We start from the raw sequence: 143611 nt of genomic DNA on the forward strand, positions 1-143611 counted from the left end.
TAAGACATCTCCAAATAAAGAATGCCTTTTCTAAGAGTTTTAAACCTCTCTGGAGAACAAAAGAACGCGCTATATCTACCCCCACCTTTAGACAATCTCAGTACTAATTCCATTTTTAACCAATGACAATTTTCCAATTCTAGGACCTTTCATATCAAAGTAGGAAGAATGTTAGGGGTTAGATGTTTTATTTTTTTGCTTGGTGACTGGGCTCTAAAATTATATGGTTGAAAATTCTATTACCTGGCCTCATTGTCAACTGCAGAATTTACCTCTCCCCATCCTTGTCCCACTTATATTTGTAAGAAGCAAGAAGTAAGAGTTGTAGTGCTCTTTGGTCTTTGGATTGAACAATAATAACACATTGTCCAGTGTGAACCAGGCCCAATTTCTACCATCCTTCCACTTATCTATCTATCTATCTATCTATCAATCAATCAATCAATCAATCAATCAACAGATTCATATTAAGTCAGGACTCTGGAGATACCAAGATGAATAAGATAGAGATTCCTCCTTCAAGAAGTGCATATTCTATCAAGAGATGAGTGGGAGAGAAACAGCTATTAGGATCAGTAATTCACATTCTGGTTGGGCCATCTTGTCTATGTTCTCAGCTTTCTTATTTCACTGCTTTTATGATTAGCCAGGATCAAGTCCCAGAGCTATTGAAGTTTGTAGCACCGTGGCAAATGATGTGATCAGAGAAATAACTTCTCTGTAGTAGTGGGAAGAGTCCTTGTCTGCGACTAGAGCTACCTGAGATATGGTCACTCCAAGGCAGTCATTAGCTTTAGGTCTCCGCATAGGTTACTCTCCCTCTCTGGGCTTATCCTCATCTTGAGAATGACAGAATGGGACCAGGTAATTCCTTGTTGCTCTGGCATTTTGAAAGTCTCTGACCCTACTCAAGTTTGAAATGTCATCTGGACACCTCTTTGTAATGAGTGATAAGATCCAGAACTTGGACTCTAAAGTCACTTCCTCATGGGAGAGATTTCATAGCTATAGTTGCCATGTGCACCATAGGTCCGAAAACACTTTCATACCCATTATCTGATTCTATCTTCATGAGAACTTGGTGAAGCATTTCCACACCCATCTTTCCAAGAGGAAACTAAAGTCCAGAGTGCTAAATGGCTAATTAAAAACTAAAATTTTAGACTAGTTATTTCATTTAATTCACACAATAATCCTGTGACTTTTCTAATTCTTCTTTCTTTCCTTCTCTTCTTTCCTTCCTTCTCTTCGTCCTCCTTATTTTTCTTCTTTCTGTCTTATAAGTAAGGAATCTAAGCTCATGAAGTTTAAGGAGCTTTCACCCCATTAGCAAGTACTAGCACTCAGATTCAACCCCAAACTTCTATAAATCTAAAGTCCCTGCTCACAAGCGTGGCTAGAATTTTAAATGCTGATAGGGGCTAAACAGTTACATAAAAAAAATGAAGTTATCCAGGTGGAAGGATTATGTCAATTTCACCAAAGAAAAATAAGAATACAGGTAAAATAATAAAAGGAAGTTTGCCCTTTGCCTTGCATTGTGGATACAGTAATAAAAAAGATGGAGAATTACAGAATATCAAAGTATATGAGCTACCTAAGAGGGGCAAATGTTAATTAGGTTGAAGTCAGGTGGCCCACCTGTGCCTGATCTTTTAATTTTGAGAGAAAACTAGATGTCTGTAATCTTAAAAAACAAAACAAAACTCTCAGTTTTTAAATATCCATGGTTACTTAAAAAACTATGTGAGCAAAAATGATTTAGGCGAAAGATAAGAAGGTATGCATCTTGGCTGCATCTGGCTCACAAGATGCCAGTGTATTATTTCTGTCCTACACTGCACTGCTCTCTTGAAGGATGACTCCATAGCATTAGCTATGCACCTTCTGTGATGAAATCAGGTGGTTCAGCCCAGGACTGGGATACCACAGGCAGCCATCAGTCCAGATATGTCTGCTGCTTGGTCCCCAGTTACTCTGAGTGGATGTTAGATATTGTGAATATCATTATTGATTGGATGCTTTTGCATAAAATAGTTGCCTTAATCCCCACAATAGCTCAGCAAAGAAGAGTTAATATTTCCATTTTGCAGATAATTGAGTCAAACTTAAGTCAGTTATAAAGGGCACACAACTGTAAGTAGCTAACCTGAGATGTCAGATTCATCTCAAATCCAATGTTCTCTTCATTCTGTACCTTTGTGGTGATTTTAACTGCTTCCGGTTAGGGAGCTTTTCTTTGATATCCATTTGGTGAGAGTGTCAGACAAGGAAGAAGGTAGGGGCCTGGAGTCATCATTCAGGAGAACAGGTCCCTTTGTCAACCCTCTTCATCCCCACCACCAGCTCTTCTAAGGGCGAGGGAGAAACAGACAGGGTGAGAAAGGAGGAAGAGAACAAGAATCTGCTCCTCTGTAGTCCAGAGGCTTCATCACTGAGGTGAGACACTCCCACACCCTGTAGGTGACTGTAAGGACAGGCACACAGGGAGGGGACTGGCTACTGGAATGCCAACCTGGGTGATGAGCCAGGCAGATGCCAACCAATTGTCTCATGGTCTAAGCCAGACCCGGAACCCTTTATATAAAGACAGCCTTCTGTCCAGATGCCTCAGTCTGAATGACTGCTTGCCTTGAAGAAGGTAAGTCTAGGGGCAGGGTCTTGGGGTTGGGTGAAGCTAATGCTTAGGGGGTGTTCAGATTCATAGGGTGAGACATAGTGAGGGGGGAAGCTCGGAGCAAAGGAGGACTGGTCTATCAGCCGGAGGAGAACACTCTGGTGGACTTTCAGGGGACAAAAGAAGGGGATCTGTGGAGTCTGTGTGAAGAAATAGGGCACTGAAGTAAGCGTATTTGCCTTCAATAACCCTGGTCTCATCCTCAGGTACCATTTTTTCTCTCCAGGACCTCTCTCCCTAGAAAAGGTGCATTAGTAATTGCACCCCGTGAGCAGAGTTGGGTGTAGAAGGGTTACCTTCCCCAAGGGCATGTGTGTTTAGATATTCTCTATACATGGAGAATAGAAGGCTTTGCCCTTCACAAAAAGTATTTTCAGTATTTCAGGGGCTTATTGAGAAGTGTTTTGTTGGGTGAGCTATCAAACCAGCCTCCCTGCCATGCTGGTCACTGGGCTGCCTGTACCTGAACAGCTGGACTTGGGGAGGGTGGGGGGGACTGCCCTCTGGGTATTGTGTTGGGTGGTATGCCTGTGTCCCCCACATCACATTTGTGATGCTCCTGCTGTGTGGGCTTTAAGTGTGGCTGAATGTCAGTCTCATAATTAGGAACCTGGCACTTTGTGGGTTACCCCCTCTTAAGTAATTCCACCCTGCCTCTCAGAGGGGCTGCAGAGTGCCCCTTTCTGAAGCTGGCAGGTGAGTAAGGACAGCAACCTGGCTGGGCAAGTTGTCATGTTGGTCGTGAGCCTTTCCGAGGCTGGTGTGTTGTATATACATCTTTTACCGATGCCCATGAGGGCCAGTTTAAACTAATTCACCTAAGAAGAATTGACTATAGAGAAACAAACATTTTATATTGGGACTGAGCTGCCCAATCACTAACTGAATTCTTTACTCTCCAGTGGATACTTTGAGCACAGATGGTGCCTGAGTGCTTGTTCTTATATACACATTTTTTTCATGTGTGGACAGTACATGTGTCTGAGTAGTTTAAGCTCCTATGGTTGGGGAGTCCCCACTTTGGATGACAGCCTGGGAGCATGGGTGGCCTCCACTTCTGTAGAGCTCCCTCCCACCACTTAGGAAACCAGGCGGTGATGGGAAACTTCCTGTTGTTAGCGCCCTCCTGTGCTGGACACTGGTATGCCCAGCCTCCAGTGAAAGAGGCCAGACACCGGCAACCCTGGCTGTGCCCTTGAAGCTGTGCCCTTGAAGCTGTCCTCCGTCAGGTCTTTCAGTAGATCCAAGGCAGCTTTCTTGGGCAACAGTGAGTAATCTTGGGTCCAGACAACTCAGCAAGTATTCTGGAACGAAGGTCGAGGGTTGGGGAAGAAAGGCCAGGGAGGAAGCAGGGTGTCTTCCCTTAGTCTTGGGCCCTCCTCCCCAAATCTCACCCTCTTAAAGCTGGTCTTTCTACCCTTCAGGTCCTGCTCACACGTCTGCACCGGAACCATGTGTGACCAGCAACAGATTCCGTGTTGCCTGCCAGTCCCCCAGTGCTGTGTGAAGGGTTCCTCCTTTTTCCCCTCCCCGTACCCTTCTCCCCAGGGCCAGGTGGTAGTTCAAGGCCCTTGTGGGATGCAAATCATGGAGTGCCCTGCACCATGCCCAGTTCAAGTTTCCCAGGTGAAGTGCCAAGCTCCCTGCCAGTCCCAGACCATTCAGGTGAGCAGCCAGGCTTCAGGCCAGTCTCAGACCGCCAACGTGAAGGGTCAGGCTCCAGGCCCGTCCCAGGCCACGCAGGTGATCAGCCAGGCTGCATGCCAGCCTGAGGTTTGCTACGTGCAGTGTGGAGCCCCCTGCCCCGTTCAGACCTGCTTTGTAGAATGTGCTCCAGCTTGTTATACAGAAACTCGCTACGTGGAATGCCCCGTCCAAACCTATGTACCCTACCCAGCTCCCCAGCCTGTCCAGAGGTATGTAGCGTACCCCTCAGCATGCCAGACTCAAGGAAGATTCTCCACCCAGTGCCAATATCAGGGCTCCTTCGGCAGCTGCGCTTCCCAGCGTCAGTCCCGGGCTTCATATCGCACTTATGCACCCCCATGCCAGAGCCAGGGCTCTTATGGGGGCTTCCCCATGCAGCGTCGCGCTAGGAGCACCAGCAGATGCCTCCCTCCACGCCAGATGATGCGGCCTTCTTACCGCAGCTGCTCCCCACCCCGCCAGATGCGGCCTTCCTACCGCAGCTGCTCCCCACCCCGCCAGATGCGGCCTTCTTACCGCAGCTGCTCCCCTCCACGGCGCTCCGAGCCCTACTACAGCAGCTGCATGCCATCAAGATGTGCTTCGGGTTCCTACAACTACTGCACCCCACCCCGCCGCTCTGAGCCCATCTATCACAGCGGCGGTGCTCCACGCCCCACTTCCAGCTGCGCTCAGAGGCGTGGGCCCAGGTGCCGCATAGAGATTTCCTCGCCCTCCTGCCCCAGGCAGGTGCCCCCGCAGAGGTGTCCCGTTCAGATCCCTCCCATAGGACGCTGCTCTGAGAGTTGTGCTCCACGACCCTCCTGGGGGACCTCCTGCCCGGAGCTGAGACCACGTGCCGAGCCGCGTCCACTCCCAAGCTTCTGCCCACCCCGGAGTTTTGACCAATGTCCAGAGCTGTCACTGCCGCGGTGCCCACGTCCGGCCCCGCGTCCATCACGCCCAGCGCCGTGCTTTCCCGAGCCCTGCCTGTGTCCGGAACCAAGTCCAGCCCCGCGTCCAGCCACACGATCTGGCCCAACGCGGTGTGAGTTTCCAGAGCCTTGTCGGGAGCCAATTCCCCTCCCGCCACGCTGCTCAAGCCCAGAGCCCTGTGTGCAGCCTCAGCGCTGCCCCAGCCCCTGCTCAGGCCCAAATCCAATGCCGGGCTCCGGAGACCTCGGCTGTCATGAGTCCCGCCCAGGCCGCCTAGACATGGAGGCCCCCAGCTGCGGCCCAGCTGCTTATACACAGTGCGGAGAGGGTGATGCTAGCCATGGACCTTGTGATGTGTTCCCAGAGCCACGGGGTCTGGGCGGTTGTGGAGACCAAGGAGGTGCCTCTGTTGGAGTGAAAGGCGGGTACTATGCTGGAGTAAAGAGCGCCTACTTTTAAAGGAAGCGCGCAGAAACATCTCTGCCTCCTGCCCTGACAACGCGGCTCCTCCTTTCCCAGCAGTCACCATTTCTGCGCTCTTGTTTGCAATGCTCCAAGGGTAGTCCGAGGCTCCCTGCTGCAGAGGCGATGTCCTTTGCATGTCATCACAGGACCCACACCTGCATCTCAGACACCTCTGCAGCCTCACCTCAGACTCCTCTCCCATAAGCATCCTCTTTTCCAGCCAGACCAGTCTCACAACCAGGGCACATCTTGGGTGTTCCCCAGGACATACCATAGCCATCCCTGCCTCCAAGCCTCTGTCCATTTCCCCCTGGACCACTTCTCCGCTACTCCCAGTATCTGAAACCCAACCCATCTTTCAAGACCTCTTCCTTGGAGCCTTTTCTGCTCGTTCCTACTCTCAGAAGCCTGCGCTGACTTCCTAGAACGTACTGCATCATCCACACCATCCATTTGGCAAGTGCCTTGCAACATCTCTTGAACTATTTTATTTTTCAGGTGTGTCTGTTGTCTGTCTTACCTGCCCAGCTAGATTGTAAACTCCCATCTGAGTGGAGTCAGAATATCCCTAAAGTTCCTTGCTTCTCCTAGGGCAGGCGGCTACTCATCAAGGTTTGTTGGTTGGCAGCTTGAGCCATGATCTGTCCTGATGGGCAACCCCAAGCCTGGGACAAGACTCCATGTAACAATAAAGGTGATGCTACACTCGGATCCTGACTCCCTGGGATAAACTTTTCTTTTTCTTTTCTTTGTTGTTTTTCTTCTTGGGTTTATTGTTACCCATGGCTGAACTTTCCTTAGACTAGACCAGGTGGTCTGCTTTGTGGGTTTTCTGTGTCCCCTCAGTGTCCCTGGCCCCTGCTGAGAAAGGATGGATGAAAAAACACAAGGAATGAGGAATCTAGGAAGATAGCTCTTGCTCCTTAGTCTAGGGGTAAAGATCTTCAAGCTGAATTGGTCAGGTCACCCGGCTGTGCTCTGGGGCGGTAGTCACTGCCCTGTGACCTCTATGGAGTCAGAGGCAGAGAGAAGGGATCCCCGCTAGGCTGTCTGGGATACTCTGCACAGGATACACTCTTCTGTATTTCAGAATAAACCATCTGCTGTGTTTTGGGGACATACTAGAAAAGGGAGCATCTGAGGCTGACTCTTCATTCCTCTATTGTTCCCAAATCTCATTAGGCATGTTGGTCTTGGCAGCATGAAGGTGGGGCTTGGAGGGGCAGGAGAGCCAGGGGTGTCGCTTCCTTACACTCCCTTCAGATGACAAGTACTGGCTGGGGAACTAATGTTCCCGAGGAGATCCCTTCCCCAGAGGGAGAGAGCACCTGAGGCCGCCAAGATGAAAGGGAGGCAGCTCTGGTCTGGGTCCTGAAGGTCTGATCCAGTGACTTCCTCCTCAAGGGCCACAACCCCCGAGGGCCCCACAGTTCCAGCACCATAGGGGGCACCACAAATACAGGGCCTGGCTCTGAGTATGTCTTTCCCTTGCCCCAGGGATCTAGTAATGCAATATCAATGGTGGAGGACATGAGAGACTACCTGTGTTATATAAAGAAAAATTGAGGCTCTTCCTGTGAAATCCATTAGTTTATTGATTGATTGATGAATAGACACTGCTTACTTGCTAGGAAGGCGCTGGGAAAAGGGACAGACAGAACCCTTGTTTGCTCTGATAGCTTGCAGCCTGCACACTGGTGCTCAAAGTGTGGTACCTGGACCAGCAGCATCAGCGTCAGCATCACCTAGGGCAGCGGTTCTCAACCTGTGGGTCGCGACCCCTTTGGCGGTCGAATGACCCTTTCACAGGGGTCACCTAAGACCGTCCTGCATATCAGATATTTACATTGCGATTCATAACAGTAGCAACGTTACAGTTAGGAAGTAGCAACGAAAATAGTTTTATGTTTGGGTCACAACATGAGGAACTGTATTTAAAGGGCCAGAAGGCTGAGAACCACTGACCTAGGGCCTTGTGAGAAATACAAATGTGTCACCCCAGACCTACTGATACAGAGCCTAGGTGAGTCAGGCTGGGTGAGCCAGGGAGCCCCGGGTGGCCTGGAGCTCCTCACAGGCCGGGGCTGTGCAGCAGCCAGCCTCAGTGCCATCTCCTTGGCCAGAGAAGCTCAGGGCCCACACTCGTCTCTCCTGGGATTAGTCCGAGTTGGCCTCAAAGTTCTACTTCCTCTGACAGTGTCCAGCTCTGAGCCTCCAGACAGGCCCACAGAGAAAAGTTACAGCCTATTTGTAGCAGTTCAGAGGAAATCGTGCCCAGGAGTGTGTGTGTCTGCATGTCCTTTTGTGGGCTTTGCATGTTTCTTTGTGTGAGCCCATGTGTCTACTGTTTCTGTCTGCATGCTTTAAAAGCTGGGGGATGGTTTAAAATGCATTTGGCAATGGGAACTGTGACCTCAGGAGCATCATTTACGATACCCTACAGTCCTTCAACACTGACTTTGGGTGACCCTTCCGTTATCCTTTCCATCCCCACACACTACCCCTTTACTGACCACCTGCCTCCAGCTCACTCTCTGCCTTTTCCTTCTTTGTCAAGATTTGAACAAAAGTTAGAGTCCCTAGGACAGGGGTGGGCAATCCCTGGCATGCGTGCCAAACATGGCACGCCAGTAACTTTTGCTGGCACGTGAAACCCTCTCTTATAATCTTCCATTTACAATTTTTTTCTTAATATAGACTTTTTTATTTTTCAGATAAATTCAGTGTAGGTGCATCTTAGATCAATTAATAATTTTACATAACAAGTTACCTTAAAGACCATAGACATGGATTGACGAGAGAGGGGAAGAGCAATTTCTATGCCTCTGCCTGCCTTCCTAGATCCGACCAGTGTTTTGGTTTCATCCGCATACACTTGTGAATCTTTGTTCTCAGTGATGAATTTTGTTAAGTGTCATAATAAGAGTAGTCTGACGGATGCATATCTCTGCATAGCTCGTGCATATCTCTGAAGGTCACGAAATATAAACCTGATGCAGCAGCAAAAGTCCCACTGATAATATCAAACGGAGTCATAAGGTTTTCTGTGGGACTATCAGTGTACATGTATACATTAAAAAATAAATGTATTTTTCATCATCATATACTGTGTTTTTGTCGCTCGAATGAATTTTATTATTTCTTCAAGGTTCTTCACATAGGTACACCTTAAGAGATATCAAGTAGGCGTAACATGTTCTCAAAAAATTAGGGTTGGCACGCAGAAGAATTTTGAGTCAGAGATTTTGCTGGTTTTGGCACGCACTCACAAAAAAGGTTGCCCACCCCTGCCCTAGGACCAAGGCTGAGGATTCAAAATTACATTAAAAAAAATACCATTTATAAAGTTCTTTAAAGGTGCTCAAAGATCTGTGAGAGACTCCCCTGTGAATCTCACAGTAATCTGAGGCTATACGCAGGTTGTATAGTATTGTTTTCATTTCAGTTTGCCGGACTGTTGCCCAGAAGTGTCAATGCATTGGCAAAGTCACAGAGTGTGAGACAGAGGTGGCCAGACTCTCACACCTGACATTCCACTATGCCAGAAAGGAGGGCCTGGCTTCCAGAGATGAAGGCCAAGCCCAAGTGATTGTAAGAGAGATTAATATCATGCTTCCTATCTTGGAATTGTGTTTCTCTATTTTTTCTCTCTTTCTAAACTTCCCTTTCTGGGATTAGCATCCTCACTGTAGAATGAGGGAATTGCTCTAGATGTTCTCAGAGGTTCCTTCCTCTTTGTCATGGCACTAGGCTAGGGTGAAACGACCTGGGAACCCACTTAAAGACATCTAATCCCCAAAAGTGATCCTAGACCTATTTAATTTGAATTTCCAGAGAGAGAATCGGGAATCCATTTGAAAATTATTATGATCAGCTGGAGGTAGAAACCATTGCTATAGCGAATACCTAGGTGTGTGAGCTTGCTCAAGATCTAAAGGAGAGTTGGCACTTGTACGCAGTGGCTACGGCATGTGTAGGATGTTGTGGCAAAATGGAGCTGGTCTGTAACTGTTTTTGTGGGAGGTTTTATGTAATTATCTGTGTGAAGTCAAATTTTTCTACTCTTTAGTCTAGAGGTACCTCAAGATCAAGGAGGCTCTTCTTTTTCTCAGTTAAATTCTCAGCCCTAAGGCCACCAAAAGTACCCAGAATGGGGTGCTTGTGCGTGGCTGATGTAGAGGGGTTGTCTGGTACATGTTACAGATATTTTTTACTGGGAGAATGGAGGGCCTCATTTTGGCATATCTTTCCTTTATTTAGGCACTACCCAAACATTAAGGGGGAGAAATTCCACATCCCATAGTTTGTCCTACAAACTAGAGTCCTGATGAACAAGCAAATAGAACTGTCATGCATAAGAAAATAGCTCAGCTCTTTACAATTGAATAGATAGGTAACCAGAAGACAGGCCGCGCATATGTGGATATTTCACTGATGCATGGAAGAATAGTCAGGTGGTGACCAAGACTTCTAACAAGACTAACATACTCCTGATTTCTGGCATGGTTGGACATCCCAGAGGATCCACATGCCTGTGGCCTGAAACTAGTTGGGAAAACAGGGTGATGCATGATGATCCATGTGCTTCCCCATCACCATCAAACCCAAGGGCCATCAAACTCATTCCTCCAAAAGAGGAAGCTTCCTGACCTAGAAGATTAAACTAGAAGTACCTAGAAGCCTAGGGATAACTAAAGCTGTGCCAAAGCCACCCATCATGTTCCTTACCACATCTTATCATAGGAGCCCTGAGCTAGGTTAACAGCTTCCCTCGTTCTCTAGTATAATATTGGTCAGGAAGAAAACCACTTACCAACTTGTATTAACACATCCATTTATTTGACAATCTACCGGGAACTGGGTATACTTGGTCCTGGAAATACAATGGTGAGCAAGGCAGGCACTGTGTTGCTAACATGAAGTCTGAGAGACAGAGCTTGTGAGAGTTTCCACCTGGGAGGCATATGGTATCATGGCAGCCCATAGAAAAGACACTGGAGTGGGTCAGGTGCCTAGAGAAGGCAACTACAAACACAGATATGAAAGATAAATGGGAGGAAAGAGGAGAGTGTTCTGGTAGAGTTAACAGCAGGTATAATGTCAACATAATGGACACAATGACAGACAGCCCCAGGTGAAGTATTTCCTCCTGACTTGACCATTCTTCCTGGTCCCTGTGTTGTTTAAAGGTCAATACCTGCCTGGGCCACATTGAGGATGAAATTAGGTAAGTTATTTAAAAACACTTTGTGTATTATAAAACACTAAAAGTATATTTGCTTTTGATAGTGAGGTCCTCATCTCCAAGGGAAGAAGTGGATGAAAAAGATGATGATGGGTCCTGGGGAACTGTCCATTTGATGAGTTGGTTGGGCCACAGAGGCAGGTCAAGTTGAGGCCCAAGCAGAGGCCGGATGAGTGGAAGGGAGGAACAAATAGGAATAAGTGTAGTCATCTGGGGCAAGTCAAGAGGCATGAAGGAGGAGGAATTGAAGGAGTGAAGGGACAAGGAACAAGGGACAAGGAATGGCAGACAGGAAACAGATGGGGTGATTGGTGAGGAAAATGGTTCAGGCAAAATGCTGAATCTAGAGGATTATAAGATTTGGGGACCAGAAACTCAGATACCAGGATTAATGTTGGGTTCAAGGATAGTGAGGTGAGCAGCGATCACAAATGGTCATTGCTATGGATGCCACCTATCCAGTTTGCCATTGGGCATGGCTCCTTGGGTCAGCCAGAGGGACAGGAAGTACCAGGGAGGAAGGCTCTCGATCAGAAATACCTTTTAGGCTTAAATTGGGTTGGGCCCTTAATCTTTACAAGACCTGACTTGACCCAGCTTAGAAAAGGCTGGATTGAGCAATCATTTAATTAAGCAGTTATTTCCATAGCATCTCATCAGCATTATTCAGAGGGTTGTTTGGTTTGTTTGGTTCGTTTGGTTCGATCAGAAATACTGTTTCCAATGAGTACAGTCTTAAGCCTCCTATAGCAAAGCAGGGTTTCTCACTCTCAGCACTAGTGACATTTTGGGCTGGATAATTCTTTGTTCTGGGAGCACTATCTTGTTGCAATGCGGGGTGTTATTAGTATCCCTGGCCTAAGCACAGCCCACTCCCCCTTAGCTATGAGGCCTACTGTGTCTCCATTGTCAAATGCTCCCCCTGCGGGTGGGAGGTACCAAATCCACCCACACTGACACCCACTGAGTTAGAGGAAAGACAATCAGAGCTCGACCTCAGGGCACTCCCAATCCAACAGAGATCCTGACCCTTGAGCAATAAAAAAATGCTCTAGAAAGTAAGGCAGGAGCACAGGTAAACACAGCCAAGGAATTCCAGCTTTAAGGATCTATGTGAACTTACTTTTCTCTTGAAGGGCCTGAGTGCTGATTATGGAAGATCTCGGCTATTATGACTAATAGGTTATCCATGACTCTTTATTATAATAATTTGGCAAACTGACCCAATAACTCAAAATACTCTCTTTCTAACTCTGCACAGGAATGCCCATGGCAACCTGAAAAAATTATAATCAGGAATTTCCATTGTCTTGAAAACTCCTAACACAGGACATTATAACACAAACAGAAGAAATTTGTACTGACGATCAGTTAATAGGGTTTATAGGCAAAAGCAGTGTTGGAAGGGGGAGAACCCCGCCCCCCTCCCCCCTTACCCTTCTTGAGTTCTTCTGACTGGACTAATAACAGAAGTAACACAGGATTGCATTAACAGGAGAAAAAACAATTTCATAGGAAAGGAGGCTCAAAGAAAAGTTTGAACCAGGCACCTCTGTATGTTTTAGACAAAGAAACAATACATTTGTGAGAAACTGACAAGGAAAAAAAAATAGTAGTGCTCCTTAGAAAGGAAGGTTTGGATCTTCATTAGTGAGGAATTGAAACAAAGTAGTAAATTAGAAAAGAGGCAGTAAAACTTGATGACACAGACTCTTCGCTCTGAGTTGTTTCTCTCTAGAAATAAGGGGGTGTCTTCCAGGATGTGGAAGGACATCTTCCACATGGGAGATATATTTCCTGCATTCAGGGAGACAAGGGAGGGTCACGGTACCCTTCTGGCACTGGCCGCGGGCCTATTAGTTTAATGCAAGCTAATCAATATGCCATTGTGGGATAGATGGGATATATTTTGTCTTGGGCCCCAACAAAAGAGAGGAAAATGCACAAAGACCCTAGGAGGACCTGCAATAAGCATGCCCACGCTTTTGTTCTTTTGGGTCCTCCACCGAATACAATGGTGTAATTGAGAGTGAGTAAAGAAAACACACCATCTAAGAATGAATTACGAATTAAGGTGGATAGTGTGATTGAGTAGGGAAAATCTTGAGGTGTCAGTTAAAGACGGGAGGACCCGAGGCTTGCTTAACTGTGAGTTTTGGTAGACAGACTGGTACAGCAAGGCCCTAGCAAAGCAGTGACAATTAGAGATAAATTGATGTCACTGAAAAATGTTTGAGTTCTGTGTTCCACTGGTGACCTAAGAATATTTATAAACCAGAGACGATAATCCCTTATCTGAAACCCTTGGTGCCATAAGAAATTCAAAACTTTTCTTTTTTTTAAAAGGAGGACAGTGTAACCGGGAATACAAACTTTATACTATTCTGACTAACCAAGAAATGAAATTAGGATAAAATGTACTAGCAAATTGATAAAAGGAACTTACATACTGACAGTTTCCTTATAAACATATTGCAGGCATCAGCAGTGCCAGCTTTCCTTGGACAAGAAATGGCCTTGACCATGACTTTGGTTGGTGCAGATCACCCAACTGCAGGAATTTGGCCAGCACTGACCAGTGCCAATATGCTGACATTAAAGATCCCTTTGGGGACCAGCAAGGACACTGCCTGCATGTCCACAGCCTGTTCCTCTGATCTTTTTGTTCTGCTTTCCTTCTCCCTCCCTATAAAAACACCTGTCTGCACTATGATGCTAAGATGGGCTTTGGGATGAGAGTCCCCCATCTTCTCAGGTGATTGGCACTTGAATAAACTTCTTTCCTTCTTCACCAATACCTGTCTCATGAGTTTGGCTTTTGTGGTGGCAGGAAGCTGAACCTTGGATTCAGTTTCAACAGTATGGTGAATAGAATTTATTAACAATGCTACAGGTATACTTCAGTGCAGGCCATGTCCAATCTCAACACTAAAGAATTCATACCAAGGAGTCTACCACATCTGGTGTGCAGTCGACATTCCCCACACCCCATAGCTCAGGACTCCTACCCCTTGGGGAAACCAATAATATATCTACAACAGAACATATGAATATCCACAGTAAGATAAAGAGACCTCACTGTCAACAACTGGACAAGAACCTCTGTTTTCAGAGGTCTTTGGAAATGGAGATTGTGAATAAGGGATTGCAGGTCTATAGAGACATTTGGAGGATTAGTGGTGATAGTATTATCTCATCCTATTGCCGACTGCTGTTATATTCTATCCCACGGTTTCCCACACACAGTCTCCTTCCATATTAGGATCCAACACTAATGTAATTATCCTGACCCTGCTAAAATGACACACATGCAAGTAATAATAATAAAGTTAAATTAAGACCTTCAGTGGATTTCTGGTGAACTTTCAATAAAACCCAGTGATGGGCCATGACAACAGTCTCCCCACAATCTGGAACCAATCTGTTCTCAGCCATATTTCTGAGCATGGGAAATGTGGGGAATTTATATTGCAACAATGCAAACAATTTAAATTTGAATAATCAATATGTCTGTTCTTAAGTATATCAGTGACACCACTTGAACCCACTCGTTATGACCACTAAAATAAGCCATTGTCTTCTCTTAACCTTTCCCATTTTTATTTTACCTCACCCCTTCAGTTTTGCCACAGAAGACTGTAAATTATTTTCAGGTTATAATTTAGGGCAATATGCCCAGCTTTAGTCACTCATTCTGGATCTACATTCATGAAGCAAAAACTCATTGAGGTATATAGGAGGGAAACATATCAGTTAGTTTGAACAAGATCCAACTACTTTAAAAGGTATATGTGGCTTTAAAAAATCCCACTGTCCATTAAAAATCCATATGGGCACCTATTTCTCTATCTATCTATGTATCTATCTCCCAAATGTTGCCAAGTGCTGCATATTACTTGCTATTTCCTTTTTGCCATCTTAATTAATTTGTAGATCCTGCAAAAAAGATCCAAAGTCCAGATGGAAAATTAATATCTAGGGTGGCAGGAAAGGAGTTGTGTGACCAGGGTCCATAAGTGGAGAACCATTTTCCATAGAACATAAGGCAACAGGGGAACAATGATGTTCATTTCTATTCACCACAATCCCACATTTTAAGCAGGTATTTTTTTTTTTTTAGCCAGGGGCAACTGCCCTGAGCCCTATGGCCCTATGGATGGAGGCTGGGAGGTGTGGCCAGTCATCACCTGTCATAGGACCATGTGGATGTCAGGAGGCGGTCCTCTCATGCCCAGGCCCTGTCTCACTCACTGGGGCAGAGCTCAAGCCCAGCATAAAAGGGCCGTGGGGATGGAGCATCTCCATCCACTCCCTCCTGAGGTAGTGACTGACCCTGTGCTGCTTGTGCACCTGGTAAGTGTCCACTGGGAATGGAGCAGGGCCTATCATAGAGGGAGGCCAGACCAGAGCAGGAGGGCCGGCGGGCAGGGCCTTGGGGACTGGAGTTGTGGTTGGCAAGGATGAGAGCCCAGAAAATCTGAAGGAGAAGAGTGAGGGTGCATGGGTGAGAGAGACCAAGGTAACCGGGAAGATTTGTGTGGCTGGTGCTAGAGGTTTAGAGAAACCAAATTGCTTGCAGTTGCTGGGTGTGTTTCTTTGTCTTTAGAGAATAAAAACATTGATCATTAGATTATGCTAGAATGGGTTGTAGAGTGGGAATATAATTTTGGAGCTACAGCCATAACCAGTTGTAGAAACAATGTGCTCAGGACATTGGTACTTAACAGAAAGAACCAGTGTGGATCGGTCTAGACTCCAGGAAGATCCATGATGGGAGAAGGGGAAACAATGAGCTGTGAAGCCCTGTGACAGGCCTGGGGAGCAGGCCTGGGGAGGAGGACTATAAAGGACAGAGTGTGAGGTTGAGAATCAGGGAACCTGGGAACAGAACTGTGACATGCTAGTGAAAGGCATTGAGCCAGTGAATTCACTTATAAATGAAGTTTCTTCATTTATAAATTGAATTGATTGAGAACAACTGACTCCAAGGCACGTTGCAGTTACAGTTTTCTCAATTTGCCTTCTGCAAAAGCAAACCATATCAGAAATCCTTTCCAGAGCGAATGAGTTTGATTTTTTCTCCAAGAAGCTTTAGCTCTAAAATGATCCTACATTGGACATTTTCAAGATTCTTGATGACATGGTAGAATGAATGCTGTCCTGAAGCAAATTTATTGCCTGGTCTTCTCTCCAACACTTAGGAAATATTAACAGGCATCAACTTCCCTTATGTATTTGGAGATGATTTTGTATGCCAACCATCCAAATGAGGTTTGAGACTCATGATAAACTAATAACCCTGATAAAAATGTCAGAGATGGTTTTCCTATGTCTGGTCTCACAACTTCCAAAGTCAAAGAGCTAGAACATCAGTTAAAAGGACAAGAAGGAGCAGGGGTGGAATCTGGTGTGGGACTGACTTGCTGTCTGACTCTCTCTCAGCTCCTGAACGCCCACCTGACTGCCCGCCCAGATGTCCTGCCAGCAGAGCCAGCAGTGTGTCCCCAAGTGCCCTCCCAAGTGCTGCACCCCAAAGTGTCCCCCCAAGTGCCCCCCAGTCTCTTCCTGCTGCAGTGTCAGCTCTGGGGGCTGCTGTGGCTCTGGGGGTGGTGGCTGCTGTAGCTCTGGGGGTGGTGGCTGCTGCAGCTCTGGGGGTGGTGGCTGCTGCCTGAGCCACCACAAGCCCCGCAGGTCTCGCCTCTTCAGACACAGACGCTCTGACTGCTGCAGCTCAGGGGGCTCCAGCTGCTGCAGAGGGGGCTCTGGAGGGGGCTCCAGCTGCTGCGGAGGGAGCAGTGGTCAGTCCTCAGGAGGCTGCTGTGGAGGGGGCTCCAGCTATGGAGGGAGCAGTAGTCAGTCCTCTGGAGGCTGCTGTGGAGGGGGCTCCAGCTATGGAGGGGGCTATGGTCAGTCCTCTGGAGGCTGCTGCGGAGGGGGCTCCAGCTATGGAGGGAGCAGTAGTCAGTCCTCTGGAGGCTGCTGTGGAGGGGGCTCCAGCTATGGAGGGGGCTATGGTCAGTCCTCTGGAGGCTGCTGCGGAGGGGGCTCCAGCTATGGAGGGGGCTATGGTCAGTCCTCTGGAGGCTGCTGTGGAGGGGGCTCCAGCTATGGAGGGGGCTATGGTCAGTCCTCCGGAGGCTGCTGTGGAGGGGGCTCCAGCTATGGAGGGGGCTATGGTCAGTCCTCTGGAGGCTGCTGTGGAGGGGGCTCCAGCTATGGAGGGGGCTGTGGCCAGTCCTCTGGAGGCTGCTGCTAAAGTGGACCCTGAGCCAAGAAGAGCAGCATCAGAGGCACTAAAGGGGCAAGACCATCTTCCTTGGGCCTGCCTGTGTTGCTGAGACATTTTAGTGAAGATTTCAAGTTCTGTTCTGGAAGATTCTTCTGACTGGGAATCCAGAAATCTGTGTCCTCTTCGAACATCTCATCTCCCGACCTCTGATCCCACCTTTGCAGCTTGCCCTGGGAACCCCAGATTATTTCTTTGGCTGGCCCCTTCTTGAAGGGAAACAATAAAACAGTCTGCTCCCCAACTTGTTCTCCACTGTTGTCTCTTATTATCCACTTTCTGGGAAAGGTGAACATGTCTGGTCTCGGTTCTGTCTCTCCTGGCCACCTGGGCCCTGAACCAGAATTGCTTGCTTTCAAGACTCTGAGAGTCCCCACGAACACAATTCCTTCCACTTCTGCCGGTCATTAGAGCTGAAACCAGTCCCTCTACCATTGAAGGTCAGGAAATGAAAATTACGGGATTTCCTTTAACAAGAACAGTATCCAAAAAATTGCTGACTTGGTGTTGGAGAACTGAAAAGACACGTCTGGGTTGATAAGTGTTCATGGAGGTAGTAACTTTAACTACTACCACTCCTATAAATGGGAGAGACAGGGAGAGATGCTGGAATTATTAAAACTCAGAAACTTGGAGGTGGGGTCCCATGAAATTAAAACTCTGGCCTCTGAGGAGGGGGCCCTGCTCACTGATGCAGGGATCCTTGAGCTCAGATGAGAGGCCCTAGTGGTTGGACCCTCTGAGGAGCAGGTGCCCCCTGGTGGTGTCCTCAGGTCTGTAAGGGGCACAAGGCTGGCTCTGTGAGAACCGGGAACATTGCACCCTGGAACCCACTCATGTTACTGGAACAAATGGCCATGGCTGGGGCAGGAGGTAAGGTTGGGAGCACCTGGAGAGATACAGGAAACTAACAAGGAGCAGGCAGCAGGGAGTCTGGCCCTTGTCCCTCTGCCTGACCTTTCATCTCTTTATAGCTCCCCCTGTTGGCAGAGACTACAGGAAGCCAGCTGGCAAAGGAGGAAGGTGGTTTGCAGAGTGACAACCCTAACTAACATCCAAAAGCCAGACGTTGAAGAGTGGGCTTGAAGTGGAGTAACAAAAACCTAATTATCAGTACCCAGAAGCAGGCAGGGTACCTGTTGTCCTACTCAGCCATAACTCCTCCTTCCTGATACCCTTGCTCTCTTCCTCTTCTCTCAAACAATTTCACCATGCTCCCCCTTCAGCCAAAATTATAAAATGACCCCACATAACTCATACTTCAAAAAATGTAGGCGGCTACATTACAAATAAAATTTCAAGGTCACTTCTGCAGATGGACCTCAAACAGTTCCTATTGTCACAGAGTACAATCAGAATCACAAATTATAGACACATACACACAATCTTCATTTAAGAGTGTTAAGAGCTTGGAAACAAGGTCTGTGAGAGATGAAATTGCCTCTGTACTTCTGGTGGTCCTTCCAATGAGGTGACTGCAGGTTTCGATTCTGGATGGATGTAAATCAGCCTCTACTTTTTTTCCAGGGAGCTGCCCTAATGCTTCTACTTTCATGCCCACTTTAACACTACAGTTCTTCAGTGATAATATTCTCAGGCTGTCCTCTCTCCTTGTAATATAACTTCTCTTTTTTCTCTTGGGACTGCCCAAGATGTGTTTCCTCTTTTCCCATCTGACTTGGAATCCTTATAAATTATAATACCTGTAATACTAGGTGTTTCCATGTTAGGACCAAGGACATTAAAGGTCAGAGGCAGAATTTCAGGCCTCAGGTGAATGACTTCCTAAGTTCAGGGGATAGGCTATCGCACCATACTGGGGGCTTTCTGGGGGCTTCCTCTATTCCCGTGGCTTCCCTCAGGCAGGGAAAACTGCTTCAACTTAGGATGGGGCTCCTCCTGGGAAGGTAGAAACACAATACTTTCTCTAGAAGAGATCACATGATCTCTTCCTCTTTCTGGCTCTTTCTAAGTTCTAAGAGCCAGAGATACTTAGATGGGACCTGACAGATGCTTCAAGGCCAAAAGCTCTTCAAAAACAAGGAAACAAACTTCTGCAGGGTCTCTGTTAGTCTTTCCTTCTCCTGCCTCTCCGATGAGTCCAGAAACCGGTGTCCAGCAGTAGTGGCTGAACTTCATTTTTCCTCTGCTTCCCATATGCGGGCACCCTCCTGCTTACGCACAGGACATGCTCCACAATTCTCATGCAGTTTGAGGCTGGGATCGCCACACTGTCCCACAGAAGGAGTGGGTCCAGAATGCCCTCTCTGACTACCCTCCTCCCAGCCTTAGGCAGTCAGACCAGCGGTGTTACAGCAAAACCGGAGAAGAACCAAGCAACGTTTAGAGAGATGGAGTTACATTTATTATTATTACACACGGGCCCAGAGGAAAATGTCTCTGAAATTCTGGGCAAAATCACACAGGAAGTTTCCTGTATTTATACCATCTTACCCTCTTTGTCTCCCAAATATGGGGTTCTGTTCCGGTCCCCTTTGCAAGTTCTTAAAGAGCCCCTATGTGCTGGCGCTTTGAGACCTTGACCAAAGGCTTGGCCTGACGCCAGCACTGAGAACTTCATCTGGAGAAGGTTTAATGGCCTCTCTGAAATGGGGCTAGTCTTCTTTTCCTTATTATTTAAGCCAGCAAGCATTTACAGAAGCCAGAAATAGCAGGGTTAAAATTTGAAACAGCAGTTTTTATATCAGATGGATGCTTGGGTGGGAGAGACATCACTCTCCTTCACTGTCCTGGACCAATCTCTTCAGCTAGCTTGGGGCGTCCCTGAGAAACGCTCTTACTCTGGCATTGTCCTGCATTCTGATGACTGGGAACATTGTCCTGTCAATGATGGAGCAATTCCAATATGTCAGGTACTGTGTTAGCCTATTGCTCACTTTATGCTATGCTAGGAGCAGGCCCATTTTTAGCCCCCAGTTTACAAAAGCAGAAATTGAGGCCCAGTGAGGTTAAGTGCATTTTTCAAGATACTTGTCACAGTTGGTCTAAGTCACCACCACGCCTCTCTGCTGTTCACTGTCACTGCACCAAGGGTTTGAGACTGGACTCCTGGGATGGTGTTTGTTGGTGCCTGTCCTATAGAACTGGAAAGACACACACAACAACATATCATATTCTATAATGAAATGAGCTTCATGTAGATTAAAGAGCTAAATGTTTAAATTGAATCACAAAGATAGACTCATAATGGAAACAAATTTGGTGTATAAGAAAAACAGAAGAAATGTTTAAGGGAAATTTTGATAAACTGATCGCATAAAATAAAGTTAAAAATGATATAAACAAAACAGAATAGAAAGCAAAACTCATGTAAACAAAACAAAATAGAAAGTCACCATAGTGTATGTAAAATAATAAGTATTTATTAAGTACTTACTCTATGGCAAGCATTCATTACCCCAAGTGTTTGTTCTGTATAATTTTTAGGGTAAACTTGTCACGTGCCACACAGCCAAGACAAAACAAAGCAAAGCAAAGTGTGCTATTGGAGTTTTGACCGGCATTGTATTAAACTCATATAATACCATGGGGAGAGGGTGAGGATTTTCATCTTAATATTTACTTTTTCTTTCCATATACCATGAACATATGCTATAGATTTCTACTTAGATATTTTAAAATATTTTCAACAAAGCTTTAACATTTTATACATAAATGCCTTGTTCATTTAAAACTATGCATTATTATATATTGTAATTTGCTGTGCTCTTATTATTTGTAATTAGTTACAGGGAAAATTCTTATGCATATATTTTTCCTTATCATTCTCTTATCTCCTTAGGCTCTATTCAGAGATGTTCAAATGCTGTAAAAGAGTATGCTCATTTTACATTTTAATTCATTTATACATCATAAAGTATGCACTGAATGAATGAATCATCATATTGTCTTACATAATAAGTATGCCAAACCAATGAAGCATGAGTGCCCAATTCCTCGCTTCCCCTCCAACACTGAGCTTTTGTTAAACACTCAATCTTTGCCAATCTATATAAAATGAATGGACACTGTAACATAAAAAGACAAGGTGTTTGCTTTTGATTTTTTTATTCTTTGATTAGTAGTAAAATTGAACACATTTTTCAATTATTTTTTGCCATTTGTATTTCTTTTCTGGTGTGTGCATTGCCTCTCTATGTTCTTTGTTCATCCTATTTTTTTTTAGTATGCTTGCATATTTCCTATTGATTTGTAAGAGCCTTTTTTCTATATTCCTAGTAGATATTTTATAATTTACAGTACTATTTTTGATATAAAATTTTAACTTTTAATATATACATTGATCAATTTTTTCTTTCATATTTCCATTTCCTCTTTTTCATTCAAAATAATATCTTTCATGAATTTGAAATAATAAATATTTTTCATAATACTTTTAGTGTGCTTTGAAAAATAATTTATAATACAAAATAAAGGTTTTGAAAGGGAGAGGAACAAACTGAAATTCAATCATGTACTAAGATCCTGTCTCTAGCAGGGGCTTTAGGGGGCTGGGAACAGAGTGAAATTCACACAGTTTTCGTGACTTCCCAGTGACCTCCGCAGTCTTTTCTCTCATCCCTTGAAAGTAACAGAGCACATGGGAGACAGACGCCTCTGATGAGTAAGTGACCTCAGAAAACCTTGCCATTAAACATTTCTTGCTATTAAATGTTGCCAAATCAATTGCAATGTAATAACCAAGGCTCAGGACGGAGTCCTCATGGTATTGCAACCATGCTACTGATTCGTTACCTACCCTGAAGTCACATTAATTGATGGTTGGGCGCTGCCTTGCCTGCAGACAGAGGGATAACCCGATAGCATCTCAGCCACATCATCCTAGGAATCTGTGAGCTGGGCTTCTGAGTCGTACCACCTGTGTGAGGCAGGGAATCAATATCCCGACCTCTCCTTCCATAACTAAGCCCTTTGGAACAACCCGAGGACCAACATCGCATCTGAGTAATATCGAGGCAGATTTCTATTGGATGCTATGGCCAGCACTTATTACTGTGCATGTCTGAATGTCAAACTCTTATCCCATTGCCTAAGTCACATGGAAAAGCTATTTGCAATCTCTCAGCTGCTATGAAATGCTGGTGATGTGACGATATGCATATCTGTGTTCTAGATGCTGATGAGGGCATGCAAGCATGTCATATCCAGACTCTTGCTCCCAAGAAGTATTCAGTCTCATAGCAGAGGCATAAGAGAGCAAATAGAAACCTGTAGGAACAGACCCAGTTCATACGGCATAGATATTTGAATGCTGGGGCAAGGAGTTCAGATTTTGTCCTGAATCAGTGGAGGCCCTCGAGAAGACTTTATTTAATGGTAGCGTGACTGTGTACATTATCCAAACTGAAACACAGTTGGGATAGAAAAGGAGGTTTATGATGATTTATGTTGGGACAAAAGGCATAATCCAAAACTGTCCCTGGTAAATGGGGATGTACACTTACCCTATTCAATGGTCATAGGTAGTTATTTTTAGAAGAATCTTAATGTGGATGAGATAGAGGAAAAAAAACCAGGAAGGTGGAAAACAAACAGACAACAAGGTACCTACACACACACACACACACACACACACACACACACACACACACACACACAATTACTATAGAATGTGTGTATGTTTATGCAAACATGCACACGTGTAGTCTATATTATTTGCACATCCAAATGCGTATACACAAACATATTTATATTTGCAACTGCATGTTAGCTGGCTTTGCTCTTCCCCTTATGACTTGCTAATTTATTCTATTGTTCTAGGCTCGGGGGAATTTTAGATTCTGCCCCAATTTTTCTGCCACTGACAGAAAAGAGAAGCTTTTTCTTCACAGGGTTCCTAAGGCTTCAATGTGCCTTCTTCTACTGAATTCATCAGTTTACTTTGGGAGAATCTCACTGTGGTGCTGTACACCAATCTGAACCAAATGTGAGCTCCTGCCCTAGCCCTTCATCTGTGAAGGAAAACCCCTATTCTGTAAAACTACTTTTTGGAATTCTCTGCTATTCTTTGGACGGCCTCTTATTCTGAAAAACTAACTTTGCTTTCTAGCCTGCTTGAATAGTGGGGGAGATAAACTTAGCTCTCTGACCTTGTAGGCCAGAGACTAGATACATCCAATGCCATGCCAGGTGCATTTTTTTAATTGGATAGAACTGTATAGTTTTTAAGGCCGCTGCCAGCAAGCACACAAAGGGCTGGCTCTTCTATAAAAAGGGAAGTTCTGCTTGTAGCTTTGCTTAGATTTGGATTCATTTCCCTAGGCCCGCTGCGGTGAATAAAGTGTAACTCCAAACTCTCAGAGCGCTGTTTGGTTCTGGTCCGGTTTTTTCTGTAACACATCTACTGAAAGCATCGGAGTAGACAAATTGTGCAAGCAGAGAAAACAATAATAAAAACTTAAGAACATAATCCAAAACTGCCTTAAGAGATTTAAAGAGCCCTTCGAGGTTGCTGCACTGCCTCACTGCCCGTTTCCCTGGCCCCGGGTGTTTTGGGAAGCCCATGTGTGAGGTCGCGCGTTCCCTCCACTGGCCCCGGATTTGTCTAATTAAGTGGTGCAATGCAGAGCCCTCCGGCCCCTCACCACAAACTCCTTCTTGGCTATATTTTCATGGTCAAACACATCAAGATGTTTAACAGAACAAAAGGGCCTACAATAGAAATATAAAGTAACTAATTTGTAGAAAACAAAACAAAACCCAGACTTACCCTCCTTTGAAAAACGCTCTGATTAAAAATAACACCCCTTTTTCTGTGATTTATGAGTCTAGAGGCGTCATCATTTGAGGGTCCACCATTTCATAGGCTCTCTCTTTATATTATCTTGCTGACTGGCACAATGCTCCCGTGAGATCACTATTCACGTTTTTATACTAGAGGAAACAAGCACACGAACAAAATTAGAAATGAATTAAGTAACTTTCACAGGACACACAGCTACCAGGTGGCTGAACCAGGATTGCCTCCTAGGTCTGTGTGACTCCAGGCTCCGAAAAGTACTGGGATGCAGCATGGGTCAGCACATTTTTGGATAAAGGGCTGAGGAGTAAATATTTTAGGCTGTGGGAGGCATAGGGTCTCTGTCCCACCTACTTAACTCTGCCAACACAGTGTGAAAATAGCCACAGATAACAAAGAAACGAGCACAGATGAACACACTGAAATTGGAACTTAATATTCTTTTCAGGTGTTATAAAATATTCTCCTTTTGATATTTCTCCCCAAGCATTTAAACACATAAAGCCATTCTTAGCCTAAAGGCTATACGGAACAGACAGTGGGCATACCTGGGCTGCAGATCAAAGTCAATGGCCTCTGATAGCCTTGTGGAGTGATTTGGACTTGAACTTAAAGTGGAGAAATGTGAAGCCATCTCTGAATTATAGTCCAAAACAGGCTGCCAAGAGCCAATGAGTTTATATCAGCTGCTATTGGGGTCCGAGGTGGAAAAAAACAGGAGCTAAGAGGCCTCCAAGCTGGCACTTCCCAGAGAGATGAGGCAGAAGATCAAAATAAATCCCCCCCCCCCCCCCCCGCCAACTTCTGTTTCTAACCAGCCCTATTCCTAGTCCAAGGTGGGTACCCTGATCCTCATGGAGGGAGGCAGGAAGGAGCAGCCAGTCATCACCTGTCACAGGACCATGTGGGTGGCGGGAAGCAGTCCTCTCATGCCCAGGCTCTGTCTCACCTGCTGAGGCAGAGCCCAAGGCCAGGATAAAAGGGCCTCTAGACCAGTGCACCTCCATCCACTCCCTCCTGACGGATCCTGTGCTGCTTGTGTATCCGGTGAGTGTCCACTGGGAATGGTGCAGGGCCTTCCACAGTGGGAGGCTCAGAGCAGGAGGGCAGATAGGCAGGACCTTGGGTAGGGGGAGGCCACTGTGTCAGAGGAAGGGGCTCAGGAAGTTAGGGGGAGGGGTACAGAAAGTGGTCTGGCACCCACTGGGGGCATAGAGAGAAAAGCTAGATGGCTGTGCCCTTGGGCTCCAGAGGAAACGAGGTGATCTGCAGCAGAGTGGGCCTCTCAGGAAGGGACACCAAAGCAAGGAACACTGTGCTCCACTCTGGCAGGTGCCCTGAGGGAGCTCAGCTTTGAAAACACAGGCCTGTCCTTGCCCACAAAGGAGGAGCAGGGCTGTGTAAGGAAGCTCGGGCTCCTTTGGGCTTGTTAAAGCCACACATCCATGGCTCTGGGAGTTTGTTGATCGGGACACAGCAGGCCTGAGAACCACCAGGCCACCCCATCAACTTGGGTAGAGAGCAGAGACTTGAGCTCTGGTTTGAGACGGGGGAGCTGAGCAGTCAAGAGGTTTACCGTGAGCTTATTGAGGTGGGTCATCACCAAGACCCCTTGCAATGCTGACCTTACAGCATAAAGTCATCATGGAGATAATGACAAGAGGGAATGATCACTGCATTTTTCCTTGAAGGAATTATATTCCCTTAAAGTGGCTGATAAGTAAAACTGCTTCCGATTTGGAGGGCATAGCTGGATTCACTTCTATCACCACTGATAAGGCTTTAGACTCTTGGATGTGTTTGGTAATATTGTTTGTTCTTAACGTTACTACTTGGAGCAGTAGATGGAAGTTCATGTTTGACTTACAAGGGTACGCTCAGGTTCCAAAGAGATGACGCAAGAGTAATGGGAAAACTACTCAACGGAGTAAAACTACTGGAGGCTATAGCGATATTCAGAGAGCAAGAAGAGATGGGGGTGGTCTCTTTGTGGGACTGACTTGCTGTCTGACTCTCCCTCAGCTCCTGAACGCCCACTTGCCTACCCGAGATGTCCTGCCAGCAGAGCCAGCAGTGCACTCCCAAGTGCCCTCCCAAGTGCCCTCCCAAGTGCTGCACCCCAAAATGCCCTCCTAAGTGTCCCCCCAAGTGCCCTCCAGTCTCTTCCTGCTGCAGTGTCAGCTCTGGGGGCTGCTGTGGCTCTGGGGGTGGGGGCTGCTGTAGCTCTGGGGGTGGGGGCTGCTGCCTGAGCCACCACAGGCCCCGCAGGTCTCTCCGCCTCAGACACAGAAGGTCTGACTGCTGCAGCTCAGGGGGCTCCAGCTGCTGCGGAGGGGGCTCCGGAGGGGGCTCCAGCTGCTGCGGAGGGGGCTCCGGAGGGGGCTCCAGCTGCTGCGGAGGGGGCTCCGGAGGGGGCTCCAGCTGCTGCGGAGGGAGCAGTAGTCAGTCCTCCGGAGGCTGCTGCTGACCTAGATCCTGACATCAATTTCCCCCTGAGTTCCTATAAGGGCAGAGGGGTCCTGGCAAAATTTGAACTCTGTTCTAGAAGTTCCTTCTACCCTGGTATCCAGAAGTCCAAAACCTCTCTCTGAAACTTGGTTTCTGACCTCCTTCCCCATATCTGTGGCTGCCCTGGGATTCCCAGAGCACAGATCCTATGTCCCTTTGAAGCTCATGTTGTTGTATTCTGATGCTTGAATTGAAAAATAAATACAGAATGTGCTCACTAACTTGGTTTGGGCTGATTTCATTTCCTGTTTTGGGCATCACTGTTCTATTCTCCTCTTCCCCTGCTGGTGGCTGCAGAGGCCTCAGTGGACAGAGGACAGGGTTAAGAGTCAGGAGAGAAAAATTTGTGATTTTCTATGTTTGCATTTTTCTTTAATGTTTTTGTTTTCCCTTTTAACCAAAATCCTGGAGCAGCAATAATTGCACACATTGCTCCTTTACACTTTGGTTCCCTTCACATGTCTAACTGTCCCTCAGGCGTGGCCAGGAGACAGACATCCTCCTCCTTCTTCCCACCATTATCTCCTCACTCCCCATTCCACACCCTTCTCTTCATCAGTCTCCATCTGATTCTTTCTTCAGTCAAACAAACATGCATGTGGGCATGTGTGTGTACATACACTACACACCTACACATATGTGAATAAATCCTTCTTTTTTAAAATTTTAAAATCACTTTTATTGTTGTATATTTATATGCAATAAAATTCACTAATTTTCAATATTCAATTCAATGACTTTTGTCAAATTTATGCAGTCATATAACTACAAATGCAATCAACACCTAAAAATGTATTTGGTGGCAACAATTATTTGGAGAAAGTTTTAAGAATAACACAACATCCATAATATATAGAGGAAAATGTGGATATGTATAATCTATGTCATTAAATGCTAACAATTAAATTTGAAATGGTAGAAAACACCATTAAAAATATGGGAGGATAGAAAATTGGTGAAAAATTCGAAGCTTTCTTTCTAAGATCAGGAACAAGTCAAGAATGTCCCCTCTCACCACTCCTTTTCAATATGGTGTTGGACGTTCTAGCTAATACAAGAAGACAAGAAAAATAAATTAAGTGCATACAGACTGGGAAGGAGGGAGTAAACTGCTGTTGTTCACAGATGCCATAATCATCTGTGTAGAAAATCTGTAAGAATCAACAAAAACTCACTGGCATTGCGTCTTTTGTACATTTTCATATAGCAATATCTCTATAGAGCAGGGGTCCTCAAACTTTTTAAACAGGGGGCCAGTTCACTGTCCCTCAGACTATTGGAGGGCCGGACTATAGTTTAAAAAAAAAATCTATAAACAAATTCCTATGCATACTGCACATATCTTATTTTGACGTAAAAAAACAAAATGGGAACACATACAATATTTGTATTTGCATGTGGCCCGCGGGCCGTAGTTTGAGGACCCCTGCTATAGAGGAACTAGAGAGAAATTTGGCATTGCCTTGCACAGTAGAAGAATTTGTTTCCCAAGGCTCTTGGGAAAGAGGAAGGGGGGAAGAGGGTGAGCCTGTGGATGAGAAGCAAAAAGGAGAAGAGACTGTTAGAGGGCCAAGCCTGGGCACATGGTGGGGAGGACTCTGTGGAAATGAGCCTCTGGGTCAAGCAGGTTGGATGACCTTATAGAACAGTGGCATTTGGGATTCCGTAGGAATCTCTAGCGTCACTGCTGTGTTCCTCCATGGGCACAGGGATCCTGAAGGATTTTTGTATTTGAGCATTTTCAGATATTAAGACTAGTGTTAATTTGGTATGTAGCAGATAGATGCTCCTTCCATGTCTAGAGGGCAGCGTTATTTTTAAATGAGGAAATAATTAAATGAAGGCAAATTTGACCTAGGGGGATTTATGAGAAGAAAGTCCTCCCTCCAGAAGCGTACAAAATAATTCTCCAGAGCCTGAGATGAAGTACACATGACACAATAATAATGCGTCATGTGGGTTATAATGGGCAAGGATAACCAATATCTCATGAAATATATGTGTACACATGACTATTGGTATTTTTGACTGTTTAGCAAATCGTATATATATATATATACACACACATATATATGTTTGTATAGTTGTATATAATTATTATATAGACACAGATATATATATGTGTGTGTGTGTGTGTGTGTGTGTGTGTGTGTAGATAGATATAGATATATAATCCATCTTATCTATTATTTTCAGCATCTGATAGCTAAAGGTTCCTGGCCTTCCCTGAAACTCCACTGATTCATTCCCATCTGTCGTGGTTTCTCCTTGAGTCTTACCTTCACTGGGATCCAAACATGTTCTCTCTTCACCATCTCACTACAGAAGTAATTACCCATGACCTTTAAGGTGATGATAATCTGCTTTGAACTAAGACTCACAGAAGCCTTTAAATTTCTCTGGATATTTAGGAAGCCACACCCAGGGCTCCACAGTGTGTTCAGGATCAAGGCCAGCATTTTTGACTGACTTCCAACGCTCTGGGAAATATTCATACAACTACCAATGTACAAATACGAGACTTTGTAAAACTTACCCAATTTCTATATTGCTTCCCAAGAAGAACTGGTATTCTGTCTCTACTGTAAACATGTCTCTCCCTACCCTACTCCTGTGCTTTATTCCATGATATTTCCTTTCTGAGACGATGCCGTTCAAGTGCCACTTGCTCCATTATCCTTTATGTGACATATCTTACAAATGAGATTTTCATAAACCCTTTCACAGCACAACTTGTGCCCTATTCTTATTCCCCATCAGCAACTAGGAAAAGGCTTTGCACACATGGGTGGTTAATAGATTTTTAAAAATCCTTTCACTACATTAGCATCCACTGTACAGTTTACAAATAGTTATTCCTATGACCTATGTCATCCTCCTCAGGGGATCACACTCGGAGACAGACACAGAGAGAGGTGTGAGGGCCACATCGCCCTGCAGAGGGAGCTCTGCCACGCTCTCAGCAGGGCATGGCATTAGCTCAGGTTGTTGCTATGGGTTCCTAAGAGAGTGTGGCCAGGATATCCATGCCTAGGCGCGCACAGGAGCTCAGCTTCCCATCCCTAGAATGATGGGGTGAAGAGGTCATCTGGTCCACACCTCTGCCTCCAGGCAGGGCAGCGCCAAACTATCAATGTGCTTGGATTTAAGTGATGAATTAGCAGTGTGGTTATAACTGAAGCATTTGGACTGAGATCGTTCACACATTTTTATTTAAAATGGATGTTGGACTGACCCTTTGGACTTAGTTATTGGTTATCAATGGTTTGGGGACCATTCAAGAAATATTTTTTTTTTTTTTTACTAGCAAAGGTTTTCTGAAGTCACCTAGTCATTCAAAGGGTCTCTTACATCATCAGTTTGACATCTTTGCAAGGAACCAAAGGGCGCACTGCTGAAATATTATGGGAAATAATTCAGACTGAATTTATTTTCCTGTGTCTTTCCTCTCTCCTTCCTTCTGAGCTATGAACTAGAATATTAACAAATTTTAGGGTGCTTTTTCTCCCTGCAAATCTTTCTTTTAAATCATAAATGATAAAATACTACTCTATAAGAAACAGAATATAGAAGTGGTAATTGCTTATTAAGTAAAAACCAGTAATAATAAAAATGGCACAAATCCTATAATATATAAAGGAAAAGTTAGATAAATTATATAGAATTTTAATTTTATATGGCAAACTATACCCCATATAAGGCACAAAGACAAATAATCAACTGGAGAAAAATACAACACATGTGCCAGGTATGGAATTAATGTCCCTAATATAAAAATATATGTTATAAATTAAAATGTAAATAAGAATACCAAAGAAATCTAATGAACAAGGGCAAGGGTAGCCATCCTCTCTCTCTCTCTCTCTCTCTCTCTCTCTCTCTCTCTCTCTCACGCACACACACACACACACACACATAAAATTTGGTGATATGTTCAATGTTATCAACATTAAAAAAAAAACTCCAAACAAATCAATGAAGAAATAGCTTGTATTTTGATATGTAGTTTACCAGATACATGTTTTTGTTTGTTTCAAAATAACAATACTTATAATAACTAGCAAAGCTCAAGATGTGTGAGAATGTATGGTAATACACAGTTTTATTTGGGGTGGCAATATAAATTGAAAAAATTATTCTGGGTGGCATTTTGTACTTACTGGTGTATAATCAATTTAAATTTAAAATGAATATATCCTTGTACACAATAATTTTTCTAAGAGTTTAGCTTAAGAAAGTAAAAATACGTACAGGAGAGAAACGTGTACAATAATGTTCATTGCAGAAATTTAGATATAAGAGATTAGCCAGAAGGAGAATAAATAATCAATAAGCTATAAGTGTTTAAATAGTTATATAAATATTAAAGTTATAAAAGTCTCTCCCTTAAGTTATTAATTAAAAGAAAAAAACAGTGGGGGGATTCCCAGATGGCCTGCAGAGTGGCCGGAAGCTGCGTCTGCTTGCTCCTAACTCTCGACCAGACTTGCAGCTAAATTGCAGAGCAATTTGCTTGAAAGACCAGTGGAAGTGTAGCTGATATGAAATATTGAGGACAGGGGACTGGGAGGTGAGAGGGGAGGAGACGCAGAGAGGGTGAGCACCCTCATGCAGTTACTCGCTGGGAAGTTGGAGGGATATTAAGGCAGTGGAGCCCCCTCTCTTTATGATTGTGGGGTCTCAGCCCCACACAGGGATCCCAAACCAGCGCAATATGGAAGGGAAGGGGAGCCCAATTAGCACCAGGCAGCAAGGATCAGCGAGGGTCCCTGCACACAGGCATAACCAAATCCAGGCAAGAAGAAACATTAGACAAGCACAAATCAGACATTCTACAGAAACAAAGCACTCTTGAAACATGTCGACTTCAGGCAAGACAAATAAAGCCTGGAGAGTAATGAATTGGATCCTATAGCAATGAAAATGTGTTTTTCCATAAAGGACATTAGAGGCATAAGGGGCAAATTTGAACAAGGTCTGTAGATACTGAGGCCTCAGGAACCCAGGAGTTGAGGACAGAGTAGGAGAAAGATAATGTAGGAATAAAAATGAGGCACGGCAAGAGCAAATGCAGAATCATCCTTTTATTGTTTCACATCACGCTGGTGTGTGCACACACATAGCTGTGCAGGGGCACAGGCCTGTGCTGTGGGGTACCCAGGGCACCACACATATGGGCATATGGGGAAAGAAGTCGGGAAGTGGGTTTGGGGGAGAGGTTTGGGCTCCAGGACACCCATGCACAGGGATCCTCTGCACCAGAATTCATAGGCCTCACCCAGACCTCTCAGCAGCAGGGCAGGCCCAGCAGGAGGAGCAGGAGGAGGAGGAGGTGAGTGGTCATTGGCTACACCCCAGTCAGCTCTTCTTGGCTCAGAGTCCACTTCAGCAGCAGCCTCCAGAGGACTGACCACTGCCCCCTCCGCAGCAGCTGGAGCCCCCTCCGGAGCCCCCTCCGCAGCAGCTGGAGCCCCCTGAGCTGCAGCAGTCAGAGCTTCTGTGTCTGAAGAGGTGAGACCTGCGGTGCCTGTGGTGGCTCAGGCAGCAGCCACCACCCCCAGAGCTACAGCAGCCCCCACCCCCAGAGCTACAGCAGCCCCCACCCCCAGAGCCACAGCAGCCCCCAGAGCTGACACTGCAGCAGGAAGACACTGGAGGGCACTTGGGGGGACACTTAGGAGGACATTTTGGGGTGCAGCACTTGGGAGGGCACTTGGGGACGCACTGCTGGCTCTGCTGGCAGGACATCTCGGCGGGCAGGCGGGTGGGCGTTCAGGAGCTGAGGGAGAGTCAGACAGCAAGTCAGTCCCACACAGAGGCCACCCCTGCCCCTTTCTCTTCCTTCTTGTTCTCTAAGCATCATTTCTAGCCCCTTTATTTTGAAATGTTTAAGTGGAGTCTTTGATACCTAAACCCTGAAAGGTTTGTTATTTCTAAGAGATAGGAAAACACTCTCAGACGTCCTCCTTTGAGCCTCCCAACTTCTACTTAAGATAGGCAGGGATTAATATATCTCTTACAAAGAAGGAAACTGAGACAAAAATCATAAGAAAAAACCTGCCATCATTAAATATCTAGTAAGTGAAGGTCATTTTCCCATTATTTCAACCAGAAACCTGAAACTCTGCAGTTAAGAAAATAGTTCAGAGTATAAATATTCTCTTAAAAGAAGGAAATTCATGATTGTACCTTCCTAGATACATTTGTTCTGTAAAGACTTAGGGTTGCAGGTTAGAAATGGACTGTGAGTCCATCTGGTTGTCACTGCAAAAGCTAAAGAGCAGTAATTTTTGCATGTTTAGGGGATTTGAGCTCAGACACCCTGGCTCTGGCCTGATGCTCTAAAGTTCTCAGCACACCAAGGCCTGGCACAAACATCTCGGCCCGGTGATTCTCACGTTATTGTGCCCAAATTCTCAAACAGAATCCCAGTTCCATTTCAGATCCACCGATATGTGGGTTTTCTAAAGCCCCAAAGGATCTCTGGTCAGCTCTGTGGTAAGCTCTCTCTCTCTCTCTCTATTGGTTGAGAACTACTATCCCCAGCATTTTTGCATGGGGGGTTGCGTTCTTATTCTCAAAGGTAAAGGCTCTTTGTGAGAGCGGGTCTACCAGAGCCTGATGGTCAAGGCTTCAGTTCCTCTGACCTGAGAGCATAGCCAACAGGACCTACATTTGGTCCAGCACAAACACACAGCCATCCACTTCTCCCTCATGGTCCCAGTAGGTCCACACCCACCATGCACATCCTCCCTCAGTCTTCCTCAGGCCCCTCTCCCTCTATCTACAAGGCCTCCAACACCCCTAGCTTCTGCCCCACCTGCCCACTAGCGCTGGTCTGAGCCTCCCTCTGTGGAAGGCCCTGCTCCGTTCCCAGTGGACACTTACCGGGCACACAAGCAGCACAGGATCTGTCACCACCTCAGGAGGGAGTGAATGCAGATGCGCTGGTCCAGAGGCCCTTTTATCCTGGCCTTGGGCTCTGCCCTAGCAAGTGAGACAGGGCCTGGGCATGAGAGGACTGCCCCCTGCCACCCACATGGGTCCAGTAACCTGTGACTAGATGATGACTTGCAGTTCCTCCCCTGCTTCCCTCCAGGGAACACATCACAGCTGCTTCTGGACTACATATGACCCAGCAATTCCACTCCTGGGTATTTATCATAAGAAAATACCAAATTACCAATTCAAAAAGATATGTGTACTCCATGTTCGTTGCAGTAGTATTTACAATAGCCAAGATATGGAAGCACCCTAAGTGTCCATTATAGACCAAAGGATAAAGAAGATGTGGTACATATAGAAAATGGCATATTACTCAGCCCTAAAGAACAATGAAATCCTGCTCTTTTTTTGACAATATGGATGGACCTAGAGGCTAGTATGCTAAGTGAAATAAGTGAGACATAAAAAGACAAATACCATATGATTTCATTTATGTATGGAATCTAACAATCAAAACAAGTGAATAAACAAAACAGAAACAAACTCATAGATATAGAGAATATATTGATGGTTGCCAGATTGGAGGGGGGTTGGGGAAATAGGTGAAAAAGGTAAAGGGATTGAGAAGAACAAATTGGCAGTTATAAAAATAGTTCAGCATAGAGATATAAAATATAGCATAGGGAATATAGTCAATAATATTGTAATAACTGTGTATCATGTCAGATGGGTACTAGACTAATTCAGTGGTCATGTCATAAGTTATATGAATAATCACTATGTTGTACACCTGAAACTAATTTAATATTATATATCAACTTAAAATTTTAAAAATAAATTTAGAAAAGAAAATCATAAGGAAGAGAAAATACAAAACCAAACAGACACACAGTAATGTGTGGGAGAAAAATCCTACCCTCATCCCCTACCTCACTCATCCTGGAGGTTATTGCCTCGCTTAGTTTTAGGGCTTGAGTTCCCAACCTCTCCTTTCTTGCCTCCCAAATCTTAATTCAATGGCTCTGGGCAATCTTGTTTAAACCAAGTTTCATAGAATCCTTCAAGTCTTTATCATCGTATATATAAATGTGTGTGCATGTGCATGTACATGTGTGTGCATATGTGCATGTATTATAGCCATGAGGACCCTGGTTAAAGATTCAGACCTAATAGAGAATCCCTGTTCTCCCACCTATTCACTGTATGATCTTGTGATAACTTCCGCATCCTTCTTGTCCTGTTTTGTTGATCTACAGTAGAGATAATAAAAAATAACTCTTCAGGGGGATGTGAGAGTCAGTGAGCCAATGCAAAGAAAATCTCTGGCAGAGTGTGATAACATGCTACATTTTCTAAAAAAATGCCAACACATTCATTTAAAAAATTATAACTGCTTTCCAAGAAGAGCAGAACTGGTTAGAAAATTTGGAAAGAATTGTTATATTTATAATTTTCCATTCCATCCAGACTCAAATATGGTATATGTTTATTTTTATATTCTGTAAAGTTTTTTTTAAAGAAGTCTTCTCATTTTATAAAAAATACTTAATACTAAAATTATATTTTACACATCATATATGCTATTTTAAATAGCTATTTCTAAAATTATATTTTAATATATATTGGTAGTCAACATAAATCAAATTTATTATGTATTCTGATCTTGTATCCTGCAACTTTTCTAACTCTTACTATTATTTTAATTTTCTGTAATAATCATTCTTATAATATAGTTTTCTTTATTAAATTGTTTCTTCTTAGGTGACATTCTTTGAAGTTCAATTACTGTATAAAAGAGTATGCTAAATTTAAATTTTAACTTGTATACATAACAATAATGTTGAATAATGAATCATCAAATTTCCATTCAAATGGTTATGCCAATTTATATTTCCAATAACACAAGACCCATTTTTTATCACCTTTAGCAAAACTGAGTTTTGTTATTCATTTTAAGTCCTTTTCAATTCAATATAAAGAAATAAATCTAATAGACCTCATCCCTGAAAAGTCATCCTTGTTTTATATGTAGTTCTTTGGTTATTTATATATACACAAACATGAAGCAATAAATTTCTAAAGTTATTGGTCATTTGTGTTTCTTTCTAAGCTACTTGTCCATGTGCTTTGCCCATTAGTTTGTAGATAGCTTTGCAATTTTATAGAAAATAAGCAAAGCTATCTACAAACTAATGGGCAAAGCACATTAGTTTGTAGATAGCTTTGCTTATTTTCTATAAAATTGCAAGAACTTACTGTTTATTATGAGTTTTAATTCTATTAGTGACTTGTGTGTTTTCTTTTTCCTCTGCTCATGATTTTATTAAATCTTTTTTTATGATGCTTTCTACCATAAAGATATTTTTTTCTATATGGTCAAGTTGATCAGTATTTTTGCCATGCTTAAAATATTTTACCCAAGTAATTATAAAGAAACGACTAGGTACATATTCTAGTAATTTTGGAGTGTAAATTTATTGTTGCTACTGTAAATAGAGAATTGTAAATAGTGCGGCTTTGGGGCACAGAGTAAAAGTCACTGAATTTGAGTTAATTTTCACCAGGTCTCAGCATTCTTCCCTCCCATGCTTTGAGATTATGAGATCCCACTGACACAAGAATCATACACTTCAGAAAATCAGTTCTTTTCTAGTGCACATTGTTTAAATGGTACCCAAGCCACTGGGCTCTAACACCAGTCCTGAGGCCGTTCCATCATGTTCTCCCCTAAACCCAAGTCAGATCAAATGACCATAGGTGATGCCCTCTATGGTGACAGAGGCATAGACAGAATAGCTCCGAAGTCTCATCACCTTTGGAATGGATGAGCTGGGCTCCTGAATCAGAGCTACCTGTGTGAGCAAAATAATCAATATTTGACTACACTCTCGTGAAACAACATGAGCCATGACCAGGCAGTTCAGTGGCAGAATTTTGCAGGGTGATAAGGCTAGTGCATTGTAATGTGAATACTCCAGAGTGAGAATTCTGGTGATGATGGCTTAAGTCATAATAGAAGTAAAGCTAATGCTAATATTAATAAATAGATTTTTAAATGGATTTTCCATTGAATGCATAGCCCTGGATTAGGAGCTGCTGATAGACACAGAGACATAAGACCCAAGCCAGGGATTCAAAAGAGTTTATTATAAGTGTGTTTGAGACAGAGACTCATAACACATACACAGCAAGTTATATTTGAGTAGCACTGGTTTTGAAGTGTATATATTATGGAATAAAGCAGGGAAGTTTGGCAGGAAGGAGCAGATTCAAAGTAAAGCACATAGCCCATGTAAGCTAAGGAGGAATGTTTCTAAAGGGAGGTAGCAAGGCCTAAACTGGAGATATAGCAAAGAGTCATATTGCATAGGCCTACAACATCAGTCAGTAGAGATGGGAGCTCATCATGAACCCAGTGGTGACCCCAAGATGAAACTTCCTTAATGATCTGGGGCAATTATTCCTGAGGGTGAGGGATGGAATCCAATGAGAAATATAACTCAATGAAGAGATGAAACCCAATGTAAATAGAACAAAGGAGAAATAAGGCAAAAAAAATTTTTTTCTCTGGGCACAGAAATTAGGGAAAGCTGGATACTAGGTGATATTGGATGCTGAGAGAACCATGGTAATGTGTGTGTGTGTGTGTGTGTGTGTGTGTGTGTGTGTGTGTGTGTGTGTTTAGTGTCTCCTCTACGCTCTGTAATTTCTAAGTAGAATTATACGCAAGTACAGACGCACATATCGCCGCTGCATACTAGTAGGGTTCGTACTGCCCAACATGACCTAGATATTATGAAATCAACATCCATTCAGGCTCTAGGGAATTCCAGAGTTCATTCCCAAGCCTGGAGGCAAGTAGACTCTCTATGAGAATTCTCCTTCAGCTGATTATGCAGTTTAGTTGTTTAATAACCTTGCAACACTATAGACTAGGCTGTTATTATCTGACTTAATATGAACCTGAATGCAAACTCTGGCCCTTTCCCTTAATCTAAAAATAGGAAATCTCAACTTTTTTTTCAAGGAAAGCCTGTGTTCATGTAGATAACTGAGTTGAGAGACTCACAAAACAGACAACAAATCACATGAAGTGTTAGACACTGCTGTTCTTAAACATCCTCTGTCCCCCCCGCCCCCCTCCACCAGGGCTGCCTGCTCCTCAGCTGCCTGACCTCCAGCAGTGCCCCCGGGACAGTCTCACTAGCTCGTCACTACCTTCCATCCTTCCCATCTGTGAACTTGATCCCAGCCCTCCAGTATGATCCTTGAAAAATCTGAATTCTCACTCTAATTAGCAGATCAAGTCACCTCTCACTTCCTCCTCTATAAAACTTCATTCCTGGTTCACATTTTCTTATTAAAAACCTAGCAAGAAAACAGGAGGGTCTTGATTTTCTAATCAGATCCACTCTGCTTAGAAAGCAGCTATAATTTTTTTAAAAACTGAATACATTGGCATTTTTTAGAGAATATAACATGTTATAACTCTGCCAGAGATTTTCTTTGCATTGGCTCACTGACTCTCACATCACCCTGAAGAGTTACTTTTTATTATCTCTACTATAGATCAACAAAACTGAGGACAAGAAGGATGTGGAAGTTTTCACAAGATCATACAGTGAATAGGTGGCAGAACAGGGATTCTCTATTAGGTCTGAATCTTTAACCAGGGTCTTCATGTCTATAATACAATACATATGCACACACACATGTACATGCACATGCACACACACTTACATATAAGGTAATAAAGACTTGGAGGATTCTATGAAACTTGGTTTAAACGAGATTGCCCAGAGCCATTGAATTAAGATTTGGGAGGCAAGAAAGGTGAGATTGGGAACTCAAGCCATAAAACTAAGCAAGGCAATAACCTCCAGGATGACTGAGGTAGGGAATGAGTGCAGGAATTTTTCATCCTGATTTTCATTTTTTTTACTGTCTTTTTATTTTTTATTTTCTCTTCCTTATGATTTTTAAAATTTTTAAAATTTTAGTTGACATACAATATTATATTAGTTTCAGGTAATCAACATAGTGATTAGACATTTATAGAATTTATGGAATGATCACCCTGATTAGTCTAGTACCCATCTGACACCTTACATAGTTATTACAATATTTTTGACTACATTCCCTATGCTGTATTTTACATTCACCCTGCTATACTATTTTTATAACTGCCAATTTGTTTTTCTCAATCCTTTCCACTTTTCACCTATTTCTCCAACCCCCCTCCAATCTGGCAACCATCAATATATTCTCTATATCTATGAGTTTGTTTCTGTTTTGTTTATTCACTTGTTTTGTTTGTTAGATTCCATACATAAATGAAATCATATGGTATTTGTCTTTTTATGTCTCACTTATTTCACTTAGCATAATAGGTTCTAGGTCCATCCATATTGTCAAAAAAAGAGCAGGATTTCATTGTTCTTTATGGCTGAGTAATATGCCATTTTCTATATGTACCACATCTTCTTTATCCTTTGGTCTATAATGGACACTTAGGGTGCTTCCATATCTTGGCTATTGTAAATACTGCTGCAACGAACATGGAGTACACATATCTTTTTGAATTGGTAATTTGGTATTTTCTTATGATAAATACCCAGGAGTGGAATTGCTGGGTCATATGTAGTCCAGAAGCAGCTGTGCTGGGCTCCCTGGAGGGAAGCAGGGGAGGAACTACAAGTCATCATCCAGTCACAGGTTACTGGACCCATGTGGGTGGCAGGGGGCAGTCCTCTCATGCCCAGGCCCTGTCTCACTTGCTAGGGCAGAGCCCAAGTCCAGGATAAAAGGGCCTCTGGACCAGAGCATCTGCATTCACTCCCTCCTGAGGTGGTGACAGATCCTGTGCTGCTTGTGTGCCTGGTAAGTGTCCACTGGGAACGGAGCAGGGCCTTCCACAGAGGGAGGCTCAGACCAGCGCTAGTGGGCAGGTGGGCAGAAGCTAAGGGTGTTGGAGGCCTTGTAGATAGAGGGAGAGGAAGACTGAGGGAGGATGTGCATGGTGGGTGTGGACCTACTGGGACCATGAGGGAGAAGTGGATGGCTGTGTGTTTGTGCTGGACCAAATGTAGGTCCTGTTGGCTATGCTCTCAGGTCAGAGGAACTGAAGCCTTTAATTTAAGGCTCTCGGTGAGAAATTTTCATGAGGAGCCTTTACCTTTGAGAGTAAGATTACAACCCTCCATGCAAAAATGCCGGGGATGGTAGTTCTCCACCAATAGAGAGAGAGCTGACCAGAGATCCTTTGGGGCTTTAGAAAACCCACATATCTGTGGATCTGAAATGGAACTGGGATTCTGTTTGAGAATTTGGGCACAATAAGGTGAGAATCACCGGGCCGAGATGTTTGTGCCAGGCCTTGGTGTGCTGAGAACTTTAGAGCATCAGGCCAGAGCCAGGGTGTCTGAGCTCAAATCCCCTAAACAGCAAAAATTACTGCTCTTTAGCTTTTGCAGTGACAACCAGATGGACTCACAGTCCATTTCCAACCTGCAACCCTAAGTCTTTACAGAACAAAACTACTTAGGAAGGTATAACCATGAGTTTCCTTTTTAAAAGAGAATATTTATACTCTGAACAATTTTCTTAACTGCAGAGTTTCAGGCTTCTGGTTGAAATGATTAAAAAAGAATGATCTTCACTTACTAGATAGTTAATGATGGCAGTTTTTTTGTATTGATTTTTGTCTCAGTTTCCTTCTTTGTAAGAGATATATTAATCCCTGCCTATCTTAAGTAGAAGTTGGGAGGCTCAAAGGAGGAAGTCTGAGAGTGTTTTCCTATCTCTTAGAAATAACAAACCTTTCAGGGTTTAGGTAGCAAAGGCTCCACTTAAACATTTCAAAATAAAGGGGCTAGAAATGATGCTTAGAGAACAAGAAGGAAGAGAAAGGGGCAGGGTTGGCCTCTGTGTGGTACTGACTTGCTGTCTGACTCTCTCTCAGCTCCTGAACGCCCGCTTGCCTGCCCACCGAGATGTCCTGCCAGCAGAGCCAACAGTGCGTCCCCAAGTGCCCTCCCAAGTGCTGCACCCCAAAATGTCCCCCTAAGTGTCCCCCCAAGTGCCCTCCAGCGTCTTCCTGCTGCAGTGTCAGCTCTGGGGGCTGCTGTAGCTCTGGGGGTGGGGGCTGCTGTAGCTCTGGGGGTGGGGGCTGCTGTAGCTCTGGGGGTGGGGGCTGCTGCCTGAGCCACCACAGGCACCGCAGGTCTCACCACTTCAGACACAGAAGCTCTGACTGCTGCAGCTCAGGGGGCTCCAGTTGCTGCGGAGGGGGCTCTGGAGGGGGCTCCAGCTGCTGCGGAGGGGGCTCTGGAGGGGGCTCCAGCTGCTGCGGAGGGAGCAGTGGTCAGTTCTCTGGAGGCTGCTGCTGAAGTGGACTCTGAGCCAAGAAGAGCTGACTGGGGTGTAGCCAATGGCCACTCACCTCCTTCTCCTGTTCCTCCTGCTGGGCCTGCCGTGCTGCTGAGAGGTCTGGGTGAGGCCTCTGAATTCTGCTGCAGAGGATCCCTGTGCACGGGTGTCCTCGAGCCCAAACCTCTCCCTGGAACCCACCTCCCAACTTCTTTCCATGTATGCTCATATGTGTGCCTGCTCTGGGAACTCCAGAGCACAGACCTGTGCCCTTATGCAGCTATGTGTGTGCGCACAGCCTGATGTGAAACAATAAAAGGATGATTCTGCATTTGCTCTTGCCTTGCCTTACATTATTTTTCTCCTACTCTGTCCTCAATTCCTGCTTCCCTAAGGCCTCAGTATCTACAGACCTTGTTCAAAGTTGCCACTTGTGCCACTGAAGTCCTTTCTAGCAAAGCACATTGTCTTTGGTTCAGAATCTAATTCAGTATCCAATATTTCATTAAGTTGCTATGATTCATTGGTCTCCTCGTATCTGTAAAAGTCCTCTAGGCTTTCTTTGTCTTTTCAGCCCTTAACATTTTTTTTTAGCTTTTTTTTTTTAATTGCTTAAAGTATTACAAAGGGTATTACATATGTGTCCTTTTTTTTTCCCCCCACCCTTGACAATCCCCTGGTCTCCCCTACCCTCCAGTGTCTTATGTCCATTGGTTATGCTTATATGCATGCATACAAGTCCTTCGGTTGATCTCTTTCCTCCCTCCCTCCTGCCCCCCAACCCTCCCCGGCCTTCCCGCTGCAGTTTGACAATCTGTTTGAGGCAGCTCTGCCTCTGTATCTTATTGTTCAAAAGTTTATAATGGTCTCTATTATCCATGAATGAGTGAGATCATGTGGTATTTCTCCTTCATTGACTGGCTTATTTCACTTAGCATAATGCTCTCCAGTTCCATCCATGCCGTTGCAAATGGTAAGAGTTCCTTCTTTTTTACAACAGCATAGTATTCCATCGTGTAGATGTACCACAGTTTTCTAATCCATTCATCTACTGATGGGCACTTAGGTTGTTTCCAGATCGTAGCTATGGTGAATTGTGCTGCTATGAATATATGGGTGCATATATCCTTACTGATTGGTGTTTCTGGTTTCTTGAAGCCCTTAACACTTTTAAAGAGTGGTTTGTTTCTGTAGAATGTTCAATTTGGGTTTGTCTGATGCTTCTGCTTGCCCGGATTCGGTTATGCATGTGTGCAGGGACCCCTCAGAAGTAGTGCTGTGTCCTTAGAGCCCAACATGAAACTTCAGATGGTGCCTAGTTGTCCTATTCCTGGGATCCTGAAAATTAGAATCAAGATGTTTGAAAAGATTTTGACAAAGGTGGGATGCTGAATTTCTAAATTCTGCCAAATCTTTTTTTGCCAGAATAAGCAGCCATTCCACCCCCCCCCCCCCACACACACACACATTTGAGGAGATTAACACTAGGAAACTATAATGACCTTTCCTGAAATATTTGTGTTGCATGACACAGCAGTTTCTCTTCAGGACCCACTCCATCGTCTCTCTTTGCTTCTGGACTTATAAATGTACTCAAATCTCAGTATGTTCCTAAAGATGAGGTACACAGTGTAATCCATGAATAGATGCATTACACTCCAAAAGAACTGCACGTCTTTTTCTAATTTATATAGACATAAAACCAGGGAATACACATGGAATGGATATTAAGTATGTGGTATAATTTTGGAGAAGACATAATGTTGAATCATAGTGTTGGGGGAATAACTGGGTCTGAATTGATACTGATTCCAAAAGACATAGAACATAATTTTGGTCCACTTTTTTCCAATTTGGTCAGATAGGATGTTATGGAGGTCAGGTAATCAATGGACTTTTGGCTCAGGTCCATCTCAGAGTGGGCCCCAGAGCTGCTCACTGCACCCTATGGTTCTTTCCCCAGATCTGGAATGCAAAAACTAGAATCTACTCCATTGGCTCCTCTGGTTCTCAGGTGTTCAGATTTGAACCGAATCATACCACCAGATTTCCTGGTTTTCCAACTTGACATTTTTCAGGCTTCTTAATGTTATTAACCAATTCCTTCCAGATAGATTATAGATAGGTAGATAGATACATGATAACTCTGTGTTTCTCTGAAAAATAAAGTGTGGCAAGGGGCCATGCTCATGGCAGGCACTGTTCTTCCAGTTTCCCCTTCATCTTCAAGCAGCTGGCTTGATGAAACAGTGGAATGATGTTTTAAAGATCTAGTTACAAGCTCTGCTAGGTCATAATATCTTGCCGGGTTTGGGCAAGGCTCTTCAGAAGGCTGTATATACCCTATATCAGCAACCAATATATGGTTTTGTTTCTTCTATAGCTAGAACGTACAGGTCTAGGAATCAGAAGCCTGAAATGGGAATAACACCACTCACTATTACTCCTAGTGATCTACTAGCAAAATGTTTGCTTTGTATCCCTGTGAACTTACACTCTGCTAGTCTACAGGTCTTAGTTTAAAGGGAGGAATGCTTCCACCAGGAGACATGATTCCATTGAACTGGAAGTTAAGACTGCCACCAGGCCACTTTGGCATCCTCCACAAGCCACTTTGCCTGAATCAACAGGCAAAGAAGGAAGTTACTGTGCATGATGGAGTAATTGATCTTGATTACTAAGGGGAAATTGGACTTCTATTTCACAATGTGGGTGAAGAAGAACATGTCTGGAATACAGAAGATCTCTTAAGATGTCTCTTAGTAGTACCATGTTCTGTGAATAAAATCAATGGAAAACTATAACTCAAATCCAATACTAATTGTCAAGAACTTTCAGGAATGAATGTTGGGTCAACCTGCCAGGTAAAAAGAACCACAACCAGGACTGTAATTAATATGAGAATCTCTTTCTTGTTTTGTTAAGAATATGTATGTATTTGTGTCTCAAGTATTTTTGTTCCCCCCATCCTTATTCAATTATCATCCTATATAATAAAAGGGTAATATGCAAATCGACTGAACGGCAGAATGACTGGTCGCTATGATATGCATTGACCACCAGGGGGAAGATGCTCAATGCAGGAGCTATACCCCCTTGTAGTCAGTGCACTCCCACAGGAGGCTACCGCTCAGCCAGAAGCCAGGCTCACTGCTGGCCAGTGCAGTAGTGGTGGCGGGAGCCTTTCCTGCCTCTGTGGCAGTACTAAGGATGTTTGATTGTGAGAGGGTGCAAGCTTGGCTGAGGGATCGCCCCCCCCAAGTGCACAAATTTCATGCACCAGGACTCTAGTATAACATAAGCAGCATTGTCTAATGAACTTAAGTATTATTCAACTTTACATCAAAGTATATAAGTTACAGGCTAATATGATAAGTGTCTATCCAGGTAATGACATCACATAGCAATGCCTGGCTTCCTCTCCCTAGCAACTAGCTTCCTTGCAGTTTCTTCAGCCAAGGAACACGACTTGCTTTATAGCCAGGTACAAAAATTTCACACTTTAACAAAATGTCTGTGAAGCGTTTTCCTGTGCCTCATCTTGATCCTCATAGAAGTCCTGGAGTAGATAGATAGGAGACTCAGTGGAATCCTATTTTCTTTTCATTAGCTGGAAAATGGATATTTAGAAAGCTAAGAAACTCGACCTGACTGAAAAGAAGTAATTTATAGTGGACCTTGGAAATGACTTCAGGTTTTTTCACTACACAGAATATAGTCAAACACTGCTGCTGTTAAATATTTTACCCTTTGTTCTCCCTGCGTGATCTACAATAATAATCTGCTTTGTGTTGATATTTACTGCCGTGCTGTTCACAATTACCTGAAAGAGAGATTGGGGTGTTTCACTGGGCTGGAAAAAGTTTAGCTAAATCAAAAAGCACGTATAATTAAGCAAGTTTATTCTATATCTATAAAAATAATAAGTTGACTCATGCATGTATGATACCAATCATATGCATGTGTTTCAATCTATAATTGTCAATCATGAATGTGGTTGACACCTCTATTAGAGAGACAGGGTGAATAGAAATATTAAAATGTTTCTTCTAATTAATTTCCTTTCAATGTGGACAAATTCATGCACCAGGCCTTGAGGTTTAAGGACTTCACAACCTCTTCTGAAATATAAAATTATACTCAGGATAATTTTATCATGGTAACTGGAAGTGTGACCTTGTCAGTTTTTATTTGGAGATTAAATGTGATTTAAAGGCCTATGGGTATCAAATTGACAAAAGGTGAGCTATGATGGTTAATTTTATGTGTTAACTTGGGTAGGCCATGTTACCCAGATTTTCAGTTAAACACCAGCCTTGAGAATCAAGCTGTAACATCAAATCTCCCCTGAGTCTCCAGCCTGCCAGCTTGCTCTGCAGATTTGAACTTGCCCCCTCCTACAACTGTGTGAGCCAAATCCTTAAAATAAACCTCTGCTTATATGGGCATATGTTTTATTGGCTCTGTTTCTCTGAAGAACTCTAACACAATGTGTGAATGTGTGTGTATATGAGGGGGAGAGTGAGAGAAGAAAAGAGAGAGAGAGAGAGAGAGAGAGAGAGAGAGAGAGAGAGAGAGAGATCTGTATCCTTTATCCATTATGTTTTTGTATGATTATTTATTTTTGGATTTGTAAGATAGCTTTATGTATTAGAGATGGCAATTCCTTAATAAGCATGTGTTTGTTTTTCTCTAGTTGATTTGTCTTTTTGCTTTATATGTGATACTTTATACTATATAAAATTTAATTCATATGTAGTTTAATTTATCAATTCATTTCTCTATATACCATGGGATTTGTACCATTCGTAAAATACTTTACTTAATTATCAATAAACAATCATTTATATTTTCTATTTATTTTTGGGTAATTTTTCATATTTTATAATTAAAAGATTTTCTGGGAGGAAAAAAACCCTAAAATTTGTAAAAGTGTTACTTTGTAGCTCAGAAAGGAGAGTGGAAACACACAGAAGAAAATTAATTTGGCCTGAGTTACTTCATATAAGATCTCAGCTGTGCCTCCCCCACCCCAGTCTCCTGAGATGAGAAAATGACAATGTAGAGATAGACCCCTAGGATGAATAGTTGACCTTAGAAAGCCTTTGCTAGTCAAAAATGTTTCTTAAATGGTTTCAAAGTCATTGATAAACAATATCCAAGGACAAAGGTCAGTCCAACACCCATCTTAAATGAAAATGTATGAGATTTCAGTCCAAATACTATGGATATAGTGACACTGCTGATTCATCACTTAAGTCCAAGCAGACTGATAATTGAGGAGCTGTCTTGCCTGAAGGCAGTGGCATGAACCAGATGACCTCTTCACCCCATCATTCTAGGAATCAGAAGCTGGGCTCCTGTGTGAGCCTAGGCATGTGTGTCCTGGCCACACCCACATAACTGAACCCATTGGTACAACCTGAGCTAATGCAATGCCTGCTGAGAGAGTGACAGATCTGCTTCTTCAGGGTGATGTGTCCATCATACCTCTCTGTGCCTGTCTCACAATGTGGTCCCTGTGGAGGATGACATAGTTCATAAGGAATAACTATTTGTAAACTGTAAAGTCAATGCTAACGTAGTGAAAGGATTTTAAAAAATCTATTAACTACCCATATGTGCATAATCTGCAGTAGTTGGTGATGGAAAATAAGAATAGGGCACAAGTTGTGTTGTTAAAGTGTTATTAATATCTCATTTGTAAAATATTTCACATAAAGCATAATGGAGCAAGTGGGACTTGAATTGTCTCAGAAAGGAAATATCAGGCAATAAGGCATGGGAGTAGGGTATGGAGAGCCATGTTTGCAGTGCAGCTAATACGTCAGTTCCTCTTGGGAAGCAAAACAGAAATTGTTCAGGGTCATACCGCACAGAGCTCTGAATGTCGCCCCAAAATGCTGGCCTTGACTCTGAATGCACTGTGAAGTCCTGGGTGGGGATTCCTTAAAGGTCAGGACTAATGATTTCTGGAGGGGGCAATGGTGGAGAGAGAACACGTTTGCATCCCAATGAAGATGAGACTCAAAGGGAAAATACACAGATGGAAGAAGGTGGAACTTAAGGGAAGGCCATGCACCTTTAGAGATCTGATGCAGCCAATATTAAAAAGCTGGATTCTATATCTGTGTATTTGTATATCTATATATCTGTCTATGTTTATATTCATTTACACTGACTCATAATCTTTCAAATGTAATCAGTTAAAAAAACACACATGGCACACAAATATACATTCACTAGATATAGGTCTTCCTTGCCCATATGACTTAGATAGAGATATTATTGAGTCAATCCATATCTTATTCCAGACTCTGTAAAATTATTCTGGAACTTCTGGAGGGAGACTTTCTTCCCATAATTACCCTTAGGTGTGATTAGCCTCCTTTTAAGTACTTGGGTTAGTTTTTGTTTTGTTTTGTTTTCTTATTGCCCTCCAAACATGGAACAAGTACCTGCTCCATAACAAATTAACATTAGTCTTTATCTGCATCTCCTGAAAATGTTCAAATAAAAAAAGACTTCAGGCTCCCTGTGTCCATGTAGGAACAAAGCAGTAACCCTAGAGATTCCTGCAGATTCCCACCAGCCCCATATTATGAAAGGTCTTCCTGCCTCCTCCAGACAGGGTCGGGGGATCATTTCCACAGGGTCCTCCTCACATGTGCTCCAGGCTTGACCCTCTAACTGTCTCTTCTCCTTTCTGCTTCTCATGCACAGGCTCACGCTCTTCCCATGTGTAAGAGCCTTGGGAAACCGATTCTTCCACTGTACGAGGCAATGCTGGTTTTCTCTCTAGCTTCTCTACAGCGATGCTGGTATATGAAAATACATAAAAGATCTCAGTTGAAAAAATGGCTGTTTATAGATCAGATGCACCTATCCTGGAAAATCGCTGTGAATTAAAAAGACGTGTCCCCATTTAGGATGGATGGATAATCCACTTATGAGGTCTACTTTGTTACAGGACCTTCTCTAGACATTTTCCTCCCATGATTCTGCTGACCCTCAGGGCACCTTTGAGAGTGATTTTTAAAGTTGAAGAAACTGAGAATGAGAAAAGTGAGGTGATTTTCACAAACTGGGCATTTAGAAACTTCTGTGAGTCTTATTTCAAAGCCATCCAGGTAATAGGACAGGAGGGCTTGGGAGGCCAGAGTCTAAGAAGGAGGTGTGACAGCCAGGCAGCTGTAAGGAGAAGGAAGCATTGATGGTGAGGATGTCCTGAGTTTCATGGAGGGAGGTGATGGAGGAGCTGCCAAGGATCACCTGTCACAGGATCATGTGGGCGGCAGGAAGCAGTCCTATCATGCTCAGGCCCTGTCTCACTTGCTAGGGCAGAGCCCAAGGCCAAGATAAAAGGGCCTCTGGACCAGGGAACCTTCATTCACTTCCTCCTGAGGTGGTGATAGACCCTGTGCTGCTTGTGTACTCGGTAAGTGTCCACTGGGAATGGACCAGGGAACTTCCACGGAGGGTCGCTCAGTCCAGGTTCTAGCAAAAACTCCAGATGCTCTGAGGGGCCAATTGGCCTGCAGCTGTGTGGGAATCCCAGGAGGAGGGATGGAGATCTCTGGCTGCTCTGAGGTCCCTGAGAGGTTTCAGAATAAAAGTTTACCTTTAAGATACCACTGTAACCTCTGCAAGACATGATTTGGGGACAGCGATTCTCAAAACAAGGAGCAGATCAGAGGCACTTGGGGGGATTATTACACATGTGGGTATAGAACAAGGCTTGGGAATGCATGTTAAAACTCTAGAGTTGAAAGAAACACAGAAGTTGAATAATCTCCAGATTAAGCTATTAGGTAAGAGGTGGTATTTCTGAAAAGAACAGAGCTCCAGGCTGTGATTCAAGGGATCTATCAGCTTCCTGTTGAATAAAGTGAACCAGCCAGGAAATCGCCACCATCGGTTTCTATATTGATCTGGCAAGTGTCTACAATATGAAATGACTTTTATGGTTATTTTTACAGGGCATTTTTCTTCATGAAGGACATATTTCAATTCTAACTTAGTCTCTGTACACAATTTCAGTGTTTGGATGGCATAAGTGAAAAAAATGCTTTTCACTTTTTAACATCATTTGGACTCAATTTTCCAAATGATAAAACAGATGATGATCCCTTCCAACTCTAAAAGGGTGAGCTGAGGTAGAAAATGATAAAAGAGGAAGGGATTTGTTTTCCCAGATTGATCAGAAGCAGGATATTTAAATGTAATTGGTAGAAATGATGTTGAAAGGCCAGGAAGGGGCAGGGGTGGTCTCTGATGTGGGACTGACTTGCTGTCTGACTCTCTCTCAGCTCCTGAACGCCCGCTTGCCTGCCCACCGAGATGTCCTGCCAGCAGAGCCAGCAGTGTGTCCCCAAGTGCCCTCCCAAGTGCTGCACCCCAAAATGTCCTCCTAAGTGTCCCCCCAAGTGCCCTCCAGTGTCTTCCTGCTGCAGTGTCAGCTCTGGGGGCTGCTGTGGCTCTGGGGGTGGTGGCTGCTGTAGCTCTGGGGGTGGGGGCTGCTGCCTGAGCCACCACAGGCACCGCAGGTCTCACCACTTCAGACACAGAAGCTCTGACTGCTGCAGCTCAGGGGGCTCCAGCTGCTGCGGAGGGGGCTCTGGAGGGGGCTCCAGCTGCTGCGGAGGGGGCTCTGGAGAGGGCTCCAGCTGCTGCGGAGGGAGCAGTGGTCAGTCCTCTGGAGGCTGCTGCTGAAGTGGACTCTGAGCCAAGAAGAGCTGACTGGGGTGTAGCCAGTGGCCACTCACCTCCTTCTCCTGTTCCTCCTGCCTGGCCTGCCCTGCTGCTGAGAGGTCTGAGTGAAGCCTCTGAATTTTGCTGCAGAGGATCCCTGTACCCAGACGTCCTGAAGCCAAACCTCTCCCCCAAACCCACCTGCCAGCTTCTTTCCATGTATGCTCATATGTGTGCCTGCTCTATTATCTCCAGATCAAAGACATGTGTCCCTGTGCAGCTATGTGTGTGCACACAGCCTGATGTGAAACAATAAAAGGAGAATTCTGCATTTGCTCTTTCCTTGCCTGAGTTTTATTCCTACATTTTTTTTCTCCTACTCTGTCCTCAATTCCTGCTTCCCTAAGGCCTCAGTATCTACAGACCTTGTTCGAAGTTGACACTTGTGCCACTGAAGTCCTTTCTAGCAAAGCACATTGTCTTTGGTTCAGAATCTAATTCAGGATCCAATAGTTCATTTAATTGCTTTGATTCATTGGTGTCTTCGTATCTGTAAAAGTCCTCCAGGCTTTCTTTGTCTTTCCAGCTCTTAACATTTTTAAAGAGTGGTTTGTTTCTGTAGAATATACAATTTGTGTTTGTCTGATGTTTCTTCTTGCCCGGATTCGGTTATGCATGTGTGTAGTGACCCCACAGAAGTGGTGCTGTGTCCTTAGAGCCCAACATGAAAGTTCATATGGTGCCTAGTTGTGCCATTCCTGGGATACTGAAAATTAGAATCAAGATGTTTGAAAAGATTTTGACAAAGGTGGGATGCTGAATTTCTAAATTCTGCCAAATCTTTTTTTGCCAGAATAAGCAGCCATTCCACCCCATTTGAGGAGATTAACCCTAGGAAACCATAATGACCTTTCCTGAAATATTTGTGTTGCATGACACAGCAGTTTCTCTTCAGGACCCACTCCACCATCTCTCTTTGCTTTTGGACTTATAAATGTACTCAAATCTCAGTATGTTCCTAAAGATGAGGTACACAGTGTAGTGCATGAATAGATGCATTACACTCCAAAAGAACTGCATGTGTTTTTCTAATTTATACAGACATAAAACCAGGGAATACATGTGGAATTGATATGAAGTGTGTGGTATAATTTTGGAGAAGACATAATGTTGGGTCAGGCCAAATTCATTGAGATAGATCCAGTATGCATGTATTCTAAACTTAATGTTATGGCTTGCAGCTTAGACAAGGCTCTAACAGTTTGGTTGGTTGGCTGAACCATGGATCAGAGATGACTTACACCAAATGAAGATGAAATGCCTGAACTGCCTTGGTATGCTATAGGAAGAGACGCAAAGGATTAGGGTTATTGAAATGTTTGAGTGGAGTTGTCATTTAAGATCTGCTCACCTGACCTTGAGAGGGTTCAGAGGACTCATCTTTTACCATGACCGTGAGGACTCTATTTTTGAGGGTACCCCAGAATCCTCAAAGAGCTCTGTGATTGTTTTCCCCTGCAGTCAGATATTACATTGAGATATGTTGTCATAGAATTGGGAAACCTAATGCAATAAGGATAATTAGATCCCAGGATGGCTGGGGCAAGTGGTAGTACTTAATCACCAAAAGCTAAGTGGGCATGGCTACTACAATGAACAGCAGAGTCAGAGCACTAATCACAATATTCTGACACAGAGAGAGCTATGGTTCTGGCTAGTTGATCATGGTTCTCATAGAAGTGAAATAGATGGCAAGTCTGCTAAGTTCTTACTTGATACGTATAAATAGAGGAGTTCTCAGTCAAGTGAACAAAACTCTGAATCATAAAAAGAGATAATTATGGTCCCTCAATCAAGTGTCAGACTTGAGTCAGTTTACAGACTTAGAACTCCTCGAGTGAAGGGGAGTCCTGGTCCCCGTGAGGAAGGACACAAGTACACTGCCAAAAAAAGTTATACTGTTAATTCCCCTCCCACCAGCCTTCTCCAAAGGGACCTACAGGTGTTTCATTTGTTTGTTTGTTTTTTCTGTTTTTGGTGTATGTTTTTTCCCCAGGGTAACAATCCACTGGGGAAAAGGAAATAATCACACTTGGGGAATAACTGGGTGTGAATTGATACTGATTCCAGAAGACATAGAACATAATTTTGGTCCACTTTTGTCCCAATTTGGTCAGCTAGGCAGTTATGGAGGTCAGGTAATCAATGGACTTTTGGCTCAGGTCCATCTCAGAGTGGGCCCCAGAGCTGCTGACTGCACCCTGTGGTTCTTTCCCCAGATCTGGAATGCAAAAACTAGAATCTACTCCATTGGCTCCTCTGGTTCTCAGGCCTTCAGATTTGAACTGAATCATACCACCAGATTTCCTGGTTCTCCAACTTGACATTTCTCAGGCTTCTTAGTTTTATGAACCAATTCCTTCCAGATAGATTATAGATAGATAGGTAGATAGATAGTGATAGTTTTGTGTTTCTCTGAAAAATAAAGCGTGGCAAGGGGCCCTGCTCATGGCAGGCACTGTTTTTTCCATGTTCCCCATCATCTTCAAGCAGCTGGCTTGATGAAACAGTGGAATGATGTTTTAAAGATCTAGTTACAAGCTCTGCTAGGTCGTAATATCTTGCCGGGTTTGGGCAAGGGTCTTCAGAAGGCTGTATATACCCTATATCAGCATCCAATATATGGTTTTGTTTCTTCTATAGCTAGAACATATAGGTCTTGGAATCAGAAGCTGGAAATGGGAGTAACACCACTCACTATTACTCCTAGTGATCTACTAGCAAAATGTTTGCTTTGTATCCCTGTGAACTTACACTCTGCTAGTCTACAGGTCTTAGTTTAAAGGGAGGAATGCTTCCACCAGGAGACATGATTCCATTGAACTGGAAGTTAAGACTGCCACCAGGCCACTTTGACATCCTCCACAAGCCACTTTGCCTGAATCAACAGGCAAAGAAGGAAGTTACTGTGCATGATGGAGTAATTGATCTTGATTACTAAGGGGAAATTGGACTTCTATTTCACAATATGGGTGAGGAAGAACATGTCTGGAATACAGAAGATCCCTTAAGATGTCTCTTAGTAGTACCATGTTCTGTGATTAAAATCAATGGAAAACTATAACTCAAATCCAATATTAATTGGCAAGAACTTTTAGGAATGAATGTTGGGTCAACCTGCCAGGTAAAAAGAACCACAACCAAGACTGTAATTAATATGAGAATCTCTTTCTTGTTTTGTTATGAATATGTATGTATTTTTATCTCAAGTATCTTTGTTTTTCCCCCTATTCCTATTCTCTTATCATATAACATAAGCTGCATTGTCTGATGAACTGACGTATTATTCAACTTTACATCAAAGTGTACAATTTACAGGGTATCTATATATATAAAAATGTAATATGCTAAGTGTCTATCCAGGTAATGACATCACATAGCAACGTCCAGCATCCTCTCCCTAGCAACTAGCCTCCTTGCAGTTACTTCAGCCAAGGAACACCACTTGCTTTATAGCCAGGTACAAACATTTCACACTTTATCCAAATGTCTGTGAAGCATTTTCCCTTGCCTCATCTCATTTGTTCCTCACAGAAGTCCTGGAGTAGGTAGATAGGAGACTTGGTAGAATCCCATTTTCTTTTCATTAGCTGGAAAACGGAGATTTCGAAAGCTAAGAAACTTGACCCAACTGAAAAGAAGGAAGAAATGGTGGACCTTGAAATTGACTTCAGGTTTTCTCACTGCTCAGAATATAGTCAAACACTGCTGCAGTTAAATATTTTACCCTTTGTTTTCCCTGCGTGATCTACAATAATAATCTGCTTTGTGTTGATATTTACTCCTGTGCTGCTGACAATTACCTGAAAGAGAGATTGGGGTGCTGCTTCACTGGGCAGGAAAAGTTTAGCTAAATCAGAAAGCAGGTCTAATTAAGCAAGTTTATTCTATATATATAAAAAGGCTAAGTTGACTCATGCATGTATGATACATATAAAGCTCTCACTGGTGTCAATCACACGTATGTGTTTCGATCTGTCATTGTCAATTGTGAATTTGGTTGACACTTCTATTATAGAGAAAGGGTGAATAGAAATATTAAAATATTTCTTCTAATTAATTTCCTTTCAATGTGCACAAATACGTGCACCAGGCCACTAGGTTTAAGGACTTCACAACCTCTTCTGAGTATAAAATTATACTCAGGATAATTTTATCATGGTAACTGGAAGTGTGACCTTGTCAGTTTTTATTTGGAGATTAAATGTGATTTTAAGGCCTATGGGTATCAAACTGACAAAAGGTGAACTGTGATGGTTAATTTTATGTGTTAACTTGGCTAGGCCATGTTACCCAGATTTTAAGTTAAACACCAGCTTACTTGTAGCTGTGAAAATATATTTTCAGATATGGTTAACATTTAAGTCAGTAGACTTTGAGCAAAGCAAACATACTCCAAATGTGGGTGGGCATCATTCAATGAGTTGAAACTTTAAGTGAAGACTGAGGCCCCTGAAGAAGAAGGAATTCTGCCTCCAGACTGCCTTGGGAATGAAGCTGTAACATCAACTCTCCCCTGAGTCTCCAGCCTGCCAGCTCGCTCTGTAGGTTTTGAACGTGCCCCCTCCCACAACTGTGTGAGACAAATCCTTAAAATAGACATCTGCCTTTATGGGCATATGTCTTACTGGCTCTGCTTCTCATGAAGAACTCTAAAACATTGTGTGAATGTGTGTGTATGTGAGGGGAAGAGATAGAGAAGAAAAGAGAGAGAGAGACAGAGAGAGAGAGACAGAGAGAGAGAGACCCATGTCCTTTGTCCATTATGTTTTTGTATGATTATTTATTTTTGGATTTGAAGATAGCTTTATGTATTAGATATGGCATTTCCTTAATAAGCATGTGTTTGTTTTTCTCTAGTTGATTTGTCTTTTTGCTTTATATGTGATACTTTATACTATATAAAATTTAATTCATATGTAGTTTAATTTATCAATTCATTTCTCTATATACTATGGGGTTTGTACCATTCTTAAAATACTTTCTCCTACTTAATTATTAGTCAACATTCATTTATATTTTCTATTTATTTTAGGGTAATTTTTCATATTTTATAATTAAAAGAAAGATTTGCTGGGAAGAAAAATAACCATAAAATTTGAAAGACTGTTAATTTTAGCTCAGAAAGGAGAGTGGAAACACACAGAAGAAAATTAATTTGGTCTGAGTTACTTCTTATAAGATCTCAGATGTGCCTCCCCCACCCCAGTCTCCTGAGATGAGAAAATGACAATGTAGAGATGGACCCCTGGGATGAATAGTTGACCTTAGAAAGCCTTTGCTAGTCAAAAATGTTTCTTAAATGGTTTCAAAGTCATTGATAAACAATATCCAAGGCCAAAGGTTAGTCCTACACCCATCTTAAATGAAAATGTATGAGATTTCAGTCCAAATCCTACGGGTATAGCCACACTGCTGATTCATCACCTAAGTCCAAGCAGATTGATAGTTCGGGTGCTGCTTTGCCTGAATGAAGAGACATGGACCAGATGACCTCTTCACCCCATCGTTCTAGGAATCAGAAGCTGGGCTCCTGTGTGAGCCTAGGCATGTGTATCCTGGCCACACCCACATAACTGAACCCATTGGTACAACCTGAGCTAATGCAATGCCTGCTGAGAGAGTGACAGATCTGCTTCTTCAGGGTGATGTGTCCATCATACCTCTCTGTGCCTGTCTCACAATGTGGTCCCTGAGGAGGATGACATAGTTCATAAGAAATAACTATTTGTAAACAGTAAAGTCAATGCTAACGTAGTGAAAGGATTTTCAAAAATCTATTAACTACCCATATGTCCATAGTCTTGCAGTAGTTGGTGATGGAAAATAAGAATAAGGCACAAGTTGTGTTGTTAAAGTGTTTATTAATATCTCATTTGTAAAATATTTCACATAAAGCATAATGGAGCAAGTGGGACTTGAATTGTCTCAGAAAGGAAATATCAGGCAATAAGGCATGGGAGTAGGGTAGGGAGAGACATGTTTGCAGTGCAGCTAATACGTCAGTTCCTCTTGGGAAGCAAAACAGAAATTGTTAAGGGTCATACTGCACAGAGCTCTGAATGTCGCCCCAAAATGCTGGCCTTGACTCTGAATGCACTGTGAAGTCCTGGGTGGGGATTCCTTAAAGGTCAGGACTAATGATTTCTGGAGGGGGCAATGGTGGAGAGAGAGCACGTTTGCATCCCAATGAAGATGAGACTCAAAGGGAAAATACACAGATGGAAGGCAGTGGAACTTAATGGAAGGCCATGCACCTTGAGAGATCTGATGCAGCCAATATTAAAAAGCTGGATTCTATGTCTGTGTATTTGTATATCTATATATCTGTCTATGTTTATATTCATTTACACTGACTCATAATCTTTCAAATGTAATCTGTTAAAAAAACACACATGGCACACAAATATACATTCACTAGATATAGGTCTTCCTTGCCCATATGACTTAGATAGAGACATTATTGAGTCAATCCATATCTTATTCCAGACTCTGTAAAATTATTCTGGAACTTCTGGAGGGAGACTTTCTTCCCATAATTACCCTTAGGTGTGATTAGCCTCCTTCTAAGTACTTGGGTTAGTTTTTGTTTTGTTTTGTTTTCTTATTGCCCTCCAAACATGGAACAAGTATCTGCTCCATAACAAATTAACATTAGTCTTTATCTGCATCTCCTGAAAATGTTCAAATAAAAAAAGACTTCAGGCTCCCTGTGTCCATGTAGGAACAAAGCAGTAACCCTAGAGATTCCTGCAGATTCCCACCAGCCCCGTATTCTGAAAGGTCTTCCTGGCTCCTCCACTCACGGTGCGGGATCATTTCCACAGGATCCTCCCACATGTGCTCCAGGCTTGACCCTCTGACTCTTCTCCTTTCTGCTTCTCATGCACAGGCTCACGCTCTTCCCCTGTGTAAGAGCCTTGGGAAACCGATTCTTCTACTGTACAAGGCAATGCTGGTTTTCTCTCTAGCTTCTCTACAGCGATGCTGGTATATGAAAATACATAAAAGATCTCAGTTGAAAAAATGGCTGTTTATAGATCAGATGCACCTATCCTAGAAAATCACTGTGTATTAAAAAGACGTGTCCCCATTTAGGATGGATGGATAATCCACTTATGAAGGTCTACTTTGTTACTGGACCTTCTCTAGACATTTTCCTCCCATGATTCTGCTGACCCTCAGGGCACCTTTGAGAGTGATTTTTAAAGTTGAAGAAACTGAGAATGAGAAAAGTGAGGTGATTTTCACAAGCTGGGCATTTAGAAGCTTCTGTGAGTCTTAGTTCAAAGCCATCCAGGTAATAGGACAGGAGGGCTTGGGAGGCCAGAGTCCAAGAAGGAGGTGTGACAGCCAGGCAGCTGTAAGGAGAAGGAAGCATTGATGGTGAGGATGTCCTGAGTTTCATGGAGGGAGGTGATGGAGGAGCTGCCAAGGATCACCTGTCACAGGACCATGTGGGCGGCAGGAGGCAGTCCTATCATGCTCAGGCCCTGTCTCACTTGCTAGGGCAGAGCCCAAGGCCAAGATAAAAGGGCCTCTGGACCAGAGAACCTTCATTCACTTCCTCCTGAGGTGGTGATAGACCCTGTGCTGCTTGTGTACTTGGTAAGTGTCCATTGGGAATGGACCAGGGCCTTCCAAGGACGGTCGCTCAGTCTAGAGCAGGAGGGCAGGCAGGGCCTGGGGGTTGGGCTTTATATTAGTAGAGAGAGACCAGGCATGGAAAGATGGAACCAGGAGCAGACAGGAAGACTGCAAGAGCAACAGGTTCTAGCAAAGACTCCAGATGCTCTGAGGGGCCAACTGGCCTGCAGCTGTGTGGGAATCCCAGGAGGAGGGATGGAGATCTCTGGCTGCTCTGAGGTCCCTGAGAGGTTTCAGAACAAAAGTTTAACGTTAAGATACCACTGTAACCTCTGCAAGACATGATTTGGGGACAGCGATTCTCAAAACCCGGAGCAGATCAGAGGCACTTGGGGGGATTATTACACATGCCGGTATAGGACAGGGCTTGGAATGCATGTTAAAACTCCAGAGTTGAAAGAAACACAGAAGTTGAATAATCTCCAGGCTAAGCTATAAGGTAAGAGGTGGTATTTCTGAAAAGAACAGAGCTCCAGGCTGTGAGTCCAGGGACCTATCAGCTTCCTGTTGAATAAAGTGAACCAGCCAGGAAATCCGCTAGATCAGTTTCTATTATGATCTGGCAAGTGTCTACAATATGAAATGACTTTTATGGTTATTTTTACAGGGCATTTTTCTTCATGAAGGAAATATTTCAGTTCTAACTTAGTCTCTGTACACAATTTCAGTGTTTGAATGGCATAAGTGAAAAAATTGCTTTTCACTTTTTAACATCATTTGGACTCAGTTTTCCAAATGATAAAACAGATGATGATCCCTTCCTACTCTAAAAGGGTGAGCTGGGGTAGAAAATGATAAAAGAGGAAGGGATTTGTTTTCCCAGATTGATCAGAAGCAGGGTATTTAAATGTAATTGGTAGAAATGATGTTGAAAGGACAGGAAGGGGCAGGGGTACCTCTGATGTGGGACTGACTTGCTGTCTGACTCTCCCTCAGCTCCTGAACTCCAGCTTGCCTGCCCACCGAGATGTCTTGCCAGCAGAGCCAGCAGTGTGTCCCCAAGTGCCCTCCCAAGTGCTGCACCCCAAAATGCCCTCCTAAGTGTCCCCCCAAGTGCCCTCCAGTCTCTTCCTGCTGCAGTGTCAGCTCTGGGGGCTGCTGTGGCTCTGGGGGTGGGGGCTGCTGTAGCTCTGGGGGTGGGGGCTGCTGCCTGAGCCACCACAGGCACCGCAGGTCTCACCACTTCAGACACAGAAGCTCTGACTGCTGCAGCTCAGGGGGCTCCAGCTGCTGTGGAGGGGGCTCTGGAGGGGCCTCCAGCTGCTGCGGAGGGGGCTCTGGAGGGGGCTCCAGCTGCTGCGGAGGGAGCAGTGGTCAGTCCTCTGGAGGCTGCTGCTGAAGTGGACTCTGAGCCAAGAAGAGCTGACTGGGATGTAGCCAATGGCCACTCACCTCCTTCTCCTGTTCCTCCTGCTGGGCCTGCCGTGCTGCTGAGAGGTCTGGGTGAGGCCTCTGAATTCTGCTGCAGAGGATCCCTGTGCACGGGTGTCCTCCAGCCCAAACCTCTCCCTGGAACCCACCTGCCAGCTTCTTTCCTTGTATGCTCATATGTGTGCCTGCTCTGGGAACTCCAGAGCACAGACATGTGCCCCTGTGCAGCTATGTGTGTGCACACAGCGTGATGTGAAACAATAAAAGGAGAATTCTGCATTTGCTTTTTCCTTGCCTGAGTTTTATTCCTACATTGGTTTTCTCCTACTCTGTCCTCAATTCCTGCTTCCCTAAGGCCTCAGTATCTACAGACCTTGTTCAAAGTTGCCACTTGTGCCACTGAAGTCCTTTCTAGCAAAGCACATTGTCTTTGGTTCAGAATCTAATTCAGGATCCAATAGTTCATTTAGTTGCTATGATTCATTGGTGTCCTCGTATCTTTAAAAGTACTCCAGGCTTTCTTTGCTTTCCAGCCCTTAACATTTTTAAAGAGTGGTTTGTTTCTGTAGAATATCCAATTTATGTTTGTCTGATGTTTCTTCTTGCCCAGATTCGGTTATGCATGTGTGTAGGGACCCCACAGAAGTGGTGCTGTGTCCTTAGAGCCCAACATGAAACTTCATATGGTGTCTAGTTGTCCCATTCCTAGGATCCTGAAAATTAGAATCAAGATGTTTGAAAAGATTTTGACAAAGGTGGGATGCTGAATTTCTAAATTCTGCCAAATCTTTTTTTGCCAGAATAAGCAGCCATTCCACCCCATTTGAGGAGATTAACCCAGGAAACTATAATGACCTTTCCTGAAATATTTGTGTTGCATGACACAGCAGTTTCTCTTCAGGACCCACTCCATCGTCTCTCTTTGCTCCTGGACTTATCAATGTACTCAAATCTCAGTATGTTCCTAAAGATGAGGTACACAGTGTAATCCATGAATAGATGCATTACACTCCAAAAGAACTGCATGTCTTTTTCTAATTTATACAGACATAAAACCCGAGAATACACATGGAATGGATATGAAGTGTGTGGTATAATTTTGGAGAAGACATAATGTTGGGTCAGGCCAAATTCATTGAGATAGATCCAGTATGCATGTATTCTAAACTTAATGTTATGGCTTGCAGCTTAGACAAGGCTCTAACAGTTTGGTTGGTTGGCTGAACCATGGATCAGAGATGACTTACACCAAATGAAGATGAAATGCCTGAACTGCCTTGGTATGCTATAGGAAGAGACGCAAAGGATTAGGGTTATTGAAATGTTTGAGTGGAGTTGTCATTTAAGATCTGCTCATCTGACCTTGAGAGGGTTCAGAGGACTCATCTTTTACCATGACCGTGAGGACTCTTTTTTTGAGGGTACTCCAGAATCCTCAAAGAGCTCTGTGATTGTTTTCCCCTGCAGTCAGATATTACATTGAGATATGTTGTCATAGAATTGGGAAACCTAATGCAATAAGGATAATTAGATCCCAGGATGGCTGGGGCAAGTGGTAGTACTTAATCACCAAAAGCTAAGTGGGCATGGCTACTACAATGAACAGCAGAGTCAGAGCACTAATCACAATATTCTGACACAGAGAGAGCTATGGTTCTGGCTAGTTGATCATGGTTCTCGTAGAAGTGAAATAGATGGCAAGTCTGCTAAGTTCTTACTTGATACGTATAAATAGAGGAGTTCTCAGTCAAGTGAACAAAACCCTGTATCATAAAACCAAATAATTATCGTCCCTCAATCAAGTGTGAGACTTGAGTCAGTTTGCAAGACTTAGAACTCCTCGTGTGAAGGGGAGTCCTGGTCCCCGTGAGGAAGGACACAGGTACACTGCCAAAAAAAGTTATACTGTTAATTCCCCTCCCCCAACCTTCTCCAAAGGGACCTACAGGCATGCTTTTTTTGTTTTTGTTTTTTGTTTGTTTTTCCCCATGCTAACAATCCACTGGGGAAAAAGAAATAATCAGACTTGGGGCAATAACTGGGTCTGAATTGATACTGATTCCAGAAGACATAGAACATAATTTTGTTCCAATTTTGTCCCAATTTGGTCAGATAGGGGTTATGGAAATCAGGTAATCAATGGAGTTTTGACTCAGGTCCATCTCAGAGTGGGCCCCAGAGCTGCTGACTGCACCCTGTGGTTTCTTTCTCCAGATCTGGAATGCAAAAACTAGAATCTACTCCGTTGGCTCCTCTGGTTCTCAGGCCTTCAGATTTGAACCGAATCATACCACCAGATTTCCTGATTCTCCAACTTGACATTTCTCAGGCTTCTTAATTTTATGAACCAATTCCTTCCAGATAGATTATAGATAGATAGGTAGATAAATAGATGATAACTCTGTGTTTCTCTATAAAATAAAGTGTGGCAAGGGGCCATGCTCATGGCATGCACTGTTCTTTCCATGTTCCCCTTCATCTTCAAGCAGCTGGCTTGATGAAACAGTGGAATGATGTTTTAAAGATCTAGTTACAAGCTCTGCTACATCGTAATATCTTGCCGGGTTTGGGCAAGGCTCTTCAGAAGGCTGTATACACCCTATAGCAGCATCCAATATATGGTTTTGTTTCTTCTATAGGTAGGTCGTACAGGTCTAGGAATCAGAAGCTGAAAATGGGAATAACACCACTCACTATTACTCCTAGTGATCTACTAGCAAAATGTTTGCTTTGTATCCCTGTGAACTTACACTCTGCTAGTTTAAAGGTCTTAGTTCCAAAGGGAGGAATGCTTCCACCAGGAGACATGATTCCATTGAACTGGAAGTTAAGACTGCCACCAGGCCACTTTGGCATTCTCCACAAGCCACTTTGCCTGAATCAACAGGCAAAGAAGGAAGTTACTGTGCATGATGGAGTAATTGATCTTGATTACTAAGGGGAAATTGGACTTCTATTTCACAATGTGGGTGAGGAAGAACATGTCTGGAATACAGAAGATCCCTTAAGATGTCTCTTAGTAGTACCATGTTCTGTGATTAAAATCAATGGAAAACTGTAATTCAAATCCAATACTAATTGTCAAGAACCTTCAGGAATGAATGTTGGGTCAACCTGCCAGGTAAAAAGAACCACAACCAAGACTGTAATTAATATGAGAATCTCTTTCTTGTTTTGTTATGAATATGTATGTATTTGTGTCTCAAGTATTTTTGTTTCCCCTCCATTCCTATTCCCTTATCATCCTATATAATAAAAGGGTAATATGCAAATCTACTGAACCGCAGAATGACCGGTCGCTATGAAATGCATTGACCACCAGGGGGAAGATGCTCAATGCAGGAGCTACCCCCTTGTAGTCAGTGCACACCCACAGGAGGCCACCGCTCATCCAGAAGCCAGGCTCACTGCTGGCCAGTGCAGTAGTGGTGGTGGGAACCTTTCCTGCCTCTGTGGCAGTTTAAGGATGTTTGATTGTAAGAGGGTGCAAGCTGAACTGAGGGACCCCCCCCCCAAGTGCACGAATTTCATGCACCAGGCCTCTAGTATAACATAAGCTGCATTGTCTAATGAACTTAAGTATTATTCAACTTTACATCAAAGTATATAAGTTACAGGGTATCTATATATACATAAAAGGCTCATAGGTTAACTGTCTCTCCAGGTAATGACATCACATAGCAACGCCCGACTTCCTCTGCTTAGCAACTAGCTTCCTTGCAGTTTCTTCAGCCAAGGAACACGACTTGCTTTATAGCCAGGTGCAAAAATTTCACACTTTAACCAAATGTCTGTGAAGCATTTTCCCATACCTCATCTCATTTGATGCTCACAGAAGTCCTGGAGTAGATAGATAGGAGACTCAGTGGAATCCTATTTTCTTTTCACTAGCTGGAAAATGGAGATTTAGAAAGCTTAGAAACTTGACTCAACTGAAAAGAAGTAAAAAATAGTGGATCTTGGAAATGACTTTAGGTTATCTCACTGCTCAGAATATAGTCAAACACTGCTGCAGTTAAATATTTTACCCATTGTTCTCCCTGTGTGAGCTACAATAATAATCTGCTTTGTGTTGATATTTACTGCTGTGCTGTTGACAATTACCTGAAAGAGAGATTGGGGTGCTTTACTGGGCTGGAAAATGTTTAGCTAAATCAAAAAGCAGGTCTAATGAAGCAAGTTTATTCCATATCTATAAAAAGGCTAAGTTGACTCATGCATATATGATACCAATCATATGCTTGTGTTTCAATCTATAATTGTCAACCATAAATGTGATTGACACTTCTATTAGAAAGGGTGAATAGAAATATTAAAATGTTTCTTCTAATTAATTTCCTTTCAATGTGCACAAATTCGTGCAACAGGCCACTAGGTTTAAGGATTTCACAACCTCCTTTGAAATATAAAATTATACTCAGGATAATTTTATCATGGTAACTGGAAGTGTGACCTTGTCAGTTTTTATTTGGAGATTAAATGTGATTTAAAGGCCTATGGGTATCAAATTGACAAAAGGTGAGCTATGATGGTTAATTTTATGTGTTAACTTGGGTAGGCCATGTTACCCAGATTTTCAGTTAAACACCAGCCTTGAGAATCAAGCTGTAACATCAACTCTCCCCTGAGTCTCCAGCCTGCCAGCTTGGTCTGCAGATTTGAACTTGCCCCCTCCTACAACTGTGTGAGCCAAATCCTTAAAATAAACCTCTGCCTATATGGGCATATGTTTTATTGGCTCTGTTTCTCTGAAGAACTCTAACACAATGTGTGAATGTGTGTGTATGTGAGGGGGAGAGTGAGAGAAGAAAAGAGAGAGAGAGAGATCTGTATCCTTTATCCATTATGTCTTTGTATGATCATTTATTTTTGGATTTGTAAGATAGCTTTATGTATTAGATATGGCATTTCCTTAATAAGCATGTGTTTGTTTTTCTCTAGTTGATTTGTCTTTTTGCTTTATATGTGATACTTTATACTATATAAAATTTAATTCATATGTAGTTTAATTTATCAATTCATTTCTCTATATACCATGTGGTTTGTACCATTCTTAAAATACTTTCTCCTACTTAATTATCAATCAACAATCATTTATATTTTCTATATATTTTAGGGGTTTTGTTCATATTATATAACTAAAAGATTTGCTGGGAGGAAAAAAACCCTAAAATTTGTAAGAGTGTTACTTTGTAGCTCAGAAAGGAGAGTGGAACACACAGAAGAAAATTAACTAGGCCTGAATTACTTCTTATAAGATCTCAGCTGTGCCTCCCCCACCCCAGTCTTCTGAGATGAGAAAATGACAATGTAGAGATGGACCCCTAGGATGAATAGTTGACATGAGAAAGCCTTTGCTAGTCAAAAATGTTTCTTAAATGGTTTCAAAGTCATTGATAACTAATATCCAAGGCCAAAGGTTAGTCCTACACCCATCTTAAATGAAAATGTATGAGATTTCAGTCCAAATCCTATGGCTATAGCCACACTGCTGATTCATCACTTAAGTCCAAGCAGATTGATAGTTCGGGTGCTGCTTTGCCTGAATGAAGAGACATGGACCAGATGACCTCTTCACCCCATCATTCTAGGAATCAGAAGCTGGGCTCCTGTGTGAGCCTAGGCATGTGTGTCCTGGCCACACCCACATACCTGAACCCATTGGTACAACCTGAGCTAATGCAATGCCTGCTGAGAGAGTGACAGATCTGCTTCTTCAGGGTGATGTGTCCATTATACCTCTCTGTGCCTGTCTCACAATGTGGTCCCTGAGGAGGATGACATAGTTCATAAGGAATAACTATTTGTAAACTGTAAAGTCAATGCTAACGTAGTGAAAGGATTTTAAAAAATCTATTAACTACCCATATGTCTTGCAGTAGTTGGTGATGGAAAATAAGAATAAGGCACAAGTGTGTTGTTAAAGTGTTTATTAATATCTCATTTGTAAAATATTTCACATAAAGCATAATGGAGAAAGTGGGACTTGAATTGTCTCAGCAAGGAAATATCAGGCAATAAGGCATGGGAGTAGGGTAGGGAGAGCCATGTTTGCAGTGCAGCTAATACGTCAGTTCCTCTTGGGAAGCAAAACAGAAATTGTTCAGGGTCATACTGCACAGAGCTCTGAATGTCGCCCAAAAATGCTGTCCTTGAAACTGAATGCACTGTGAAGTCCTGGGTGGGGATTCCTTAAAGGTCAGGACTAATGATTTCTGGAAGGGGCAATGGTGGTGAGAGAACACGTTTGGATCCCAATGAAGGTGAGAATCAAAGGGAAAATACACAGATGGAAGGCAGTGGAATTTAAGGGAAGGCCATGCACCTTGAGAGATCTGATGCAGCCAATAGTAAAAAGCTGGATTCTATATCTGTGTATGTGTGTGTATTTGTATATCTATATATCTGTCTATGTTTATATGCATTTATACAGACTCATAATCTTTCAAATGTAATCAGTCTAAAAAAACACACATGGCACAGAGATATACATTCACAAGGTATTGGTCCTTTGCCCATTATGACTTAGAGATATTATTGAGTCAATCCATATCTTATTCCAGACTCTGTAAAATTATTCTGGACACTTCTGAAGGGAGACTTTCTTCCCATAATTACCCTTAGGTGTGATTAGCCTCCTTCTAAGTACTTGGGTTCTTCTTTTTTCCCCATGTTGCCCTGCAAACATGGCAGAAGTACCTGCTCCATATCAAATTAAGATTAGTCTTTATCTTGATCTCCTAAAAATGTTCAAATAAAAAAAGTCTTCTGGATCCCCGTGGCCATGTAGTAACAAAGCAATAACCCTAGAGATTCCTGCGGATTCCCACCTGCTCCGTATTCTGAAAGGTCTTCCTGACTCCTCCACTCACGGTGGGGGATCATTTCCACAGGATCCTCCCACATGTGCTCCAGGCTTGACCCCCTGACTCTTCTCCTTTCTGCTTCTCATCCGAGGCTCACGCTCTTCCCCTGTGTAAGAGCCTTGGGAAACCAATTCTTCTACTGTATAAGGCAATGCTGGTTCTCTCTCTAGCTTCTCTACAGCGATGCTGGTATATGAAAATACATAAAAGATCTCAGTTGAAAAATGGCTGTTTATAGATTAGATGCACCTATCCTGAAAATCGCTGTGAATTAAAAAGACCTATCCCCATTTAGGATAGATGGATAGTCCACTTTTGTAGGTCTACTTTGTTACAGGACCTTCTCTAGACATTTTCCTTCCATGATTCTGCTGACCCTCAGGGCACCTTTGAGAGTGATTTTTAAAGTTGAAGAAACTGAGAATGAGAAAAGTGAGGTGATTTTCACAAGCTGGGCATTTAGAAGCTTCTTTAAGTCTTAGTTCAAAGCCATCCAGGTAATAGGACAGGAGGGCTTGGGAGGCCAGAGTCCAAGAAGGAGGTGTGACAGCCAGGCAGCTGTAAGGAGAAGGAAGCATTGATGGTGAGGATGTCCTGAGTTTCATGGAGGGAGGTGATGGAGGAGCTGCCAAGGATCACCTGTCACAGGACCGTGTGGGCGGCAGGAGGCAGTCCTATCATGCTCAGTCCCTGTCTCACTTGCTAGGGCAGAGCCCAAGGCCAAGATAAAAGGGCCTCTGGACCAGGGAACCTTCATTCACTTCCTCCTGAGGTGGTGATAGACCCTGTGCTGCTTGTGAACTCGGTAAGTGTCCATTGGGAATGGACCAGGGCCTTCCACGGACGGTCGCTCAGTCCAGAGCAGGAGGGCAAGGCAGGGCCTTGGGGTTGGGCTTTATATTAGTAGAGAGAGACCAGGCACGGAAGGATGGAGCCAGGAGCAGACAGGAAGACTGCAAGAGCAACAGGTTCTAGCAAATACTCCAGATGCTCTGAGGGGCCAACTGGCCTGCAGCTGTGTGGGAATCCCAGGAGGAGGGATGGAGACCTCTGGCTGTTCTGAGGTCCCTGAGAGGTTTCAGAATAAAAGTTTACCTTTAAGATACCACTGTAACCTCTGCAAGGCATGATTTGGGGACAGCGATTCTCAAAACCCGGAGCAGATCAGAGGCACTTGGGGGGATTATTACACATGCCGGTATAGGACAGGGCTTGGAATGCATGTTAAAACTCCAGAGTTGAAAGAAACACAGAAGTTGAATAATCTCCAGGCTAAGCTATTAGGTAAGAGGTGGTATTTCTGAAAAGAACAGAGCTCCAGGCTGTGAGTCCAGGGACCTATCAGCTTCCTGTTCAATAAAGTGAGCCAGCCAGGAAATCGTCACCATCGGTTTCTATTCTGATCTGACAAGTTTCTCCAATATGAAATGATTTTTACGGGGCATTTTTCTTCATGAAGGAAATATTTCAGTTCTAACTTAGTCTCTGTACACAATTTCAGTATTTGGATGGCATAAGTGAAAAAATTGCTTTTCACTTTTTAACATCATTTGGACTCAATTTTCCAAATGATAAAACAGATGATGATCCCTTCCTACTCTAAAAGGGTGAGCTGGGGTAGAAAATGATAAAAGAGGAAGGGATTTGTTTTCCCAGATTGATCAGAAGCAGGGTATTTAAATGTAATTGGTAGAAATGATGTTGAAAGGACAGGAAGGGGCAGGGGTATCTCTGATGTGGGACTGACTTGCTGTCTGACTCTCCCTCAGCTCCTGAAAGCCCCCTGCCTGCCCACCGAGATGTCCTGCCAGCAGAGCCAGCAGTGTGTCCCCAAGTGCCCTCCCAAGTGCTGCACCCCAAAATGCCCTCCTAAGTGTCCCCCCAAGTGCCCTCCAGTGTCTTCCTGCTGCAGTGTCAGCTCTGGGGGCTGCTGTGGCTCTGGGGGTGGGGGCTGCTGTGGCTCTGGGGGTGGTGGCTGCTGTAGCTCTGGGGGTGGTGGCTGCTGCCTGAGCCACCACAGGCCCCGCAGGTCTCACCACTTCAGACACAGACGCTCTGACTGCTGCAGCTCAGGGGGCTCCAGCTGCTGCGGAGCGGGCTCTGGAGGGGGCTCCAGCTGCTGTGGAGGAGGCAGTGGTCAGTCCTCTGGAGGCTGCTGTGGAGGGCGCTCCAGCTATGGTCAGTCCTCCGGAGGCTGCTGCGGAGGGGGCTCCAGCTATGGTCAGTCCTCCGGAGGCTGCTGCGGAGGGGGCTCCAGCTATGGTCAGTCCTCTGGAGGCTGCTGCTGAAGTGGACCCTGAGCCAAGAAGACCTACCTCAGACACTGAGAGATCCCAAAGGAGACTGGGAGCTTTTGAAAACAATATTCTCCTTGAGCTCCAGAAACTCCAGTCCTCTCCTGAATCCCCATCCGTGGCCATGGACCCCATGTCTGTGGCTGCCCTCACATGCCCATGCCAAAGCCCTTCAGCCACATCATGTCCTGTCTTCTTACGGTGCTCTCTGGCTGATGTAAAACAATAAAACAAGGAATCTGTTTAACAATTTGTTCCCAAGGGTGTTTTTCTTCTGGGGAGGCCATTGTTCTTTTCTATGCATCCTCTGCAGGTGGAGGCCTTGGAACCTCAGAGGCAGAGGGTCATTCTGTCCTCAGTTAGGGTAAGCGTATGAGAGACAAAAATTCCTAACTCTGTTTCATCCTGTGTCATCTGGGCCTCGCATTGTTGTACAAGCCTCAAAATATTTTTAATAAATATGAATTCTTGGGTTTCTGACCACCTTCAGGGCCCTAACCCTGCCCTCCATGTTCCTCTCCCTCTGTGTACTCATCCTCTAACTGCTGACATACTCCCGTCAAAACATCCTCTCTCACACACACACACACACACACACACGTTCAAGAGTAAATCAATGAAAAAAGGAAACTATTTGAAAATACATATTTCTTATCCGCCACCTCAACTAGTTAAGTTCCAAGCATCCCGGCACCATGAGGTGTAAAAATTACTCTTGTACTATGTTTCCTGAAAATCTTGCCTATTTCTTCCTTTTCCAGCTCCAATACTTCTCTACACTTTCCCCCCAGACACACTCCCAACATCACTTTTATGCTCTCTACCGAGTAATGTGTGTGCTTCTTAAATACTACATTTAAGACCTGACAGAAAGTGTTCCTAAGTTAATTTCTGAGGTGCACCATTTGTACTGCCTCATGGAACCCCATGTCGCTGCACTGAACAAGTCACCCTTAGCTAGGTACAACTGAAACTTGTCTGTGGGGAAGCATGTGACTTGGTTGGAAAAGTCAAAGCAGGGGCTGCCGCCTTTGGCAAGGTCCCCTTAGATGCCCCCAACCTTTTGGGGAATCCTCCTTACAGACTTTCCAACCAAGTCCCGTGCTTCTCCACACTCGTCCATCCTGATTCCTTTGTACATGGGAAAGAGTAGAAGTTACTATCGTAGCTCAGTATCTAAAATACTTTAAGTCTCAATAAAGGATATCTTTCACTATCCTATATAATAAAAGGCTAATGCAAATTAACCGAACAGTGGAACAACCAATCACTATGATGCACACTGCCCCCCAGGGTGCAGATGCACAATGCAAGAGCTGCCCCCTGTTGGTCAGTGTGCTCCCACAGTGGGGGCGCTGCTCAGCCAGAAGCCAGGCTCACGGCTGGGGAGCACAGCAGTGGTGATGGCAGCACTGAGGATGTCCAGCTGGGGAGCGGGCCTAAGCCGTCAGTTGGACATTCCCTGAGGGCTCCTGGACTTTGAGAGGGTGTAGGATGGGCTAAGGGACGCCCCCTCCCCCATCCAGTGCACAAATCTCATGCACCGGGCCTCTAGTTATTTTTTAAATGCTGTTACTGCTATGACTGCTATTATTAGCCCCATTACTTGCTCTTTCCTTTATCTGGAGTTCACTTCAATTTCTTCTCCACCTTCTGGACAGTTTTCAATTCTATCCCTCCTTGAAGGCCCACCTCTAATCTTATCTTTTGTGAAGACTTATCTAACCATCCAAGTGTTTCCTCAGGGAGGTGGGTGTTAAATGATCTGTCTGTAACCCTCACAGTGACCAAGTTTGGCTTGTAGGATATAATAAAAATGTGACATTTTTGTTATGTGCTACTGTTCTTTTATTTTATTTTTTAATTTTTATTTTTTTCTGGCGCCCATGACTGGAATCAAACCTGGAACCCTTGGGTCCACAGGCCAACGCTCTATCCACTGAGCCAAACCAGTCAGGGCTATGCTACTGTTCTTAAAAAATTTTACTCAATAGGATGGTCTTCTTATTACTAAATGAACACTTGGGGAGACCTAGTGGTTTTATGGTCCTTTTCAAGTAATAGAAAGAAATTTTGTCATTTTAAATCCTTAACCTGATCTCAGTTTGGAAATTAGAATATTCAGTCTGATAAACAGTCACAATACAACACTTATTTAATGGCATATTTGTCAGTCCTGTGGGTTTCATGCCGGACATTTCTCTCTCTCCCAGTTTTCTAAATGTATTCTCTGACCCCAGCATGAGGATTAGGGGGAAGGGGCACAGTCTCACAGGTGGATGCAATTTTCTACCGATAATGGATGAAAGTAGACAGCAGAATCAAGTTTCTGACGAACCCTCTCATGGGCATTTCAGTGTTTTCCCTTTATCTATGACATGGGTGCTGCCCTGCCCATGGCAGGACACTCCAAGGTCAGAGCTGGTTCTACAACTTTCTCTTAGACGAGGGACAAAATGGCTCCAGATCAGTTAGCCTCTCTAATGTGATTCATGCCTGGTCACAGGAAGCATTCATACCTCATTTGACCCACATTTACAGCGAACTGGAAACCTTTGCTTGGTGACAAAGCTGGTCTAATTTCCATCCCATTCCCTGAGGCAAGAGTTGGGTCCTTCTCCACATTTCCCAAATCAGAGAGACAGAGTCAAAATAAATTGGAAAAGAAATGATCACTGTTATTTCTTTAATGTTCCTGTGTGAGGCAGATTGCCTTACTTTAGATTTGCCTAGTATTTCTACTCTAGATCTCAGTCATGTTCACTTCCTATCCATCCCTGTCAACAGAAGACCTAGAAAGCCAATTATTTGCCTAATAAAAATGTTCTTTTTGACTTGAACTCCGGCTATTGACTTCACACAGACAAAGCAAGCAAACGAATCTTTTGAGGTTTCAAATGTGCTACCAACTTATCACCCAGATATAAATCAGGTTGATTGATGATTTGGGTAGCAGATTCATGGCGTCATGGACCATATGATCTCTCAGGCCAGTTATCCTAAGAATCAATGCTCTGTTGTTGAGTAAGACTTACTTATATATGTGAGCCAAGGAATTGATATCCTGACCACACCCTTATAACTAAACATTTTGTGACAGCCTGAGCAGAAAGACAGGAGGCATGCTCAGGCCACATAGGGCCAGACCTCTGCAGGGTTATGTATCCTACTCATGTATGTCTGCATAACCTAGGTCTTATGCTGATGGCCTAAGTCATACGGAAAACTATTTGTAAACTCTAAGGTTCATTTAATCCTGGCTTCACGCGTGACAAAAATAATCTGTTGGTTGCCACAGCATGCATCCTGAAGGTGATTAACAAAAATAATAGTGATTCCTATGATGATGATAGCTTTTGGTGTGCACAAAATGTGAGATGCAACGTCCTGCGAGCTTCATGTGTGTTATTGTAGTTAATACACCTAACAAATTCATGACGTAGAGGTTATTGAAATCACTATCTCACAAATGAGGAAACTGAGGCAGAGAATAAACAATGTCCCCCAAATCATATAATTAATAAGTTTCAGAGTTAGAATTTATGCCAGGTGTGTCTGGCTCCAGAGCCACAAACCTAACTTCTAAGAAATTTTTCCAAGCTTGAGTTGATTTTAAGAGGTAAATGTACTTTGGAATCTGAGCGCCACACAACACACACCAAATGCATACATCGCACTTAGCAACATACTCACACATCCCAGACAATAAAAAGTGAATGAAATCCATCACCACCAGACTAGTATTACAAGAAATATTAAAGGGACTTCTTTAGGAAAAGAAAAGAAAAAAAGAAACATAAATATGAATAATTAAATGGCAATGACTATGTACCTATCACATGTATTAAGTACTCCAATCAAAAGACATAAAAATGAAATCATACTATTTGTGGCAACATGGATGGACCTAGAGGGTATTATGAGCTAAATAACACAAAGGCAAAAACTGTATGATTTCACTTATGTGTGGAATCTAAAAAGCAATACAAATAACAAACAAAACAGAAACAGTCTCATAGATACAGGGAACAAACTGATGGTTGACAGAAGGGAGGGTGTTTGGGGGACTGGGTAAGAAAAGTGAAGGGAGAAAGAAGTATAATTGGCAGTTTCAAAATAGGCACAGGGATGTAAAGTACATCATAGGGAATATAGTCAATCATATTTTAATAACTATGTGTGGTGCTGGGTGGGTACTAGATTTACCCCTTCCTAAATTAGTCTAACCACTATGCTGCACACCTGAGACCAATATACCAGTAATGTAACTAAAGGCCGGATGCACGAAATTAATGCAAGTGTAGGCCTTCCTTCCCCCGGCTGCCGGCATTGGCTTCCCTCTGGCACCCGGGACCCGGGCTTCCCTCTGGCTAGCAGCAGGCATCCGGGCCCAGGCTTACCTCACAGCCCCGGTTTCGTATCGAAGGTCCTCTGGAAGGATGTCTGGTCTAATTAGCATATTATGCCTTTATTATTATAGATATTAAATATCAACTGTACTTGAAAAAAATACTGATTGACATATCCAAGTTTAGATTAAGGAAACTGAAATAAGCATGTTTTTGTTTTTGTTTTTCTGAAAAAGAAGTAAATAGACATCTAATTACTCAGAACACAGATACACTGAATCATAACAGTAAACTGACTAGACCATGTGAAAAAGTTTGGAAGCATCTATATTTCTTTGTTTAACACGGAGGGCTGGGGCTAATGAATTAACATTGCAGGAGGAAGTGGAAGGTTTGGGGAACCAAGCTCCCAGAAAGAGAACTGAGAGGCAGGGACTGCTAAGAATAATAAGGAGGCAGATGATGGTAGGAATTCTCCTTCACCCCATCTCTAAACAGTCCTATTCTGAATCCAGCAGCAGCTGTCCTGAGCCCCATGGAGGGAGACAGGGGAGTAGCTGACAGTCATCACCTGTCACAGCACCATGTGCGTGGCAGGAGGCGGTCCTCTCATGCCCAGGCCCTGTCTCACTCACTGAGGCAGAGCTCAAGCCCAGCATAAAAGGGCCGTGGGGATGGAGCATCTCCATCCACTCCCTCCTGAGGTAGTGACAGACCCTGTGCTGCTTGTGCACCTGGTAAGTGTCCACTGGGAATGGAGCAGGGCCTATCATAGAGGATCGCTCACCAGAGCATGTGGACAGATGGGCAGGATCTTGGGGGAGTGGAGGGGGATGAGGAGAGCAGGGAATGGAATAAAAGTGTAGAAATTCTGATGAAAAAAGGTGAGCTGTGAGGCCAGAGAGATTGGAAGCGCCCGAATGATTCTGTGTGTTTGAGCTATAGTTAAATTAGTTTTGCATGTTTTTTAATTTCTCAATTTTAAGCAAGTTAAAACAATCTTCCTTAGAAGGAAGAGTTTACCTGGGAGAAATGAACTCTGTCCCTTGCCAGAGCCGTACTGGGGTCACAGTGATTCTCAAAGAGTGGGAGCAGAGGAAGCATATTTGGGGCTTCATAAACACAGAGTTCCAATGTCCTTAGGTTGGTGAGGAGTGCTGTCTAGGCATCTGAGCCAGAAGCCCCAAAGTTGAATAGTGACTAGCAAGTTGAAGTTCATGGTGCTACCATGAAAGATAGAAGAGTCTGTGTATTGTAGACAGTGTATAGCTCGGCCTCGGTTCACTGGGCCAGCAAACCTAGGTTTACATCCCAGCTCATATCACTTCTCCATTTAAAATAATAGCTTAAAATTGCAAAGAGTAATCCTATGAGCTGTTTAACTGAAATGTATGTATACATATATACACATGTATAATTATATGGGATAATCATATTTTTAATATATAATATGACATAATAATATGTGTTGTGAAAAGCTACTAGTATATGGGAAGTTCCTGCAAAAGAAAATTATTTTTAAAATATGTTTTTATTGATTGTTTTTTAGAGAGAGAGGAAGGGAGAGGGAGAGATAGAAGAAACATCAATGATGAAAGAGAATCATTGATTGGCTGCCTCCTGCACGCCCCCTACTGGGGGTGAAACCCATAACCTGAGCATGTGCCCTGACTAGGAATCAACCATGACCTCCTGGTTCATGGGTTGGCGCTCAACCACTGAGCCACACCAGCCAGGTGGAAATTCTTATTTCTTCCTTAACAAAGAGCTCTGCAGCTCTAAACTGAGTCCTAGATTGGACATTTCCAAACTTCTGAGTGGTGCAGAGTGGACTTGAGTCAGACTGTAAATGCCAATTTTGCCTTCACTAGCTTTCGCACTAGCTCTGGGCAAGCTTGTTAAATATTCGTTCTCTATGTCTTGCTTTGTTAAAAGAAGTTCATCTATAACTATTTCAGTAAAAACTCTTGAGGCTCAAATGACAAACTACATCAGAGATCATTTTTTAATGACTTATCTTGAACAGGCTTCAGAAATGTAGAGTAAAAAAGAAATTATGGTAAAAAGATAGTAGGGAAGGTCTCTATGTTGGGGACTAACTTGTGCTCTGACTTTCTCTCAGCTCCTGAACGCCTATCCTCCTGCCCAACGAGATGTCCTGCCAGCAGAGCCAGCAGTGCGTCCCCAAGTGCCCTCCCAAGTGCTGCACCCCAAAATGCCCTCCTAAGTGTTCCCCCAAGTGCCCTCCAGTCTCTTCTTGCTGCAGTGTCAGCTCTGGGGGCTGCTGTGGCTCTGGGGGTGGTGGCTGCTGTAGCTCTGGGGGTGGTGGCTGCTGCAGCTCTGGGGGTGGTGGCTGCTGCCTGAGCCACCACAAGCCCCGCAGGTCTCACCGCTTCAGACACAGAAGGTCTGACTGCTGCAGCTCAGGGGGCTCCAGCTGCTGCGGAGGGGGCTCTGGAGGGGGCTCCAGCTGCTGCGGAGGGAGCAGTAGTCAGTCCTCAGGAGGCTGCTGCGGAGGGGGCTCCAGCTATGGAGGGGGCTATGGTCAGTCCTCAGGAGGCTGCTGCGGAGGGGGCTCCAGCTATGGAGGGGGCTATGGTCAGTCCTCTGGAGGCTGCTGCGGAGGGGGCTCCAGCTATGGAGGGGGCTATGGTCAGTCCTCTGGAGGCTGCTGTGGAGGGGGCTCCAGCTATGGAGGGGGCTGTGGCCAGTCCTCTGGAGGCTGCTGCTAAAGTGGACCCTGAGCCAAGAAGAGCAGCATCAGAGGCACTAAAGGAGCAAGACCATCTTCCTTGGGCCTGCCTGTGTTGCTGAGACATTTTAGTGAAGATTTCAAGTTCTGTTCTGGAAGATTCTTCTGACTGGGAATCCAGAAATCTGTGTCCTCTTCGAACATCTCATCTCCCGACCTCTGATCCCACCTTTGCAGCTTGCCCTGGGAACCCCAGATTATTTCTTTGGCTGGCCCCTTCTTGAAGGGAAACAATAAAACAGTCTGCTCCCCAACTTGTTCTCCACTGTTGTCTCTTATTATACATCTTCTGGGAAAGGTGAACATGTCTGGTCTCAGTTCTGTCTCTCCTGGCCACCTGGGCCCTGAACCAGCATTGCTTGCTTTCAAGACTCTGAGAGTCCCCACGAACACAATTCCTTCCACTTCTGCCGGTCATTAGAGCTGATACCAGGCCTTCTGTCCTGGGATTCAGAAGCCAGAATCCTCTCCCCAAACTCTATTCCTCTTACACCAAATTTATTGTCTGTCTTGGGATACCCAAACTACAGACTGTAACTCATTCCCTAGCTGACCTCCTTGCATTCTGCTTGCTCAAACAAAACAATAAAACAAAGAATCTGCTCACCACCCCATTGTAGACTCTTTCTTGCCTGCTTGTGTCCCAATATTCTTTTCACTACTGTCCATTCTTATGCTGCCAGGAGACCCTGGACATCAAATATGTGCTAGTTACCTGGTGGGCATGGAAGGAGGGGAGAGAAAAATGGCTCTGGCTCCTCCTCTGACACTATTTCTGAGAAGAGTCCTATGTACCTGCCTGAGTGCCACCTCCTGGTGTCTCCCAGTGCCTAACACTGGTGTCTAACACAGTGCCTTAGCCTCTGGGCTTTCCAGTGCCTGGGGCATGACAGGAAGACAGATATGTATCCTATGCTCTATTGGTCTCCTTTTTCTCTTCGTGATATTCTTCCTACTCATCCCCAGATTGCTTTCTCCTTCAGTAAAAAAAAATGTTTAGAAATTATGAACTTTCTAAAAACAGACCATGAGTATTAGTTACTTCTAACTAGAAATATGCATATTGAATATGGCAACTATCATAAAAATTTCAAATCCATAAGAAAAAAAAAACCTGGAACTTAAAAAATATCACTAACTTCTCCCTTTTCTTGAGGCCCAAGTCCAAATTTTCAAGTCAAATATTTCATCTCTATATTTTGTAAAGAAGTCTTGCTTTATCATCAAAGATTTTTAAAATAGCAAATTTCATAAGATTTAATCATTGTTAATGTTCTTTGAGTTATTACACCTTGGTAATCTTAATAAGAACTGGATAAGTGGCTGATAAGTCATATATACATTTTAATCTATGAAAAAACGCAAGTGTCTGGTGGACCAGAGAGTTGGAATCCATCAAGAGAATAAGGGTAGTTCACACTTCACCACTGCTGTGATCAGTATGACCTCTAGATGTCACTATGTCTCTAATTAATCACTCAAGATTCAAAGTCCTGTGAGGGGTCATCCAAAGAGCTATTCCAGGAAGTTAGAAGAGGAATATATCTCCTTTGGTTTTAGGAATAAGAGTAAGCTCAAACACTACACACACTGTTTATACCCTCCAAGTTACCTAATATACTAACAAGTATGGAGTTGATTGTTGGCCAAAGTAACAGATAACTACCATTCTATCTACATATAAGTTCTCAAACAAAAGCATCTTATATCTCCAAGAAATGTAATGTTTCAATTGAGACCAGGTATACTCAAAGGTCAGAGGTTCTTTCTCTCCCCTTAGACTGGTTTCCTTCTAAAGATGGGTGCTATGGAAGTTAAGATTGTGTTTCCCTACAAGGTCATGGAGACTTTTTGTATATTTTCTTCTAAGAGTTTTATAGTTTTAACTTGTCAGTTAGGTTCTTGATGCATTTGAATTTTTTAATGTCATATTTTTTGAATATTGTAGATCATTCTTTTACTTGTGGATCTTCAGTTGCCCTAATACTGTTCCTTGAAACAACTATTGTTTTCTCCGTGAAATGTCTTGACACCTTGCCAAAGTCAAATGACCATACATTGATGGGCTTACTTCTGGACTCTCAATTATCTTCCATTGAACTTTATGTGCATCTTTGACCCAGGTCCTTTTTTTTTTCTTTTTCTTTTCAGCATTTGGAAAATGCCATTCTATGCCTCCTGACCTCCTTTGGTTTTTTGTTGTTGTTTTTAATTTTTATTTTTTTATGAGAAGGCCTATGTCATTATGAGGGTCTTTGTAAGTGATGAGTCATTTATCTCTTGCTGTTTTCAAGAATTTCTCTTCATCTTTTCCTTTAAACATGTTTACTAAGATGTGTCTGACTGTGGATCTCTTTGTGTTTATCTACTTTAAGTTTGTTGATCTTTTTGACAGTTTAGTTGTGTTTCATAAAATTTGGGAAATTTTCAGTATTATTTTAACTATGCTTTATGTTTCTCTCCTTTCCTTCTGGTTCTCACATTAAACATATGTTGGTGAGCTTAATGGTGTCCCACATTTTTGTGGCTCTGTTCACTTTTTTTAATTCATTTTTTGAATTTTTGTTCTTCAGATTGCATAATGTCTATTGATTTATCTCAAGTTTGATGATTCTCTCTTCTGCCAGTTTAAATAGATGACCAATTCCTTCTAGTAAATATTTTATTTCACTTAGTGTATTTTTTAACTCTAAAGTTTCCATATTGTTATTTTAAAAAATAACTTCTATTATTGACATTCTGTATTTGGTATGACATTATCACACCTTCCTTTAATTCTTTAAGCATGTTCTCCTTTAAATATAGCTGTAATAGCAGCTTTAAAGTTTACTTAAGTTCAATCTCTGGCTCTCTTATAAGATGTTTCTGTTTCTTGCTTAATTTATTGTGTATGAATAACAATTTTCTGCTCATTCCCATGTCTTATGTTTTTTTGCTGAAAATCTGTCGTTTTAGATAACATATTATAGCAACTCCGAATAGTGATCCTTTCCCCTCCCCTCTCCCGGGGTTTGTTGCTGCTGTTGTTTATGTGTTTAGTGGTTTGGAGAGACTGTTTTATTGTGGCCTATTTCCCCTGAAGCCTGAGCCTGAGGTGTTACTCCTTAGTGGGCTCAGCCTTGGGCATGTATTTGGTTGCCCTGGATGACAGTAGTTTCAGCAGAGCTCTCTCTGGTTGTCCCTTTCTCTGTTGAGTTGTCTTCCTCTACTGGTATCACACCTGACGGACATCAGCTCTACTGATGCTCTACTGTTTTTGATAATGTTCTGGGACATAAATTGTTTCATAATCTGATCTAATTAGATCCAGATACTTTTGCAAGCGTGGTTTCTATTTTTTAATTTTCTTTTGTTAAGCCTCACCCGAGGCTATTTTTCCATTGATTTTTAGAGAGAGTGGAAAGGAAGGTGAGGGACACACAGAGAGAAACATCGATGTGAGAGAGACACAGCGATTGGTTGCCTCCCTCATTAACCCTAACCAGGGCCTGGGATCGCGCCTGCACCCAAGGCAAATGCCCTTGACCAGAATCGAACCCGGTACCCTTCAGTCCACAGGCCAACGCTCTATTCACTGAGCCAAACTGGCTAAAGCTGTAAGGGTAGTGTTTGAGGCCTGTCTTTGAGGTTTGTTCTGAACCAGTAGGGCTCTACTTACTTTCACTTTCCTTGGTTTTCTGGGATAAATTAGCTGTCCTGCACGTTGTTCTCATGGATCAACAGGCTCTTCTTAATTGCTTGCCAACAAAAACTCCCTTATTTTCTAGAGTGTTTAGAGGCTTGGACGTCAACTCTGCTCTGAATAAAATTGGTTACTTTGGTGAGAATTTCAGTTTTCCATTCTCATGGCCTGCTTCTTTGCCTGGCCAAAATCTCTGAGCCACTGCTCCAGAGCTGGGGATGGGAATGGTTGTCTGCTTTCCTTGGAGTGACACACCTGCTTTATGAACACGATGCTATACTGGACAACCTCTAATCTTCTTGAATTGCCTCTTTCACCCTGGAACCTCTACTATACAGGTGGATTGGGGCAAAGGTGATCAGGGTCCCAGTATACTGGGCCTGTTGCACCTGAGGCAGAGTCACTCTTGACTCACAAGTCCGATTTGGGTGGAAGAAGGAAGTCCCCAAATCTTGGCTACCGTCCCCTGGAATTTAGTCTTTGTAACTCAGAGTGGGAGGTGATAGAAAACAATGTTCCAAAGACATCACAGCCCATGTCTTGGATCTAGGGAAGGAGGAGCCCCATCATTTCCTGGAGTGGAGCTACCATCATGCTGAGTTGAAAAGATTCAGGGAGGAAACAAGTTATGATTTAAGCCATAGACTCTTGCTGTTATTACTGAGGTTTAGTAGATTTTCTTGGATAAACTTTTTTTTTTTTCATTTGCTGTGTGCCCTTACCAACAGTTATAGTGGTTTTGCTGGAAGAGAGTCCAAGGTGTTCTTCATGCTGTCATTCTGAAGGTTCTCCTTCAATGTTTTTGGTTTAGTTGTTTTTTAAGCTTAAAAAGACTCAGCATCTCAAGACCTTATAAAGATTTCTTTTATAATCTGTAATAATAAAAGTGTAATATGCTAATTAGACCAGAAGGACATCTGGACGTCCTTCCAGGACGAAGCCAGGCTGCAGCCACGGGATCCAGGCATCTTCCTCAGCTGTGAGGGAGGGAATGAGGCAGCCGCTGTGGCTGTGAAGGCCTACTCTTGCACGAATTTCATACATCGGGCCTTATAGTTTTTCTTTTTTTTTTTTTTCTTTTTTTTTTTTATTATTAGTTAAGGTATTACAAATGTGTCCTCATCCCCCCCATTAACCCCCAACTTCCCCCCCCCACACACTCATGCTCCCCTCCCCCTGTTGTCCATGCCCATTGGTATGGCTTATATACATGTATACAAGTCCTTCGGTTGATCTCTTCCCCTTACCCCCGCCCTCCCCTACTTTCCTTCTGGGGATTGATAGCCTGATTGCTGTTTCTCAGTCTTTGAGTCTGTCCCTTTTCATCAGTCTATGTTGTTCTCTATAATCCACAAATGAGTGAGATCATGTGGTATTTATCTTTCTCTGACTGGCTTATTTCACTTAGCATAATGCTCTCCAGTTCCATCCATGCTGTTGCAAAAGGCAAGAGTTCCTTTTTTTTTACCGCAGCATAGTATTCCATTGTGTATATGTACCACAGTTTTCTAATCCACTCATCTGCTGATGGGCACTTAGGCTGTTTCCAAATCTTAGCTATGGTGAATTGTGCTGCTATGAACATAGGGGTGCATATATCCTTTCTGATTGGCGTTTCTGGTTTCTTGGGATATATTCCTAGTAGTGGGATCACTGGGTCAAATGGGAGTTCCATTTTTAGTCTTCTGAGGTAGCTCCATACTGTTCTCCACAGTGGCTGCACCAGTCTGCATTCCCACCAGCAGTGCAGAAGGGTTCCTTTTTCTCCACATCCTCTCCAACACTTGTTGTTTGTTGATTTGTTGATGATAGCCATTCTGACAGGTGTGAGATGATAACGCATCGTCGTTTTGATTTGCATCTCTCGTATAATTAGTGACTTTGAGCAGGTTTTCATATGTCTTTCAGCCTTCTGTATGTCCTCTTTCGAGAAGTGTCTATCTAGGTCCGTTGCCCATTTTTTTATTGGATTGTTTATCTTCCTTTTGTTAAGTTTCATGAGATCCCTGTAAATGTTGGAAATTAAACCCTTATCGGTGGTATCATTGGCAAATATGTTCTCCCATGTAGTGGGTCTTCTTGTTGTTTTGTTGATGGTTTCCTTTGCTGTGCAAAAGCTTTTTATTTTGATGTAGTCCCATTTGTTTATTTTCTCTTTAGTTTCCATTGCCCTAGGAGCATTATCAGAGAAGAAATTTCTTCGGCATATGTTTGCGATTTCGCTGCCTGTGGATTCCTCTAGTATTTTTATGGTTTCCTGTCTTACGTTTAAGTCTTTTATCCATTTTGAGTTTATTTTTGTGTATGGTGTGAGTTGGTGATCTAGTTTCATCCTTTTGCATGTATCTGTCCAATTTTCCCAACACCATTTATTGAAAAGACTGTCTTGACTCCATTGTATGTTCTTGCCTCCTTTGTCGAATATTAATTGGGCATAGTGGTTTGGGTTGATTTCTGGGGTCTCTATTCTATTCCATTGATCTATATGTCTGTTCTTGTGCCAGTACCAAGCTGTTTTAAGAACAGTGGCTTTGTAATACAGTTTGATATCTGGTATTGAGATCCCACCTACTTTGTTCTTTCTGAGGATTGTTGCAGCTATTCGGGGTCTTTTTTTATTCCAGATGAATTTTTGGAACGTTCGTTCTAGATCTGTGAAATATGCTGTTGGTAATTTAATGGGGATTGCATTGAATCTATAAATTGCTTTGGGTAGTATGGACATTTTGATGATGTTGATTCTACCAATCCATGAACACGGTATATTCTTCCATCTGTTTATGTCTTCCTCTATCTCTTTTTTCAGTGTCCTGTAGTTTTCAGCATATAAGTCTTTTACCTCCTTAGTTAAGTTTATTCCTAGGTATTTTAATTTTTTTGGTGCAATGGTAAATGGGATTGCTTCTGTAGTTTCACTTTCTGTAAGTTCACTATTGGTGTAAAGAAATGCCATGGATTTCTTAGCATTAATTTTGTATCCTGCTACATTGCCGAATTCATTTATTAAGTCTAATAATTTTTGATGGAGTCTTTAGGGTTCTGTATGTACAGTATCATGTCATCTGCAAATAAGGACAGTTTTACTTCTTCTTTTCCAATCTGGATGCCTTTTATTTCTTCTTCGTGTCTGATCGCAATGGCTAGTACTTCCAGTACTATGTTGAACAGGAGTGGTGAGAGGGGGCATCCCTGTCTTGTTCCTGTTTTTAGGGGGAATGGTTTTAGTTTTTGCCCATTGATTATGATGTTGGCTGTGGGTTTGTCATATATGGCTTTTATTATGTTGAGGTATGATCCCTCAATTCCTATCTTGCTGAGAGTTTTTATCAAGAAAGGGTGTTGGATTTTGTCAAATGCTTTTTCCGCATCAATTGATATGACTATGTGGTTTTTCTCTCTCAATTTGTTTATGTGATGTATCACATTTATTGATTTGCAGATATTGTACCATCCTTGCATCCCTGGGATAAATCCTACTTGGTCATGGTGTATGATCTTTTTGATGTACTGCTGGACCCGATTTGCTAGGATTTTGTTGAGGATTTTGGCATCCATGTTCATGAGGGATATTGGCCTGTAATTCTCTTTCATTGTATTGTCTTTATCTGGTTTTGGGATTAGGGTGATGTTGGCTTCATAGAATGAGCTGGGAAGTGCTCCTTCCTCTTGGATCTTTTGACATAGTCTGAGGAGGATAGGTTTTAGGTCTTCCTTGAATGTTTGGTAAAACTCCCCTGTGAAGCCATCTGGCCCCGGGCTTTTGTTTGCTGGAAGCTTTTTGATTACTGCTTCGATTTCCTCCATAGTTATTGGCCTATTGAGATTTTTAGATTCTTCCTGGTTAAGTTTTGGAAGGTTGTATTTATCTAGGAATATGTCCATTTCCTCCAGGTTGTCTAGTGTGTTGGAGTAGAGTTGTTCATAGTATTTTCTAACAATCCTTTGTATTTCTATGGGGTCTGTTGTTATTTCTCCTCTTTCATTTCTGATTTTGTTTATTTGGGTCCTCTCTCTTTGTTTCTTGGTGAGCCTGGCTAGAGGTGTATCAATCTTGTTTATCCTTTCAAAGAACCAGCTCTTGGTTTTGTTGATCTTTTGTATTGTTTTTTTGGTCTCTATGTCGTTTATCTCCGCTCTGATCTTTGTTATTTCCTTCCTTCTGCTTACAGTGGGCTTTTTTTGTTACTCTCTTTCTAATTCTTCGAGTTGTAGAGTTAGGTCATTTATTCTCATTGTTTCTTGTTTCTTGCAGTAGGCTTGTAGAGCTATGAACTTCCCTCTCAAGACTGCTTTTGCTGTGTCCCATAGGTTTTGGATTGTTGTGTTTTCATTGTCATTTGTTGCCATGATGTTTTTTATTTCTTCTTTGATCTCACTGGTGACCCAGTCGTTGTTTAATAGCATGCTATTTAGTCTCCATGTGTTTGATTTTTTTGGATTGTTTTTGTTGTAGTTGATTTCCAGTTTTATGCCTTTGTGATCTGAGAAGATACTTGATATGATTTCAATTTTCTTGAATTTGAAGAGACTTTGTCTGTGACCCAATATATGGTCTATCTTTGAAGATGACAAATGTGCACCCGAGGAGAATGTATATTCTGTGACTTTGGGGTGAAATGTTCTGAAGATGTCAATTAATTCCATCTGATCTAGTGAGTCATTTAGGATTGATGTTTCTTTGCTGAGTTTCTGTTTAGAGGATTTGTCCAGTGGAGATAATGGGGTGTTAAGATCCCCTACTATGATTGTATTGCTGTCAATCTCTCCCTTGATCTTCTCCAGAAGATTTCTTACGTATTTGGGTGCTCCTATATTGGGTGCATATATATTTACCAGAGTTATTTCTTCTTGTTGGACTGCTCCCTTTAGTATTATGAAGTGGCCTTCTTGATCTCTTTTTATGTCCTTCACTTTGAGATCTAATTTGTCAGATATAAGTATTGCTACCCCGGCTTTTTTTTCACTTCCATTGGCCTGAAAAACCTTTTTCCATCCCTTCACCATCAGTCTGTGTGCGTCTTTTTTTGTGAGGTGGGTTTCCTGTAGACAGCAGATATATGGGTCATGTTTTCTTATCCACTCATTTACCCTATGCCTTTTGACTGGGGAATTTAATCCATTTACATTTAAAGTTATTATTGATAGAAACTTGTTAGTCGCCATTTTTGTTCTTTACTGCTGCGTTCCTTCTCTGTTTCCTGTTTTTTCTATTTACAGCAGACCCTGTAGCATTTCTTGCATTGCTGGTTTGGTTGTAATAAACTCCCGTAGACCGTTTTTGTCTGTGAAGCTCCTGATTTGACCCTCAATTTTGATTGATAGCCTCGCTGGGTATAGTATTCTTGGATTCAGACCCTTCCTTTGCATGACTTTGTATATTTCATTCCATTCCCTTCTTGCCTGATGTGTTTCTGTTGAGAAATCGGTCGCTAGTCTGATGGGGGATCCTTTGTAGGTAACTTTCTGTCTCTCTCTGGCTGCTTTTAAGATTCTTGCTTTGTCGTTGGTGTTTGCCAATTTAATTATTATGTGCCTTGGTGTCGGTCTTTTCGGGTTCATTTTGTTTGGGACTCTGTGAGCTTCTTGGATTTGTGTGAGTTTTTTTCTCCCTATATCCGGGAAATTTTCTGTTACTATTTTTTCAAACAGGTTTTCTATTCCTTGCTCAGTTTCCTCTCCTTCTGGCATCCCTATTATTCGGATGTTGTTTCATTTAGCATTGTCCCAGAGTTCTCTTAGGCTCTCCTCCTGCTTTTTAATTTTTTTTTCTAGAAGCTGTTCTGTTTGGGTATTTTTTTCTACCTTGTCTTCTAGCTCGCTGATGCGGTCCTCTGCTTCTTCTAGTCTACTGTTGATGCTTTCTATTGAGTTCTTTATGGCAGTGATGTCGTTTTTCATTTCTTCTTGGTTTCTCTTCATTTCCTCTTGGTTCTTCTTCATTTCCTCTTGGTTCCTACACATATTGTTGAATTGGTCTTCCATTTTTTTCATCCACCTTATGACCATTACTCTGAATTCTTTCTCTGACAGGTTGCTTGCCTCCATTGCCTCCATTTCGTTTACTTCCTTTTCTGATGATGCCTGTTTTTCTCTCATATTTGGGTTGGTTCTTTGTTTCACCATGATTTCTCTTCTCAAGGTGTTTGGTTATGTAGTTCTCTCTCTGCTGCGCTGATTCAAAGGCACAAAATACAACACAACAAGGCACAACGTACAAGGCAACAAACTAAATGCATTCACGATATTAATAACCCCAAATAAAGGTGACCCCCCGAGCGAAGAGAATTAGGGGATATAGAAGAAAAAATAGAAAAAGATTAAAGAGAAAAATAAAAAACAAAAAGGAGTGCCGAAATGAGATTGGGAAAAGGGAGAGAAGGAAAAAAAACAAAAAAACAAAAATACAAAAATACAAAAAAAAAAAAAAGTTAGAGAATGAAATAGAGGTGGGGAATAGGCTATTTGTATGGGGAGAGCGAGGGATTGGAAATTAGATATATAAGTAGAGTGAAATTTAGACAGTGGTTAGAAAGAAGGAATAGGTAAAATCCAAAGCAGGAATAGGGTAAGAGAAACAGGACAACAAAAGGGGAAAAGTGAGGAAGAGAGTTTTGGCTTAAGGGTAAATGTGAGCTAGAGAGAAATGATGCTAAAGGAACGATGAAAATAGTGTGTATAACACTAATCCCAAAATAAAATAAAGAAAAATTAAAAAAATAATAAAAAATAAAATGACACTTGAAAAAATGGTAAAAGGATAGCAATAATACTGGTTAAAACAATGTAGTAATTAAAAAGGTAAAATCAAGTGATGAAAAAAATAAAATAAAATAAAATAAAATAGGTTCTTAATGAAATGGTGAAAAAAGAATTTAAAATATATATATATATATATATATATATATATATATATATATATATATATATAAAAATATTCGGAAGTGAAGGTGCTTCAGATCTTCCACTCTTCTTTTTGGCACGCCTCAGTCCTGCCAGGCATTCAGGGGAGTGTTGAACTTCCCTGCGATACACTGTCCCTCCGTGCGGTAAACCACATACCTGATTTTAAGGCAGCTTGTATTTGTTTACCAGACTGCCTTTATTTGTGATCGTAGAAGAGACAGTTCGTGGCTCTGCCTCTGGGTGGCAGTGTGTCTGGGTTGACCTCCGAGGCTATAAGTCCTCTCTATCAGTAGGGTTTTTTGTTTTTTTGTGGTTTTTTTTTTTCCTCTATGGTATTGGGAACTGATTCAGGAAAGACCACTGCCCAGAGCTGGTTCCTTGCCACTGCCCGCTGTTTCCCAGGCTCCCCAAAAAGAACTTTCCCCTACAGGCTCTGTGAATGACCCCAACTGGGGAATCCCATGCACTGGGTTTAATAATCAAATGCACGGATCTAAGGGGAACTGTAACAAGAGCCTGATAGTTGTGCGAATTCGCAAGCCTCCACCTTCCAGGCCTGCGCACAGTCTCCGCGCGCAGTCTCCGCGCGCTCACTCGCCCCTGGCACCAAGCAGCCAGCAGATTGGCAAAGTCCAAGGCTGCTCCCTTACATCCAGTCCAGCTATGGGCTCATTTTTCGCGTTCCCTTCTGCCAGCAGCCCTGTGGGGCCCCTTCCCCACTCGCGGGTCACGCTGGTCCCAACGGCTGCAGACTCTGTGGGGCACAGATTCTGCCCTGCGCGCGCGCGCGAGCTCGGTCCTCCCTCCAACCCGAACTTCAAACCGCACCTTTAGGGGATGTCCAACCTTTCCGTGAGAAGAAGCAGTGCTCGTCTGAGTTCAGGCAGTGACAGATCCCTTGTTTCCAGGGTAGTAGCTGGTCTCTGGATGCCGGCAACAACCACCCAAGATGGCGCAGTCATATAGTTTTTCTTATAAAGTTATTTTATGAGGAGTGTGGGCAACTTAAACTCTAGGCACAATTTTAACTCTTTTCTTCTAAATTTCAGAAGCTTCTCCTCTTCTTCCTTTGCATCGTGAGAGATGGGGAACAAAAGAGACTACCCCCTTTGATGAATAAAAGACTAAGCCCATTCTTTGCTAGTGACAATTTCTTCTATTGAAATGAAAGCAATGCATTTAGACCCAATGGTCTGTGTTAACAAGCTAGTCCTTATGATGTTATAGCCTTATGTAGAAGTCAGGATTACTGGTGGTTTGGCTATCATCCTACCTGAAGAAAAAAACAAGATCAGAAGATCTCTTAGCCCTTCTTACTAGAATATAACTATTGCTGATTTTTGGAGGCAAAAAAATGTACCTGTGGGAGTCATGGCATTGATTTCCTGGACACCCCTACCAAACTGAACTTTTTGCACAATTTAAATAAAAATATCATAATATTCAGGAAATGTAGTTGAAGTGTCCACAGTGCCCCCCTTGCACTTAAGAGATAGCAGGGTTAGCAAATGTCTTACTCTTCACACTATTCTTTGTCTGTTGTATAAGGTGAGATACACCCACAGATTTCTCTATACTATTTATGGGAGGGTGTTCACAAAGGTCTTAGGTGAGGATGGTGAGCACAAGAAGTCAAGATCTATAAAACAAAAATGGGTGGGATTTTGTTTTCCTAGGATTTTTTGTTTTCCCCAAACACAAAGTCTATTCTAATGGCACATAGATTGTTTCACTCAACAGATATTAATGAGCATCTTCTTTATTATCAGGCCCTAGGAATGCAGAAATGACAAAGTCCCTATCATTAAGGAACTGTTTAATAAGGGAGATAGGACAAGTATTTAGGTTACCTTGACCCTGAGCAGCTATAAAGTCTGTAAGAGGTGTCTATGAAGTTCAGAGATTGGAGAACTCAGATGTGGCTGGGAGACCAGGCGAGTCTCCAGGAACGCGATGACATTGAGCTGGGTGATGAAAGTCACGGATGATGGGTCGGAGTGGACAAGTAGGGTCTTCCTCAGACTTTGGTGGTATTGAACTTGATGCTCCCTCTCTGATCCTAGGCAGGCCTCAACAGCAGTAGTTTGCACATCCATCTCCCCAGGAATGTAATTTAGACTTAGTCATACTCACCTCCACTCAGGTCAATCTGAAGGCCCCAGACTTCTGGTCACTCACTCACATGTGAATCCCTTTGATCCAATCACAGGTGTGTGTAGCTGAGGAATTCATCCTTGGGGATTGTGAAACATCCGGATAGATAACCTGCTCCACGGCTGTCCTCCAATAACATGTAGCCTGGAGGCTTCAACTGGAGGACGTATAAATGGCCTCTTCCTTCCTGGCCCCACAAGGCCTCCAGACTCCTCCAGGGGTGACTTTTCCACACATCTTCTAGGGTGAGGTTACTTCTGAGTGGGGAGACACTTTGATGTGCCTCACTGAGATGCTGCAAAGGCAGCCCTAATCTTTCCTCTTGTCTCTTCCCAGAGGGTAGATAAGCCAGGTAGGAGAGATTTGGGTAGAGAGAAGGGAGGGCAAGTGGGTCCCTGCAAAAGACCTGGAATGATCTCACATGGGAGAATGCCATGGAAGCTAGAGGGCCAGAGAAGAACAGAAAGTACAGACTTGAGTCTTAGGACAAAATAAAATTGAGTGAAGAGAGCCAAGACCCCGTTCTCCTTTACATTTGACCATGGTAGACATTGGCCTGGGAAACGTGGACTAGGTTGCATATTGTTTTTCTCATTTAGGAAGGAGAGTAAGTGATTGTTGGTGAATGGGTCCCCTGGGATTCCCATCACGATTTACTCCCCAAATATTTAGCCCTTTCATATCCATTTTTTATCCTCCTGGGATGGATTTTAGCAGACTGCAAATGCTAGGCTCCCTTTGACAGCTCCAACTCATGGAGAAGAGAAACAGGCACCTAAGTTCCTGGTCTAACTGAATGCTCTTTTTCCTTCCAGCTTCGACTTGCTAGCCCAGCGATGTCACAGCAGAAGCAACAATCTTGGGAGTCTTTTCGGGCTCCCAAATACTCCCTTCCCCAGGAACCACACCCCTCCCTGGCTCCCAGCTCTGACCCTTGTTGCACTCCCTGTTCAGGAGGCTGTGGTTCTGGTTCCCAAAGCTCCGGGACTCAGAACCCGGCCGGTGCCCGGAGGGCTAGCCGAACGCCCCGCTGCCTCAGGGGTGGAACGGTCTACCACATCAAAGAGGAGGAATGTTGAGGTGACCAGCGAGGAGAGGGGCATAGGGATAGGTGTTCTCTCCCCACCCAGGTCTTGTGTACTCCTTCCACTGGGAAGCTCAGGACCTTCCCTCTCTTTTGGGTCAGGAAACACCTCCAGGCCCCAGCACTTAAGAAGTGAGATCTCAGCCAAGCTGCACTTCTGATTCTGTCTTCCACCCCCCAGCTCAGCAACGAGACAGCTGCTTCGTTTGGAGCCCTGGCTGCTGTGACCTTGAAGCCTCAGCTCAGATGTGCCGAGACCTCCACAGGTGGAAGCTGTCCCTCCTCTCCTCCTAAGATAGCTGACAATGTTTCAAGGAGACAGATGGTTTGAGATGCTTGACTGAGTTCTCAGCATTTTCACGGCCATCAACCGATGTCACCACATAATCCTAGCACTGAAGGCTTCAATGTAATAAACTTATGCTTGTACTAGTACCTACTGTGTACGGGGCTCTGTGATTGCAGATGCAAGTAGGAGTTTTGTCTCTGCTCTAGAAAAGCTTACAATCTAGTTGGAGAGGCAATGTACTCTCTAGATTGGAATATGTGAACTAATGAATATAATTTTAAGCTGATTGACTTATTTTTTCCCACTTTGTGTCAAAAAATACTTAAAGGGGAAACAAAAAGTTCAAAAGGTCAAGGACAGCAGGGAGAGGCTTATGTTGGCTTAAGGTGGTTTCCCCGGGCTGGATAAGGACACATTTGTAATATCTTAATCAATAAAGGGAAAATAAAAAAATAAAATAAAATAATAAAAAAGACATGCTAAAAAAAAAAAGTCTGAAACAGAGAGAGCATGTGTGTTGTCGGAGGGAACAGGCTCCCTGGGGTAGGTAGCCTTTAAACAGGGCCTTTAAAGTTAAGCTGGCTCTGGTCCTGTGAGTGGAGTGAGGAGGAAGAATCCTTCAGGTGGAAGATACTGCATAAACAGATGCATGTCATGTGTGGTACTTGCCAACGGCATGAATTTTAATTTGGCTGGAGTGTCAGGTGTAAGATGAGGATGTGGGACTGTAACCTGAATTCCTTATAATAACTCAAATCAGCTGAGTTACTGAACTTAAGGTAGAAAATCCCAGCTACCAAAGTACTGTCATCTGGGGAAAGTCTGGGCCAAGTTCAGGGTCTATAAGCCTGAAGTTGGGGGAACCTGTGGTAAAGTATAGGGGTCTGGAGGGGCTTGAGGCTCAGCTATGTTACATATCAACCTAGGTTCCACGGAACAATGTTTATCTGATTCTCACTTTCTGGAGGGGTGGACAGAAAATATTTTTTTCCAAGTACTCACCCTAATAGATTATATTGTAGAGGATGCCTATTTCCAGGACTTAGTAGTCTTCCTGATTGCTGGGGCCTGATTTTGTCTCTACTACTACTATATATATATATATATATATATATATATATATATATATATATATATATATATATCTGTAGGTATATCAAAATTATATAAAATTATAATTTTGTGTGTATAATTTTTCTAATTAAGCAAATGATACATACTCGTTTCATGTTATAAAGATTTGTTAAGGTAGATAAGCATAAGTAAGATGATTAAGACTAATTGCAAATCTTATCACCTCAAATAACCACTGCTAATAATTCCATAGATTTCTACATTTCCTGAAAATTATAAAATGGGATAACTTCAGAATATTTTATAACCTGTGTTTTTAACCTAACAATATAATTTATGTCAATACTCTTCTATGTTCATAAATAAATAACACTATTGTGTGAAGACACCATCATTTGTGTAACTAGTTTCCTAATATTGGACACTTACGTTGTTTCCATTCTTGTGCTGTCTAAACATAGTAAAATAAACATTCTCATTGGTGATTATTCTTAGTAATTTTCTGAATTGTAATTCTAGAATTGTAAAAGCTTATGAAGATTTTTTTTCAGCATTTGGGAGCAGTTAAAATACCTCAATTTAAGTAAATCATTTTCAGGAAAGAGATTTCTTTTTCCAGCTAAAGGAAGAATTTAGTTATGCAGAAAAGCAATGTCAGAGAAACCTGACAATATCTGCCTAGTTTACTGTCATAAAATCAATATTTGTAATGAAAGTATAGATGCTTCTCCTTTTGAGAGGAAAAAAGGTGCTTTATGGTATATAAAGCTATGTCTTATAAGTTTTGATAGACCATTTCTTGAACTTCCATATTTAGCTCATAGGTATTTAAACATGATTTTAAAAGTTCTGTTATGTTTGTGTGAGAGATTTCTGGGGGAAACTATAATTTTTCCCTAAGAAAAAAAGCAAAATATTAATGTTTTGTTGACTGTGTAAAGCTTACCATCTAAAAATATCTGGTTTTTTATTTTTGCTCTTTATTAAAAACAGATATTCACCAAACACCTATTGGAGAAAAGTTTGACAAAAACTAATGCTCTTTGACAAAAATACTACTTAATATTTTGGCCTATTCACATTTTCTTAGTCAGTACTTGGATTCCCTGTGCTAATTGTTCAACTAGTATATTATTCATCGGTACACTGTAAAGAATTTCTGTGAGTTTATTTGAGTCAAACTGTTGACAATTGCTGGGAAGCAGGATCTCAAGTTATTGGGATAATGCTCCAGAGAATGGCAGTTTTTCACCTTATTTTATACATTACAATCAAAGGAGGAGAGGTAAGTGGGTTACATGAAATGATAGATTAGGGAGTTGGAGAAAGCAAAGGGTGGGGGACCTCTGGGATTGGATAAAAAGTAAAATGATAGATACGTATGTCTTTTACTTAGGTCAGTATAGGATAGTTAATAGTCAACAATTAATATGCTAACAATAGCAATGAAGGAATTTATGATATTTGTCCTACAGCCCAGGGCACTTGGTTATGCCTTGAGGGGTCTGGAAAAAAGGAAATTACAAGTTACCCCGACTATTCAACAATATAAACAAAACAAAAAACAATATGTTTTTGTAGATGCGAAAAGACAATAGGCTCAGTCAAGGTAAAGACTGACCTTTGTCAGGGAGAATACTGGCCTAGGACGTGACCACCCACCATAACTGCTTCTAGTTAAAGGTTTAATTTCAGACTATCTTTTATGGTTACTTTAGGTCTTTGAGTTTGATGCAGGCCTCCCTGAGCTTGTCAGGGAGGCCTTTCTTGTCCATAGAAGATATTAGAGAGAAAAGAGGCTGTCATGCTGGTGCCACATGATATTCGTGTGTGCCCCCCAATGCCATGGGTATAGGACTCAGAAGCTGGGGAATACCTGGGATTACAGTAAATAATGGTAATGCTGGCACTGTACTGCTTATGGAACACCACTGAATGCAGGACAGTGTTGGTTTCTTTGCTCATAATATTTCTTTTAACCATCATATTATACATGGTGGGCCTATGTGTTTAGCTCACACTGTACAGACAGGGAGAATAATTGGCTTTAGAGGCCACCTCATAGAAGGGATGGAGGTGTGTTAGAATGAGTAAGTCTTTCCCCTTTCTTTTGTCTACTAATTGCGATGCGCTAAGACCCACAGGGCCATTGGACATGGTTATTGAACATGGGTCATGAATGTTTCCTCCATCCCAAGAGAAGCATCAGCTCTTCAATGACCAATGAATTCCATTGCCCTTGGGAAGACTGTGAATTCCCTTCCAATGATCTTTGCCAGAGTCAGACCCACATGCGGCCTGCTCACTGGGATTCTAGCCCAATGGAGGACGGCTCACAGGCCTGACTGCTTTAGGCAGAGGAAGGTCCTTGTTTTCCTTTCTTTCATCGCTTGGGAATGAGCTTGATAAGAATCTCATGCATGTCAATGCTGGCCTCGCTGGAACCTCACCCTTCTGTTAAGGGGCACACCTAACACAGGCAGGAATCCATAGCACGTTTGAATCCTCAACAGGCAGGATGATGAGGGAATGTTTGAGCAAATGACAGCAGAGTCCAGGAATGCATGAACTGTGCTTAGGGAGGCCTCAGTCAGGTAAAGACCCCCAATTACCTTCCAGCCAGTCTCTCTGTCTACAAGCTCATTAACAAAGCTTGCCCAGGTCCAGTTTCTGAGTCTCTTATCACACTTTAGCCTGGCCATTCACAGACTTCAGCTTCTTCAGTAACCAAGTCAAGGTCACCTGATACCAATAATCTTCCTAAAATGTAAATCTTATCATGTTGCTTCCTTACTTAAACGACCAAAGATGCCCCAATTGCTTCTGACCAAACTTTTTAAGCAGCATTATCCTGTTTTCAAGTTAAATCTAATGTATACCTCCAAAATACAAAGCAGGTAAAAGCGTAATTTCTCTGCAGCATGGGGTCAGTGGAAGCCCAGATTTTTGCCTCCTCCTAGGCAACTTAAATAGTCAAGGATTAAGAATTGATGGTATTTTCAGGCAGATTGCTCTAGTGAGAGTGTGTGTGTTGGGGGAGGTGGAGGGATTGAGCAAAAAAGAGAAAGCTCATGGACAACAGTGTGATGCTTGCAGGAAGGTAGTGGGTGGGAGGAGATGGAAGGTGGCAGAGAGGGGATAAATGGTGATGGAAAAAATTAAAATAAAATTTTTAAATAAAAAATATTCTTTAAAAAATTGATGGTATTTTAAAAATGTGACTCAAAGTTTTTAGGAACCCCCATATAAGTAAAGTGATGAGGAAAAATAAGTAAATTAAAACATATTTTCAACCTACTATCTGTCAAATGCCTGTGCTCCAATTCTAGACCCATCTTCTTCCAGCTTCTGTACTATGTAGATACATGAAGCTGATGCAACAGACAATGGTGGAGGCATGGAGGGAGGGTGGGGAGCACCCAAACACAGAGCAACTCATACTGTCAGGAGGAGTGGCTCATGAAAGAGGTGATGTTTGAACATCCTTGGCAACAAGGCTTCAAAGACTCTAATTTGGAAACCATTTATCTATAAGCTAAAGTACACAACCCAGCAAGTAAAGCTCTCGTGTTCTGGGCCCTTCCCTTCTTTCTGTCCAGCTAATGTCCCACTTCTCACCCTTCTCCAATATCATGGCCCCTCTGTTTCCCCAAGAGATCAAGCCCTTTCACATCTCTGTGCCCATGCACGCATTCTTCTCTCCTTCTAGAACAGCAATTATCCCTCATTTCCTGACTACCTTCCATTGTTTTTGAGCCTTAGTCTCTTTTATCTGTAAAATAGGATTAACAATAAGAAACTCATGGAGCTATTGTGCTGCAACAGTGCAAACAACATGTTTGATGGATGGAAGGTTGAGAATAAATTTGCACTTCCTTTTCCTCATATCATCCCATTTGTACCATTCCTTAAGGGCAAAAAAGTATCTTCATCTTTGAATTCTCAAAACCCTGCACAAAACAGGCACTCAGCAATTAATATCCATGAAGGAGTATTTGCAAAGTTACTACAAGAAGCGAGTTTCTCTTGGGATAAATAATTTTTCATTATTGAACCAGTAGTTCCTTCATGGTGTTGGATCAACACAATAGAACAATACTTTCCAACCTTTTAAAATTATTTGTAATATCTTGTTGGGGGCCATGGCAGGAAAGGAGCGTACTTTTACCTATCCCTACATATCTGGGCCTCAGTATCTCATATTCTCAGTTAGGAGAGGCAAATCAGGCAAGAGTCCCAAATACTGTATACACAACACTCTGCTTTGGCACAAGGCCAGAAGTTAAGTGATTTTCCTCTAATAAGTAGGATGAACTAAACAGATTAGATGGAGTTGCTTCCTCATAGCATGACCTACCTTTGAATATTTCATATCCTCATAGACACTCCAGCGACCATCTCTCCCTTCTTCATCAAGTTCACCAAACATCGCCAGCCCCAGGTAAAATATGTTCAGCAGAAAGAAAGAAGAGACCAGGAAAGGAACACTTGGGCTAGGTGTTAGCTTCTTGGAGATCTGATGCTCATAAATGCAAATACAGACTTAAAGCTGTGCTGAGATCATGTGGTCCAGTCTCCTCTGAACCCAGGAGTATCAGAGCCAGGACCAGAGCCCTGACTTCCACTGCAAAGCCCTCGTTGTGGGCCAGTATCCATGACTCCATTCTTGGGGCAGCATTCCACACCTGTCCCATGTGCCTGCCTTTGACCTGCTTCCCAAGGGACCCTCTCTAAGGAGTGGAAGGAGGGAGATTTTAACTTCACCCACAAATGACTCATTAATTCATTGAACAAATTTTTTTTTTGAGTACATACAAGAATGTTAAGCACTGTGTAGATGCTGGAGATAAAGAGTGAACCAGCTAACACTGAGTTTTCATTCTATCCAGGATGATAGATATTAAAAAATAAATACAAGCCAGTTGTTACCAGAAATACAGATACCCTAGGGGCATTTCCTAGGAGAAACTAATGTAATTGAGGTTGAAGATATAAGGATCCAGAGCAAAAGAGTAGAGTCAGGCATTAGGAAACGAAAGGGGCTGTTCCTCCTCTAACACAGGAAGTCATAAAGGATGGGTGCAGGCATGGGTTGGCTTGAATACTGGTAGTAGGAAGTGGAAGTACCTTACATTTGACAGCTACTGTTTGCCCCAAGAAGCAGCAGCAGTATTATCTAAGCACAGGCAGCAGAGAAGGTTTGATAGAAGAGGAATCTTGTGTGTGTGTGTGTGTAGTGAATACAGAGAAGTATATAGGATTGCCAAGCAGTGCTTTGAAACTAGCCTAGGTGGATGATCTTGATCTTATGATAATGCCAACCTGCCAAAGTATCTATTTTTAAAAAAATAAATTATTTCCATAGCAGCTAGGCATAGCAGAGAGGATTCATCCAGAGTTGAGGTTTTGTTAGTCAAGTGTATTGACAGGCCAAAGGGGTGAAGAGTTTACTGTCTTGGCAAAAGAATGGTTGAAATGATGGACTATGGAAAACACACTGGGTGGGGAGTCGCATGAAGGAAGAGGGAGCTGAGGAGACAGTAGATTTCAGGGGCTATAACCACGCAGGTTGAAAGGGGGGACTGTGACCAGAGACGGGGGTGCCTGGCTTAGTGGTGTCAGAGACTCAGAACCTGGCTACCAGTTCAGACTCTGTACAGCTTTGAGCATCTCCTTTGTCCTCTCTGGCGCACAGTGTCCTCATCTACATGTGGAGTGTAAGTAGGGAACTAAAACCCTTTCCAGCTGGGCCTTTCTATGACGCTACATTGTTAGTCAATGTTTTAGGTACATTGGAATCTGAACCAGGTACACTGAGCACTCAGTAGTGCCCCATGGGTGCTTAGATTACTGGTTCCCAACCTGTTGGTATAACCTACAGAAACTCTGAGCTATATCCTTGGTTGATCCAACATTTGTGGCTTTAGATTTTCATCTCCAGCATGCTTTGGATTCTTCCAGACACCTTCAATTCAATCCCTAAGCTGTGCCATTGTAAACTCCCCCATAAATCAGGACCTTCTTATCTTTATAAAAATCCTCCCAAGGTTTATGGGGAGGATACTCATGAGGAAGACCCAATAGTGACTGAGCGTGACAAAATGACAGAGCCCTGGAACGTGAGACGTCGTCATCATAACCACCTGGTTGGGAACAGTTTTCACATCATCGTGGCTCATTCCCTCATGTTGGGTGCAGGATATGTATAAAAGCCCTCAGATCACACTGTGTCCTCACTTCATTTGACGCACCCATCGCTTGCCTGAGGTTAGGAGAACAAGGTGAGTGTCCTTTCTGGCCCGATGGCAGTTCGGGAATGGCCGGGACTGCCACTCTGAATCAGCTGAATGGGATCAAGCCACTCCAGGTTGGAGAGAATGGGAACTAACTGGTCATTGCAGGAGGATCAAGCTCGTGGAAATCATTGTGTTGGCTCCAAAGTAACAAGCCCAGAGGAGGCTGAATGTTAACTCAAGACTGGGGTGGGGTGGGGGGAAGCTCTAAAGGCAGAGCCCATGATGTAAGAAAGGAAAAAAGGGAAATGATGAGGACCAGTGGCATAACCAGGGACTCAGGCTCAACACCTGGTTTCTAGAACGCGTAAATCAGGAGATGTGATAAAAGCAATTTAAGACTTTGGGAACTACTTAGTGCTCTAAGTTGCTGCTTTTGTAGCCAGAGAGTCTTGGTAGAACCAGGAGAAGGTGTCACCAAATTCTGACTTACCTACTGCCTGGCTGCTCCTGTGCCAGGAAAGCAGGCCTAGTCTGCTGTGAGTAGGGGCCCTGGAGCCACAGAATCGATGACGGAACTTCAGACTCTGTAGAAAGATACTGATACAAATTACATTTGTATTCACTGGACTTTCAAACTATCTGCATTGTTTTTTAGAGTAACTGGACTTTCTCCAAGATGTCCTGCCAACAGAACCAGCAGAAGTGCCAGCTTCCTGCCAAGTGCCTCCCCAAATGCCCACCCAAGTGCCCTCCTCAGGCCCCTCAGGCCCCTCAGGTCCCTCAGGCCCGTCCTCCCTGCCCGGCGCCCTGCCCACCTCCTGCTCCCTCCTGCTGTATCCATAGTTGCTGTATTTCTGACTGCTGCTCTCTGGTGTCTCATCGGTTTCCAGACGTCTGCCTAGGCCAGCCCCAGCCTTCCCCCTGCTATGTGAGGGAACCTTCACACTGTTGTTGTTCCAGTTGTTGCCACGGCCTTGGGGGCTGCAGCTGATCTGCTACTTTTGAGGAGCCAAAGATCCACAGACAAGGACCAGCATCGAATGGACATCTTTCCTCACTCTCAGCCTTGTTCTCTCCTCCCCAACTAAGCTGCCTAGCTGTGTAGGTGATGGACCCCTCTTATTTGCTGAGAGCCTCACACCTCCTGACCTTGGCTCTATTCCTAGGTCAAGGAGACCTGAATGCTACAGGAAACTCTGCTTCCCAAAGCCTCATCTGTGTGCAAAAAGAAAGCTTATCGCCCTAACCGGTTTTGCTCAGTGGATAGAGCGTCGGCCTGCAGACTGAAGGGTCCCAGGTTCGATTCTGGTCAAGGACATGTACCTTGGCTGTGGGCACATCTCCAGTAGGGGGTGGGCAGGAGACAACTGATGGATGTTTCTCTCTCATGGATGTTTCTAACTATCCTTCTCCCTTCCTCTCTGTAAAAAATCAATAAACTGTATTAAAAAATAAAGCTTATCTTTCCTGGCACCTTGAACTTCTTGGTGTTTGTTGATTCCCCCATCCTCGGCTCTGAGGAACCCCCATGAGCCTGGAGTCTTCAAGGAGACCTCACAATAAGCCAGCCAGATGGGACCTTCCCACTAAGGTAGACTCCACTCTGAGCAGTTTGAGAAGGATGTGTGAGGAAAGCTCCAGAGGGGAGTCACAGGGGGCTGTTCCCTAAGTAACAGCTATTCCATTGCCACTGCTCCTGGTGCCACCAACACAGGTTTTTCCTGCCCATTAAGGACACGCTGCTTCCCAGTCCCAGAATTTAGCCTCCAAATCCTTCTAATTTGGGAGAATCGTATGCTCAAGAAGGAAATGACACAGGGGTACTTGCAGTTTTCAGATCTCGGTTTAAAAAGCCATGACAAATACTCTCCTGGAACATATCCACCTGCCCGAGTCCATTCTCTTCACACAGTACTGGTACTAGGTGATTTTCAACTATCAATTACCATATTGATTACAGTATACAAAATTAATGCCAGGTGCCCAAAATTTGACTCAAATTTTCCCCAAAATAGCATGCCATAATTATGTTTTTTATCACCAGGATGTACTCTTTATAAAGGTTAAAAATAGGTTAAATTCCTGAGATGATGTATGAAGTGAAATTTCACAACGTTGCTAAGCCAGCTGCTTCCTGATAATTAAAAATGTCTTTTTTTTTTTTGCTAGAAAGTATAGTATACATTGTCTTGAAATAGCTAAATGTTAATTTAAAAGGTTAATTTAAATTTAAATCTGGCAATGAAAACACATTTATATTATATTTAAAGTGGGTTTCCATATTGTACTAAGAGAAAAACATCACTAGAGAATAGCTTGCTAAAGGTCATGTGTTGTTGACCCTGTAAGAAGGATGTTAGGTGACTGATTTAGAAATGCAATTAGGATCATTTGCTGATAAAGTCCAGAAATATTCCAGTATGACATCAACCACACTTTATGAATTATTCTAAATGTTGAGATCATGAGATACTTACATTAAAACTGAGCAGGAGTATGTATGGCTGTTAAGAATTTTGTTTATTTTGTTACTATATGTTCAAGCAAGTAAATATAAAGATGATTGACACACTCTCAGGAAAACAGCTTGCCCTGGCCAGTGTGGCTCGGTTGGTTGGAGCATCATCTCATACACTGAAGGGTGGCAGGTTTGATTCCTGGTCAGGGCACATACCCAGGTTACAGATTCGATCACCAGTCGGGGACATCGATGTTTCTCTCTCTCTCTGTCTTTCTTGCTCCCTCTCTTTTTCTCATCCTTCCTCTCTCTAAAATCAATGGGAAAATATTCTCAAATAAGGATTAAAAAAGGTAGAAAACAACTTTATATATTGAGATCAGATTTTTTAACACATTATTAAATAAATAGGCAAAATGTTATTTTTATATTGATATTGCAAAAGCAAAGGCAAGAAAAACTGTAGGAACTGTGCTTTATATAGAGACTATTACTGACATATGCTCAAGTAATTGCTGTGGGCTGCATGAATTTAATAAGATGCTAACATGTTGTAACACAAGGTCTGACAAAACCATTCACAAAATTGGCTTTAAATTACTAGATTTCCAGTGTTATTTATATGAAATGAGAGAAAATGGCATTTTTTCATTTATTATCCATTTGTTTCTAACTCTCTATCCCTCTCCCTTCCTCTCTGTAAAAAAAATCAATAAAATATAAAAAAAAAATCATAGTTCAATCAGTTGCCAAATTTTGCTGATCTGTTTGATAAACTGAAAAGACTCAACATATACAGTATTGCAATGTTACTATGTTTAAACAGCAGATAAAGTATAAACAGTGAAATGAACACTTTTGACAACATTAAAAATCAATTCAATATTTATAAAACATTTATTTACTATTAATTTATTAAACGAATTTTTATTAAGCACCTACCACATGCTATGCATTGATCTAAGGGTTGAAGATATAAATAAAAAGGAAATGGCTCCTGCTCTCATGGAGCTTCAAGTCCATTGGGAGAAGCAGATGATAACTATGTTAGTAGTTAAATGTATGCTATATTCAATGCTTCTAAGTGGTATGGAGAAGAAAGGAAGGAAGGTTGGGGAATGGAGATTGCTGAGGGCCATGCTAGCTTATACAGGATGGTCAGGGGAGGCCTGTGTGATAAAGCCTTCTTTACAGGAAGTGAAGAAGGGAGCCACGTGGATATCTGGAGCAACAGCACTTTAGGCAGAGGGATCCATGAGCACAAAACCCAGGGAAGTATTACATCATATGGTGTTATATCACATCGCATTATATCATGTCATGTCATGTATTTGTCTACTCAACAACAACTATTTACATTGTCCAACATACTGAATTTTGTGTTCTTTTGGTATTACACTGTTTAATAAAGACTGTGAACCGTTCTTAAATATTGCTGTGGATAGTTCTCAAGCCTTCTCTGACTCTGTTGTCAAATGTTGAGGTTAGTCTGATGGAAAAATGTGCTGAAATTGAAATCTGAGCTATTGAAACCTAACAAAGAAACAAATCCCAAGTGTTAGTGCTGGCTGGTAGGTGGGGATTCACTGGGGCCCCAGGGCTTGTACATCACACTGTCTGTGCAACTCTGAGCAGAGGCCCTGGTTACCATGTGCAAAGAATTAATTACAATGTTCCCAATACTGTCCAACCAGAATAAAATATAAAAAAAGAGTCGATGCTAAAACTAATAATAAGACTGCAACTGTCCTCTGCAGCACTAGTCAATTTTTGTGTGTTCATCAGAAAAGTCCAATTTCTCTTGTTTGTTTTGTATATCGTGGTCCCAATGTAATACTTTATTTAAAAATGGTTGCAGTTGTTAAAATATTTGAAAGCTTCTACAGAATATTAGAGTTTCCATGCTATGGCACTCTATATGCCATAGGTATTCTATTTTAAACAATGCAAGTGACATTTACAAATATTGTAAATAATGTATCCTTGTCACCAAATGACATTTACATATGTTTATTCTTAGCATGCAATATACATTTAAGAGAATAACACACCTCACCAGAGAAGGTCAGAAGGTCACTGACAGCTTATCTGAACTGGGAGCACATGACCTTTAACCTGGGCACTAATTCACATGTAGAATTTCTGGTCAACTTCTGCCTTGCTGTTTATTTTCTAACTAGAGGCTCAGTGCACAAAAATTTGTGCACTCAGGAGGGTCCCTCAGCCCGGCCTGTTCCCTCTCGCAGTCTGGGACCCCTTGGGGAATGACCACCTGCTGGCTTAGGCCCGCTCCTGGGGGGCTGGGCCTAAGCTGGCAGTCAGACATCCCTCTGGCAGCCCGGGAGCCCTCGGGGGATGTCCACTTGCCAGCGGGGAGCAGGCCTAGCTGCAGTCAGACATCCTTAGTGCTGCTGAGGAGGCGGGAGAGGCTCCCACCACCACCGCTGTACTGGCAGCCGTCAGCCTGGCTTGTGGCTGAGCAGAGCTCCCCCTGTGGGAGCGCACTGACCACCAGGGGGCAGCTCCTGAATTGAGCGTCTACCCCCTGGTGGTCAGTGTGTGTCATAGTGACCAGTGATTCCCAGTCACTCTGCTGTTAGGGTCAATTTGCATATTACCCTTTTATTATATAGGATGGGTGGGAAAACTCATAAATGTTATTTATATTATTTTTCAATATCAGTATATACTTGAGATACTGTTTAAAGTTATTAAATATTGGGCATTTTACTAGACAAATTTATTTTCCTTTGATGTGTAACTAAGAAAATAAATTTGTGAGGCTTTTGGGTTTTTCTCTACCTTAACACAACGGGGCAGTAAAGCTGTATCTTCCACCAGGGGACAGTAAAACTGAGCCTTCAGCTAGATTTTACAGCAGCCAGGTACAGTCATGACTTACTTGGAAATTCTTCTACTATATCCTAAAGGGCCTCCTGAATTCTCACTATTGGTGAGGCTAATTGGAGCTGAGGAGAAAGGAGACACCACAGCTATGGCAGACAAACTGTGATTTCCTCCCCACCCCCCACTCCCCAGCAAAAAAATGAGTAACTATCATCATTTATACTCAACTAATATTGTTTTAGTATTTCCTATGTGCCAGGAACTATTCTAGGACCTTGAGATATGGCTGTAGAAAAAAACAAATAAGATTTGCCTTTTTGAAGATTTTAGTGAGAGAAGAAAGACATTAAGCAGTAACATAAATCAATTATATATATGTATAATATATTGTATGTATGTGAATAGTGCTACTGAAGAAAATAAACTGTGTAAAGGTGATTGGAGTCAAAAAAAGTGTGGCAGATTGTAATTTTAAATGGGAAGATGGGGTTACAATTCCTCATTTAGAAAGTGACATTTAAGGAAAGATTTGGAAGAGGTGAGTCTTGAAGACATCTTAGGGAAGGTCTTTCAGCCAGTACAAAGGTATTGTGTGTGTGTGTGTGTGTGTGTGTGTGTGTGTGTGCTGAGCTAGACGATGGGAACATCAAAATGAAAAAACAAAACAAAACAGAGACCTTGCTTCCCAAGGAGTCCTTGCTTCTGCCCTGCTTAAAACCCCTCAATGGCTTCCACTGTCTTCAGGATATAATCCAAACTCTTTCTCATGGGGTTCAAGCCCTCATCAATACAGCTCCCACCATCTTTTGTAGCTTACTCTACCTCTTCTCCTGTCTCCTGCTCCAGCCCTGCTGAGCTTCTTCCCAACAGAGTCCACGCTTTTCCATCTCTGAGTCTGAATGCCCTCTCTCACACACCTCCATGTCCCACTACTTATCTCTGCCATCCAAGTCCGCTGACACATAACTCCCTCCAGAAAGCATTCCTGGTCCCAAACCTGACCCTATGTACACCCTTGGTCTCCTGTGCTATCCTACTGTCATTTTCATCACACAGTATTGGCATTCTCTATTGTCTCTATATTGAACTAGAAGAGCTTTGAAAATGTGAACTATATCCTATTGAGCTTAAACACTTCACACTTTAGACTGAGCCTGATAGATAATAGACACTCAGTACAAATGTGCATTTTAGGCTTATGTTTTAGGTGATGGAATGATTACAGGTTAAAGAGCTTCCTTTGCCCTTCAGGGGAGAAGAAACTAAGAGGAGTCCTGCTGTCCAGCCAGCAGGGGGCGGGGTGAGTCAGTCATAGTCATAGTCACAGAATCTTGGGGACAATGACCGTGTCACAGAGGCTCATAACCTCAGAATCTTGGCACTGGGAGGGGAGAGAAACCACTTGGCTTCTGATAGTCATGGGCTCACTAGGCTGCTGAGGGAGGGTCAGATCTGCTGGAACCAGCCCAGGGAAGACCGTTTCGTGAGAAACCGAGCCTGAAAATCATGAAATAAGAGACTGAAAAGAAGTGGCCAGACAGGTAACCCAGAGAAAACTTGTCATTTGGGTCTTCTCTTCATAGCTTGTTCATTTATTCATTCATTGACTCCTTACTATTGAAGCCCCCATAAGGTCACAGTGTGTTCAATGCTGAGCACAGTGGCAAGTAGGGTAGCAAGGACATCTGTGCTTATTAAACGAACAGGCTAGAGGACAAGTCAGACAGTTAGGGGGATCATAAAACTATAATGAAAAGTACACGGGGTGCCAAGAAGTTGTATCGGGGCACTGACCCTATGTGTTAAGGGAGTTTTCCTCAAGGGAATGCTGTTTAAGCTGAGATTCCAGGGTTGAGTAATATTTAGTGAGGGTGTGGGGATGGAGCTAGAGAAGGGGGGGTCCCAGGCCAGGGGAAGAGCACACATACAGATTCAGACAGAGGTGAGAAGAATTTAGCAGGAATATGCTCTGAGCCAGTCTGATACCTGAAGGAACTCATCCAAGGCCCTCATGGAAGGACCCGCCTTGCACACATGGAAGACTGGGGACCGGACTGGGTGGTGGGCGTGTCACAATGAGGGCAGCCTTGTCACTCTCAAGGCAGCGAGACAATGGAGACAGTGCTGGCTCAGGAGGCATGGGCCTGGGGGAACTTTCCTTTCCTCCCTATGCCTCGTGCACAAGGCTGATCCCTAAGCTCCTCTCCATCTTTGATATGGCAAAGCCCCCATCCAAGACCTGTTCCCAGGATCTGCCCACAAGAGTTGTGTTCAGAGGGGATGTCACCAGGTGAACACGGATGGGAGCCTGGGTGCCCTCTGGTCACCAGGATGTAGAAACAGCCCAGCCCAGACTATGAAAGATGGAGCCTGACATGCTGGACTTCCAGGTGGACAGAGAGCTGTGAACTGTCAATTCAGGAGTAGTGACCTTCAGGGGGAGAAATGTAAACCATGGGCACAGAGGAGGAGAGAGGGGGAGGTGGGAGGGAGAGAGAGAAAGAGGGAGAGGGAAAGAGCGAGAGAGAGCGAGAGAGGAGAGAGAGAGAGAGAGAGAAACTTACATTAATTGGTTGCCTCCCATATGTGCGAAACCCAGGTATGTGCCCTGACTGGGAATCAAGCCCACAACCTTTTTGGCGTATGGGACAACACTCCAACCGTCTGAGTCCCCCAGCCAGGGCTTTTCAGTCTCTTGCCCTAGAAGGGGAGACTGTGGGACTTGTCCCTACTCTCACCCCTTAGCAGTCCTGGTTCAGGGTCCGGTTTTTGAATCTAAGCAGAAACCTCTTCCTGTATGACAGAATGACTTCCTGAATAACAGGCATAGAGTCACGGGTGATTGAGGCCAACACCCTATCTCAGAAGTCACTTTCCCCTCACAGGTGAGAACCTGCCCCTGACCCAGTTCAGACTGCAGGCACACAGCCCAGGGCTTGGGAGTGTGGAGGCAGCTGACCCAAGGACAGGGCCTTCAAAGTGACTCCTCCTCCCGTTTCTCTCTCTCCTGGTGCTCCAGTTCAGTAATTCACAGCAGAGTGGGCCCCAAAGGGGAGTCTGCCCCTCAGGCCACAGCAAGGAGTGTGGCGATGGCCTCCGCAGGCACAGGTTGGGGCTCCTTCCCACAGGGAGATGCCAAGAGGAGGCTCAGCGGGTTCTGAAGGTTTAGGTGCAGAGGGGCTGGGCGGGGCAGGGCCACAGCTTGGAAAGTTACTGTTTCCAGGGGTGGAGGCATCAGCCGAGCCAGGCTCAGTGGGACCCGGCTTGCGCACGTGAGCTGATTCAAGTGGATCCCCAGATGAACAGAGTTGAGGCTAAGCACCTATAACCCATTATCCAAGACAGCCAAGACCCTGGGCCTGCCGTGGAGGTGGTCACTTGACAGGTGCTCTTTGGGAGCCACTTAATTTGAGAATCCCGCATGTTTCGGTGACCCAAAGCCACCTGCTATGGCAGAGAGGGGAAGGTCCAGTCTCCGTCCCACTCCGGTAACCCTTGGGGAGGCTTTGGTGTGAGGGGGATTTGTAGTTCCTGTCCCCAGGAGTCCCCCCATCCTAAGAACACAGAAATGGACAAAAAGATGAGAGATGTGGCTTCCAGGCTTCAGTTGGAGACTGTGGAGCAGGGCTGAGCGGGAGGGCAGGTTGGCAGGGCAGGGATGGGACAGAGGACTCTGAAGGGTCCACTGGCAGGAGGGACTGAGGCCAATCAGAAATGAGCACCTTTATGAGCTATTGAGACAAGCTCTGGCTTTAAAGCTTAATGAACAGGGACAAAGACATCTCCATTTGGTCCAGACACACAGCCATTGTCAGAAACCTCAGATTGTTCATTGAGCTTGTGCTTCCGCATGGACACACACACACATGTCAGCGTGTGCCCACATGCACACACAGGTCTAGGAGCGTGTGTGTGTACTGGAAAGCCCATGGCAGCCACTGGCTCAGTTTAAAAACTGAGTGCTGGAAGCTGGCAGGTGGTGGCAATTCTACCTCAGTGGCTGTCACTGTAGCTCCCATACCCATCCTCCTTCACTCGGTGACAGGCCAGGCCCTCCCTAGCTGGGGTGCATGCTCATTTCCCCTCCCTCCACACCTCTCCCAAGGCTAGAGGGCTCTCCTGGCCACACCCTCTGTCCTGCTCTGGGGCCTGGACAGTGGCTTTCATCCATGTGCCACAGGAGGGACAGGCCAGAGACCATGGAGGGGCTGCCCCAGGGGCCACATATCAGGGCAGGGCCTAGGGATCTTGCCAGGAGAACTTGGATATCCTGGGTGGAAGGAAGGTGGGTTGATAAGAAGCAAAGGAAGAGTTGTTTTGGTTTTTCTTGATCCTGGAAGAATCAGGAAATTATAAAAGACCTGGATGGTTGAGTCTGAGGACAACTACAGAGCCCAATTCATGCCTCCTTGCCTCCCTGATACTGACAATATAGAGAGGAAGAGATACAGCCCAGAGGGGTGAGGAGAGCTGCCCCTGCCCCATGCCTTGGGGCTTGTAGAGCCAGGCCTGGACCTTGGCCTGAGATGCCAGGAGCAATGTCCTGTCCATATCCTGTTGGTGTCATCCCCGGCCCCCTTCCCCGCTGGTGACTGCCCACGTGCTGAGGAGCAAGGAGTGAGATGGTGCATTCAGGAAGGGTGTGACTAAGGGCCCCATTGCACCTGGGTCCCTGAGGACCACAGTTGAGACCGGACCAAGCACATGCTCTGAGCTGGGATACAGCCTGGCTTGCCTCCACTTATGAGCAGTTGAGGCTGAACTTCAATCATCCTCGTGTGTAGAATAGGGTAAGAACGCCCACCTCTTAGGCAGGCTGTGGTCACTCATGAGATAATGTTTGTGAAGTGCCTGACACTGGAGCCACACTCAGGCCATTAAAGGTCACACTGCTCCTCATTAGCTAAGTGAGGACCCAACACACTGACATAGGGGAAGGCAAGAATTGTGAACTGGCCGTGGCCTTGAGGGTGTCCAGCCCCTGCTATGCCAGCCCTGGTCTGAGTCATATCTCTGAGGATGGATAAATTTGGGGGAAATGAATCCAGGCAGCCAACGTTTATTCTGAGAATGTTCTTCTCTTTCTTCTAGGACATCTAAAACTCCAGAAGATGTGTGAACCAAAATGCAACCAGTGCCCACCAAAACCCCCTTGCTGCCAACCAAAATCACCTCCCTGCCCACCAAAACCCCCTTCCTGCCCACCAAAACCCCCCTGCTGCTGCTCACCAAAACCCACCTGTCCCTCCAAACCCCACTGCTGCCCGCCAAAACCCTGCTGCCCGCCAAAACCCTGCTGCCCGTCAAAACCCCCCTGCTGCATTGAGCCCAAATGCTGCTGTTTGGAGCCCAAGCCGGAGTGCACATGCCTTAACAAGGATTCTGAGCCCAAGCCGTCCCAAACTCAGAGCAGCCAAACGGCGCCCCAAAGCCCAAAACTTGGGGCCACGTCAGATGGCTTGGCGCAGAAGAAGCCAAACAAGTAGGTTGTCCCGAATGGCTATGCCCATCACTTGGTAAGGTCAAGCTTGACCTCCATTTAGAAAAGCTGTTTCTCATTGACCACCATGGACTCCCTATCAGAAGCCCCTATTTCCCTTCATAGCCCCCCCACCCTGGGGAGGCCCCCAACTGGAAATAGAAGAGGCTGGAGTCATCTTTCCTAGTGATATCCTGTTGGTGTCATCTCCTGACATTAGATAGCACCAAAATAAAAGCGCAACAAAAAAACAAATGGTGTCTTTCTTTGCTCCTTAACCAGTGAAACCATCTCACCTGTCTGGCCTAAGTCCAAGAAAATGTTCTGGGCGTGTTCTGAAGGCCTGAGGAGCCAGCAGCCAGGAGCACGGGGCCTCTGCTGAGCCAGTTAGGGTGACTGACTCATCCTGGTTGTCAAATGCAGGAGCCCCTCCAGTCCTAGGCGAAGGGGACTGTCAGTCCGTCCCTGGGTATCACATTCAAGTTCAGAACAAGCCCGTCCCTAGGAGGTGCTCTGGGCAAGGACTCCACCAAGCTCCGTCTGGCACAGGCAGCAAAGTCTCATGGCACCAGCCCCACCTCTTTGATCCTAAAGCAAGTGGTTCCACCTCTCTCTGACTCCATTTTCCCCATCTGTAAAATGTGGGTAATGGTACTTACCCCAAAGGGTTTTTATGAGAATTAAATGGGATAATTTAAAGTATTTAACACATGGTGGATACACCATTCATGTTTCTCCTCAAACCTCTGTCATGAGGTGCCTATTTCCCTCCAAAGAAGCCACCATACTTCAATAATTTGTCCTTCACGCGCACAACTCCATTAATCTAGGTGGGTAGATGGAAATAGAGAAATCAGCCTTATTCACCATACCCTGAAACTTCTATTTTTACTCTTTCTTTGGTATGTAATTGACCACCTCTAAAACTTTTCTAATGCCCCTTTCTATTTCTTCCACACAATTCTTTCTGCCCACCAATCCCCTAAAAACATTTCATCTACCTTTGATCTTTATAAGTTAGTTTTCAGTTTCAAGAATTTTATAAGTGGAATCATCCAGTGTGCATTCTTTTATGACTGATTTCTTCACTCAGCAAAACTACTTTGAGATTCAAACAAGCTGTTGCATGTATCTAAATTGTTCATTTTTCTTTTCTGAGTAGTAAATGCCCTCATTGTAGGGATAGAGCACGTTTTTTAATCCATTATTCTATTGATGGACATTTGGGCTGGTTCCAGGTTTAGGCAAATGAAGTTGCCAGGAATATTCATGACAAATCTTTTGATGGATATTTGCTTTCATTTCTCTTGGGTAAAGACCTAAGAGTAGAATGATGGTGATCCATAGTAGGTGTACATTTTACTTTTTAAACAACTGCCCGCTGTTTTCCAAAATGGTTGCGCCACTTTCCATTCCCACAGAAGTGCATGAGAATTTTTAGGTGTTCTAGTAATTACATAGTGTTATTTCATCACTTTCCATTTCCTTAATGGCTGTTGATATTGAGCATCATTTTACTGAGCTGTAAAATACAAGTCCTTTATCAGATAAATTATTTGCACATATTTTTTCCAGTCTGTGGCCTGTCTTTTCATTGTTTTAAAGTTTCTTTCAAAGAGTAGATCTTAATTTTAATAAGATTCAATTATGAGTTACCACCACTCTCTGAAAATAGAGCATCCCTATGAAACCTTTCACAAGCCATCATATCCAAAGTGAAGAGTGTGCCCCGCTTTCTGAAAGTTTGGGTTATGCCATTTTTAAAAAGTTTGGGTTATGCCACTTTTAAAAATCTTTTTAAAAAATTTATAGATCTTGTTTTTTGTTTCATGTCTAAGAAATCTTTGCCTAATTCTAGGAGATAAAGATTTTCTTCAAGAAGTTAATTTTTATACAGTGAAAGGTATAAACAAAAGTTTTGGGGGTGGGGAGTATGGAGGGGAGCCTATGGATATCCAATATTTCCAGATTATCCTTTCTCTACTGAATTAATCACCCTTACGTCTTTGTCAAAAACCAACTGGCCATACTTGTTTACACTTATCTCTTAATTCTTATTTCGTTCCTTAACCTATTTGTTTACCTTGACATATTGTTTTGTTAACTGTAGCTCTATATAAATCTTAAAGTCAGATAATATTAAGTCCTATAATTTTGTATGTTTTCAAATTTGCTTCAGCTATTCTAGGTCTTTTGCAATTCCATGTGAATTTTAGAATGAACTTGATTTCTACAAAAAAAGCCTGCTGAGATTTTGACTGGGATTGAATTAATATATAGATTAAGATGGAAAGGAATGAATATCTTAATACCGAGTCTTTCAATTCATAAAAATGGCACATTTCTCAATTTACTTAAGTAGTCTTCAATTTCTCTTAAGTTTTACAACTCTTAGTGACCAAGTTTTACACAAATTTTCCCTAGTTTATATACTTTGATCATATTATAAATGGTATTTTTATTTTAGCTTCTAATTATTCATTGTTAGTATGTAACAATACAATATTTATATATTAATCTTGTACACTGCTTATTAGTTTTAATAGCTTCACATAAAGTACATAGGATTTTCTTCATATATAATTAGGTCACCTGAGAGTTTTACTTTTTCCTTTCCACTCTGGATGCCTTTATCTCTCTCTTTTTCTTCTCTGCCATATGAGGATGTCCCTTCTCTTTCTCCTTTACTAAGATTTTTTAACAAGAAAGTGGATGTTGATTTTGAAAAACTGCTTTTTCTGCATGTATTGAGATAATCATATAGTTTTCCTTTTCAGTCTGTTAATATGGTGAGTTACATTGATTGATTTGGAATGTTAAAACAGCCTGGCCTTCCTGAGAGAAACCCTATTTGATCAGGTGGCTTAATCTTTCTTACATGTTCTTAGTTTTGATCTGCTAAAATAAAGGACACCCCCTCCCACAGCACTCCACAAACCCCTTCCCTGCCCTGTTTTCCTACATAGTGTATCTGACAGGCGTTATATTCCAGATGTGCGTTGACTTGTCGTCTGCCTCACACACTGGAATGGAAGCTTTAGGCAGGTGGGGTTTTTGCCCGTTTCATTCGATGCTGTATTCCCAGTGCAGTTGAACAAAAAATAAGGCAGAAGATGCCAAAGGTATTTCCAGCACAGAGAATGGAATGCACAGAGGCACCGCGCTGAGTAAAAGTGAACCTGGGAGACCTGGCCCTGGCCCTGACCTGCCACTGACCCTGTGTGATCCTTCCCCTCTCTAGACTGTGTCATCCTTTGGAAAGCCAGGGCTGACCTCTGTGACCAGGAAGGCCCCTCCAGCACCAGCTTTCTCAGACATGGATCTTTAGCTGGGGAGGGAGGCGGTTCTAGGGTGACTGGGGCCTGAGGCTCCTGGGAGACGTGCTGGAGGCTGGGGTACAAGAAAGAGAGAAGGGTGAGGCTGGAGCTGAGCAAGCAGATTCACCTGTAACAGGAACTCTGCGCTCACCTTTCTCCTCCTGACCTCTCTCTCCCCTTCCGATCCTCCATCCCCCTCCAAGCCGGCTTTCTTGTAAAACTTGAGTGGCAGGAAAAGAACGTTTCAGCCACTCCAGCAGTTTCTAGCTTGCTTGTCTTCTGGTTTGCAGCTCTCCAGTCTTCCCCTGGGCCAGCCCTGGGTTCTCCCAGGGGACACAGAAGGGCTCCAGCGTCTATTGCACTTGCTGGACATCTCTGCCAGCAGTGGTTCTCAACCTTCCTAATGCCGCGACCCTTTAATACAGTTCCTCATGTTGTGGTGACCCCCAATCATAAAATTATTTTCATTGCTACTTCATAACTGTAATTTTGCTACTGTTATGAATCGTAATGTAAATATCTTATATGCAGATGTATTTAGGCAACCCCTGTGAAAGGGTCGTTCGACCCCCAAAGGGGTCGCGACCCACAGGTTGAGAACCGCTGCTTTAGAGAGAGGCGGAGCGGTTGGCCTGGGAGCAGAGGCACGCTTCATCCAACTGTGAGACCATAGCCCAGTCATTGCGCTGCTCTGAGCCTCGGCTCCTCATCTGTTAAGTGCAGAGGATTAAATGGGATAGTGGATGAGGCCTGTGTAGCATCATGTCTGATAAACAGCAGGCTTTGAAGGTTTGTTTCCTTTGCATTCTCCCCAGGGAGAATTGTGCAAACCTGGTCTGCTCACACCTGCGTCTAGGCCCGTTAGTCAGGTGCACGGCATGAATTACACCATCCCTCCATTTCTGTGTCTGTCTCTCCATTCAATGGACGTTTCCTGAGAGCAGGGGCAGGGGTTGTATCTCCCACAGACTAGAGAGGAAGTGGTAGGCCAAGGCCCTGGCCAGTACACTGGCTCTAGGAGCCCCGGCAGCCAGCACTTACCCTGAGTGAGACTTGATGAAGGTGGTCAATGGGAGTCATGGTTTAGGGAGGAAGAAATAGGCCCTGTTTTATGCTCTGGACCAGACCAACCATCTGGAGCTTGGAGCAGTGGGACAGCTTCCTGGCAAATAGTCCACTGTACGGAGAACAGATGAAGGTAGAAAGGACCCAGCTGGTGCTGCTCCGGGGGCTCAGCAGGACCCCAGGGAGGCAGGGAAATTTGAGCAACTAACTGCTCTTGGCAAAATGTCTCTTCTGGGACCAGATATTTGCCCAGTTCTCCCCCGCCCCCCACCACACACACGCACAAACACATATACTCACACACTTATAGACACACTCATAGACACACTCATATACACACAAACACACCCTCATGCATATAAACACAAATGTACACACATGACTCCATAGGCATCTACATGGCCTCTGCAACCACTTTCAGAACAGTAACACTGCTCAAGGTGGGATAAGGTGAAAATAAACTTCAACACCAGCACCAGCCTGGAAGGAGAGCTCTCTGTTCCCTGGACCAGTGAGGGTCATCCCAAGAGCATTTCGGCTGGATCTGAGCTAAGGAAAACTGACCCTTCCTCCAAAAAACCCAGAACTGACCACAATAAATAACTGGTTCACAGTTGGAAGATGCCTGAGGTCACCTGATACAAACTGTCACACATGCATTCTCCAAGGCCCCTCCAGCTCAGACATGCTGCTGCCATCTGTTGCAAAGAATCAAAACAATGAATGTGATTTCCCAAACCGCGAGCCCCAGGAGGGGCCATTCTTTCAGCTGGAAGAGAGGACACTGAGCATCTCCTCTTCCCACCCGGGGAGCTGTGCCTGCCTTTGCTCCTCTTACTGCACCGAGAACAGGCCTGGGACTGGCCTACCACAGTGAGCAGAGCAATAATCAGCACTAGGACTGGAAATGAGACCAGCCATCCCACAGGCCAAGAGGGAAGCCAGAGGAAGACATAAGAAGGCCAAACAGGCACATTAGACAGACCAGCACCAACGCCCACAGAAGGAGAATCAGCCTTTTGGCCCTTTCGTGGTCCCATCTCCCTTCCTTGTCTTGCTCCCTCCAGAGAAGCATATGGGCACAAAAGGCAAATGAGGGGCAAAGGTCAGGTCCAGGAGGCCATGGAGGAGGATGGTGAGGATTCTGGGCCCATGGGGAGGTGACTAGTGCAGGTGCAGATTGAGATGGCATAGCTGACAGTGCCCTGGGCAGAGGAGGAGGCCTATGGGGAGGGATCTGAGGTTAGCAGCTGCAGAGTATGGGGCCACTGCCTCACCCAGAAACAGCCTAGGCATGGCTCCCCAAGATGGGAGGGCACACAAGACCTCCTGGCCCACGTCACATTCCCAGGGCCATCTGCCGTCATCTCATACTGCCAACTAAAAGCTGTTCCCAAAGCTCCCTCCACCTGCCAGGGCAGTGAACGCTGCCCTCCCACAGCTAAACAACAGTCCACATAGGCTGCCACACTCTAAGAGAAAGACATACCTGCTAGTTTTTGCCTCTGCAAGAGAAAGAGCCAGGGCCTCTTCGGGCTGGGGCAGGGCTGGGGTCAAGGCCTCTGTAGGTGTCATGGGATGTGATCTCATCCTCATTACATCGGACGGGGGCCGGACAGTTACCCTCACTCATCATGTGGACCTATGAGGTCATTCACACAGACACCGAAGGAATCTCTCCGATATACATGCATGCCTGGCCCCCAAATGGGGTAACCAGAGGGCAGAGAATGAGGCCTCTGAGCCCTTAAAATGTTGGGGCTCTTCCACCTTCTGTCCGACTCACACACACCTCAGCTTCATGCTCTTCCCTCCTTCCCACACCCTAACTTTGCCCAGTGACTGAAGGCTCTCACACACAGTCTCCCCCAAAAGCTCTCATTATGTTGTGAATCAGAGGGCGGGGGGCAGATCTGGCAGATACAACCCCTAGAAACCCATAAGACCAGTGTGACTTCTGGGAGCAGGGTCTGCTGCCCTGGGACTCACTGTCATGAGCTGGGGAGAGGCAGATTCCTGCCATGTGAGGTCAGCAGCAGAGTTCAAGGCCACGGGTGCCGATGTGAGGATGCTTGGGTAGCTCTCCATGACCGGAGGTGGGGGTGGAGGGTGAGGGGGGACTTCCTCAGCCCCAGAAAATGACACAGTGTCTGCGCTATGGAGAAGGCAGAGTGAGGTCCCAGGTGGGCTCGAGGAACAGAAAAGGAAGAAGGAGAGGGCAGGAGTCCCTCCATCTGTCTTTCAAGACTGAGCCCCCTAGAGCATGGCTAAGTTAGCATTGTAAATTGATCTACTTGGGGCTGGAAGACAGGTGCATTTTGGGAAATCCATGAGGAATCAGGACACTTCTCAAAATGAGCCCCAGAAATGAGTATTTGTCTTCATATTGTTCTAACAGTTCTATTTTAATTTGGTTATAAAGAAGAGAGTTTAAATAAATAATGTCCATAAAATAACCTATATACCAATTATTAAAAAGCAATTACAATTGTTCTTCGCGCACGCACACACACACACACACACACACACACACACACACACACACACACATCACTCTACATCCTTTGATAGTAGTTATCTCCCGGGGGTGAGATTCACGGTCCATTCCTTCCTTCCTTCACTTAACAGTTGTAGAGCACTGAGTCCAGGTGGTGCTTATGATGGGTTCTGGGCACATGGTGGAACACACTCCAGGCTAAGCAACCCCTGCCTTATAAAGCTTATTTTCCAGTGGGAGAGACAGGAAATAGATAAGTGAGCAAATGCACACAGAGGGCCACAATTGTTCCTGGTGACATGAAGTGAACCGGAAGGTCACCCTGTAGATGGGTTCTCAGGGAAGGCTGCTGGCAGCCCCAACCTTCCTGCTGATGCTGAGGCACAAAGAGCCAGGGTTCTGGAAACAACAAGCTTCAAGGTGGGGAGCACTGAGCTCCTCCTGGGAAATGAGGGCCGTCAGCAAGGGTCTCTGAAACCAGGGCAGTGAGTTCGGACTTTATTCTAGGTGTGTTCAGTCACCACCAGTATCAGGGAAGGACAAGCTGCAGTACCCAATCTGCAATATGACTTAAACTCTTTTTAGGGAATGGGTTGGGAAAACAATGGATGATTTGATTTTATCTTCATACCTTTATTAATTTCCAATAGAATTCTAGAAAGTGGTTGTTTTACCATCATAAAAAGCAATCCTTATTTTATATATTGTATGCTGAATGCTTGTTTTCTTGCCTGGAGTGGCCCATCTTTTGGAGTTTCTATGAGTTTTTATTCTTGGGAGCTTCTGAACTACAGCCTTGGATATTAGGCATGGGCAGTCCAAGGCACATAGCGGGAGACTCCTATGAGCCTTCCATTTGTCCCTATTGGGCCTAAAAAAACAGGTTTATTTCCTGACAGCATAGAGCTATAGATAGGTCTTGAGAATACATGGCTGTGGGCTAATGGCTAAGAGAGCCCTCACGAATCCCATCTCTTCATGAGAAGGGATTTTACCACCTTTATACCACATACCCTGTGTGGACATTCCAGAGAGAAACATAATTTTCCATTTCTTGCCCTTGGAAATGAATCTCTGCCTAGTAATGGGGATAAACCCAATCTACAGGTGGAGAAATTGAGATTCAGAGTTGCTTGGCTGAGGTCACAAAACAATAGGCAAAGGGGAGTTGGTTCCTGAGCTGCCTCCCTCACCTCCCTGTGCCCAGGTCATGAGTGAGGCAGTGGTGCTTGAGCCACCAGAGCCCTCTGGCCAGGCAGGAGCTATGTCTGTCTGTGAAACGGGGCCCTGAGGGGTTTTTTACTTCAGGTGCCTGTGATGTGTCAGGGAGGGGCTGGAGGAAGTGGTGGAACCAGTCCATCTCCTTCAACCTGGGAAGACCGCCAGTCTGGGACCAGTATAAAGGGTGCCCTGGCCCCTGCTAAGCTCAGCTCAGCATTCCACTAGAAGCCCGTCCAGCCATCCTTCCTGTGGGCCTGGTAAGTGTGAGCCATCCCCCAGGGATGGAACTGGGGGCCTCCAGCAGGCAGAGCATGGCTGGGGGGCCAGCCAGGGTGGGTGCAGGCATCCTCATGGACTGGATTCAGCTGCAGTACCTGTGCTTCTGGAAGGTCTCCGGTCACTGTGCTGAGGGATAGGTGTCATGGGATGGAAACAGAAAAGATGACAATGTCCTCCAGTCGCCGCTTTCCTTGGGGCCATGTTTTGGAATGTGTGTGTGTGTGTGTGTGTGTGGTGTATGTGAGAAAGAGTAAGAGTGAGGCAGAGGGCGGGGCAGTGAGATGAGGATGCAGCATGAATATGTCCAAATTGTTTCCTAATTCTTTGATTTAGGTTGACTGTGACTTTGCCTTTCTTATGGGGGCAGAGGCTTCAGGGAAATGCTTGTAACTCTTGGCTCTGTGGCAAAAGGGCAAACTTCAGAATGGAGAAAACTTTCTATTTGGAGAAACCCAGGCAGAGCAGGGGCAGGAAATCCGAACTTACAAGTGGAGATTTGGAAGAGCCAGCTCCATTCTCAGCAACATTGCTGCCCCTCCCGCCACCCCACACCTGAGCACTGAGGCTGCAGGGAAAGCTCAGAGCTCATGGCGAAAGCAGCTCTGCAGTTAATAGGCCAACCTGCTCATTTTAAAGAGGAGACAGCTGGGGCCCAGAGGGGCTAAGTGCCTGGCCCAGGAGCACACAGTATTTCAGTGAGATATTTAAACCAAGAATATGTCATGAGACTCCAATCCAGAGCTCACGCCATGACCTCTCACCTCCTCTCCATCATGGGCTAATGGCTTCCAGGACTTTCCTAGGACCTTACCTCTTTCTGCTATGATCCCAAACTCTTTCCTCCTTGGAGGTCAGAAATGAGGAGAGGCAAGGATGAGCAGAAGGCAGAGTGGCTCCCAGCCCACCCTTGCGGAGCACCTCTGGAGACAGAACTCTCGCAGGAAAGGAAGCTCCCAGGAGGGCCTCTCCCTGCCTCTCCCCATCACTACCCTCCCTCTGCTGCTTCTGGGGAATGACAGCTGGAGGTTGTGGGAGAGACCTGGCCCCGGGGACGAGAGGGGCTGCTGAGGAACCAGGCACTGATTGCTTGGGAATTCCTCTACTTCCTCTCTTCAGCCACCCCTCTGACCCCTTCTGTTTTTCAGGTTGACCTGAAGCAGCTTCCAAGATGTCCCAGCAGCAACACACTCTGCCAGTGACCCTGCCCCCAGCCCTCAGCCAGGAGACCCTCAAGCCTGTTCCTCCTCCCGCTGATATCCAGCAGGAGCAGGTGAAGCAGCCAACTCCACTGCCTGTCCCATGCCAGGAGGTGCCCTCTGAGCTCCCAAGGGAGGTCCCCTTGGAGCAAGGAGAGAAACACACAACTCCTGTGAAGGGGGTGCCAGAGCAAGACTGTGAGCCCCAACCCCAGAAGCTACAGCAGCAGGAACAGCATCGGGAACAGCAGCAGCAGGAGGAGCAACAGGAGCAGAAGGGGAAGCAGCAGCAAGAGGAACAGTATGAGGACCAGGAAGCAGAAAACTTGGAGCAGCAGCTGGAGGAGACTAAAGGACAAAGGGAGCAACAGCTAAAGGAGCAGCTGGGACAGGAGAAGAAGCTCCTAGACCAGCAACTGGATGGAGAGCTAGCAAAGAGAGATGAGCAACTGGAGAAGAAAGGAGAGCAGCTGCTGGAGCACCCGGGACAGCAGGAGAAGCAGCCAGAGCCAGCAGAGCAGCTGGATGGGCAGCTCGAGCAACCTGCATGTGTCCCAGCTCCTGGCCAGGCCCAAGAGACCCACCCAGTCCAGCCACTGAAGGGAGAAGTCTTGCCCCCTGCAGAGGAGCAACAGCAGAAGCAGGAGGTGCAGTGGCCTCTCAAGCATAAGTAACCACCCCCAGATCCCAGAGGCCCTCAGGCCACCGCACATAAGCGAAGAGAGAGCTGAACCAGTGGCCTCACTTACCTCAGGTCCCCCAGTCTGGATGGCCCACCTCATCTGTGAACCTGCCTGACCCTGTCCCCCTGCTTGTCTCTGTGATAGAGTGGGATGGGGGAGGGGGGAGCTAATACCCAGGACCTACTCCTGATGACTCCAGTCCCACCCCATCCCAACCTCAGGTGGCCAGAACCTCTGCCTGAGGACAGTTACTATAGTCACTCTGACGCCATCCCCAGTATTATAGCAGAATCTGTGAGTGTGTACAATGATACAGAATAAATCCTGGAAGTCTGGGATCCTGTATTCTCTTTGGCTTTTGTTTCTCTGCCTCTCACCATATTAAAAACCCATGTATAGGTCAATGGTTGCAACTGACTCTCTTGGCCAACTCCCAAAGGAGGACAGATATCTTGACCCCCTTCTCTAACTTTGTTCCCCAAACCACCCAAAACTTTGAATAGTTTCTAAAAATGAAACCAAACCAACACCAAAGCAAAGGAACACTTGCCAGTTTTGAAGGGGGGGATAAGTTTTTCTGGTTGGGGGAAGAGGATCTGGCTGTCTCAGCCAAGCACTGCCTTATACTCATGGAGCACAATTTTAGCCCAAGGGGGTAGGCAGGAAGTAGAGTTCCCTCTGGGTTCTGGTCCCTTCCTGGATTTTCTCTCTGTAGAATGTCCTCATGTTTTCCAAGAGTCTTATGCACTACCTACTTGGTTAAAGAAAATTTTAGAACAGTATTAGAAGCAGAATTGGGCAAGGTGAGGAGAGGAGAAACTCCTGGGACCGGTCTTTGATGGGGAGTATGACAGTGTCACTAAAGGAAGTAAAGGCTAGGCCAGCTGAAATCATGGAAGCCAAAATGCTGAATCAGCTGGAAAAATACAAATGCAAGGTCATTGTATCCTTTACCCTCCCTGACATTTCTGTAGTCTTTACCACCATCAATCATTTCAAGACGTGGAGCTCTCTCTTTCCTGGGGATCACCAGCCTTTAACTATTTAACCACATCATTATCAGGCAGTTTGTCTCATTATCCGTAGGCATGAGGATAGGTCAGGGACATCCTTACTGATACTTCCATAGGCACCCAAACTCAATAGGTCTGAATGGCATTTAGCATCCTCCCCTTTCCCCACCCAACTCCAGCAACACTCACTATCTTTCCTCCTTAGTATTCTCTCTCTTGAGGAACAATATTACCACTTGTGCTTTCACCTAAACCAGAGATACCATCATCATTCCTCACCCCTCTTCTCTTCTTCCCTACTCCCCACCAACAATCAAGTCCTGGCTCTCCCTACACACACCTCCCAAGCCTGGACTGAGATCATTTCTTACCAGAGCTTTTGCAAAGGCCTTCAAGCTAGTTTTCTTTATCCTCTGTCCATCCACCCATCACATAGAGGACAGAGTGTTCTGCTTAAAATTCTGATCTAACAGCAACACTCAGGTTAACACTTGTCAGTGACTCTCATTACTTAAGGGACAAGAGTTAAAAGAAAATCTGGGTATAATTGGGGGGGGAGGGAGGCAGGAGCTTGGGAGTAGAGGGAGAAGTGGTTAGAAACACCTGGAATATATGAAAAATTATTTTTAAGTTTTAGGTTTTGATTTTTTAATGGACCTTATATTTTACAACAGTTTGGGATTTACAGAAAAGTCAAGGAGAGAGTATAGAGTTCCCATATACTCCACACCTAGTTTCCCTTATTAACATCTTGCATTAGTGTGGTACATTCATTATATTGATTAACAAAATAATATTGATACCTTATTGTTAACTAAATACATGGTTGCCCGGCCAGCATGGCTAGGTGGTTGAGCATTGACCTATGAACCAGGAGGTCATGGTTCAATTCCCAGTCAGGGCATATGCCCAGGTTGTGGGCTCGGTCCCCAGTGTGGAGCATGCAGGAGGCAGCCAATCAATGATTATCTCCCATCATGGATGTTTCTATCTCTCTCTCTCCCTCTTCCTTCCTCTCTGAAATCAATAAAAATATATTAAAAAATAAATAAATAAAGTACGTGGTTTATTCTGATTCCCTTAGTTGTTTTTTACCTAATGCCTCTTTCTGTTCCAAGATTCCATCAGTCACACTGTAGTTGTCTTACCTCCCTAGGTTCCTCTTGACCCTGACAGTTTCTTAGACTCTCCTTGTTTTTGGTGACCTCGACAGTTCTGAGGGGACCTGGTCAGTATTTTTTAGACTGTTCCTAAATTGGGTGTACCTGATATTTTTCTCATGTTTAGACTGGAGTTATGGGGTTTGAGGAGGAAGAATACAGAGGTCAAGTACCATTTCAAAACATTATATAAAGAGTACATCCTAGTGACATTTATCAACTTGAGCACCTGGCTGAGGTAGTGTAAGTTGGGTGCACAGGACAATAAACATGTCCTATCTCAGCCCAGACTACAAGAAACAACCACTATTTGGCTTCTCAGTAATGCTGCTGCCCCTTCACCAGGACACTCCTTATAACTTTAGTGAAAGGACAGTCCTCTGGGCTTTCAGAAGAACAGATTCAGTTGATGGGCTTGGTGGATATAAGAGCTTCATTCAAGTAAACCCACCTCTCAAACTCTATCCTATTATTAGCACTCTGCTAAAGTTCTGCAACTCTACCTCATTTAATGTGGGCCATTATTTTTTCCAAGTTCCAAAAGGCAACTCAGTAACAACAACGATAATAATAACAATAAACAAATGAAATGGCCTGACCAGGTGAGGCGCCATTTTGGAGGCTAAAAGGGTGCATGCTACAGTTGACAGAGGTGGCACTGAACCCAACTCCGCTACTTACATTCTGGCTGACCTTAGGCAAGTTGCATAATCTCTCTGATCTCTTTCTTCATGGTTTTCTGAAATTACTCAGGCTGTTATGACTAAAATACTAGAGACGGAGTGGCTTAAACATTTATTTCTCACAGTTCCGGAGGCTGGGAAGTCCAAGATCAGGTGCTGGAAGATTTGTTGTCTGGTAAGAGCCTATTTCTGGTTCACACACCACTGTTCTCACTGTGTCCTCACATGGAAGAAGAGAGAAGGGAGACCTCCTACATAAGGACACTAATCCCATTCATGAGAGTTCCACCCTCATAACCTAATCACCCAAAGGTCCAACCTTCTCACATTGGATATTAGGATCTCAACATAGAAATCTGGGGGCAGGGGAAGGGGAAATATAAACATGTATTCCATGTCAGTGGTTAAAAGGTAGACAGACATACTGACCTTTCTCTTAACATTGGTATGGTTATGATATAATATTTGCAAAGTACTTGGCATGGGCTCTAGCTTACAGAAAGGGCTCAGCAAATGAAAGGAGTGATTCACAGAGCCCCTTTGGGATTTCAAAAGTCCCCTTTATTTTTGTTGCTTCTTTTTATTCACTGCCCTAATTGGCCCCTTAAAATAGGCTTGATTTATTTCTTATATGCCAGGCATTGTTCAAAGCATTCTGCATTTTTTTTTAACCCATTCAATCCTAAAAACATGGAACATAGTATAGAGTATATAACCAGCACCCTGGCTGATTTTGATTAGCTAAAGCAAACTGCTGGGGAGTGAGGAAACCTTCTCAAAAGGACTACAATGATTAGCTTTTGGCTTATGTGCTTTTTGAAATTTTCCTAGCACGAAGGAATGAGAATACAATTCAAGCAAGAGGACTCTACAGCGGGTGTCTTACCAACTCTACAGGCTAGCCAAGAGAAAGAGCATCCAAGATGGCCTGCCGCTCTTCCAAAGTGTCTGTGCTCTCTTGCTGCTCTCTAGTGTCATGATTTGGAAGTGCAAGACTGGAAGAGATGGACTCCATCCAAGGAAGTCGGAAAAAGCAGAGTGTGGGTGTCCAGGTTCCATGTGAGACACTGCCAAGGAATGGTGATCAGTAGGGTAGTGTGCAGAGATATGAGACAACGCACATGTGATTCTACTAACAATAACCATCCCCATTTATTGAGTCTTGGCCATACGTCAGTCACAGTGTCAAAGGCTTTGCATGCATGATCTCATCTTCCTGGCTCAACAACGCCATGATGTAAGTGCAGTTATCCTCCTTACCTTAGAGACAAGCAGACTGAGATTCAGAGAGGACAGGTCATGTTCCCAAGGTCATTCAACTGGATTGAGCCCAGATATGTCTGAATCCAGAACCTATGCCCCTGCAAATGCTGTGGGGACTCCGCAGTGGGAAATCTCACAGGAGGTCAAGGACTCTTAGAGTGCCTTCTTGAAGAAGATGACATATGATCCAGGCTTTGAAGGACGAGGTCCAAGGGATGGATACCTCAAGAATATGGACCAGGGTTCCAGTGGGAACAATCGGGATGAAGGAATAGATGAGGAAATGGTGTGGGTGTGAACGGAGGGAGTGACTCAGTTTGGCTGGAGTGTGGGAAAGGGAGCGATAAAATGGAAATACAGCTGGCCTCGATACCATGTTCTGTGTTCTTCCCACCATGTTCTTCCATAAACGCACTGCTCCTGGCATGAGGTGACTAAAAATGAAATAAGAAGTGTGATTTTTTCAACCCACATGGAAAGACAGAACCCACCAGCCCCGTGTGATTCATACTGAACAGCCTGGGTTCCCCAGAGCAGGCAGGAACACTTGAGAAAGGCCAGATTATTCAGTCCAGTTGGCCTAGTCTGAGATTGGTGCTTCTGCCTGGGAGATAGAGAGAGGAGAAGATTCCTTCAATAAAAGGCCACTTGGTACAGTGACCTTCTCTGGACCCCAAATGGGAGTGTGCCATCCAAGAAGGTCATGTGTGCTCAGGTGGACAAAGGGCTTACTTTTAAAACTGAGGCACTTTTCTAGAACAGTGGTGACACACAATATACTGCGAAGAGACTTACACCTGGCATTGGGAAATGTACCACTGCTACCTCACTAAATTTGAAATAAAAATTTAGATTAAAAATATGCTTTCAGGTTCTGATAAGGATCCAAAATAAGGAAGGAGATAGGAGCCTCCACCAGTGACTTGGCTCAGCCCACCTTCTGAGAGCAGGCAGAATGACCTTTCCCAGGCAAAACTCAGATCAAGTCACTACCAGCTCAGACCTTCACAGCCCGCACCCCATGGAACCCAGCCTCTGCCTCACTCCCTGGGCTCGCCTGCTCTAGTCATAGATGCTCACTGAACACAGCCATGTCTCTGCTTCAGAGAGGCCTTCTTTAACCAGGCTAGTTAAAATTATCTGTTATAGTTTTTGTCATAGCCCTCATGACTTAACTGACTTTGTGTTATTCATTTATTTGTTAGTTGTGCTTGTGCATATTGTCTCTCTTCCTCCCCGTGATGTATGAGCCTGTGTGGGTCTTACTGTGCCTTGTTTGCTCTGTTCCAGAAAGTGGCCAGCGCATGGAAGGGACTCAATGAGTATTTGTTGCTGAAGACACACTGACCCTTCATAAACAGTTTTCCACGTATGGGTTGTTCTAGGTAATTCCTGCCCTTTCCCACTGATTAGGTCTCACAAAGACCTTTGAGGTACGTCAAGAACAGGCCCTCATGAGTCTAGAAATTAGTCAGTGCCTTAAACTAATTCCTGGACTTCCCCTCCAGGTGCCTGATCCTTAGGCTCTTTTGGACTTTTGTTAAAATGATGGTGGCATGATAAAGTGCTTTGCTAGACAGGTAGGGAGGGAGGAGGACTTCTCTGAACCAGAGCAATAGGTAAAGTTCTCTCCCAATCAGGAAACCTCTAGGATAAAAGGGAGGGTGTCCTTGACCTCGGCTCGCCATGAATGCATTGGGGACACAATACTGAGCAGTTTATCTCCTCCAGGAAGCCTTCAGTAATGCCTCCCTGCTGGTTTATGTCCTCCTCCACCTGCAACAACAGCCTCTACATAACTCTACCAAAGCACTAACTGCATATATTAAAATCATTGCTCTAGGTTCTGAGGACTTACATAGCAGAAACTATTTCTATTGATCTCTGAACCCTCAGTGTCTGGTTCACTGCCTGGAACATAGTAGGTGATCACTAAATGTTGAGTGGATATAATCTTAAGGTCTGCCTGAGTGAGTTCTCTGTCTTTACACCATTCCTTTCCTACAGTCTTTAGGTGGTCTTGCCATGCAAACAGCTACTCAATGCCTTGGCATCCAAGACCACACCCCTGCAAAGACCACAACCCTGCACAGATGCATGGGCTGTGAGGACAAGTTCCTAAGCAACTTCACAACAAAAGGAGGAGCCGAGAGAGATAAATCCGGGACTTGCATCATGAAGATACCATTCTATTTATGCCCTTCCCTGAAGAGAAGCAGACATATCTATAAACACAAAAGATCATCACATACGTAAGTCTATAAGTATGCGTGTGGGGGGTTGTTTTGTGTCTTTTGTTTATGTGTGTGTGTGTGTGTGTATGTATGCATGTGCATGCACACCTCTTTTTGGATAGAGGATGAAGAATTTGTCGCCTACTATAAGTATCTCCCATAACATTCTGTTGGGACCATTCATTCAACAAATATTTATTGGGTTTAGTGCCACATTTATTTGAGCTTGCTAGTAGGCAACCTTGGAAAGCTGGTATTTGGTTGTTTTATTCCTTAAGACTGCAATTCAATTGCTCCTAAAGCTAAAACTCCCTCAGCCACTGGTCTCATCTATGGCACAGCACAATCTCAATTCCTGGAACACTTACTTGGATCTTGTTATGTGCCTCGCTCTGTGCTAGTCTTTAGGGAGGATAATTGTGGCTCTGTCCTCCAGGGTTTAACACTATTGAGGTTAAATCGTATTCCCAAATATCTCAAGAGCCAAGAAGTACATTATATATATCCTAGTGGATGTAAGAAAGGCTAGGGAAGTGAGACAGAGTGTCTTTCTTTGGGCAGAGAAGACACACTTCTTGGAGTGAGAAGACTTAATGAAGAAGATGCATTAAAATTTTATACTTCAAGGCTATTTTTTTTCCTTTCCTACTCCATATGGGACACTCAAAATATAAGAAGATACTCACTTAAAATGGAGATAGCTGACATCTCACTACATCTTCAGCTGTCCCTCTGAAATTGTCTAAACTTCATTTCCAAGAGAACTAATTTGTTTCTTAAGTTGGCTTTGACCTCCATGCTACACTGCACTTTCATTTACTCTTTTTTAAAAAAATATACTTTATTGATTTTTTACAGAGAGGAAGGGAGAGGGATAGAGAGCTAGAAACATCGATGAGAGAGAAACATCTATCAGCTGCCTCCTGCACACCCCCTACTGGGGATGTGCCTGCAACCAAGGTATATGCCCTTGACCGGAATCGAACCTGGGACCCTTCAGTCCATAGGCCGACGCTCTATCCACTGAGCCAAACCGGTTAGGGCTCATTTACTCTTTTCCTCTCCAGCTCTGGGCTCCACTGTCTCTGAGGTTCTTCTATCATGTCCCTTAGCCTCCAAGTCCACCACTTGCCTCCTCCCCCACCTGAAACACATTCTGAACAACTCCCCCCTCGCCCCCCCCGCCGCCAAGTTTTCCATCACCAGAGAACCTTCTTATTGGCCCCCATGAGTCTGCGCTAGGTCAGCCCTACTGTGCAACCCTGCTAACCTCCTTTCTGGACCCACAGAGGTGATGTGGAAATGCATAGGTGCAGCCCTGGTGACCCCTAGTCCATTCAGCCCAACTTACCACAATGCTATTCTTCTCTCCTGAGCATTTTCTCGAGATCTAGTCCTCTCCTCAGAGAGTCTTATTTCTCTCTCCATAGCCTGATTCTCAGTGGAAACTATGATCCTACATTTACACAAAAATCGAGCTCCCCTTTTGTTCACTTTTATTTTCTCCAGCTATACTCTAAGCAACTTGAGGACAGCATCATTTTACCCTGCTTCCATTCTGGACGGTACCCAACCCTGTGCTCAGCAAACACCCAGGGATTCATTTTATTTACCTATACTTCCCTCAGAGCCTAAGAAAGGGCACTGCACATAGAGAGTCTCTTACTAAGGGTGTGTGTGTGTGTATGTAGCATAAAATATAGAGACATCCACCCTCATGGAATCTTGGCATAACTAAGAATTCCAGGCACAAAGTATGATCTCTCCACTCTAAAGCAAACATAATATTTGCTTGTCTGGGTTCCACACACCCACTTGCTGGTATGATCCCAGTTGAAGTGTGTGTGTGGAAAAGGAGGAGGAGGCAGGGATGGGGTTCTCCACTGCCTCCATCTACTTACGACCAGCCTCCCTGCTGAGAGCAGAGGGAAGTTAGCCGGAAGCCAGGGGTCGTGGACCTGAGGCTCTGGGACCCACACTTGGGATGTTGTCTTCCATGTTCTGGGGCATCGCCTTGTCTCATGCCCATAAGTGGTGGGAGACCAGGACTCATCCCTTCTGGATGATTCTTTGTACAGAATTATATTTAAAACTGCTTATTCAATGCATTTCTCCTTAGATTTATTAAGAACCAAGGAATGATCCCATATTTTAACATAGTAAGGATGCATTTTTACATAGATAAACAGCCATATATTATAGATTTCTATATATCTGTGGCAAAAATAGATTAGACCTACTTGGGAATACTCTCCATTGCATTTGGAATATAATCTATTTGAAACCTGCATATAATTGGACACTTTTGTGGCCTGGTTTAAGAGAGCTGTCACAAAAAGCAATTCAATATTTTATACTTAAGGTCACCATAAGAATATCAAGGGAAGTTTCCATTAACAGTCAGAGTGAAATTTCTTAGAATCACATGTCTTGCCACCATATCTAAATATAGTTAGATAGATGGATTAGATATCACAAATTGCACCACCCAAAAAAACAAACCACAAGCCAAAACAAAACAAAACACCTCTCCTTCCTTCCTCATTGCATATAAATTCTACCAACACCCAGGCACGCAGTGTGTGTGTCTGCACATACATTTCTCTTCCTCTCTCTTCTATGTCTCAGTTCTTTATTATGAAGACCAACTTAGCATTTCTGTTTTCTTTAATTTAGTTTTATATTTTTTCACTTGCCCATTTCCCAGATTCTGAACTTTATAGAAAGATAAGGAATTTTCCATTTGAAGGACCCAGATGGTTTGTAATCACGTATCATGTCTTCCCTTTAATGTTCACAAAAATCTAAATCTTCAAGAGGATCTTTGGTCCCCCTGATGCTACTTGGGAACTGAAATCTCCAGCTTAATCATCCCTCCCAGGCCAGAGAAGGTACAAGCAGATGTTGCACCCTATAGACCTGAATTTTCTAGGCCAGTGGTTGTCCTTCCTTCCTCCCAGGTCACTGAAGCTTAGCAGAATGTCTTCTTGGTTGGGGGATGAGATGTCTCATAAATACTTTTTAAAATCCTTCTAGGAAGAGAAAAGTGCATCTTGTCTGTCTCTTACCTCTGCTCCTATCCCAACAAACAGGTCTGAGCACACAGATGCCTCCGGCCTCCAGCTTAAACTTGTCTGACGTAGCTTGGAGGGGGAACCACTGAAGGTTTAGTTGTCTCCTTTAAGAGAATCAAGGTTAGGGCCAGACTAGATGACAACTGTCCTCTCCCTGAAGGACAAGAAATAAAACCAAAGGTCCTGGGGACTTACTGAGGGATTGGTCTCACCAAAGACAACCCTCAAGTTCTCTGCACCGGTCTGTAACCCACTTAGGGCATAGGCTGTTCCTCAGAAACCCTTGTGTCTCTATTTCAGAGAGAGGGGAACCAACCATAACCATCTAGAGAGAAAGGCTTATGGAGAAACAAGAAGCTCATCTACCTCCATCCATTATTCAGAGTTTGACTTGTTCCTCTTTCTTACCCACTAGCCAGAAAGGGACAGGTGGGTGTCATGAATTCCTGTCAGAAAGACCATGTGAGCAAAGACTTCGCAATGACAAACAGCAGTTGTCTGCCAGGAACTGCAAGCAGGTCCTTATTGATGGGCAGAAGCATGAGCCAGGGAGTGGTGAGATCAAGTTGGGAGGTAGGTGGGGCCATCATATCAGAACTTAGACTGTCCTGTCGGGAGTGGGAATAAAGAACCTATAAGGAACTCTATGTAAGAGAATAGCATGAGCTTGTTCACATTTAAAATGTGTTTATTTAAAAATTGTTTATTTTGACATAATTTCAGTCTTACAGAAAAGTATCAAAAATAGTATAAAGAATTCTTGGGTACCCTTTACACAGAATCACCCAGATATCTCTCTCTCTCTCTCTCTCTCTCTCTCTCTCTCTCTCTCTCTCTCTCTCTCTGTATTTAAAGATATAGATGCATAGATAAAAATGTAAGTTTAGGAAAAAGAAAATAAAACATAGATAGACAGATATAAATATATAGGTATATGTATCTACCTATATATATATAAAGCTTGTAACATATGTATGTACATACTAGAGGCCTGATGCATGAAATTTGTGCAAGAGTAGGCCTTTGCAGCCAGGATGGCTGCCTGGATCCCTCCCTCCCAACTGTGGCGGCTGCCTCCATCCTGCAGCTGCATCCCTGGCTTTTGCTGGGTCATCTGGAAGGATGTCAGGTCTAATTAACATATTACACTTTTATTATTATAGATATGTATGCGCATATATATATATATATATATCGATATATCCATATCTATTTATCTATCTGTGTTTTTTTGCTTTATTTTTCCTGAACATTTTGAGAGTAAATTGCAGAAGTGATTCTCTTTGCCCATGAATACCTCTGTGTATATTTCCTAAAAATGAGAAATTCTCTTACATTTGCCCTTTAAAATTATCCTTTGGCTTCTGTCTAGAAGATGGCTTGCAGCTAGAGAGACTGCAGATGGGGAAACGGGAGAGGAGATCTCTTCGGCAGCCAAGGCAAGAGCTGATGAAGGCCAGACCAGACCAGGCTGGAGGCTTCCGAAAATCTCATACATGATGTGTGATATACATTACACATCCAGGTGATGCCTTGATGGGACATGGTAAACGGTGGGATGTTGCCAGAGGCGGTGTCAGGTTTCTGGTCAGATCTGCTGGGCAGGTGGTAGGTGGCGATGGAGCTGTTCTCCAAAATGGGGCATGAGCAGCGGGAGGGAGGGCAAGTTTGGCTCTGGACATGGTGAGACCAATGTGCTTTGAGACACCCAGATGGAGATATTTAAGAGGCAACTGGATGTACCATGGATCTGAAGCACGAGGCAGAGTCTGGGCTGGAAACACAGATCTGCACGTCGTTCCTGTCAAGGTGGTCATTCGGAACACAGGAGTGAGATCCCCGAGGGAGCCAGGAGCCTGGAGGCAGCTGGCTCCCTGTTGAAAGTCAATCTTTCTGGGACCTCATTCCACATCTTGGGGTCATGTAGAACACAGTTAAGCCGTAGTCCCCCGGGGCAGCAAGTATCTCAGGATGTCCCTGTCCCTATCATGACAGTGAAACCACTGGTTACGCACATGGAAAAGCCAGGTGGCTGAGGAGCTGGCTGTAGGGGCTTTGGAGGTGAATTACTCCCTTATACTGGTGCTTCCTAAAAGTCAGGAAGGAGACAGGCAGTTTGAAGGGGCTTATCCTTTCTGATCTGAGAGGCTGGGTAAAGGCAAGAGAAGCGTGTCTCCCTGTGTCCTGGAGAGTCAAGAAGACAGGGGTGGGGTGTGGGTGCCAACAAGCCTGGTCCTGCCATCATTGCAAAGGTCTGACTTTGCGTGGGGAGGTGGGGGTGGTGCAGGCAGGAGTGAGGAAGACTTTCCTGCTAAGATTTTGACATCAACCAAACCTGTTTAATTTGTTGGTTTGTTTGGGTTTGGTTCAGTCGGTTTGGTTTTTGATCAGGTATCTAGAGTTCAAGTCCTCCCGCTGGCATTTTATAAAATGTGACCTCATTTAAGTCACTTCCCTTTTCCATACTTATCCATGAAAAGACTGGATGCACCACATTAATGGTACCAGATTTGGAGGTTTCACTATGTAATCAGTAAAGAGGGCCAATGTTTTATTTTACCGAGAAAGAAAAAAAGCCTTTACAACCTCCATCCCTTCTGTAAACAAAGATCACTTTAACACCAATAGCTCCGGAAAGAGTATAGTCTCAAAAAGCAAAAAAAAAGTAAGACCTTCCAAAGAAATAAAACTCAGCAGCCTATACCAACCTCTGGAAAATGTAGGAACACTTCCTATTTATTTCTCGGTGGCTTGTTGGGAATGTCATTGAGTGATGACAGTCCTTGGACCAGGAATTGAGAATGTTCACTCTGATTACTGGGCTCCTTCCTGCTCTGGCACCTGTTAGTCTAGACGCTTGCTGTCCCCTGACTAAGTCCTGCTACCAGGAAGGAGAACTGGCCTGGGGGGACCTGGCACTTCGGCTTCTTTCCCTTCTTGTCTAGTGTTCAGTGCAAACCTGGCTCCCAGCAGGGGCCACTTCCTCCTTCCATCCCTCATCATGCCGTCCTGTATCGCGGCCCAGCCTCAGCTGGCTGCGTGCCCTGCTGAGCCAGACACACATGTGGGAATAGGACCTGTTTTTCCTTTCCCTCCTCCCTGCCCTCATCTCTACATCCCTATTCTTGTCACTTAGAATCAAGACTTCTCCCTCCCCTCCCTTTCCTCAGTCCTCCATCCTGTGAATTCTTAGTCCCAGATCATTTTTTAAACATATAAGGCTATATTAAACATGGTTATTCAATTATATACGATGGGGTTTGTCGTGTGACTTTTATAGCTTTATTTCATTTTTTAAATTTATTTTTCATTACAGGTGGTATACAATATCATATTAGTTTCAGGTGTACAACAACACAGTGATTCAACAGTTATATACCTTACAAAGTGGTCACTGCAATAAGTCTAGTAACCGTCTGTCACCACACACAGGTATTATGATATTATTGACTCTCTTCCCTGTGCTATACATTACATCCCCATGGCTTTCCTATAACTAGAAGTGGGTGCTTCTTAATCCCTGTCCCCTTTTATAGCCATCCTTCGGCCCTCGCTCCTCCAGCAACCATCAGTTTGTCCTCTGTATCTAGGAGTCTGTTTTCTTCTTTAGGTCCCACATGTAAGTGAGATCATACAGTATTTGTCTTTCTCTGTCTGACTTATTTTACTTAGCATAATGCCCTGTGAATCCATCCATGTTATCACAAGTGGCAAGATTTCATTCTTTTTTTTATGGTTGAGTAGCATTCCATCGTATATACATATCACATCTTTTTGGTCCACTCGCCCATCGATGGACATCTTAGTTCCATATCTTGGCTGCTGAGAACAATACTGCAGTGAGTCAAGGTCATTTTTAACCCTGTGCTTCCCTTTCCACCTCTACTGCTGCCATCTTAGCTCTGGTCCTTATCATTTCTTCTCTCCCAATAGCTCTCCCTGCCTCCATCCTACCCACCCTCTCCCCTTCTCCCAGCTCACTGTGCGTACTGCTGCCAAGCAAGTCTTCAAGCACCCTCTTTCAGTCTGTCCCTCCTTTGACTCCCAGTCCCCATGGGCAAATCATACTGTGTTTACACCTGGGAAGGGCCTTAGGGATTATCATGTCTTACAAAGTAGAAAATGTGAACCTCAGAAAGAAGACACCAGTGGTCCAAAAGCACACAGATAATTGTTTCTAGATCCAGAAGGCTAACCAGGCCTTCTAAATATAAGCCAATGCCTATCTATATCCCTATGCCAACCAATAGAATTTTTAAAATTTAGAGGGGTAAGGTTGGGTTGGGGGGGGATGGAGGAAATCTGTAATATTGTCTCATATATATATATATATATATATATATATATATATATATATATATATATATAGTTCCATAAAGGGCTACTTCTGCACTGTTTGAAGCAAGAACTGTACCAAGTGCCAGGACACAAAGGAAGCCAATGTTTCGGCACCAATGGGCCCACAGTCTCAGAGCTTGTCATGTCCTCCTCGATGCGTGACTGTCAACACCAGCCTGGCCCAGCAGGGTAACCACTCCTCTGAGCTCCCGTGCCACCCTGTCCCATCCCATTCCTCAGGTCCTGACTCATGGCGTCTGCCTCGCAGCTCCAGTGCCTCTGTCACACTCCCCAAGGACACCGGAGTGATGCCTGCATAGTGTGGCCATCAGTTAACTCATGAGTTTTATGTTAAATCCATTGATCTTTCTTTGCATGAGCCCTAATCACTTAGAGCAGTCTTTTTGTGGTGGAATCAGCTACTTCAAGAATGTATCACTTCTACAACCAGAGGACAGAAAGGAAATAGTCAACCTGAGAGCCACCAATGAAACCAAATGCTCCTCTGGGCATTTGAGTAGTATTATTCAATGGCTTCAATTCCCCAAGAAGATCACAGGCTCCTTGAGGGCTAAGTCTGTGTGGCTGTCAGTTCCCCAGCACCCAGAGTACCTGGCAGGGGTCGGCTTTCTGTGCATGGGATGACCGACTAGGTCCCTGGGAAGCTCAGCTCCTGCCCTGCTACCCAGCTAGGCCCTGGTCCTCTTGGGCTGTATGTGCTAACAGGTGTCTGGAACCATAAGGCATCCATCCCCCTGCCCCCCCCCAAATGTATGCACAGACTTTGAATAATTATAAAGGCAGTGTTTATTAAAATACATTTCATTTACAACGTTGAGTTGTTAGCTGTTAAAGTGTGTATACATTTGGGGGGACATCCTATAGAAAGTGAGCAGCTGGGTATCTGTTTGCAAGCCAAAGTCATCCTGGGGAATAGGTCCCTCTCCCACCTCCTTCCTCCAATACATACCCCTCATCCTCACTACCTCACTGCCATGTTCATATTCCTGCAAGTAAAACGAGGATGAGATGAACCCTAAGGAAAGCCTGTAGGAGAAAATGTACTTGGGGGTCAAATGGAGCCTTTGCAATGGGAGGGAGACAAAGGAAGTGGAGGCTGTATGCCTGGGAGATGAGGGCCTGTGGCAGGGACATCCACATTCCATCCCATTAGCCTTACTGAGAAGTGGCCTCATGCCCCCATAAACACCTGGGGGTGTTGGAATGTGTGTGTGTGTGTGTGTGTGTGTGTGTGTGTGTGTGTGTGTAAGAGAGACAGAGGATTGAGGAAGACAGAGTGGATGCTCATGAAGGCCAATAATACCACCCAAATGCCTAGAGGAGCTTTAGGTTTCATTGATGGCTCCCAGGATGCCTATTCCATTTTTGACCTCTGGTTGTAGAAGCGATGCATTCTTAAGGTAGCTGATTCCATCACAAAAAGACTGCACTGAGTGATTGGGGATCATGCACAGAAAGATCAAGGAATTTCACACAAAACTCATGAGTTAGCTGATGGCCACACTATGTAGGCATCGCTCTGGTGTCCTTCGGGTTTAATTTCTCCAGCTAATCCCAGTCAGACAATCAGAAAATAACTGTAAGATTTGGAAGGAGGAGGAGCATAAGAGGACCTGATTAGTTTTATTGTCCCATCCCACACACAGGACCAGTTCTGAGAGCTGGGGATCACACTATGTCCAAGTGATCCCCTTCCCAGGGAGGCCTGGATGGCGCTGGGTCTCTCTCAGGTACTAGCCCAAGCCTGAGAGCCCAGGGGGTCAGGACTGTGGTGTAAGTGACAGACCATTCATCTCCAAGCCTGTGTCCTGATTGTGGCAGTGTGACAGCCCAAGATCTTGGGATAGTGTAAGGCTTTCAGTAGAGCAATGACTAAACTCCATGTCTGAAATTTAAACCGCGCCACCCTCGGGACTAGCTTGCCTATTTCCGGTTCTCTCAGCTAAGGTGTTATGACACTGGGTGGCAAGTGCCACTACTTGCCTATGAATTTTGCAGCTACCTATTCCATACTTCTCAGGGTGTGTCTTGCCCTAGTATTCAGAGCACAGCTCCATGGAGCACCCAACACTGGTTGAGCACTTATGTTGTGCCAAACACTATGCACATTCTTTACACGTGTTGCCCATTTTAATCTGACTGCTGACATGCAGCATGATGGTTTCTTCCTCTCCAGCAGATGGGGAGACTGAGGCTCAAAGACATTAAGTGCCCAAGGTCACCCAAAAGGAAAGCTGAGAACCGCAACCTGAGCACCACCTGGAGATTTTGTAGAGATATGATTTATCCTTTATCAGGCACGTGGAGAACATCCCAACCTGTGTCATCCCTCTTTGTCCTGGAATCCCTAACAGGAGCGGGCGACGAGTCAGGACTGGTATCTCAGACTCAGGATCTAGGAGCAGCCCAGGTGACTGCTCCAGGAGGTCATTCTAAGTCAGTGCTTCTTGGTTCCTCCATCCTCTCCACCTTATAGAAATCATTTGCTGGGACACCAGGGAATCTAGATGACATATACATACATATGTAAACAGATGGGGAGGTACATACTGTCTGCTGTAACATCCCGGTTTCTTTTAATGGAGCCTAATGGTGTTCTCTACTTCAGCAGGACAGAGGGCTGTGTACTCAATTGATTGTTTAACTAATTATAGGCAAAGACCCCAAGCCACTTCCCACCGGTTTAGGTGAATGTAGCTCTGAGTCTTGGTTAAGTCAAATCACAGCATTGCTGAGTTTAATGGGCTTCCCAGAGAGCCACTCACCCCCTCAGTTGCTAAGTTTCCCTTCAAACAATGCTCTTGGCGTACCCCACCCAGCCCACCACCTCCTCTTCAGGAATCAGAACGTCCCGAAAGCTGCCCTCACCCCCCACAATTTCAACCTTGTCCTGAATGCTCCCTAGGGGTATTTCAGATTCCAAGGTTCTAAGTCAAAAGTGACAAGTGAGTTTGGAAATCCAAAGAAGCCAGAACTTGTAAAGTGATGGGGAGGAGTGGTCAGGCCCGTGTGAAGGCACCGTCATCCCCAAGTCCTGCCATGCCAAAAGGGTGGCTGCCAGCCCTGGGGATGAGTAAAACTTAAAATTTGAGGAAGGATAGTTTGATCCTATTGTAACTAGGGACTAATTAGGACACCCCGGTCCTAGGCTACCTAGTGGCCTTGGGCAGGTATAAAAGGTGGATAGGCTCAGAGCATCCCATACCACTTGGCACTGCCACACTTCAGAAGCTCCGGTGAACTTGGGTAAGTCTGGCAATGTAGTGCTGCTCCTCACAGCCCTGCTCAACAGGCTCCCAAACTCTGACCAGGAGCTGAGGCTGGAGCTCTGGGTGGTTTGGGCATCAATCTCCTTTGTATCCTTTGAGACCAATCTGGCTCCAATTGCAAGTTCTGTGAGGAGTGTGGGAAGGTGGGCTGAGATGGGGGTGTGTCTGCTCAGAGGCCTGTGTCCTAGCTGGCCTCTTTGCCAGGTTCAAGACAGAAGTGGTAGAAAGAGAAGGGGGCACCAGGTATGGGGCAGAGCGACCTTCAGAACTGCCCTTTAAGGGAGAGGTGGATTCAGGGGGATGGATAGCAGGCTCTCAGGGAGTGGAAGTGCAGAGGCCCGAGGAAGACAGAACAACAGGGACAAGAGGATGTGTCACTGTGGCCAGGTCTCGCTCTGGGAATCAGGGACCCTGATTTCCACTGGCCTCCTCTTGGTGCTGAGCGGCTGGGGAACAATTACTTCCCTCTCTGAGTTTTGCTTTCTTCACTGTAATTAAGAATTGAAAAGGTCTATTTCATCTCTAGATGCCTCTTTACTATAACTTCTCTTAGAGTGTATTTAAGATGGCCCTTTGCACCCTTTTTGAATTTTCAGACATTTACTTAATAAATTGAAACATACAGTGCTTATCCTGTGGTAGGTGCTCTGTGTGTGGACAAACTCACATAAACATGCATACATTTACATATGTATATATGCACCTTTTTAGGGATGTATTTTTATATAGTTGTTAATTCTTCCAATAGCCCTGAGAGAAGTGAGTGCAGAAAGTTAAGTAACTTGTTCAGTTACACAGCTAGTTAATGCTTTAGCCAGGCCTCAGATTCCAAGTAAACCTGGTCCAGATGCCATAGTCTTTGCCATAACAGCATATTACTTTTGTTGTCTTTCTCCCCAACTTTTCTACTCTCCCTTTCTCATTTATTTTTTGTTTACTTCCCCTTCCTCCCTCCATCCCTCCCTCCCTTCCTCCTTCCTTCCTACCTCCCTCCCTTCTGTTTTTTATTTGTCTCAGAAAGGGTTGAAATGCTTTATAAAACATTATCAACAATTTATATCTCACACACACACACACACACACACACACACACACACACACACACACACCTTAAATTAGGAAGGTGATCAGGGGGCAAAGGAAAAGCAGAGCAGGACATGAACTTGGCAGGAGGTTCACCTGCGCCAGGAGGCTGTAAGCGTTCCTCACTTTTGTGTCTTTCTTTTTTCAGTTGCACATCCAGCCCAGAATGTCTCAGCAGAAGCAGAAGCAGTGCTTCCCCCCGATTCAGCAGTGCTGCGTCCCACCCACCAAGTGCTGCCCCCCACCCATCCAGTGCTGCCCCCCACCTCAGCAGTGCTGCCCCCCACCCATCCAGTGCTGCCCCCCACCTCAGCAGTGCTGCCCCCCACCTCAGCAGTGCTGCCCCCCACCCAAGCAGTGCTGCCCTCCACCTCAGCAGTGCTGCCCCCCACCCAAGCAGTGCTGCCCCCCACCCAAGCAGTGCTGTCCCCCACCCAAGCAGTGCTGCCCTCCACCTCAGCAGTGCTGCCCCCCACCCAAGCAGTGCTGCCCCCCACCCAAGCAGTGCTGGCCCCCACCCAAGCAGTGCTGCCCCCCACCCATCCAGTGCTGCCCCCCACCCAAGCAGTGCTGACTCCCACGCCAGCAGTGCCAGATGTACAGGTAGAAATAAACCTGGACATGTGACCAGAGGCCATGACCCAGGAAAAGCAGAGAGCAAGAAGTCAACCCCTTCCTTCCAACAGCCAGATGCCAGCCACACTCACCCTCACCAGGAAGAAGGCAGCACCAGGATGGCAGCTTCCTCCATCTCTACCACTTATTAACTGGCAGCTGCAATTTCCATATCAGACAAGGATCTGCTCCTAACCTGTCTAATCACCTTTGCTGACATGTACCTACATCGCCCTGTCGGCTTCTTGGAAACCTGGCTAGCCTGCCCGGACACCCTCCCCTCAGACGCTTCCATTCTGCTCCTGTTTTCCAAACAATTAATTGTAATTCCTCTGGCACTGATGTCTGATTATTTTGTTGTGTGACAATTTTACATTCCTGCAGATTTGGTATTTGGCTCCTCAAACCATAGTCTCCAGGCAAGAGCTCCATCGTGGAGGAGAAAGACTGAGCCAAATCAATTGTAATTCAGAGAACAAGCTCCAAGGGCTTATGGGTCAAAGGGCATTGAGGATAGGGCCTTAAACATTCACCCACAAGTAAAAGGAAACACCAAAGTTTTTTCAAGTTAACCAAATTTATAATTATAAGAATGTCTATGCAAGTATTGTATAACCAACAGACATGTATGCACTGGCAATATTTGATTGAGATCAGAGTTCCCATTTTTCTTCCGTTGGGGATGATCCTGAGCTATTTCCCCCACCAACCTCCTATTTTCAATTCCATAAATTCTTGGGTGATTGAGGTAGCCACGTAATTCGGACCCGCAACTAATCCAAACTTCCTCGTTCTATTTCTTCCACCACCCCCCAACTCACATCCGCCACTCTCCATCAAACATTTCTCTTAAGAAATAATCTACAAATTGGGATATTTGGACCTCCTCTTCTACACCTGTCTTCCCTTTCATGCCTTGGCTCCAGGGGAGCCACTGAGGATCAGCAGAAGTACCCAAAAGAAGCCATCGGGAAAAATAATGTAAACTAAAACTCTGGGTTATCCCCAACATGTATTACAGGCCTTGGAGAATGTACTTAGCTAAAGACTAAAGCTTTTAGCATTGCTTCCCTGGATGGCTGAGCTCTTAGTCCTCCATTAGACTTTCTTCAATGACTTTGAGCTATGTTCCATCCACCCACCCACCCACCCACCCATCCACCCATTCACCCATTGACTTATACACCCATCAACCCACCCACCCATCCATCGATTCATCCATCCACCCATCTAGCCATCCACTCATCCACCCATCCACCCATCCATCCATTAATGAGTCTATCTATTCCATCCATCAACACATCAGTGCACCCTTAGGAAGCATCTCCCCTTTCCATTTGCTCAGAATATGATGGGTGCCATTGATGGACGCAGAGGGAGTTATGCCAAATGAAATAAATCAGACAGAGGAAAACAAATACTGTATGATTTTACTTAGATGTGGAATCAAAAGAAGAAAACAAATGAACAAACAAAACAGACTCCTGGATACAGAGAACAAACCGATGGTAGCTAGTGTGGAGCGGGTGGAAGGATGTGTGAAAAGGAGGAAAGGGATTAAGAAGCCCAGAACATAGCACAAGGCCCTGGGCCTCTTGGTTCAAGCAGGCCCATAATAAGATCTAACTGAGGCCCCTGAGATAAGAATGAGACATAAGTTGGCATCCAATTAAGGAATGACTGGGCAGGACGGGTTCCTCATTTCTGTCATCAGAGTTCAGAGGAGATAAGAGAGCAGAAAATGAGGGCTGTTGAGGGGAGGAAGGAGAACTTGGCCATCTCTGAAATCATGGCATCAACCATAGGGATCCCAGAAATGTCTGTCCAGTGAGGCATGCCTGGAGAAGGTGGGATTTAGAATGGGATGACAGTGGGATTTGCCAGTCAGGGAGGATTGCATTCCACAATTGGGCACAGCATGAGCCACTGCCATAGGGGCAGGTGAACCCAGAAGAGCCATCCCTCCAGCCTCTACTCTCTAGTCCACAGTTGTTAGAGCTCGGCCTCTGTAGCCACCTACCCCAGCTGGATACCTCAGAAGATAGCTCTAGTCTTGTGACCTATGGCTCATAGACATGTCCGCTGGAGTATAATATTCAACAGAAACTCATGTAGGACATATAGAAACTATTGACAAGTTATGTAAACCTTACCTGAACTCCCTGAAAATGATGAGAAGTTTTAAACTTCCCCCACCTTTAGACATCTCATTCAGCACACACTCCAAATGCCTTCCCTCTTACCCTCACCCTCATATATTGTCTTTCCTTTCTCATTTGGATTCCAACTCTCTCTTTCCTTACCCTCCATCCCTCTGTAGCTAAACATTAGGTCTAATTTTGCCTCTCTGGCTTCATTTTGTTTTATCCTCTACCATATGTGCACAAGTGCTTGTGTGTGGACCATCTGTTGATCTTTCTCTTATGTCCATTATGCTGGATCTGGATCCCAGAACCACCTCTCTTGTGCTGTGTGACCTGAGATGTGTTACATGACTTCTCTAGGTCTCACTTGTCTCATCCGCATCATGGGCAGAAGAACATCTCTTGGGGTTAAAAGGTGTAAGCATAGCATGATCCAAATAAGTGTGTGACCAATGTTAGCAATTGTCTTGATTAGTATTCTCCATGTCCTGTAGGCAGCAAGCCCACAGGCAGCACCCTCAGCTTATTCCCACAAACAGGAGGACAGGAGCTCCAGACCTTTAGTGACACAAAGATATGAGGGACAGGGTTTGTTTTCGGGCCAAAGGCAAGAACCAGTTAAGGAAAGCAAATGGTATGAGTCGAAATCACAAGGAGAAACAAGATTTAGTCTCAGGCATAACTACACCATTTGGCAGTTGCCCTTTTCTCCAAGAACCTTCCCTTTTTGGACACCTGCCCACAACGGATCCTGATCTCTAGGCAGTCCTGGGCAGCTCTGTCCACAGCGATTCTCTCCTGTCAATACACCATCAGCCATGGCTTCTTAAGACAGGCTTTGCTCCCTGGAGGCAAGATCTGTGGCCCATAAACTAAGAAAGCATTCACAGGCCAGGGATCTGACTGACCCGGGGTGTGCCAAGCACTTACACACATGACACCACCTTGTTTAGATAGGTATTGCTACTCCCATTAATTGGAAAGAGAAACTCTGAGAAGTTCCTTACTTGTTTCACAGTAATAACAGCTTAAAGGTGGCAGAGCCAAGATTCTAAGTTGGGGCTGTCTGGCTCTCTGCTCTGTTTCCTTTGCAGCATGGCAATGAGGATGCCAATGAGTAGAAGAAGCACAAAGCCTGAATCTTGTCTTTCCAGAACTTCCAATCCACCAATCCATTGGGAAGGTAAGACCCAGTCTTATACTCACAGTTGTTGCACAGCATAGGGATAAAGACTCATGCATGCTCACACACTCACAACAATGGCACACGCAGGGTGTCAGTCAAAGGAAACTCTACAGTTTTGGAGACTAGTGTTGAGCATGAGAGCAGAAGCTGGAACAGCATCTCAGAGGTTCCTGTGGGACAGGCACCAGCCCCTTAGTTTCTTGAGGGTGTTGAAAACTGAGCTGGGAATCTGGGGTGGTAACAGGGCCACAGGGGGCAGGGGAGTTGGTGCAGTGGCTATTGGCCATCGGTTACAGAAGTAGTGTTCATGTTTGAAGCATGCATTCAGCAACACCTGTGAATGCCTTTGTGTACCTGCTCAATATCAGCCTTGTGCACACTCACTCTTGCACACCCATGCATGCTTCCACACTCACATTCCCATGCTCACACGTATATATTCATGAGCTCTCACATTAGGTCATAACTCATCAAACACTATGCATAATTGCATGCTGTCAATCACACTCAAACACATGTTCACACGCACTCAGATACCTGAACACATAAGCACAGACCCTGTCATTGTTGCTCATGTCCATGGCCCCTGAGCAGAGTCCAGTCTGTTTTCAAGTCCAGTGGCCTGTCCTGTCACCTTTCTACAGGCCCCTGCCACATTCCAGTGGTGATATCCAATCATTGACCTTGAGTGAGGTTCCACAGGACAGAGTTCCAAGGATGAAGGCTGTGGTGCTGAGGGCTTAGAAGGAGGGGTGCCTTCCTTGGAGAATAGAGCTATCTATTTTGGGTAAAGAAAGTCCCTGGAAGGGGGTAAATGCAGGAAAAAGAATACCCACCCTTCCTGGAGCCTGAAAGACCCAAGTTCAATCCCCTCTTCCCTACCTTTTATTGAGTAACCTTGGCCAACTGACTTAACTTTTCTAAGGGAAAAAATGGGAACAATGAAGCTTCAAGATCCGAATTAGAGACTCAAGCAGGCAGACAGGGGTGGTCTGCCAACAGCTCTTCCATCTCCGCCTTCACAAGTATCCTGGGAAATGAAGGCATCTCTGTCACTTAGTCAGGTGGGGGTGGGGCAGACACCCTGCTCTGCCTCAGGGGGATCCCCAGCTGGTGATGGCTTTCACAGCTCTAGCCACCGGGAATCAGGTGGCAGGCCCCTGCTGGTGGATTTGGCCCAGTTCAGTTGGCTCTGCCCTCTCCTGCATGTTTTCACATGAGGTGCAGCTGCCTGGTGTTAATGAGAAATCACAGAAAGATCATATTTCTTTTTTTTACACACATGCACAGACAGATCACTCTACATTCTTTGATAGTAGTATTCTCCCGGGGGTGAGATTCACGGTCCATTCCTTCCTTCCTTCACTTAACAGTTGTAGAGCACTGAGTCCAGGTGGTGCTTATGACGGGTTCTGGGGACATGGTGGAAGACACTCCAGGCTAAGCAAAGCCTGCCTTGTAAAGCTTATTTACCAGTGGGAGAGACAGGAAATAGATAAGTGACCAAATGCACACAAAGGGCCACAATTGTTTTTAGTGACATGAAGTGAACCAGAAGGTCATGCTGTAGATGGGTTGTGTGTGTGTGTGTGTGTGTGTGTGTGTGTGTGTGTGTGTGTGTGTGTAAGAGAGACAGACGATTGGGGAAAGTGGAAAGTGGAAGACAGAGTGGATATTCAGGAAAGCCAAGGAATAATACCACCCAAATAACACATAAACACACCCAGCAGAGCAGTTGGTTTCTTGGTGGCTTCCAGGTTGCCTATTCCATTTCTGCCCTCTGTTTGTAGAAGCGATTCATTCTTGAGGTAGCTGACTCAAACTGGTTTGATTTCTCCAGCTAATCCCAGTCAGGCCATCAGAAAATATCAGTAAGATTTGGAAGGAGGAGGAAGATAAGAGGACCTCATCAGTTTTATTCTGATCCCACTCACAGGCCCAGTTCTGAGAGCTGGCTTGCCATAGTGGTTCCCCTTCTGCCCCGCTGTCGTGGGAACAGGGGAGACCTGGCTGTGGTGCTCACCATGGTCCCCAGGGCAGTGCCTGGTGAGGCACGGTTCTGGTGTGAGTGCAGTGCATTCTGATGGTGGTAACTCCAGCATTGCTGCCACACACAGCCTCCAGAGAGCTGCACTGAAATCCCATTCCACATCTCTCTGGAGTGTCTTCCATCACACCAGGCTCAAGGGATCCTTTTCCCTGGGAGGCCTGGATGGCGCTGGGTCTCTCTCAGGTACTACCCCAGGCCTGTGAGCCCAGGGGTCAGGACCATGGTGTAGTGAGAGACCATTCATCTCCAAGCCTGTGTCCTGGTTGTGGCAGTGTGACATCCCAAGATCTTGGGATAGTGTAAGGCTTTCAGTAGAGCAATGACTGAATTTCACGTCTGAAATTTAAACCACGCCACCCTTGGGACAATCTAGCTTATTTTCAGTTCTCTCAGCCAAGGTCTTATGACATTGCGTGGCAAGTGCCACTACTTGCCTTTAAATTTTGCAGCTACCTATTCCATACTTCTCAGGGTGTGTCTTGCCCTAGTATTCAGAGCCCAGCTCCATGGAGCACCCAACATGGTTGAGCACATATGTTGTGCCAAACACTATGCACGTTCTTTACACATGTTGCCCATTTTAATCTGACTGCTGACATGCAGCATGATGTTTTCTTCCTCTCCAGCAGATGGAGAGATTGAGGCTCAAAGACATTAAGTGCCCCAGGTCACCCAACGGGGAAAGGTGAGAACCACAACCTGAATATCTCTTGGAGATTTTGTAGAGATATGATTTATCCTTTGCCAGGCATGTGGAGAACATCCCAACCTATGTCATTCCTCTTTGTCCTGGGATCCCGACCAGGAGTGTGGGATGAGTCAGGACTGGGTATCTCACAGCTCAGGAACTAGGAGCAGCTCAGGTGACTCCTCCAGGAGGTCATTCAAAGTCAGTGCTTCTTGGTTCCTCCACCCTCTCCACCTCCTAAAAATCATTTGCTGAGATGCAGGGAGTGTAGATGACGCATACATGGATATGTAAAGAGATGGGGAGGTTCATACTGTCTGCTGTAACCTCCCAGTTTCTTTTAATGGAGCCTAATGGTTTTCTCTACTCCGGCAGGACAGAGGGATTTGGCCTCAATTTTTTGTTTAATTATAGGCAAAGACCCCAAGCTACTTCCCACCTGTTCAGGTGAATTTAGCTCTTAGTTTGGTTAAGTCAAAGTCATAGCATTGCTGAGTTTAATGGGCTTCCCAGAGCCATTCACCCCCTCAGCTGCAAAGTTTCCTTTCAAACAATACTCTCGGCATACTCCACCCAGCCCACCACCTCCTCTCTACCAACCAGAATATCCTGAAAGCTCCCCTCACCCCCCCACACATACAGAACTGTCCTGAATGCTCCCTTGGGACAATCTCAGATGCCAAGGTTCTAACTCAAAAGTCACGAGTGTGTTTGGAAATCCAAAGCAGCAGGAACTGGTAAAGTGATGGGGAGGAGTGGTCAGGCCAGAGTGAAGGCACCGTCATCCCCAAGTCCCGCCATGCCAAGAGCGTGGCTACCAGCCCCAGGGATGAGTAAAACCTAAAATTTGAGGAAGAACAGTTGGATCCTATTGTAACTAGGGACTAATTAGGACACCCCAATCCTAGGCTACCTAGTGGCCTTGGGCAGGTATAAAAGGTGGACAGGCTCAAAGCATACCATACCACTTGGCACTGCCACACTTCAGAAGCTCCGGTGAACTTGGGTAAGTCTGGCAATGTAGCGCTGCTCCTCACAGCCTGGCTCCACAGGCTCCCAAACTCGGACCAGGAGCTGAGGCTGGAGCTCTGGGTGGTTTGGGCATCAACCTCCTTTGTATCTTTTGGGACCAATCTGGCTCCATCTGCAAGTCCTGTGAGGAGTGTGGGAAGGTGGGCTGAGATGGGGGTGTGTCTGCTCAGAGGCCTGTGTCCCAGCTGGTGTTGAATCTTGCCAGGTTCAAGACAGACGTGGTAGAAGGAGAAGGGGGCACCAGGTATAGGGTAGAGGGACCTTCAGAACTGCCCTTTAAGGGAGAGGTGGATTCAGGGGGAAGGATAGCAGGCTCTCAGTGAGTGGAAGTGCAGAGGCCCGAGGAGGACAGAACAACAGGGACAAGAGGATGTGTCACAGTGGACAG

General features: G+C 44.3%; 3 protein-coding genes and 9 long non-coding RNA genes across 15 annotated transcripts in view; 11 read left to right on the top strand and 1 right to left on the bottom strand.

Annotated features, from left to right (window-relative positions):
- Positions 1–2491: 2491 nt before the first annotated feature.
- On the top strand, positions 2492–6481 carry LOC118673528 (keratinocyte proline rich protein). Of its 4 annotated transcripts, none has more exons than XM_036344470.1 (2): positions 2492–2641; positions 4102–6481. In XM_036344470.1, exon 2 carries the CDS (start codon positions 4130–4132, stop codon positions 5756–5758), a length of 1629 nt encoding a protein of 542 aa, XP_036200363.1. In that variant the 5' UTR covers positions 2492–2641; positions 4102–4129; the 3' UTR covers positions 5759–6481. The 4 variants fall into 4 exon arrangements, with proteins under 4 accessions (XP_036200363.1, XP_036200365.1, XP_036200366.1 ...); XM_036344472.1 differs by lacking the exon at positions 2492–2641 and adding an exon at positions 2648–2883; XM_036344473.1 differs by lacking the exon at positions 2492–2641 and adding an exon at positions 2648–2842.
- An 8750-nt stretch (positions 6482–15231) lies between these two features.
- Positions 15232–17539, top strand: LOC118673079 (loricrin-like). Its single transcript, XM_036343513.1, has 2 exons — positions 15232–15362; positions 16452–17539. Exon 2 carries the CDS (start codon positions 16483–16485, stop codon positions 17263–17265), a length of 783 nt encoding a protein of 260 aa, XP_036199406.1. The 5' UTR covers positions 15232–15362; positions 16452–16482; the 3' UTR covers positions 17266–17539.
- A 7430-nt stretch (positions 17540–24969) lies between these two features.
- LOC118673772 lies at positions 24970–26784 on the top strand. The gene is made up of 2 exons (XR_004973464.1): positions 24970–25102; positions 26078–26784. It is a non-coding gene; the product is annotated as an uncharacterized LOC118673772 (long non-coding RNA).
- Positions 26785–31632: 4848 nt separating this feature from the next.
- LOC118673074 lies at positions 31633–33592 on the bottom strand. The gene is made up of 2 exons (XR_004973298.1): positions 33452–33592; positions 31633–32342 (listed from the first exon to the last, which is right to left on the bottom strand). It is a non-coding gene; the product is annotated as an uncharacterized LOC118673074 (long non-coding RNA).
- A 5664-nt stretch (positions 33593–39256) lies between these two features.
- On the top strand, positions 39257–41210 carry LOC118673066. The gene is made up of 2 exons (XR_004973294.1): positions 39257–39388; positions 40470–41210. It is a non-coding gene; the product is annotated as an uncharacterized LOC118673066 (long non-coding RNA).
- Positions 41211–48219: 7009 nt separating this feature from the next.
- Positions 48220–49901, top strand: LOC118673534. Its single transcript, XR_004973398.1, has 2 exons — positions 48220–48314; positions 49186–49901. It is a non-coding gene; the product is annotated as an uncharacterized LOC118673534 (long non-coding RNA).
- A 7204-nt stretch (positions 49902–57105) lies between these two features.
- On the top strand, positions 57106–58929 carry LOC118673532. Its single transcript, XR_004973396.1, has 2 exons — positions 57106–57235; positions 58211–58929. It is a non-coding gene; the product is annotated as an uncharacterized LOC118673532 (long non-coding RNA).
- Positions 58930–66205: 7276 nt separating this feature from the next.
- LOC118673533 lies at positions 66206–68055 on the top strand. The gene is made up of 2 exons (XR_004973397.1): positions 66206–66316; positions 67281–68055. It is a non-coding gene; the product is annotated as an uncharacterized LOC118673533 (long non-coding RNA).
- Positions 68056–72831: 4776 nt separating this feature from the next.
- Positions 72832–75160, top strand: LOC118673155. Its single transcript, XR_004973320.1, has 2 exons — positions 72832–72891; positions 74277–75160. It is a non-coding gene; the product is annotated as an uncharacterized LOC118673155 (long non-coding RNA).
- Positions 75161–87403: 12243 nt separating this feature from the next.
- On the top strand, positions 87404–90580 carry LOC118673787. The gene is made up of 2 exons (XR_004973471.1): positions 87404–87890; positions 88461–90580. It is a non-coding gene; the product is annotated as an uncharacterized LOC118673787 (long non-coding RNA).
- A 24839-nt stretch (positions 90581–115419) lies between these two features.
- On the top strand, positions 115420–118046 carry LOC118673448 (involucrin-like). Its single transcript, XM_036344221.1, has 2 exons — positions 115420–115469; positions 116637–118046. Exon 2 carries the CDS (start codon positions 116660–116662, stop codon positions 117359–117361), a length of 702 nt encoding a protein of 233 aa, XP_036200114.1. The 5' UTR covers positions 115420–115469; positions 116637–116659; the 3' UTR covers positions 117362–118046.
- A 24760-nt stretch (positions 118047–142806) lies between these two features.
- LOC118673579 overlaps positions 142807–143611 on the top strand; it is a 2567-nt gene continuing 1762 nt past the window's right edge. Inside the window, exon 1 of the long non-coding RNA XR_004973414.1 lies at positions 142807–143197. This is a non-coding gene — a long non-coding RNA (uncharacterized LOC118673579). The remainder of the gene's footprint in view (positions 143198–143611) is intronic.

The sequence above is a fragment of the Myotis myotis genome, unplaced genomic scaffold (genome assembly GCF_014108235.1).
Source record: "Myotis myotis isolate mMyoMyo1 unplaced genomic scaffold, mMyoMyo1.p scaffold_m19_p_18, whole genome shotgun sequence".
NCBI lineage: Eukaryota > Metazoa > Chordata > Mammalia > Chiroptera > Vespertilionidae > Myotis > Myotis myotis.

What these genes read in the sequence shown, in the direction of transcription:
- LOC118673528 (XM_036344470.1), top strand. Translation starts at nt 4,130, where the DNA reads ATGTGTGACCAGCAACAGATTCCGTGTTGCCTGCCAGTCCCCCAGTGC.
- LOC118673079 (XM_036343513.1), top strand. Translation starts at nt 16,483, where the DNA reads ATGTCCTGCCAGCAGAGCCAGCAGTGTGTCCCCAAGTGCCCTCCCAAG.
- LOC118673448 (XM_036344221.1), top strand. Translation starts at nt 116,660, where the DNA reads ATGTCCCAGCAGCAACACACTCTGCCAGTGACCCTGCCCCCAGCCCTC.